The sequence below is a fragment of the Amblyomma maculatum genome, chromosome 4 (genome assembly GCF_055883805.1).
Source record: "Amblyomma maculatum isolate TAMU_Amacu chromosome 4, ASM5588380v1, whole genome shotgun sequence".
NCBI lineage: Eukaryota > Metazoa > Arthropoda > Arachnida > Ixodida > Ixodidae > Amblyomma > Amblyomma maculatum.
This window is the reverse complement of record NC_139347.1, coordinates 91,729,375-91,852,016: the sequence shown is the minus strand read 5'-3', so window position 1 is coordinate 91,852,016 and position 122,642 is coordinate 91,729,375. Positions and strand designations below refer to the sequence as shown.

The following is a 122,642-nucleotide window of genomic DNA, read 5'->3' as shown; positions in this document are numbered from 1 at the left end:
GACTGTAACTTGAGGCCCGCGCGTTTCGGCAAGGTGGCTGGCAGCGCTTCTACTTCCGGGAGGATTAATAAATAAAAATAAGTATATCAAGTTGCTCGATAACGCTATCGCGTTCCATTCTTAAAGGCGAAGCTTAAGTGTCCTCCAAATTTTCGAGCTCTTTCTGAGAAGCTTGGGAGGCTCACAAGCGGAAACGGGTGGCTTGGCGAGCATATCGGCACGAGCAATGGCTTCACGGGCATATTCAAAATGGGGGTGGGAGGGGAGGGAGGAGACAAGATGTTCGAAACTCTGTCAAGCGGCAGTTGAGGCTCACGGCCGTACAAAAGGTAATATGGAGAGTAGCTGGCAGTGCACGAGTTATATGCAAATTAACGTATGGAAGGGCGACGTCCAAGGCACGGTGATCACAGGAGACGTGACGTGCATGGCGAGCATGTTAGAGTGCGATTGAGCCGCCCAGTGAGGCCATTAGTTTGTGGGTGGTAAGCGGTCGTCAACTTGTGTTTAGTTGAGCATGCGCGAAGAATGTCGTCCACAACTGCCGAAAGAAAGGTGCGGCCACGGTCAGTGAGCCTTTGGCGGGGAGCTCCATGATTAATAATTAGATCGCGAAGAAAGTCGGCGACATCAGCGACAGTGCTCGTTGGGAGCGCGCGCGTTATCGCGTACAATGTGGCATAATCTGTGGCTATACTGCAACCCATCTGTTGCGAGACGTAGACTCGGGAAAATGGCCGAGAAGGTCCAAGCCCACACGGTAGAACGGCTCCGGAGGGATGTCGATGGGCGGAAGAAAGCCAGCGGGAACAGATGCAGGCCGCTTGCGACGCTGACAGTCATCGTAAGCACCAACGTAACAGCGCACTGAGCGGTAGAGCCCTGGCCAGAAGAACCGACGACGGATGCGGTCGTACCCGCGAGTAACGCCTAGATGGCCAGCAGTTGGCAGATCGTGGAGTTCGTGGAGAACGACTGTTTGTAAGTGCTTGGGGATGACTAGGAGAAGGTCAGGACCAGTGGGCCGAAGCTTCCGGCGGTATAATAAAATGCCGTCAACGAGAGCAAAGCGGTTCAGTAAAGTGTCGGTTTGGGCGGACGCTATAGGCGAATAATGATGGAGAGAAGCTCCGCATTCCGACGCTGTTCTTCGCCAATAGTTGTAAACGGTGATACATTACCTAAATGGCAACTTGATGGAAGCAACGCCGCTACCCAGATGGGATGTGATAGTTCGTACTTCGTGATGGTGTCCAAATTTTCTCGGTTCCCCAACGAATTGCAAAATAAGATGCAGCTGGTTCACCGAAGTTAGAAGGGTTAAAACATTTATTTGCATAGTAAGAGTAAGAATCAAGATCGCGATCAAGATAATTCTAGAATTCCTTGAGGCCATATTTTAAGCCTTCCGAATTCGCGGGTACCTAACTGGGGAAACTTGGTTGTTCCTTATTAACCAACCGCGTTCATTGACGAAACCCGCCCACGATAAGGCGACCCCTTCACATTCTCGCCGGTCCTTCCACCACGACACTGGTCGATTGATGTGTCATCAATCCTTGGAATGGGAATTCTTCGGAGCCGACGAAGGTGATGAATGCTTGTCCGCTGTCAGCCCGCTGTCAACCTTGCGTGAACTTGAGCGTCCAAAAAGGCCGCGTCTCCGCCGACTTCTGATTTATGCACCACCGCCCCTAGTGGAGGGATGAACAGTAGTGGAGGGCCACAGAGTTTTTTCGACCACCTGGGGATCTTTAACGTGAGCTGACAGCGCACAGCACACGGACGCCTCTCGGATCGGCAACGATGTTGGCGACGAACTACGACTGTAACTTGAGGCCCGCGCGTTTCGGCAAGGTAGCTGGCAGCGCTTCTACGTCCTGGGAGGATTAATAACTTAACTTAAGCCGACGGCTTAATAAATTAAGCCGTCGTCCACCAAAATACACAGAACGGTACATGGGTGGAGAAAAGAGCATGCAAATTAAATCTTTGTACAATCGCTTCCACGAGAAACGAGGTAGTAGGAATCGAAGTGATAAATGTCATTCATGCATTACACCCAATGAGCACGGACGATCAGAAACGTTAGAAGACGCAGTAAGATTGGTTAAATCAGGTATTAGATTAACTTGCAAAAATACACGTACTATCGGATGGGAAGCGTCAAGAAAAAACAAACAAACAGCTGTGGTTTAGCATGTGGTTAAACCTGGAGTTAAGCGAGAGTAATCTGCATGGCTTCTCTTAGGTTCGCCTTGAAAGTAGACATCACTTTTGCACATAGGCTCCGCCGCGGTGGTACAGTGGTATGACTGTACCGGAGTACCCGGGGGGGGCAAATCCGATCTGGCGACCTACACGCGGTCCCTCCCGCCAGCTGGATGGGCCAGAGCGGTTAAGGCTGCTAGGCGTTGTCCAGTTGCAACGGCCAGCGGTCAGTATGGGTGCAGCCGGAACCCATATTGAGGGGTTGCGAATCCCCGGGGAGGTTGTCAGCTTACTCCCTGCGGCATTGTGAGCGTGCCGCGCCCACGTAGCCCGATGCCTAACACGGGGGCAAGTCTGAAGGGGTTCGGACTGGGCACGTGGAATCCGGTTAAAAGCAGAACAAAATTCCCAATGTACGGGGCGGTCGGTAGGCCGAGGGAAAGCCCCACCCACCGCCTAGGGAACGGTGGCGTAGCTGCAGAGTACTAAAGGAAATGCAGTTAGCTGACTCCGTATGTTGGATCAAAATTACCCCTCGGTGCGAGAGAGCGCATCTCCCAGCCGCAGACACGTTGGTTTCCGCTGCCAGGGGGAGCGGGTCCTCGCGGGGCCGCGGCTGGGGCGAACCAAGTCCAGGTTCTGGGGAACTTGCCTTTAGGCTCGAAAAGGCGAAAAAGACGGTGTCAAAGTAGCCTACATGGTTTCGAGTAAGCCAGAAACTTGGGAAAAGAGGGTGGTCGCACAATGTGCTAAAGCACATGTGTCCCTCACTGTCAGTATCTTCAACGAACACGCAGAACTACTCAGGGGACCCCGCAATGATATCAGACCCCGCAATGATATGAGTCAGTTGGCTGGCCGAGGGAAAGCCCAGCCGGCTGTTAGGGGACAATGGCTCAGCCGCGTAGTACGTGAGGAACCGCGGCTGGCTGGTTCATATGCTTGCACTTAAGGGGAAGCAAAGTCCCCTTGTGAGGAACCGAGTCGGTACGACTGACCGAGGGAAAGCTCAGCCGGCCATTAAGGGAACAATGGCGCTGCTCGCGTAGTACGAGAGGAACCGCGGCTCGCTGACTTGGAACTCCTCCAGGGGGCAACCCCCCGCAGAACCGAGGTTGGTAGGCGGGCCATGGGAAAGCCCAGCTGGCCACCTAAAGGTGGCTTAGCCCGCGCAGTACGCAAGGAACCGCGGCTTGCTAGCCACGGCAGAAGCGGGGGGTTCTAAACCCCTTGGTCCTGGGCGGTAGTGCTGGCCGAGGGAAAGCCCAGCCCGCTGCCAAGGGCCAGGTGGCGCTTCTCGCGAAGTACTAAGGGAACCGCGGCTCGCTGACTCAGGGCCAAAAAGGGGAGTGGTGACCCCTCAGTGCCGTACCTCTGTAGTTGCGTGCACGAGTATCTTTGCGGACATAATCAGACGGTGAACCTGGCTTGGAGAACCAGATATTAGCCGTCAAACATACTATGTTGGAGGGAAAACGGTGAATGGAGGGTTTTCTACAACAGGTGACTCTGGGCACCTCTCTTAGTACCTTGGAGTAGGGCTGAAAGAATTTTAGTACGGCGAAATGCGCCCCTCCAGTAGCCCTAGTACAGTCGGGGCAAGGGAGCCTGACTTGGGGGACGGGGAACCCCAATGTGGCCCAGCAGCCTGTCTCATGTGGCGGAGACCCGGCGAACATGATGTGGATGTGATTGCGCTTGAAGGCCGAGGGCCGTGCATTGGCTAAAGCGAGTGCTTGCCCTCAACTGAGGCCAAGGAATTGGAGCTCGAATCGAATCAGGATCATTTGAGAAATTCCCTAAGCTGCCCCATTCCCTCCTACAGTCCCATAACCCTTTCCCTATATCCCATTTCCCTTTCCATTGTCCCATCCCTTCCCTCTACTTCCCAGGGGAGATCACGGGGGATCTCCCCGGGCCCGCTCTCCGGCTGTGGGCCGCTGCGTAGAGATTCCCGCATTTTTTTGGAACCTTCGGGTTCTTTCGCCTACGGGTGCAAACACAGACCAAGCTTGTCCTTCGGGACCAATTCTTTTATATTCGATTGGATTGAGCCTGTTATACCTGGAGTGGCACGGGCAGAGGCATATTATTTTATTCTCTTTTTGGTTGCCTCACCATATTTGATGATGATGATGTACCGGAGTACCCGGGTTCGAACCCGATCTCGGCGGCTGCGTTTCGATGGAGGCGAAATGAAGAGGCGTCCGTGTGCTGTGCGATGTCAGCGCGCGTTTAAGATCCCCAGGTGGTCGAAATTACTCCATATTCCGCCACTACGGCTCCTCTTTCTCCATTTCCCATTTCACTCGCACCCTCCTTTCTTCCTTACGGCGCGGTTCAGGTGTCCACTGACACAAGTGTGACAAATACTGCGCCCTTCCCTTCCTGTGAACCAAATATTATTATTTTTATTAAAGAGCTGGTGTCGGCAGCGTTCGTGTCTGCAGGCGACGCCAGATTGAATGTTCTCTGCTAGTGAGGGATGAGTGGGGTAACGGATAGACGAGGCGCTCAGGGCGGGAGTTTGCAGTGAACTCAGCAAACGAGTGCATACACTCCTTCGAGAAATCCCCCACGACGTCAGTCTGTGCCTGGACGTCGTGTGTATGAATGTCTTGCTCGGGGTTGGGTCCAGAAAGTGCCGAAGTAGGTGCTATGCAAGCTTTGGGGTAAGATTTCCTTTTAGCTCTTCACAAATTGTATCCAATTCTTCTGGAACAGTTGCGATCAATTGTCTTCAATTTAGGTAGCTAGATCATTAATATTCTGCTTAAGTTAGCGGTTATCGTTTAGTTAAAACACATGTTCTACACGGAGCTTGGTACGCACTGACAGAGGTGTTATGCCGGCGACGTATGACAACATCGAGAACAGGAGAGACCTCAATCGTAGCTCGGGTTTTTCGAGGTCACGAAGACTTCCCAAACTCTTGCACCCTGGCCTCGACCTTTGCTCGTACCCTCATCCAGTAAGGGTCTGAAATTTGGACAATATTTGGCTGTGTTCATTTCAACCAGTTCCTCGTTTCGAAATTATGTGGTTGTGTTCATTGCCATGATCCACAGCAATTAAGAATTCTTTTCAAAAATGTTACTTCGAAATTAATATATGGTTGTCACATTTGCTATATACCAAATCACTAATAGATGCACGCGAAAGTAATATGTGGTTGTGTTCATTGCTATGATCCAAAACACTAATAGGTGCACAAGAAAGTGTTCGCTGAATTCAATTTTATTTTCTCATACACACAGATACGCCAACAAGATTTCACTTCTCGCAACGCGCGTCACTGTTATCGGCGATTGTAGAAGTTTTTTGGGTAAAAGTGATTGCATGGCTAACGTTCATCTAATATTCACTGCTACCCGGGTTGCTGCAATATAGGGCAAAAGGAATGATGCCCTGTTGTTGTTGTGGCCGTAGGAACAAAGAAAAGAAAATGCACGGGCCTGATACTGGCTCTGTAGCTGAGCCACATCCACTGCCTCGTGCGAGGATTTCCCCTGAGGGGGCTGGTACAGGTGGGTCACCGCTGCTTGCGGCAGGGGCTAGCCTGGCACCAAATTTTCATCTGTTGTAGGCCGTCATTGCACCCGCCACCGCTGGTGGTGGACGACGGCTGTTGTTGCGGAGCGCGTCTTTCCTTCCCTCTTCCTTTTCTTTCTTCTCTATTTCCTCTTCTGTCTGCACGAGGCAGCGGAGGTGGCTCAGCTACAGAGCCAGTAGCAGGCCCGTGCGCGTATTCGGGTTTGCTCGGTACGGTGGCTCCGCAAGGGAAAAAGCAACAGAAGAGACGAAGAAAACGGGCTGTTCCGACTAGCATCTACCGCCCCCAGGAGCCGAGCAGCCTAGCGATTAGCGGCGCATGCTTTTTCAGTGGGCTTCACGTTGGACGCGGCACTAGCTTGAGAGGGCCTATAATACTATTACTACCACTACTACCACTATTACTACTACTACTACTACTACTATTATTATTATTATTATTATTATTATTATTATTATTATTATTATTATTAGTAGTAGTAGTAGTAGTAGTAGTAGTAGTAGTAGTAGTAGTAGTAGTAGTAGTAGTAGTAGTAGTAGTAGTAGTAGTAGTAGTAGTATAGAGCAAGACTCGTTTCACTAAGTTGGCACTGAATTGTCTGTAGGTAACGGCCAAAATAACTGGCTAAATATTATCTTTCCAGTTTTAATTAATAATGATAATAATATTAATTGGCTCACAGGAAGCGAAAGGTGCAGTATCTGTCACACTTGTGTCTGTGGACACCTTCATCCCTTGGTGTCCACAGACTCAAGTGTGACAGATACTCCGCCTTTCCCTTCCTGTGAACAACCAATTAATATTATTATCATTAATAATAAAACTGGGAAGATAATATTTAGCCAGTTAATTTGGCCGTTACCTACAGACAATTCAGTGCCAACTTAGTGAAACGAGCCTTGCTCTATACTACTACTACCACTATTACTATTATTATTATTAGTAGTAGTAGTAGTTGTAGTAGTAGAAGTAGTAGTAGTAGTAGTAGTAGTAGTGGCTTTCTCAAGCTAGTGCCGCGTCCAACATGACGCCCATTGAAAAAGCATGCGCCTCTAATCGCTAAGCTGCTTGGCTCCTGGGGGCGGTAGATTCTAGTCGGAACAGCCCGCTTTCTTCGTCTCTTCTGTCGTTTTCTCCCTTGCGGAGCCACCGTACCGAGCAAACCCAAATACGCGGCCCGTGCATTTTCTTTTCCTTCTTCCTACAGCCACAACAACAACAACAACCTCTTGCGGACAGAGGAGAAGAAAATAGACAAGAAAGAAAAAAGAAGAGGGAGAGAAAGACGCGTGCCACAACAAAGCCGTCGTCCACCACCACCAAAGCGGTGGCGGGTGCAATGACGGCCTACAGCAAATAAATATTCAGGCGCAAGCTAGCCCCCGCTGCAAGAGGCGGCGAACCATCCGTCCCAGCCCCATCATGGCGAGGATCAGCCACCCTTCACCTTCTGAAACGGCGACATAAAAGGAAAATTCTAGGGGGCACTTTGGACCATTGTGCAATGTGGCGAAAGCCTCTATTGTGCGGTGGTCCGAGGCCCTCCACAACAGCACCTCTTGCTCTTTTTTCCACTCCCACCATCCTTCTTTTTCGTACGGCTCGGTTAAAGTGTCCGTGGAAAATTGCGACAGATACTGCGCCTTTGCTTTCCTGTAAAGCAATTTCAAACGCCGCTGATGATAGCCCCGCTACTGTGGTGCAGTGGTAAAACGCCCGACTACTGTGCCGGAGTTCCTAGGTTCGATCCCGACCGCCAGTGGCTGCGTTTAGATGGAGGCGAAATGAAGTGGTGTCCATGTGCTGTGCGATGTTAGTGCACGTTAAATAACCTCAGGGGGTCGAAAGTACTACGCAGCCCTCCACTACGGCCCACCTATCTCATTCTCCTTTCACTTCCACCTTCCTCCCTTCCCTTAAGGCGCGATTCAGATGTCCACAAAACAATGTAACAGATACTGCGCCTTTCCTCTCCCGTGAACCAATTATTATTATTATTATTATTATTATTATTAAACACGTGTGCTACTGCGTCTGTTTTTGTATGCTATGTGGTGCGGCGTTCGAGGAAGCACCAAATGAAAGGCGCTGCACAGATGCTTGGATCGGAAGCCCGGCGGGGTCAGCTAGCTTCGTACGTGCGTGCGTGCGTGTGTGCGTGTGCGTGTGTGTGTGTGTGTGTGTGTGTGTGTGTGTGTGTGTGTGTGTGTGTGTGTGTGTGTGTGTGTGTGTGTGTGTGTGTGTGTGTGTGTGTGTGTGTGTGTGTGTGTGTGTGTGTGTGTGTGTGTGTGTGTGTGTGTGTGTGTGTGTGTGTGTGTGTGTGTGTGTGTGTGTGTGTGTGTGTGTGTGTGTGTGTGTGTGTGTGTGTGTGTGTGTGTGTGTGTGTGTGTGTGTGTGTGTGTGTGTGTGTGTGTGTGTGTGTGTGTGTGTGTGTGTGTGTGTGTGTGTGTGTGTGTGTGTGTGTGTGTGTGTGTGTGTGTGTGTGTGTGTGTGTGTGTGTGTGTGTGTGTGTGTGTGTGTGTGTGTGTGTGTGTGTGTGTGTGTGTGTGTGTGTGTGTGTGTGTGTGTGTGTGTGTGTGTGTGTGTGTGTGTGTGTGTGTGTGTGTGTGTGTGTGTGTGTGTGTGTGTGTGTGTGTGTGTGTGTGTGTGTGTGTGTGTGTGTGTGTGTGTGTGTGTGTGTGTGTGTGTGTGTGTGTGTGTGTGTGTGTGTGTGTGTGTGTGTGTGTGTGTGTGTGTGTGTGTGTGTGTGTGTGTGTGTGTGTGTGTGTGTGTGTGTGTGTGTGTGTGTGTGTGTGTGTGTGTGTGTGTGTGTGTGTGTGTGTGTGTGTGTGTGTGTGTGTGTGTGTGTGTGTGTGTGTGTGTGTGTGTGTGTGTGTGTGTGTGTGTGTGTGTGTGTGTGTGTGTGTGTGTGTGTGTGTGTGTGTGTGTGTGTGTGTGTGTGTGTGTGTGTGTGTGTGTGTGTGTGTGTGTGTGTGTGTGTGTGTGTGTGTGTGTGTGTGTGTGTGTGTGTGTGTGTGTGTGTGTGTGTGTGTGTGTGTGTGTGTGTGTGTGTGTGTGTGTGTGTGTGTGTGTGTGTGTGTGTGTGTGTGTGTGTGTGTGTGTGTGTGTGTGTGTGTGTGTGTGTGTGTGTGTGTGTGTGTGTGTGTGTGTGTGTGTGTGTGTGTGTGTGTGTGTGTGTGTGTGTGTGTGTGTGTGTGTGTGTGTGTGTGTGTGTGTGTGTGTGTGTGTGTGTGTGTGTGTGTGTGTGTGTGTGTGTGTGTGTGTGTGTGTGTGTGTGTGTGTGTGTGGAGAACAACTTTTGGAGTCACCCTACTCCCCGCCCCCGGCACGCAGGCCTAGTGGACGAGAGTTGCGACCTCCGCGGCAGAGGTCTTGGTTCCTTGCGGCCTCTTCCGCCAGGCGGATGGCTTGCTTCAGAGGAGTTGGGTCCTCGCTCCGCAGAAGGGTTTTCTAGGCTTCTCTACTAAGTATTTTTGTCCTAGCCCCTGGGGAGCTAGCGCGCTACCAAATTACGTGGTTGAGGGTCCCTTTCTACCCACATTTCTTACATTTATTGTCCTGTCTCATCTTTCTGGACATGGTAGGCCGGACCGGGTGAATGTAATTTTCTGCCTGTAGACGCCGCCACGCGGTCGCCTCTTTGTTGCTCAGACGCTTATCCGGTGGTGGCACCAGGTTTCTGCTTTGTCTATAATTTTTGCGACTATTTCTGCGTAAATTAATAGACGTTCGTCCTTGTTCTGGCAATCAGGCGGCTCCACGGTTACCCGGAAGTAGAGATCTCGGGCTAACTCGTGTGCCGCCTCGTTACCAGGAACAGACGCGTGCGCAGGAGTCCATATTAGGCTGACTTTTCTACTCATTTGTTTTCCGGTCAGGATTTTCACTGCTTCTGGTGCGATCCTGCCGTTTGAATAATTGTAGAAGGCCGTTTTGTTGTCACTAATGAATTTTTCTTCCGTTCTTACGCAAGCAAGCGCTATCGCAACTGCTTCAGCTGTTTCGGAGTTGCTGCTTGTGATAGTGGCTGCCGATACTGGGGCGCCTCGACCGTCGACTACCGAGGCTACCGCCGCACCCGACTTCCCACTCGCCGCATCAACGTATGCAACTGCCTTGCTGTCTAGCGGCTCGAAGCGCCTTTTGAGTGCTTCTGCACTCTTTTGCCTCCTTTCCGCGTTGTATATGGGGTGCATGTGTCGTGGAAGAGGGGAGATGATTAGCTTATCTCGGTATACTTGTCTGATGCTCGACTTTTGTTGCATCCTGCAGTCCTATCATATTTAAAATGGCTCTTCCTGTATTTGTCTGGCTTAGCCTTTCGAGTTGCGACCCTCTGACTACCTCTGCTATTTCTTCCACATATTGTCTACCTCCATAGCGAACAGCCTATCTGTGGACGTACACATTGGTAGGCCCAAGGCCCTTTATGCATCGTCTAATGAGTGCTTCTAATTTTCTCTTTTCCTCTGCTCTAAAGTTCAACTATGCAGTAGAGTAGCTTATGCGGCTTATGACATATGCCTGCTTAAGTCTGATCAAGTTCCTTTCTTTAAGCCTCGGCCTTTCAATGCCATTCTCCTGAATATGCCTAGGACTTGTGAAGTTGTGTGGCGTAGTCTTCCAGTTTCTTTAGTAATTCGTCGTTGTATCCGGTCTCTTGAATATATAGTCCTAGGTTCGCATTTGGTCAACCTTTTATGCGGACATTCCTTCCACTTTGATATCGAATTCCCCGATTTGCTTCCACCTAAACGATTTCGGGTTGTAGACTAGTAGTTCTAATTTATGCGGTGAGCACGAAATCCTCCTACTAGCCACGTAGTTCACAATTGTGTCTGCCGCTGCCTGCAGTCGTCTCTCTATGCTCGCATCACTTCCCTGGTTTATCCAAATTTGATGTCGTCCGCGTACATGCTAACTTTGAGCCTCTTGATGTTTCTCAGCGCTTTTGAGAGACCCCTCATCGCCACGTTGAAGAGGAATGGGGAGAGAACCGATCCCTGCGGTGTGCCCCTGCTTCCTAGCTGCAATGTGGGAGACTCAATGTATTTGCAGGCTGTTCTGTCTGTTAAGAAGTCTCTTATGTAGGTATATGTTCTGGATCCTACTCCAATCTCCTGGAGACCGCTGAGAATCACCTCATACCTGATGTTGTCGAAGGCTTTCGTTAAGTCTAGTCCAAAGATTACTTGGGCGTCTCTAGATCGTGAGTCTAAGATGTCGTGTTTTAGTCTGAGCACCACGCCCTGTGTGCTCAAGCCTGGTCGGAAGCCAACCCTCTCGTGCGGCCACAGGTTGTTTTGCTCCATAAAAGGCATTAGTCTCGTCTGTATCATGTGCTCCATTAATTTCCCTAGGCACGAGGAAATGGGTCTTAGGTTTTTCAGTTTTGAGGGTTTGCCCGGTTTTGGTATTAGGATTACGTTTGCCGCTTTCCATTTATTTATTTATTTATTTATTTATTTATTTATTTATTTATTTATTTATTTATTTATTTATTTATTTATTTATTTATTTATTTATTTATTTATTTATTTATTTATTTATTTAGAATATACCTCTAAGGCCCCACGAGTGGGGTATTACCTGAGGGATATTGCTGGGGTAGCTCTCCTTTGGTCCAGACTTCCTGCATGTACCCGTTAGGGCACTTATGGAGTCATTATCTAGGTTCCTCAGGCTTTTTTTGGTGACCCTGTCGGGTCCTGGGGCTGATTTTAATTTAAGTTCCAAAAGTACAGCTCTGACCTTTGCTTCTGTGATAGGCGCGTCAAGTTCCTCGTTAGTGGCTCCACTGCACTGTGGGAGGGCGATCCTATTGGTGTCCCCCATGTGCGTGTTTGCTACTTTGTCTAGGAACTCATCCAAGGCGAGAACCACCTTGTCATCGTGAGGGTGCTCGACAGGCGTGAGTACCTCGTGGCTGAGTTGAGCAGAATGTCCTGTGCTGACTTCTGAAGTCGGAATCCGAAAATCGTCTCTGTGAACGTATTGCCTGCCTCCAGATATTCAGAGAGGCGATCTCGAACCATGGCCTCCATGAGTTTGGCTGCTCAAGACGTTAGAGAGATAGGTCGGAGGGGATTGGTATTGATCGGCTTGCCCGGCTTGGGGATGAAGGTGACAAGCGCTGTTTTCCATTCTAGGGGGAGGGGTGTTTCTTCTTTCCAGATTGCGTTAATATATTTTGGCAGGGACTCATACGCCGTATCAGCAAGGTTGGCCAAAGGTTTCACCGTAACCTTGTCTCTGCGGGAGCGATACCCCGTTTCATTTTAGTAAGAGCTGCCCGCAGATCGTGGAGCGGGAAAGGACGATCCATTTCCGAATTATCTCTGCCTGCATAGAAATATTCCTGTCCACGGGTGTCATGAATTTGACAGAGATGCTAATCCTATACAGTCTGTGCAAGTTGATCTGTATTGCCCTTGAAATTATGAATTGCTTGTTGCAGATGTTTCTGTGTTTCTGTGCGGGTCTGAGTGGGATATATGAGGCTACGGAATAGCCTCCAAGTATTGCGACTAGACATTTGTCTTGCAGCAGAGTTACAGCGATCCACCAGTTAGAGTCGGTGAGCTGGGAAGCATGCTCAGCCGCATTTTGGGTGAGATCGAGAATCTTCAAGCGGAGTTTCTTGTTATGTTTCTGACGTCGCCATCTCTTAGTGAGGCTGCGCAGCGCTTCCCAACGATGAAGGAGATGGTTGTCCACATCCGTTACCTTGTCTGTGAGTTGTATTTGCTTCTCGTGTTTGAGTAGTGTTTGGATGAGGCTGTGGGCCCAGGCAAAATAGTCGTCTTCGGGCAGACTGGAGGCTGGCAGAGATTGACGGAAAGCCGCCTAGTCTGGTAAGAGGGCCTGTATTATGGTGCGGTGTAGGGGGCGAGTGTAAATGATTGTGTTGATGATGCAGTGGTCGCTGCCAAGGGTGTCCTCGGTGTTGATCCAGTCTGCGTGTCTTATGTTGCGGGTGACGGTAAGATCGGGACAGGTGTCCCGGGTTACGGAGTTACCCACACATGTTGGATGGATGGGATCAGTATAAAGAGTAATTCCCAGCGTGGAAATTAGTTCTGTAAGCTTTCTGACACTCGACTCTTCCTCGCGATAGCCCCATAACCGACTGGGGGAGTTAAAATCCCCCACAATCAGATGGGGATCGCGACCTGCTACCTTTAGCGCCTTGTTAAAGATGTCCGAGAACGTAATGTTCTTAAGTTTATGGGGGTAGTATATATTTAAGATGTGTACGGGTGAATCAGTACGACGCAGGGGGAGGACTGCCACCATCATATACGAATAAGATAGAATAAGTTGGAGATCGACCTCCTGTGCGGTAAAGCCTTTGTGGACAAGAAGACAGGTGGACGGATCCCGTTGAAAAGTGATGTAGCCTGACAGCTTCGCCGCAGCCCCAGGTTCTTGGAGTGCAACTATTGCTGATGGGTGCTCAAAAGTCTCGAGATATAACCTTAAATTAGCTCTCTTTTTATGGTTTTTAAAACCACGGCAGTTCCATTGCATGAGGGGAAAAGCCTGATATTTTGGGGGTCTGCAGGATGGCTTAGTTCCCACCACCATGTCGAATTTGGAGTTGAGCTGGGCTAGAGTGCGCAGCTACGTCTCCCAGTCCCTGAGCAGGGAGGGGCTGCGCAGAATTTTCGGCGATTTCATCCCCGTCAATTTTGCGCATAAATTTGACGGGCTCTTAACTTACTTCGGTGACTTAAGCTTGCGGCCGAGGCGCGAACCATTATCGTTCATCCATGATTTGATGTTACTTGTGATCGCAATGGTCGCCTTCTGAGTTATGTCTTCCAGGACCTTACCAAAGTTGAAAAGCTGGCCTACCAACTGAGCTAGATTCTTTTCTACAGTCGTTATGCGGCTGTCCATTGCCTTTTTCTTGAGGACCCTCGCACATAGGCTCGGGTTCCGCAGGGCACACTACTGGGTACGGCAGCGATGACGGCAGGGAAGTTGGGTCTGCGTGTGCATAGCGTAAAATTTGGTTTTCTGCAGCTAGCTGAGGTACCTGCGCACGAAGCGCTGCCATTTTGCGGCGTATCTCTGCGATTTCGGGGAGAGAAAGGAAAGGGCGCGAGAGGCGGGAGAGGAAGCGACCCCAGCCCAGCTGCCTACCTTGTTCGATTACTTCTTGGAAGTTTCAGACATTGATGACCCACTGCCTCCGAACTCCGGAAACTCCTCAGCCTGGATAACCGGATCGCCCTGGTCCTGTGAAATCTTCTTCGGTGACGGATCGCCCTGGTCCTCGATGACGGCTTCAAATTGGCCGACGCGCCGTCAGCCTTGCCGCCGAGATCATCTCTAGACATCTTGCCCTGCGAATAAAGATGACTTGTTGCTGGGGGCCCTTTAGGGCTCCGGGCTTGCTGAAGCCTGTGAAATTTTCTTTTGAAGGCCAGCGAGCCCGTGAGATTGGCTTCCCCGCAGAAAATGCAGGCCGGCTTGCACTCGTGGGGTGCCATGCCATCGGCAGCCGTCCCCACGTTTTGACCGCAATGGCCGCAGAGTTCTACCGGGCGAGGGCAGATGGCCACCCGATATCCGATGGTTCCACACCGGTAACAAGCAGGTATAGTGCGCTGGTACTCCCGCACTGGTGTGACCGTTGAGTTGTAAAGGAGAAAGCGTGGCGCCTTCCGGCCCACAAAGGTGACCAGCGGAACAGACGAGTTTCTGAGCTTGCGGACGAAAGCGATTTTTCCGTCGCGCCAAATGAGTTTGTTGCGGAGAGTAGCTGAGGTCTCCCGCTCGTGGACGGTGATGACACCCCGACACACCTCCCCGTCGAGTAGTTGCTTGGCCAATGAGAGGAATTGGGTCCTCTCTTGAGTTCAGGATGAACTCCCGGGCCAGCTTGTTGGCCGTGCCGACGTCTCGGGTGACGCAGAGAAAAATGTTCTTGTCCCAGAGGGGCCAGATGGTGAGGGCCTTGACCGCCTCGGCGCCAACATAAGAGGTAAGGGCTAGGCCTAGGTCACCGGGCCTGAAAACTTGACGGAGGTCAATGGTGGCCAGCGGCTTCACCATCACAATGATGTCTTCCTTCTCGAAGCGAGACATCTTATGTGGACGCCACAATGGCTTCTGGGTCAGCGGAGCCCGTGCGCCGACATCGGCAGCAGGAAAATTTAGAAGCGCCGCGTCTGTGCCGGTGGCGGCGCCAGCTGTCTTCGTGCGTTGGTCACGCTTACGCAGCGCGACCAACGTGAAAATACTCTCGTCAAAGATAGCGTCCGACGATCCCGCAGCGTCTTGAGCAGCAACAGGGGAGGTTTCAGTCCACGACCGGGTAGACGAATTATAGCCCCGAAGAACGCCGGCCGCCATGTTGGTCAATGGCTGCAGGGAGTCCCCGTCTAGGGCGATGTTATTTAGGTGAGCTCCCACCAAGTATAAACAGAAATCGGGCATAAAATGCCCAAAAAGGTCCCACCTGGATGAACGTGGTATTTTCGTGGTCCTGGCAATTTATGAAAATGATGCCGGCGTCCCGAAAGCGTCCTCCGGCTCGGAGACGGCGTCAGCCGAAGGGCTCAGCATCTAGCGGCTGCGCTTCGGTGGAGGCGCAACGGAGAGGCATCCGTGTACTGTCGGATCGTAGTGCACGTTCACCAGATAAAGAGGCCCCCTAGTCCCCTCCGCCGGCACGCAGGCCTAAGAGACAGGAGCAGGGACCTCCGCGATCGGAAGCAGGCAAAGAGGTCTTAGTTCTTCGCGGCTTCTTCCACCCGGCGGATGGCTTGTTCAACATAGAGATGAGGGAGAAGAGAGCAGATGCACTAATCAGACGCTTCGATTCGATGGACAGCAAATCGGTTGCGTACGTGGACGCAGCAACAGGCAAAACGGGGGCGGTGGTCGCCTCGATGTTCGACGGCCGAGGTGCACCGGTATCGTCCGCCACCATTAGAAGCCGCAACACGGATACGGCTGAAGAAGTCGCAATAGCGCTCGCTTGTGTCGGGGATGCAAGCCAAATTCATAATTAGCATAACAAAACGGCCATCTGGAATTTTGGAAAGGGAAGGGTCTCGCCGGAAGCGGCAAGGATTCTGGCCAGTAGACAACAAAACAGCAAAATTAGCCTAATTTGGACCCCTGCACACGCGTCCGTTCCTGGCAACGAAGCGGCCCACAAGTTAGCCTGAGCTCTCTACTTCCGAGTAACTGTGGAGCCGCCCGACTGCCGGGACATGGACAGATCCTTGAAAATTACAGGTTAAGCAGGAGACTGGTGCCACCTCCGGATTAAAGCCTAAACAATAGGGAGGCAATCAATCGCATGGCGACGCCTGCAAGCTGGGAACTTCGCAAACCCAGTCTGGGCATATTATATCCAGATGGACGATAGAAAAAGCGATAAATGTAAGCATTGTTGGGAGAGAGGGACCCTCGACCACATAATCTGAGAATGGGCTAGCTCCCCAGGGGCTAACACAAATATAAATTGTAGAGAAGCCTGTGAAGTCCTGCTGCGGAGCGAGGTCCCTGCTTCAGAGTACCTCCCGTGGCACCGCCTGGTGATGTCATGACCAGTCGTGGCGTCATTATGACGTGGTTCTGGTTATCAGACATGGCCGGATGTCACGTCCTGATGACGCCACAACGGTCATGACGCCATGACTTTACTTGACGTCACCAGGTGATGACGTCATAGTCAGTCCTCTCTGTCATTATCATAATCACAGTGATAATCACTGTCACTAACTACCATTAGCAAGCGGTGGCGGTCTCCATGACAACCACTCTGGCATGGCGCTAGACAATGAGAACTAAGATACGTTTTTCAAATGCCTAGCGTGGCTGTCAGAATAACTGACAGCTATAATGGGAGAGGACGGACGCCGGACATCGTATGAAACTTTAAAGGCTTTCACCTTAAAACTAGAAGTGGTATGAAGCATTTTGTAGCGAGAGCTACACTACGCTACCCAGCCGAGCATTTCGCCCTATTTGGTAGAGGCTACTAGTACGCATGCGCGTAAGCTGAGAGGAGCAACAGGAGCGCTCCGCATGACGTCTGGTGGTGGTTAAGAGCATTTACTACCAAAACATTTGCTGCCATTTACAGTTAAGTAGGCTGATTTTTCACATAATGCGGTGGAGTTAAAGCTAGCCTAAAGGAGTATGCGTGAGACAACAGAGCCCCAAATTAAGATATTAGTGGTAAACGAGCATATAAGCGAAGATCCGGACAGAGGCGCTGCAGACGGCTCTTCATCGTCACCCCATTAAAGGCTGAGCCTAAGTGGCAGAGAACACGGCAGAGAATAAGAAAACACCAAGGTTTAGTTCAACTGAGTTGAAAATTCTTGCGTGAAATTTGAATAGCAGATTGTGCTGTTGATGAACAGCAGTTTTTTTTTTTTTCATACTTATTTTTTGCAGTAATCACCTTGTACACGACGATGTTTGCCGAAAGCAGATGCTTAAATTCTTAATAAACACTTTCCACTTCCGTTTGTAGTATCATTATTTCATCTGGCATTTCTGTACTCTTTCATTCTTCTAAGATTTCGCTCCAGTGGATCTAGCAGCCAGCGTTTAGCCAGCATTACCTACAGAACGAGCCCCGCAAGCACAGCTGCATCATCCCGCAGGTTCGAGCAGTTTCATCCAGTGTCCCGCCTCATGTCGGTTTCTATAGTCACGTGGCAGGCTCGTGGTCATCACACCGTCAGCTCGCGTCGGAGGCCAAGTCAGTGCGTTCACTCGTCTGGCCGCTCCCGGTGTCTGGTGAACCGTCCGAGCGCATGTGGCGTTGACGAACGCTCAACGTGACAACTGCCGAGACCCACACGGCAGCTGCTCCTCGCTGTCGGGCGCCCGAGCGGCTGTCATCGATCGCTTCTGGGCTAGACATTACGTTGTGCCCTACTTTCCACCCACCCCACCCCCTTTACCTCGGAGGGCTGTTCCCTCGACACAGAGAAATGGTTTCGGAAAGTAAATGCGGCAAGAAAACCGGGAATTGCCCGACACGCTGATCCCTTCCGTGAATTGGCCCAGGCCCGGTGTTTTCGGCGCGCAGCCTGAGCCTGCGGCGGCATGCGTATTTCACTTGGGGCCAGATCTACATCGAAAGTGTTAGGGTTTCGATGTTTTCTCTCTTGTTTGCAGGAAATTTGCCACGTGTAGAGAATGGCGTTAAAAAACACGGTGCAAAAGCAGCTGCAATCAAAAGGTTAAGAAAATGAGAGAGAGTGACTGAAACTAGAACACGCAGAAATATTCAAAGAAGAAGTAATAAACGTAAACAAAATGTCCCATGCTTTGTGTACGTTGATGTCCGCGGAATGATATTGGAGATGGCTCATTAAAATGCGCAAGACTGCTGCCATAGACATGGCAATCAAGCGAATTGTGGCTGGCACTGGGGGCGGTGGTTTAAACGACATAACCAAGTCCCTCGATATTAAGATATTTATTTTGTTTCTCCTGCAGTTGCTTTATTCTTACAACCTTTAGAGAAATGAGAGCCAAAAAAAACTGATGTGTACAAAAAAAAAAAAAAAGAACTCTTTCGCATACTGTCCCATGCGCTGAGAAGGTCCCTCCTGCCCTCGTCTGAAAAATATATATTCGCTTCGAGTATCGATATTAGTGCGAAATCATCCAGCCTCTCCTCAAGTTCGTTTGTTTCATGCATTCACACATTGTTCCCATGGAAGCTCTGACGTCAACCACCTCACCGGTTGTCACGGCAACTGCGACGCCAGCCGTTGTCGAGGCCTCGAAACGGCGAGTGGGACGAAGGCATGCACGATAAATAACTATGTGTCAGGTCCTCCTCCCCTACTGCTTGTTGAGCACCATTTGATCGTGTTGTATAATTAGCGGACCTTCATGAGGTGCCAGGTTTCCCCTATTTGTTTTTACAAAAATTGTGGCGCAGCGAGCCTACAATTTTACATCGTGAATAAAGACATTTAACATGTAGCGAAAGTCTATGCAAATCTCTCAATAGTAAACCTCCAGACAAAACCGCAGAGCGTAGTCTGAGGATCCTGAAGTCGTAGTCAAGAGACAAGAACAGAAAAGAAAACGTGCGAGGCTTAAGATCTTGCGAACTGCTGAAACATCAGAAGAACGGGCTTCGAGACTGGTGGCTGATTGTAGTAAAACGCCTGTTAAACGGCTGTTATTATACCGAAGCGTCGTACCTCTTTCACGCGCTTTAGTCATACTTAAACTAGACTGACTTACTCTCTTCCGCAGAATAGGAACGCGAATGGTAAATGCATATTAATATGAAGCAGTTGTTCGTTTTAGGGGGTGCATAATTAAAAGGTTGTTGCTCAGGAATTAAACCAATTAGGTGCCAGACTGCCGCATTTCTTTTTTTTTTCCTCGAACGCGTAAACCTACGCAACGATTTATCAGAGGAATCCTGGAGGGGAGTTCCGCAGGGAACCTAGCTATAGTTATGTTACCTTGCATATGAGAAATACCAAAATGAATATGCAAAAACAAAATACGCGGCATCACTGGAACAGCAATAAATGGCGCGCACTAGTACTCTACTAAAATATTAGCGCGTACTTCTTTCGTGGTTTATTGTCATCTCAAACAGCTTTAATAGTGCCGTGGATATTGTGGTCACCAGCACTCGAAATAAGGCAACACTTTCTTCGTCCTTTTGTGAGAGTATATTTTTCCTTATTTTCGTGACTTCAGAGCTGTTTGCTGCGCTTGAACAAGGCATGTACGTACCTGTTCCTGTTCACTATGTGTTTCTAGACATTAAACAAGGAATTATGTAGGTCGCAATCACAACGAGTAGATATGAGTCTCACCACAGCCAAGAAAGAATACCGTTTTTTTTTTTTTCTAAATGATTGCAAAGTTCCTTGATCCTCGAAGAAGCTGATAGAGGACATTTTTTATTTTTTTATTATTGGCCGCCGATGTTGTATTTTATGCGCTGTAGCCTCCAATGACATGAAACACCCCATTCGCCTCGAAAAGTAATAAATCGCTGGACGTGAGTCCTCCCACCGCTGTTTTACTGGCGGGTGTTTGCTCTGCAATCATGGCATCGTTTAAGTCTCTATGCAGAAACCGGCTATAGTAGGTTACAACTGCCAGTAAAAAAAAAATTAATTAATTAATTAAAAAAGGAGCTGTTAGTAACTATAGGCTATGATGCGCTACACTTCATTACTGCGCTGAACAGTAAGCGAAAAATGTTTTTGATATTTGACTGAAAAACAATTAGCCCAAGATATCAAAATTTCTTGATCTCATAGTTTGGCGGTCTGATCGGCTTAGGCAGCAATAAAGCTCTAAGTTCTAACAACAGACTAGTGTCTGTCATAGACAAAATGCGCACAGCAATTACAGTCGAGTTTATTTGCATCAAATATAGGACGAGTGCTTCGCTGACAACGCCCCCCCCCCCCTCCCCCCCCCCCTCCAAACCAACCCTCTTTTTATTGATGAGACCGCGTGACAATCATTTAGTTGACTCTCTTATGCATGGAGATAATGACTCGAGTGCTAAAGATGTTCAGTAGTTTTGATGACATTCTTCTTTCGTTTATACGTACCATATTGCGAACCTGGGTTTCCTTTCTTAAAGCAATTGAGACGCGTCAGTAACAGGGACCTTTATTTCTGCTGAGCCTGACTTCAGAATCAGATACGCGTGAAGCATGGTTCTCCCCTAAGTTTAAATAAAAATATTTGCCCCCTTGGATCCCCATTGCAGTTTACTTGCAGGCAGGTCAGGCTCAGTCAGCTTAAGGAATACGCTATGCTGAAGAGAACTTGTATTTAAGGTAAGCCTATGTGAATAGTGAAACTATTTTCATTCCTGAATCTTACGTTTGTGTCAGGATGATTCTTTTCACGTGAGGGTCGAATTATAACAGACTGTTTCTGCTGCAACTACGTGAAGAGGCGCTGTCCACCCTCCAGTACTGCTTAGGTGAAACAGGTGCAAGCGTCCGTGGCAGTTCCGACTACCAATGTCGACCATACAACCGAGATACGTGTTAAACGCGTCTAAACTTGGCGTCTAAACGAGGAATTAAACACAAACGGCATTTTGTAGATTGCAGGCCATTTTTCGTAATTAACTGACAAGGTTTGGCACTTGGCTTGTGCGGGCTTCCATCTAACTTTCTCGTCTTACTTTAACAGCTTGAAAGCAGAATTTAATTTGCTGATCTGTTTTGATCACTTTTAAAATAAGCGCCTATATTCATGAATGGCTGTACGGCGAAACGTAATTGGACATTTATCACGTGGTGAAGAAAGAAAAAAATAGAAACAGTTTCAGGAGTACTTTCTAGAAGGTAAACATTACATTCTGTGCGTTTTCGGATGTTTACCTGCGTGTAAACATCCGAAACATCCGCAGCTAAGAACAGCATTTTCTGTTCCAAATATAGCCACGGAATCCCTTCAGGATATGAGAGGCTTTTCCTTCCTGCGCTATAGCTTCGTGGTTTATATTTGTTGAGTTAAGACCAATTTTGAACGCCGGTTAACTTACTTGCGCTTAGCCTGCTCGAGCCGTGTAGCAGTGCACTTATTGCAGTCATTCGCTTGTAAAAGCTTTCAAAAGGAAGTGCAAAGGCATTGAACTTCATTCAGAGTGAAAACATAGAGCAGGTATTACGCTGTAGAACTGCCATAATACCTTTACTGTACGGGAAAAAGAAAAAGGCGAGCTATGGCATCGAAATACTTTTCGCAACGACTTCACCGAGATAAAACTTTCCCACGAAGAATTTATTCCTTAACATTGTAATACGCAGGTTGCCTGGCCGCTGCGGGCGTCTCCTGCGCATCGGGCTTCTCATCAGCGCCAGGTGGAAGCAGGGAAGCCCAGCCGCCTCTGCGCGGTCCCTCGTTCACACTTGAGCCCCCGCACTGGCTCGAGTTCTCCAATGCCAGCGGAGGCGAACTTCGCTGCGCGGCCGAAGGGGAGCCACCACCGCGGCTAACGTGGGTCATGGCGGACGGCAGCAGCCCGGTGCCGCCGGTGCCCGGAGTGCGTCACCTAGCCGGAGACGGCACGCTACTTTTCCCTTCGTTTCCGGCGGAAGCGTACAGGCAGGACGTGCACGCGGCCTCTTACCACTGCGTGGCTTCAAATGACTTCGGAACAGTGGCCAGCAGAGAGGTCCATGTCAGCGCCGGTGAGCGCCGCGCGCTGTTCTGCGTACAGTCGGAATTGACGGGAAAATTACCACTTAAGCCTTAACCTGGACCAAAATACCTTTAACGAACGTTACGAAAAAAAAAAAGACGACCGTACAGCGATCCTTCTATTGACCTATTCAGAGTTTTATTCAAACAACAGTGACCATCATAGCGTTAAATATTTTTCTTTTCGGTTGTGACAGACGACATCAGATTCGTGGTGATTTATTTATTTATTTATTTATTTATTTATTTATTTATTTATTTATTTATTTATTTATTTATTTATTTATTTATTTATTTATTTATTTATTTATTTATTTGTTTATTTATTTATTTATTTATTTATTTATTTATTTATTTATTTATTTATTTATTTATTTATTTATTTATTTATTTATTTATCTATTTATTTATACCTGAAATTAGGGTATTAGGTACGATAAGAAACAAGTAAAGGATAATAAATGAAGCTAACTGGAACACCACTGTGAAAAATTGCTGCCAGTTATACAGTGCATGGAGTCTAAGAATCATTAATTGCTCTCAATGGCAGCCGTTTAGATGCTAAGAGTGACCCACTCATTCGTGATATTCCTTATGCCTAGTGAAGAGGCTTTGTCTCAAGCTTCTAACATACCCTGCATGAATAACAATGCAGCTACGAGATACGCAAAACAAAATTGAAAAATGGAGCAAATGTGAACACTAACGGCATTTAGTTACCTACAGTTAGACGACTACGCTTTCTAGAGCAAGACCATGCGACGCCTCTTTCCTGTTTTATAATTTTTTGCTGTGTTTGTTTTTGCCGGCCCGCAGTTGTGGACTACCAGTACGAGCCACGTGTGTACGATGCCTTTGTGATTCGGGGCAACACTGCCGTACTCAAGTGCCACGTGCCATCGTATATGCGCCAATACACTCTTGTGGACGCCTGGATACGGGACGATGGCTTCACGATCAATGCATCGGGCAACAAAGGTATGTGCCAGTGCTTCCTCTCGTGAGATGCGGTGTGTTTCTGAGAAAGTATCCGCTTCATTTTTATCAGCAATTACGAAAATCAATGATGTGACCGGTATATACTGCAAAGAATTCGGCGTTAAAGAACATTGCAATGACAGAGCTGGTGCTCGCACCTATGGCGAGTATCGTGGAGAAACGCACCAGTAGAAGTAGCTCTTACCTGGGCCAGCATGCGACAGTGACGTGTTTTTGTTCCACCTTTTTGAGGCTTTTACACAGGACATGCTTTGAATAGCAGGCACCACTCGTCAGCAAACTAACGTCTTGTTTCTAATGGCTACAATGTGCGTCATTGCTGACTGCAGAGGTACAGTAGTCTTACCGCTTTGAAGGTGCAATAAGAAATAACGCTCAAGAGTATGAGGTACCTGAGTAACTATCTTCTGATAAAGTGGCTAAACAAGGTAAAAGTGAAACCTATAACCGTGATGTTTGCCATATATAATTGGGCATTGAACCCACTCGGGTTCCCACGCAAAGCCAAAGCGGTACGCGCGAAAGCAGTGTTAGGCACGGTTTTGCATGGTGACTGAGAGTCTGGCACGAAGAGACTGGCATTGAGAATCGACAGAGTTTTAGAAAGCGCTGAACGTCTTTGGCCTGCTTGATTTTTTGGACGCCAGTAATTTATTTTTTTTTCTTTTTAGTCGATATTTATTGCCTCAGAGCATCAGTAGGGTATGAGATGAAGGATGGATAAATGATTAAATGAATAGAAAAAGGTTGGCTGATTTTATGAAGTCCAGAAGTGAGCGATGATGAGGTCTCTGCGTCCAAGTGACGTATGAGGCAGAATTTTAAGGAACGCAGTTACGGCATGTATGCGGTCGCTTGTAATCCCCATCGCGAACTGGCCTCCGATTTGAGAGCAGATGGGTGCTAAATGGGAACCGAAATAGTATGAAACCAACTGAAAGGTTGCATTGGCGTTTTGATAATAATTAGCGGTATATTTAGTTTAATAATCCTTGAATGCAAGCGTTAGACAATTTTTATAGGCTCTGGTTTCTTTTCAGTGTGCAGGTCATACTTTGTTGGAACTTTTCATAATTTATCTGATTAGGGCAAGCAAAGGTGCTGGATACAACATTGTATACGAACCACAATAAACAGGCTTCCAAGGGCATCAAGAACTCCTGCATTGCAACATCCCTAACGAATGATATTTGCACACGCTGCATGGTAGGGGTCAGAAATAATTACGATTCGTGGTTCCATTGGCTTCATATACGAGCGAAAGCCTAAATGCTGACAGCTCTACGGTGCACACAAATGAAATAGTTTGCTAGATAGCAAAACACGTGAAGTACTGGTAGTTATATTTTGTTCCCCAAGGCACTAGTACATTATGGCTAGTCTTATTCTCATTCTGTTTGCAAAAAACAAGCTTTGAACACAAAACAGGTTGCATGCCTAGAGGCAGGTGCATATCACGATATTTGATGGCACATACTGATGGTAAAATTGAATTAGATGAGTACAGCAGCAGCTACGTTTGAGGAACGTCATGAGTAGGCTCGGCTTCTGGTGTACTTTTCGCTTACCAAGCTTCACGCTGCAGAACACTTCTTTTCTCTTTTGCTTTTGTCGATAGCGAAAGCAGTGTATCGTTTCCTACTCTTAATTCCGCGTCTTTCAGAGCGTTGATTGCAACTGCACTGACCCTTAATATCCATTCTCGGTTTCCAAAGCATTTCCTTCAAGCCGTCAATGCATTTGCATGAACAAACGGGAAAAATTCTGGTATTAAAACACACTGATATCGCTAAAAGGTCCAGTATAAACACATGCATTGATATAGGTCACTGTTGCATAACGGAGTAAAATGACACCTAGCAAGCCTATATTTCTTGTTTACCATTTTTAAATTTGGGCCGAAAGTATTGTAAGACACCGCTATGCACGTGTTCATTTATGCTCCCGATGCGTAACAAACATCTGCTTGTAAAGTTTTTCCTGAAGACACAGCAAGCACTTAAAACTCTTATTAAAAGCAAGCGGTGCAATTTTTAAACGATTGTGAGGTAATTGTGGACTATTGAGATGTGCTGTTATGAACACGTTCACAGGAAACGGTCTGTACTTGCAATGCTTAGCAAAATGATGCTTCTGAACTTTACCCTACGTTGGTAGCGAGCTGTTGGGACTACCATAGAAAACTTAACCAGTGTGTTTGAAAATAGTCAACTACAACACTTGCAGGGAGGGTGTGCGAATATTTTGGTTGGTTGGTCGGTTGGCTTATGCAGTTTAACGTCCCAAAACGACTCAGGCTATGTGAGAGAAGCCGTAGGGAAGGGCTCCGGAAATTTGACCATCTCGCGTTCTTTAACGTGCACTGACATCGCACAGCACACGGGCGCCTAGCTTTTAACCTCCATCGAAAAGCAGCCGCTGAGGCCGGGATGCGATCCCGCGTCCTTGGGCACAGTAGTCGAGCGCCCTAACCACTGCACGAACACGGCGGGGTTGAATATTTTAATTGGTGTTTAGCACTTCTACAATGTGGAATAAAACTATATTAAATGTCTAATAAAAGTACGTAACCCTAACCACTGCACGAACACGGCGGGGTTGAATATTTTGATTGGTGTTTAGCCCTTCTACAATGTGGAATAAAACTACATTAAATGTCTAATAAAAGTACATTTACACCTTTTTTTCCTATATTTGCCGAACATTTTTCTTGCGAAGATTGATAGTATTAGGGCTTCAAAGGTCCTGTGATAACATTCTAAAACTTTCGTCTAAAATGAGAACTTTATTACTGCGCACTTACTCGCGGGGCAACACAAGGTTATGCTAAAACTATCCCAGGCTCGCATAAAATCCATAAGGGTCGCGTAAATGGTATAATCGCTACATGAGGACAATGAAACAATCTCCAGGCTTTCGAAAGCTTATCGAATGGAATAAGCATTACCTCTTGTATTCGGTTTTTCTTGTCTACACACACACACAAAAAAGAAAACAAAATTGAATCTTTGAACAGTCTTTGATATCAGGGCCATGGTGATGCAGCGTTTTATAAGGCCGTGCCTTGAGTTGAATTTTGCTTCCTTAAAGAAAATGATGCGCGTACAAGAAGAGAGTGAGACGTTTGGGCTTAAACTGAACATTAAAAAGACGAAGATCATGGCGTCTTGCCCTATCAAGTCCTGGAGCATCAAGGGACAAGAAGTGGAAGCTGTGACAGATTTTCTCTTCTTGGGCTGCAAGATTACCTCGGAAGGAGACTGCAGCCATGAAATTAGGAGACGCCTGCTTCTGGGAAAGAGAGCAATGGTTAGCCTTGACCACCTAGTAAAGAGCAGAGACATTAGTCTGCCAACCAAGATCCGTACAACTCGTGCTATGGTCTTTCCAGTTGTGATGTATGGATGCGAGAGTTGGACTGTGAAAGGCTGACCGCCGAAGAATTGACGCGTTTGAATTGTGGTGCTGGCGAAGACTCTTGAGAGTTCCTTGGACTGCCAGAAGATCAAATCAGTCAATATTGTCGACCATAAACCCTGACTGCTCATTGGAGGGTCAAATTCTAAAGTTAAAGCTCACCTACTTTGGTCATCTGATGAGAAGAGAGGAGTCGCTGGAGAAAGATTTGATGTTGGGAAAGGTTGAGGGTCGCCGGAGAAGGGGTAGGCAGCGAACGCGATGGTTAGATGGCATTCTCGAGGCATTGCAGATGAAGCTATGTGATGTTAAGAAGATAGTGAGAGACCGGAAAGCGTGGCGTGAGATGGTCCATAGGGTCACGAAGATTCGGACACGACTGAACGACTCAACTGAACTGAAAGAAAATAAACAGGCACTCGCGTCTTCTGGTTGCCTTTTTTTCGGCAAAGGTAATGTGGACTTGTTTGTTTGTAATAAATTGCAAAACTAACGCTTATTATGTGAATTTGCCTAAAGAGTAGGCGACGCTATTTATCTCAGAAGGAGACAATTTCGCTCCACAGTTTTAGAGCAGGAGTCCGCGATTTGTGAAGAAATGAGTTCTGTGCTCAAGCAATGTCAGGGGTCATTTCATTTTAACAAGGTAAGCAAAAATCATTAATTGCTGCTTGTCTGAAAACAAAAATAAAACAAACATTTATGAACATACCTAATAAGCACAGTAGTACAAAAACGTGTAGAAATAGTTCGTACAAGTGAGCCATTTTCTTTTTTTTAACTTTCAGTTTTTAAAAATTTCGCTATAGACACGCGCCAGTAAGTAGAGACCGCGAGGAGGCCGCACATGTAGAATATGTCGATGCACTATACTCTTTAAAGACCGAGTTGCGCTTGCATTAGGACTGCGCGTTCACCTTTTTTTTTTTTTTTTTCGCGAGCAAGTTCTTTTCGCTATATCTGTCTTCATTTAAACAAGTCACAGAGCTCTGTTGTCAAAGATACCTCCAAGGTGCCTCCGATTCTGCGTGACGATGAAGAAAGTTACCGTAAAAGAACTGTGGAAAGTGTTAGGTAAAACAGAGCGTTCGTAGAGCTATTCAAACGTAATTCTAACTTTAACCAAAACCCTCGTAAGAAATTTTCCCTACAATGACTCTTTCACGGAGATGATAATCGAATATTTGTCACATAGTTTGCTTTTGAGCGCAAGCTTAACTAAAAGGCAGCCTTTATTGGTTGCCGTGCTAACCACGCGCGCTCAGTAAAGCGACACGTGCGGGCCGAGGAGCAATTACGCTAATTAAATGGCGCTATACTCTCTCGGCCCGAACTAATATGTGCATTCAGCAATAAAGCAGGCTTTGTGGAACGCTTTTTCATTGCCTGCGGTTTTCGGTATTCCTTCACTTTTGAATTCCGGGAACGCTCGTAAATAAATGAGCGCGTACAATCTTTTACGACTGGCCGCTTTTCGAATTCACTATTCCCAGGATGATGAAAGTCGGGAAGCCAAAATACAAATAATTGCGAGACATCCCCGCACTGCAAAGCCTCATCTTCGGATGCGTCGCTTTTGAAGTTTTTTGTGCGTTTTCTAGTCGCTTGCCTGAAGTGGTCGTAATCCGCTGCCTTTGATGAGCTCAAATGTTAGAACTTTGGCGAAGTACAACTGCGAACTCGACAAAAATTTAAAGCGGGAACTACATTACTGAAAAAGCCTTCAACGCATGGAAGTAAAAGTGGTTTCATTACCTAGATGTGTTGCATTACTTTTTTTTTTTGCTTTCCTCTGTTGAACTAAGTTTGAAATGCTGCGTTCTGCCCCTTTACAACCACGTTGTTGGGCGTTTTGTGCCTGCAGACTCCCTAAGAACGACAGTTTCCATAAAACGTCGAACGATGTAGGAAAAATAAGGAAAAACTTTGGGCAGGTTTTCTCGAGTGATTGAGTTCAAGTTACTTGGATCGGAAACCGCATTCGACCATACGAAAACCAACACTGTGCCATTTTTTTTTTTTTTTTTGTGCGTGGGGTGCTTGTCTTGCTTGCCCGTTCCACGTTAAAAATAAGGAGAACGGCATGGTTGTGAAGGAGATCCCCGCAGGGCCCCGGAAGTATGGTAGAAAGTACGAAATTTTTCCTTACGTGTATGTTTTTTTCTAAGTGAAACGCTGCCGAAGAAATATCAATTTACAAAACAAAAAGGAAGGCCGAACAAAACAAAAACTTTCATACTTATTACCTAGCTACTGATGAAAAACCACGCGCAGAAAAAAAAAACAGGATTACTCCCTTATTACCCAAATACCTGCTGGTATATAAATAGATATAAAAAACATTACCCCACTAAACCTCAATGTATTAAAACCGTGGATGCACTGCAGACGTTTGGTTGGTCACGGCCGGTGAATTGGCAATCAAGACGGCAGCCGCCGCGATGACTTTGTGATTAGTACACATAGGCAATATTGTTTAACAGCTAACACAGCCGAATTTTATTACAAAGTAAGTGCAACAGTTGTCTATAGCTGAAACTTCCGTATTGCCGTAGTATGGTATTCGCAACAAAGGTGCACTGCTTTTGGAAACTGTACTTTGGATTGGAAAGCTTTTATTATCGGCTTAACGTGTTGGTGAGTCCTTAGCTTGCTATCACTTCCGTTATGTGAATAGTACTAAATATATTTTCAAAATTAAATTTCTTTTAAAACTTTGCCATGTCTAAGGGGGTAAGGGCAGTTTATAAAGAAGTGTCAAAACGCAGCAAATAAAAATAATTTTCCAATAAACGTTTTCATCACTTGAATGCAGAACAGGACGAGGTTATCTATTTGTGTGCATAAAAAAGATTTTGCAGACCTTATCACTAAGTAAGGCACATGATATTTCAAAGAAGCGACGCCTTGAAAGCTTAGCAACATAGATAAGTCACGATAGGCGCTAGATGATTGCATACTGGTGACTCAGAGCACTATAACTTGGAAACTACACCATTGTTAAAACGATCAAAGAGACAGGCGAGTACGACAGGCAGCACGTGTTCGCAAAATTGAATGTCTGAGATATTAAAATGCCCACCGTTTTGTATGAGTGTATTAATCTGTCACAAACAACCTGCACTTGGCTCATATATTGCGTGAAACAGCTGGTGACACGAACCACAAGATTCGCTGTGTTATTTTACTTTTTCCTACAGTTTTAAGCAAGTTTAACGCTTCCTCCATCAGTAGAACAGTTTTTTTTTTTTTTTTTTTTTTTAGAAATTAGCCTAAACAAACGTCCATCAGCAGGCGTAACTTATAAAATGATATTCTAGTGGATCGCATACCGGTGTACGGCTCTTATCGGCCGCCAATCTTTGTTCACAGTCATATGTATAATGAACTGGTGTCCAGCACTCTTTTCATTGCGTACTCTTCGTCATACTTTGTCGACTAAATGTTTCCTCAGATATACTAGTTCTCATTTCATTCTTCATGAATACAGTCATAAAAACGCGAATAGGTTTCACGAAAGGCACGTGATAAGGAGGTATGATAAGGCACCTAAAGCCATGTTAAATGGGAGAATGGCACAAATAAAGCAAGTAATTACAGAAGTGTCTGTGTAAAGATTGTTTATTACTCTACGCAAGAATTATTTAGATTTGAAAACTGGAATGAGTGCCTTGATAGTTTTCAACCGGCTTGTTGCCTAAAAAATGAACAGCAGGGAAGAACCTTTTTAAGCAGATAACATTTTGATGAAGAGAGTTTATTTGACAGCGGCAGGAAAAAATAGGGCAAAATTACTCAAAAGAAAATAATCTCATCACAAAGTTTTATTTCATACCTCAGAACCATCCTTTTCGGAAGCGCAATGATAGCATACGCGATTTGTGCCTTCGTGACGCTAAAATTAAAAAACTTGAGTCAGACGCTCAGCATTTGAAGGTGTCATAGAAATCTTGAGACAGGACAAAATAAAGAAGACTTGCTTTATAGTAGTGCGGACAACAGCAGAAATAATTGTACTGGTTTAAAGCAGTTAACATGAAGTTTAAGCACTAATTGGTGTTTCATGACCGAAAACATTTTCCCTGTTGCTAAATTGGTTATATTATCCCTTTTGAATTTGCCGCTGAGCTTGAAACACCAACGCTTCTTTCAAAAATAAAATTGAAAAATTTCAACGATGTCGTGTAAGCTGCGCTCCACAGCCTGTATGGTGCGCCGCTCATGCTTTGGGCGAAGTATACAAAAACGTGTAAAGAGAACGTACACATAAAAACGTGATAAATAAATAATATAAAAATATATATAGCAAGAGAGTATGCATCGGTGCTCGCACTTGGGTACTTTCTCTTACCCGTGGGATAGAGTGGAGTTATTTTACTGGCGGTTTCGGGTTAGCGAGAACATTGGGCGGATCGCCAACGGTAACGGAACATATACGTCTCTGTCGAGGTTCGCTGCTGCGAAAGCGGGGGAAGCCGGGCAGGAAACAAAGGCGGCACTGCTGTCTCGGCGTCCAAGTGCACCATTGCACGGCACGCCCAAGATGTGTAGCTGCTATCGACCGTCGCCGCGCAGGTCCGTGATCAAAGCAACGTTCGAGCGTGCGCATGGTCGTGTTGAACTGCCGTGAGGGAAATCGCTTGCTTTGCTACCACCACTCGTGTTCATATGGAAACCTAAGCGCTTTTGATTTCCTGTTTCTTGCACATTGAGATGTTGCCCGAAAATCTATGTCAAGGGTAGCGTTTTTCGAAGGGCACGATGCCGTCTTTGACTTCGCCTCGATCAGGGAGAATTCATTCACTCTCGCCGTTGCATTTCATTTATTGAAGCCTTAAATGCCTGAGTGCATTACATAAGGCGGGGCAATAACATTGTACAACAGCATACCAACACCACTTCAAGAAACAAAACAAAGAAAGAAAACGAAACAAACAAACAGTAACAAAATATGCAAGAGCAGGAAAATTTCACGATCTTTGCATGAAGCAATAACGTCCGGTAAAGCATTCCATTGAGTCCGTTCAGAAGTTCCCGCTTATTATAGTTTAGGCTGCTTCCCAAAGCAATTATATTTAGCCAGCAAATATGCCCAGGAATATAACCGCACTTCATCTGAGCCTGCCGACACCTGCTGACCTTGCGAGGTTTGCGTTTTATGCTTAGGGGCGTTTGGTGTGGCCAGCTGCTGTCCCCCGCCCCAATTCGTTGATGCTCGTGAATTAAAATACTCGCACAAGACACAAATTAACATAATATATACTAGAATTAAAATGATCTTTATTGCAGAAGTACATGAAATATATACGCTTCACTAAGCTTATTTCGGGGCTAATAGATCATTACTAACAATGTATGTATACGGCCGAATAAAACAGATCGGGTGCGCAATCACGACTCCCCACAACATCTTGCTTCAACTTGGCTCTGGGCTCGGAGATTATGCAAAAATAAGCGGGGCCACAGTTCAATTGTTTCTCATCTGCTTCAACATTTTCTTGTTAATTTGTTCGCGCAAGCAGACACAGTTGTCGTTTCTTTTTATTTCTGTTTTTATCTTTTTTATATTTCTGTGAATTTATAGACTTGTTGTCAGCCATGAATACCAATCAGCACGACTATGAGAATTCCTTGAAAAGTGAAGGCAGATTATTTGGAGACGTTGAGACTGCATATCACCATCGTTTCATTCCTGGATTATAGCACGTTAGCTTTCCCAGTTGTTTTCTCTTATAATATCAGACCAAGAAAAAATATTTATCATTATTTGGTCATTAGTGGAACAATAAATTGGAGTACTAAAGCCAGATAGATGAATTAAAGCATCATTGTCCCAAATGTCGTCACTTTACCGAGAAGAGTGCTTAGATGAGCGAGAAAGCCAAGTAGAATTGAACGATGCCAGGAAAGACCTTACGGAATTTCCCTGACTGCTGGTTAAATAACTTTTATTGCAGGAACGAGTTTAACGACTCCATTTTCAACTCTCATTGTCCCTCATGAGTCCCTCTACCAAGGCTACACGACATCCATAGGTGCCCTAGTGAGATTCAGATTGGTTTGGTTTGGTTTGGTTTGGTTTGTGGGGTTTAACGTCCCAAAGCGACTAAGGCTATGAGAGACGCCGTAATAGAGGACTCCTGAAATTTCGACCAGCTGGGGTTCTTTAACGTACACTGACATCGCACAGCAAGCGGGCACCTTGCTTTTCGCCTCCATCGAAAAGCGGCCGCCGAGGCCTGGATTTGATCCTGCATCCTTCGGTACACTAGTCGAGCGCCCTAACCACTGCGCTACCCCGGCAGCGAGTGAGATTCAGAGAAGTTTCAAAACTTCACGTGTGTTGTAGTAAGTGTCACTTAATGATATCTTCAATTTAAGCAGTGCTATCAGCGAACAGTCACTTTTTTTTTTTTTTTTTACCTAGAATAACGACATTGAGAAGAGTGAATATTGTTCGTTTGGGAGAGTTTCTAGCGGGTGCGCCCCGGCGACAAGAATTGCGGCCGCAAGCGGTACCCAGCCGTTTTAGGCCACCTTTTCGGCAAGTGGCTGGTTACTCAGCTAACCAGGCACTCGTACTTGAACAACCATTTTCATATTGGATATCCTACTCGTCAACTGTCAACTGTTGCTAAGACACTATGGCCTTCCATAATGGCATTGCCATCGGCACTTCCCACGAGTACTGCTGCCGATCGCTGAGGACGCGGTCGCCTTACAAAGCGACAGGCAACAGCACTGACCACGAAAGAGGACTGACAGCGCGATCGCCCGCACAATCATTGAGGGCAAAAGAGGAGCGTGGGCAGCAACGGGCGAGAACTTGGATCAGCATGCATGCATTCCTGCAATGGAATAATGTCATAGCGCGGATTACAGTGATATCTTTTCATTTCTTTAACTCTTTCGTTATGACGCCTATTCAAATCGATCACCGATGATCGATGCTTTAAATCGCCATTTTCGATATGTTGGAATCGCTTCTCATGCACATAGCCCGCCCAGTAGTATAGTTTAGGCACTGCACTTGTAGAACCAGTTTAAATTATTCCGCTCTGGCCACGTTCTGATCTTTGATGGACCTTTTGAGAACTAATATGCATGTGTTGTTGCAAAAGAAGGCGTGGCGGCTGCGCTTGAAAAAAAAAAACACCTACTACTCGTGATAGTGCAACATCATCATCAAATTTTGGTGATCAAACTACTCCCAGCAAGTCAAATATCGAATCATATTGTCGGCTTTGTAAACTGAAAATGCTGGGTGGCGATAATTACCCGAAAATGGCACAAGCTCTTCACTGGTGAGCTTTTACTGTAAGTCTGGGTGATTTTATTCCATTAAAATGCATTACTCGAGGTCCACCGCACGTTCAACATATATACACAGCATTTCCAGCCAGTTTGCAGCAGGTTTGGTTTGGTGCCTCACGAAACCCATGAACTGCCTCTTCGCATGGCACGAGAATTGTGGCTGTTTCCTTTTCTAGTTTTTTTTTTTTTTTTTTATGTAGCTGAAGAACAGTGCTGTACAGATAGTTTATTTTTTTACAGTGTTTCTGGGTCATTGATCTTCAAAAATGTATGTTCTAAATTTTCTTTGCTAATAATGCATATAGTGCCTATTCTATTTTATCAACTCGCCACAAAAATAGCAATTTTCCAATTTTCTGTGTGTTTCTTAATGAATTTCTTGCTTTGTAGTTATGTTTTTGAAAAGACTGTTCAATTATGTACAATTCTGTATGCTGCAGCGTGCGCTGCCGTATTAATCGTACTGGCAAAAAAAAAATCTTCCGAGGCTTATGAAAAACGGCCACTTTCTCTCGGTAACAAAAGAGTTAAACAGCAGCCGTGTTTTGAACACTCATTTTGTCTCTTCGCGAGCTATTATATAAGCCGTCATGCATGAACTTGTCGTGTACAGCAACTTCTCGGGCTCAAGAACAGGACGAAATTCGGGATCATCCGCACTCTTCTGGATGGTGACGCTGCAATGTCGAGAGAGAACGGCTCAATGAAAATAAGTATGACGAACTGGATTTAGGAGTAACGGCATTGAAGTGAGTAACGGCATTGAAGTGTCAAAGGACCACATGTGATCAGCTGCCCCAGGTCGGTTTGACCTTTTATTGCGGTAGCGCTAAAGCCCTCGTTCTCCATAAAACGTGGCGCCGGCGTAAGTGCTGGCGTCACCGTTCCGGAGGGAAAACCACGAGCAGGCCTCATCTAGCAGGTAGCCTATGGCAGCAGGAACTTATATGCCGATATGTTGGCTGGGGGTGTGGCCTGGAATAAATCAGTCTGTGGTTTGTATGACGTCACGAGATCACATGACATAGCCGAGTCGGTCGGAGCTGCCAACTAGGGGCGCTCCTTTGGGACGGGAATTGAACCATCCGGAACTCTTGGAATGCAGAAACACTCTTAAAGCTTGATTAAAGCTCCTTAATGTATGTGTATGGTAGTCTTCCACGTGATGTGGCACATCACGACGATATGCTATTGAATAAGTGTGAGGTAAAGCACCAGTGAAGCAATTAGTGATTACGTGAGTTGCCAAGTGCGTGTACGCGAGTGAGGATTTGCAAGGGAAGCCGCGTACGGAAGCCATTCTTACTGTCGCACGTCATGCCCTTAAATGTGCAGCTAAAGTGTGCCCAAATTTTAACACGTTAAAGGCCCCGTTCACCAAATTTCCGCCGCCGGCGTTGGCGTTGTGAGCAAAAAATCACGAGAATCCATGGCGCTGGTAGGCGGTAGCTGGCAGCTGACATAGCCGAGCACTAATTGGACGTAGAATTTCCTGACGTCGCGTTTGGCAGGAGATGTCAATTTAGTCCCTCCTTTCATATGGAAGAATGATATTTTAATGAGCCTGCCAGGATACTTTAATTCACTTTACTCTTAGGACACGCAGCCACGCCCATACAGACTGCTTCAAGCAGGGCTTTATATGTGGACTGGTAGCGTACCCTATTACCCTTAAAAGCGGAGCTTAAGTGTACCCCGTAATGTTTTGCAGCGAAGGCTACACGACAGTAGGTTTTCAAGCCGTCGGCATGGCACCACGGCACCGTGACAGGAGCTGCCAACTTGGGTCTCCCGTTTCACATGGGACGGTTATGTCAGAATCAGCCTGCCGGGACCCTGGTATTAGTGTTACCCCTAAAGGCCACTAAGGCACACGTTCATACGGCTTGGTTAAAGTGGAGCTTTATATGTGGGCTGGTAGCCTGCACTATCGCGTCATACCCTTAAAACCGGAGCCTAATTGTCTCCTATATTTAGCCGCAATAAACGCCTTTATCGCCACCACCTAAAACGATGATGAACGTTGATGCGTTCAACGGAACGCTGGTTGTGTTAGCTGCAACGCTCAGTCGCCCGCAGCCAAAGCTTTTGCTCTACACTTGGTTCAGCATCGCTGAACCCGGGTAATTTTGTTTTGTTTTGTTGACTGGCCCTCTGAAGCGCATGTACACGTATACACACCATAAAAATGCCGTAGTATGCAGAAGGAGGGGAGAAGTGAAATAACAAAAAAATACCTAATTTCCGACTTGGTCCCCAGAGCAGAGTCCTTATCTTACAAAGAAACGCCGGAAGTGTTGTCACCATACGCCCCCATGGTGTGCGTACGCTGACACCCCTGAGAGCTGGTAGGGGTTGTTCCGGTTTCACAGGAGATGTGCACGACATATATCGTGACAAGCTCAGCCGGAGCCAACACTGACAACGACCAACATAATCGATGAGAGTGAAAATGTTCTCTCAACAAAACATTTAGCACAGTAGGGTAAAATTAAAATTTAAGTCACCTGCAAAGACACCTGCTAAGCAATCATTAAGAGTTGTTACACTGCTCATAGAGATTTCGTGAAAGCATACTGATACACGGTAGAAACAAAGAAGAGAAAGGTTAATTATTCCTCACGGGCTCTGCGACAGTCCGACAATGGGATCATCAAATGAAAGTGGCTGCACCGAAGATTGGCTTACGCTGCTTAGCAGGTTTGAACCCGTGCGAAACTAGAACGACTTTCCTCCTCCTCCTCCTCCGAAAGTAGTGCGATATTGCTCTTACAAGTATACGGTATGCACTAGCCGCCATCGCTGAACGCCATTTATTTACAAGAGCGCCGCATCGGCTTCCGCTACAGGAGCGCCCATTGACATTGGTTACGCAGTGGGGGGTTACGCAGTGGGGAACCACACCTGCCTTTAAACGTTTTCTGTCGTGTGACGTAGGCACTGCCACGTGCACGTTACTTTTGACAATTCATCCCCAGAAAAGTTTTAAAGGGAAAAGGTGATAAAGATACCGTTGCTCGCAACGCCAGCGCAAGAAATAAAAATCTAGATTATGTATTTAGCCAACATAGCGTATGGTTTGGCTGATAAGAAATCGGCAGGCGTTCGTTTAAGACGTTGCATTTCTGATGGGCCAATGCCAGGACGCGCTCTTTTCTGCTTGGCACCCCCGCTTTACGAAATGGAATGGTCCTGGCACTCTCGCTTTGGGCTTACTCGGCAACAACAGCGCCATGTATAGTGATTTTTTCGCTCCGGTCATGATTCACTTGTGCCATTCTTTTTCCGTTGCAGCTGTACAGCTCACTTGCACAGACGTTCGCATCGACGTATCCCTTGTGGGATTTAAATTAATTATATCTAAACAGTTAAAAAAACAAGCACCCCGGATTTGAATCACCTCTGTATGCTCAGCACTCGTAGCTAGAAAAAAAAAAGAAAAAAAGCTGCCTTAAATCTGGATAAATTCTGCGCTAATAAGATGAGATTTGCCCCGTCGAGCCGTTGATTTTTCAGTTCAAAATTCGGAAGTTTGATTTCCTGTATTGTGCCGCGTATAAATGGCAACTTTTTCTCTCCGAATTTGCAGAAGATCGCTACTCCCTCCTGCAGAGCGGTGAACTATTAGTCCACAACACGGCGCCAGAAGATGCCTATCGAAGCTACCGCTGTCGCATAAGGCATCGGCTCACAGGTCGCCTTACCGCCAGTCCTGTGGCCGGGAAAATTATTGTATCTGGTAAGTCATCTGCCATTCACAACTTCCTGCGAGTCCTCTGTTGTATTCTAAAAACAAACCATGCATCAGGTACCCGTTCTATCATTTACTGCACACAGCGTCTTCTACAACACAGGGCTATTGAGAAGCGCAATTTAAGGAGCTAACTCAGCACTAAAATAATAAAGTTCTCTTTTTTATTTTTCATTCCCTTTAGCTTTGTCTTGAAGTTCAACAAGAAGGGCTTGAAGTATACCGCAACCGTGTAGTCGTGATATTTTTTGTGTAATCAGTGCGTACAGAAACGCATTGTTCCAATCTCGCAAGATGTCGTTTCATAGAAACGAGAAATTTATTTATTTTGTGCAGTGATATTTTATTTTAGAAGTCTGTTCTTTTCTACCACCAATAATTGCCAATCCATTCACATTTCTTCCTGAATTTGTTTTGAACGTATGGGCCACTCTTTAACATGCGCGATATTTACGATTCTAATGAGCGGACTTTTTCTCTAAACACACCTGAAAATACGGAGCTTGCATTCACTACTGGTGATAAAATACATAGAATAATGTTCTGAACAATAAAAATGGGGGTAAAGTAGGCTTATGGAGGGATTACTCTTCCTGATACGAGTCACATGCTAAATTAAGGAAAACACGTTCTCTCCGTGCTGGAAAGCATAGTTAGCTTTTTCCTAAACCATCCACAGATAAAACTCGAGCAGTAGCCCGTAATACTATCCAAAAAGGGCGCGACTACAGATCACTCTATAGCACATCTCACAGCACTTAACCTGAAGATCAAACACAGCATGGCTCACTCAATCCTTAACATTCCAGACCAAACAGAAACAGATTTTATGGTAAAATTTGGTTCCTCGAGCAATCTCTATATATTTTAATAATAATTTGGGTGCTTAAGAAAACGCACCTGCAAACATTTGCTATCATCTTCAGCTGACTGCCGACCGAATGAACGTGGATACTTTTATTAAGCAACGAAAAAGAAACAGCCAAAAAGATGTGCGTCGTTTCGCGTGTCCCTTCATTAGGCGCAAAAGTATAGTATGCATTTATTTACTCATTATTTCACATGTATTTGCAAGGAAGAAATAATACCCACGGAAGTGGGCCAAGGAATGCATTAATAGGAACACAAGAATACTGAGGTGCGGGAAAAAAACCTAAAGTGTACTTTTTGTTTTTTTCTTAGCTTGGCTCGTGTGGTCCTACACTTGAGATAAATACTTTCGTTGTGCTTACTCAGTAGTTCCCTGTCGTGAGAGATCGTTGGGAACAAAATTCTGGCATTACTTAAGCCTCTATAAAAAGGCGTAAACTTACCAGTCTGCCCTGGTCTCTTCGCGTAATTTCACGCGTACCCACGCTTTCCGGCTTTCAATCAAGCAGCGGGTGCTGTATCCGGACGACGTGTTTGAGAGAAAACATCTCAGAGGACGTGGGTGGACCGAGCCGAGGAGAGGCAGGAGCGCAGATTGCAGTCCACATTACCCAAGAACGTGCTGGGAATTCTTTACCCAGCGCGGCGGTCCTGTCTAGGAGCCCAGATGTACGCCGCTGCATGCGCTGCTATAAACAGGGCTTGCTCGGGCCGAACGTGCGACAGCGAGTAGTTCGCGTCGCGTTCTCACGTACGAAGGCGCCAAAATACGATTGGCGGGAAGGAGGCAACTTCTTTTTTACTTGGCACTGGTCAAAGCAAACCAGTTTAAGGCACAGTCGCTGAGGAAGTTCTCTAGATTGCAGCACTGCATATAAGCAACGGAAGTGGCTGTGGCCAGCGACCACTGCTCGTTCTCATTGCAGCACTTCATTCTGACGGCTATTTACTTGTTTTTGCCGGTTCTTGCGCTCGTACATTTGTTCCTCACGTCTACGGTGAACTCTCGCCTTTGCGCCAGTGTGGAAACTGCGAGGGTGCAGCTGTAAGCGTTTCATTATTCAGCGTGATCGCGTTCTCCAAGAGCATTGAAAACTCGCAAGCCAGTCGTTGATCTGTGGATGTTCAGTAGTGGCCGGAAACGTCGATAAAACGATTTGTAGGCCTGACGTGCATGCATTATCGTTTACATTTGCGCGCTACGAGAGTTTTTTGTGTTGTACCGGGTTCAAGTCGCAGGGAACGAACCTCATTCAGCATTCACGAAGAGACAAAATAGAGCGCTGCCGCTGGATTTCTTTTTGTAAACGTCTTTCACCAAGCAACCTTGCTAGGTGTTTTGCTATGTCGTCATTTGGCATAGCCAACTGCAAACTTTTACTTTACTTGACATATAAACGTACTCTCACAGAGCTGGTATGATACGCACTTACAGACTCAGCTACAGTAGTATAGCAAGGTTGCGTTAGTTGTACTGGGTATAGTTATGGGGAGTCTCGATGTCACGCTGCTTACTGTACGCTGTTCAGAACGCTTAATGTTGGGCGACCGTTAATAAACCAGCCACTGAGGAACAGCCGAGGTATTGCTAAGGCTGCATAAACAGCTCTAAATGCCTGATGAGGCTTGGTCGATTGGTTAAAGAGCATTGAGGCCAGTATAAAGCATCCAAGGCTATAGGAGAGGCAAACGCTGCAAATTAACTCTCTTTTTTTTACAGCTCTGTTAGTGAAAAGACAATGGTGGACGATATTAATGTACTTCGAAGAAACCCGCTCAACGCGGCAAAACTGCAAAGGAGATAAGTCAGATAAAAAAAAAAGAAAGACGATAGAGATATTGTGGAGCGAAAAGCCGCGAGAAGACCAGCCCTGACGAAGACCTCAGATATGCTGGAAATCACTCCGCGCAAAATCTTTAAGGCCATCCGTGTGAAAGGTCGTTGGATTTTTGAGAGTACGACCAGCGAGGTATTTCGGCGCACGGAAAAGTAAATATATTTTGAACTATGCAGCTATTGTATTGTCTAGACCTGGTTATATGCGACGGCCACGGCCTTGTAGAGCATAGCAATTGTTCTTTTTTTTTTTCTCTCTTTCACCCTCCGCTTTTATTTTAGCTTGTCTAAATGTGGGATTGTCCAAAATGTGTCCTAGGCGACTGAGCTTATATTTATATTTTTATATTTTATATCGAATTTTGTGCTGGAAACTGGGAAAGAATTTTCAATTTGTTTACACAAGATACTCTTGCGTCGTAAATTATTTGGAGCCGTAAAATCCCTTTTGACACATTTACAATTTCGCCATCCACAATTTCACAGAATCGGAAAACACGTCCGAAACTTTCGCCGTGTTAAGCGTAAAGAAGTAATTGAGGCATCATAAACGCAACACGTCAGAGCAGATAAACTGGATCTATACCCAAATTTCGAATCTTTATACGACCTGGCCTATTTCCTTGCAGATGCGCACACCACGACGCAAGTCAAGCTCACACTGACCATTTCCGAGGTGATGACGACGGTGGGAGGCCACGTAGACATTCCCTGCGTTGCTCAGGGATATCCGTCGCCACAATACATGTAAGCCCTTCATGATAACGTTGAGGAGTCAAGCGGCGAGAGTAATGTTGAGGAATCAATGCAAGTAGATGCGACTTCTTGAGCTAAAGTTTCTCTTTTATTAAACACAAAAGAATACACAATAAACCCCCGAGAAGTAAGAACTCTTTATGAAGGTCAATAGATAATAAGAACAACATAAGGAGCACGTTACTATGCCTTTTGCTTGACGCATGATGACCTCAGTTGCTTTTGTCGTCGTCATCATCATCAGCCGCTCCCATAATCCTGCAATTAACCCGATCCTGTACTAGCTGCATTCACTTTACCCTGCGAACTTTTTAACCTCATCCACCCACCTAATTTTCTGGCTCCCCCTGATGTGCTTTCCTTCCCTTGGAATGCAATTGGTAATACTTAGCGACCATCGATTATCCTCTCTTCGCACTACATGTCCTGCCCATACCGATTTCTTCTTTTTGATTTCCAATAGAATGTCAGTAACTTGAGTTGTTTATCTGATCCACTCTGCACTTTCTCCACTCTGTAGTTACTTATGTGGCGAAAACCTTAACAAACCAGACCATCAATAACCCGATGAGTTGTGCACGGTCATTATATTTTCCCATACGTGCGTACGTGTTGTGCGTACGAGCATTCTTTTCCGAAGGAGACATTATATTAGAAGCAACCTAGTGATAGACATAAACAGAAAGAATGAAGTATACTGAAAGCCGATGTTCCTGAGCAGCTATTCGTAAAAAAAAAATGCTGAATCTTTTGTGTGGAAGGCTTCTGCTAGCTATGAGACGGTGTGCGTAAGAAGGTTCAGAGGCACGAATGGTTAGACTGCTTCCTTTTTTCCATCTCCATGCATAATATCTCGCTCAAAACAAAAAAAAAAAATAAAACCTTCGGTTTTGCATCGCTTTAGGCACTTTCAGTGAAACAAAGAGAAACGGGCTGTCTGATATTTCGCTGATAACGACAAGATCTGAGCGCTCGCATATCAATGGGTACATATAAAAAGTTGCATCAACTTAACTGATATCTCCTGGCTACAAGTTACAAGTGGGGCGCTCACCTTCATTGTGCAGCTGGCATCGAGAAGACCGGACAGGGAGGCGTTTTTCGCTCACTGAATCCCACCGACTGCAGTCTTCCAACGGCGTGCTCAGCATACGCGGTGTCAACGTGCAGGACGGGGGACGCTACGTCTGCGTTGCCAGGAACAGCGTCAGCGAACAGAGGGTCCAGACGATGCTTACAGTGGCAGGTTGGTAACCACTCCCCCCTCCCCCCCCCTTCCCCCTCGTCCGCCATCATAGTCTTCTATTGCGCGTCTGTGGTGAACTCACTGCTACTTAAGATAAAAGTAGCGAAAGGTAACCACGCCAATTGATCTTATCGTCAGAGTTGTAGCCAAAACAGAATAAATACTACGATTATGGTTTCCGTTAAGAAAGGATAAAAACAAAATTTTCATGCACTGCAAGCAATATTTAACGAGGACCAAAGTTTACCTGCTTTGCTGACTCTTTCAGCCACAGATGAGTTGCAAAATAAAAATTACAGAGGTTCGACGGAGCTGAACCGGATGTGGAGCGAAAGCTTTTGGTTCGGGCAACTCGCTGTTGTCGTTCGTCTCTACCACGGTGGTAACTACCAAGTTTTTGTCACCAGCGGTTTCTTCTCCCTTTTTTGTCTTCTTCTTCTTTCTCTTCTTCTTCTTCTCCTTCTCTTCTTCTTCTTCGTCTCCTTCTTCTTCTTCTTCTGCTTCTTTTCCTCTTTTTCTTCTTTTCGCGGCGAACGCGGCTGCGCGGCACCTCTGAGTCACTACGCCGTGGAGGAGTAGGCGGTGGCTGTACTCCGAGTGACGTCACTCCCTCCTGGCGCATGCGCAGCTGGTGCGGCGGCGGCGACACCCCTGAGTCACCCGCGCAGCGGATGAGTCGGCGGCGGCTGTGCTCTGTGGGACGTCACTCTCTCTTAGAGCATGCGCACCTTGGCTCATCGGGGGCTCCGCGAAATGGCTCACCGACTAGCGTAGTGTTGCTTTCGCAACAATAAGGAAAGTTTGAGATCACTGCGGCACCCGCATTGGGGGAATGCCTAAGTGTTCTTTGTGGAAGAAAGAAGAAACACAGAAGAAGAAGGAGAGGCTTCCACTTTGTGACGTGGCAGTATGATAGTCGATATTAACCCCTTGACTATTTCGACGTCTGATTGACTTGATTGACTCTAATTAACTAATTATTCCGCATGCACCCAATTTTTCCCCAGCAAGATTTTTTCATCCTCTATCTAGTGCAAGCAATGGTTTACTTATACTCGTTCCGTTCGGACGCAATCCTGCCGACAAACTTCTGGTGACATGACCTTGAAAACAGATCCGACGTCTGACGTAATTGACTTTAATTAATTGACTAATCACTCTGTATGCACCAAATTTCTCGCCATCGAGATTTTTTCATTTTCAATCTGGTGCAAACATTCGTTTCCTTATCACTCGTTTCGCTCAAACGCAATCCTGCCGACAAACGTCTCGTGACACGACCTTGAAAACATACCCACTTAATGCTTACGGATTAATAAATCGTTAAATGATTAATTTGCGTGCGCATGACTTATCTGAATATATGATGCCTTTGAGCAAAGGTTACGAGTGGGCGAGTCGGCAAACCAGAGTGATTGCAGTAAAAATCTAACCAACAATTGGGACTAACCGCTAGACGTTAAATAGCCATATTTCCTTGGGTCTGTAGATTGAACCGAATTCATCGAATCGCCGGTATGGAAATTCATGTTCATTTTGTCATGCAGGTCTGTTTTTGTCAAGTTTTCAGGAGAACACGGGGACAGCTGCGGAACAAATTCAAATAAACTAACAGGGACATAACTTTCAATGCGCATAGTGTCATGTGAGGGAAATGGCATTCGCTACAATTGTTCTTGTACAGTCGCTGCCTGCCACAAACTGACGATCGAGCGTACCGGTGTCGCGGGCAGCAATGTAGTCTTTGCTCATAATAAACAAATAAACAAAAGGCAGTGTGGAGACGAGCTTCACATACCCACGATTGTGCCTATGAGGGCTGCTCCATGATATAAAATTCCCATCAGCGCACGAATGAGACACTAGCGACATTTCCATGTGCCCCGATAAATTTTTGGACTGGTAACCATCAATTTTTTTCAACCGCTTGAAATTCCCACTAGGCCTAGCATATATGATCCCAACTGAGAAAGTAATCTAGGTGTACGGTGTTTCCCAAATGGCGCGCATCGTCAGACTGTAAAAGTATTTTTAGCGTACGTAGGCTCTGTAGGCGAGTGTTAGAATGTGTTGATGAGCACAATCCCTTTAGCGTGGAGGTCACTTCGTCATTTAACACGACACGGTAATAATGGGTTGGCTTTATTTGATCTATACTTTGTCTGTCATTAGCCGCGCTTATATGAATGCGACAAGAGCGTATCGTATCAACTTTCTGGCGTATCGCCCTCATGTAAACCAGCACACTGCGCCAGGAAAACACATCGCATTAATTTGCCGGACTGGGGAAGATCGAGAGGGGGAGTCGACTTTCGCGGTGCATCGTATTGCGAATGGTGGGAAGGCACGCCAGTGCTCACTTCCGGTGAAATCCGGCCCGCACTGGCGGCGTACAGACAGCCAGATAGCATGCAGGATGTCGGAGGACGGGACGTGTTGTGTAAGTGTTCTCTTATCTCGCGAGGAAACAACAGCATAACCTCCCCTCCCCTACCTTTCCCTAATTCCAACTTCCCCTTCCCCCTGGTCACCAAGAGTGATGCCACAAAGATGGCTAACATAAGACGTGACCAGTATCCCCACCCCAAAACTAAACCATAGTCACCACCACCACCACCCCCACAACAGCATTTCTCGCAATCATAAGCAATATTAACATCGGTCAGCTACTCGATTCAATATGGCAGCGCAATCAAGCGCATCTTCAAGTCATCCAACAGAAAATGAAAGAGTTCGGCCGTAGCGTTCCGGTTGGCCTGCTGCCTTTACGGCTGGTTTATGCCAAACGGAACGCTCGCGTGTGTCGATGGACGGGCAGATACTCGACACCGGCATACTTGTCTAGGGCTCTCAAGCGGGGAACTGTCGGTCTAAGAGAAAATGTTTTTAAAGTTGGTATTGTTTTAACACTTAGCTTCCTTCACACAGCTGGACATTGTTCGAGCGCTCTTGGCACGTTTATTCAAGCCTGCACTGTATTAAAATTCATTTTAAAATTCACTCATTTTTTTAAAAGCTATTTGTGGCCAATCCACTCTGCCGCACGTCCGGTAGCACGCAAGGGCACTTCGCTGCATGCAGGCTGTCGTACCCGAGGGCAACGCTGTAGTTGTATGCAAGACATGGTGTATAGCTAGGACGTCGGCATTAGTCTACGCTGTTAAAATAATACAAAAAATGGATAAACGAAATGCTGCGGTGGGATCCTTGTCGCAGGTATATTCTAGGCAATGTAACACAGGTATCGCAAGACCGACAAGAGACGCCGTCCGCTTCAACGGGAGGCCCCGTGGTGCCGTGGGAACGCAACCAGAAGAGTGCGATCAGATTCGGTCTCACTCAAAAATGCGACGCTGGGCGGCGCCACCAGACGCGGCACATGTAAACGATAGCGCATCATCTTACCGAGATGCGCTAAGAAACACGATGCGCTACTGCTGCATTTATATAGACGCGGCAATTGCTAGATGTGCTAAGTAATGAGTAAATCGACCAAAAGAAAAGTTTGATGTAGCCAGGAGCCCAACCGAAGTTTTTACACCCATACTAAGTCGTATAGTAGCCTAAGTGGCGCAAAGTAGTCACCAACGGTAAACCTAGTTCACTGGTATATTCTTATATCTTCTAGCCTCTATATCACTGTTTCTTGTTGGGGGATTTTGGTTTAGCACGTAACAGTGCAGATGCCTTAGGGTTTGTAGGCACCCTCATTACTCGCTTCTAAGAACCCCCTTCCCCCCCCCCCCCTTTTCTTTTCACGATCAAAATTTCGAAAATAATGAGACCGGTGCTCAGATTCAAAAATATTAAATTCCATCCCCCCCCCCTAACTGTTTTCGAGATGGATGTAATAGATAACCTTTTATTTGGCAAACAAAAAGAAACCTTAGCAAACATTTTGGCCAACTCAATTACAATTTGTTTGAACTTGCAGCCCTTTTCAAACTTATTCCCACTGCCGTTATGGCTGTCGAACAGCTCGCATTAAACAAAGCAACGTTGGCCCGCGATACCGGCGGTACCTGCCGAACTCCAGGGAATGGCCTCCGATTTCAGGTTCGCGTGACAACACGTTGATGATAGAGTTATCGAGCTCGCTTTCGGCCAGCTTTTGGAGCTCTGCGCTGTCAGGTGTCGTGTAGTATCGCAGCGCAGCAACTCAACAAGCCGTAGACTGCGCCGCGTCGCCGCACCACGTCGGGTCTCTGAATGCTCCGGCTCGACGACTGAATGAGCAAGCGTGCCGGCAGCCTTTGTTTACGCGCTCCTCCTCGCGAAAAGGGGAGTGCATAGATTCTCACGCAAATGTTTTTCCAAATTTTTATTTTTTCGAAATGACAGAGAGAAGAGATGGGGAGGAGGGGTGGATTCTTAGAATCGCGAAAATACGTTATTTCGATATGTCTCAGTTTTCTCGCGTTTAAACTATTAAGTTGATGTTTCCTTATAGTCGCCATAATTCGATAAGTAGGGCTCATTATTTCCAGCCAGTGCCGCACATGTTTAACTTGAGTAATATAGCAAACTACAGGCCGTAACTTTGACTCAACTGGTGATTAGAAAATTCAATGACTTCATTATCATCTCCAATCATTAGAGTTCCATTCAAACAGAGGACGCTTCATACAAGCCGCTTATGTAAAAAAGGTCAAAAGTCAAGAGAATGCTGGAATACTGGATAATTCGACGCTTCGTTTCAGTTGCGTGAGGAGTTATTTAAAACACAAACGTACACATTATAGAGACCATTTCCTCTAAGTTTAGGTGAAAGCAAAACAAAACAAAAAACTTCGAATAGGTCTGCTTTCCTTGACCCATCCTGCTGAACGAAAAGCTGTCATTCATTCAGATGCTCTTTAGGAATTGTCTGCCTTCCAAAACAAATTCGCCAAGTAGCTATCACATGCGTTATCATTTATTTGCAAAGTATGAAGACAAGCGCGGTGGCTGAAGGATTATGGCTACTGAGTCTATGAGAATCGGAGCGGTATTATGAGCCGCATGACTGCGGACGCAAAAAGCATTAAACTTCATGTACTGAGGGTTACGAGCTCGTTGAAGAAAGAAAAATAAAAAAAGGCTGTTATTTTATGAAACAACACTGGTGTGGCCCACATTTTATTGTGGATAGCTGCATGCCACGTAAAATACACTAATGGCTCATGTAGAGAGAGCGAAAGCCTGGAACGGGCATAACAGTCTCACTGGCTTTTATATTACGAAAAGATAACAGTGTTTTAGCGGTCCTCGTTCTTACCAGGCCTACAACAGTGTTGAATCGAAAGTCTCGATCGAAGCATTGAATTCGGCCAGCACAGTGGCATAATAATAATGAATAATTGGTTCACAGGAAAGGGAAAGCACAGTATCTGTCACACATGTTTCTGCGGACACCTGAACCGCGCCGTAAGGGAAGGGAGGAAGATGGGAGTGAAAGAGAAAAGAGAGAAAGAGGAGCCGTAGTGGAGGGCTACGGAGTTATTTCGACCACCTGGGGATCTTTGACGTGCGCTGACATCGCACAGCACACGGACGCCTCTTCGTTTCGCCTCCATCGAAACGCAGCCGCCGAAGTCGGAATCGAACCCGGGTACTCCGGCACAGTATAGTCAGGCGTCTTACCACTGCACCACCCCGGCGGGGCGAGCCAGCCAGCACAGTGGCATGGTGTTGAAATCTGTAATGCCTCAGCTTGTTGCACTGATTTTTCTTCCTCCCTTATGACCCGCAGTGCCCTTGAGTGCACGGCTGGAGCCTCGGCGGCAGACGGTGGCCATCGGCATGCCGGCCGAATTCAACTGCAGCGTGTCGGGACAGCCCGTGCACCGCATCACGTGGCGCAAGGATGGCATCCAGCTTCTACCCGACGGGCGCATCGACTTGCTGGCTGAAGACAGGCTCCGCATCAGGACTGTGCGCCGGGAAGACGCCGGAATGTACCAGTGCTATGCCACAAACGAGCGTGACTCGTGTCAGGCCGCTGCCTCACTTAGGCTGGACGGTGAGTCCCCAGCGTTCCCACTTGGCGCTAGGAGCAGTGTGTCACTGTAAGCAGTAAATAGTAATGATATCAGCCAGCTTGCGGGCAAGCTTTGGCAAAGTTGTAGAGAGTCTCGATGAAACGTGGGCTCTAGCCACTCAATAGAGCCGGTCAAATTATATGCCTGTGAAGTGGAACATGGCATTGTTCCTTCTCACTTCAAATTTTCAACTGCAGTGACAAAGTATTCGGCAGAATTTTTAATGTTAGTCACTGACAGCCTTCTTCGAATCTTAGAGGGCCCAATAACCGTAGGCAACTTCAAGGGTGCTGGACCCAATGCTATACCGATGGTCTCTGGCAGTAAACGATACCAACGTTGTGGACAGTTGTAAATGAATGACTAGGGCCGTAGTTGCCGAAATTTGGGTCGTCTGAAGCAAGCGGATGACCCATTTATTCTTTGGCAAAGCACTCAGCCATCATATTTTCGCGTATTATCTAGCGGCAAATTTCGGCCTGTTCTCATTCGCGAAACTACCAGCATGCTTTTCACTCTCATATACCACCTTATTGCCTGATTTCCTATGGCATTTACGCTGCACCACTTATGTGTTTCGGAAAACAAAATGGCTATAAAGCAGCTGTGGATTTTGCCGTGCTGTTCGTGCGGTCTAACCAGGATAAACTCCCCATTTTGTGCCGTGCAGATATTTCCCCGACGCTTGTCGACACCTTCGAACCGCTGACGGTGAAAAGAGGCGATCCGGTGTCGCTTCTCTGCCGCGCGCGTGGCAGTCCCTCACCCGAAATAGGCTGGGCCATCGACGGCGACTTTCTGTACCCTTCGCAACGCCTCAAGATCAGCACCGAGTTGAGTCCCTCGCAGGTGGAATCCCTCTTGAGCATATCGGAGGCACGCTTGGAAGACAGCGGCGAGTACAGCTGCGTTGCTCGCAACGACATCGCAGCCGAATCACACTCGGCGAGGCTGGACGTGCAGGGACCGCCTTTCGTTCGACCCATGCGAAACGTCACCGTGGTGTCCGGGAGCCAGCTGACACTGCGGTGTCCCTACGGCGGTCATCCCATTGAGTCTCTGGCATGGCACAAAGGTGAGTTGAAATGCTGGCGGATTCACATACTTACGTATCATGATCATCATCATCATCATCATATTTAGCCGGATATACCCACTGCAGGACAAAGGCCTCTCCAGTAATCCTCCAATCAGCCCGGTTCTGTGACAGCTGCATCCTCTTGACTACTAAGAACTTCTTAATCTCATCAACCCACCTAACTTTCTGCCGCCCCCTGCTACGCTTTCCTTCCCTTGGAATCCAGTTTGTTACCCTCAGCAACCATCGGTTATCCTCTCTTCGCACTATATGTCCTGCCCATGCCCATTTCCTCTTCTTGATTTCGACTAGAAAGTGAGTAACATGAGTTATTTCTCTGACCCACTCCGCGCTCTTCTTATCTCTTAACATTACACCTACCAGTTTTCGTTCCATAGCCCTCTACGTTGTCCCCAACTTAAGAGGACCCTTGACACTTATCGTATTCCAGTTCTGGGCGCAACGCCTCTTTTGGACCCTCAACTGTTGGCGTTTTACAATCTCAGGAATCGTTTCAAACTTTTCGAGACAATTTTTATTGTCATCGCCTTGTATGTTTGAGGCCGTATGTCCCCTGTTTGCAAACGTGAAATTTGAGCTTCGCAAGCTCTCCGACAAACAAGCGGCGAGATCAGCAAAAATTATCTGCACGAGGCAGGTTTTGTTACATTGCGACTCCTAAACTACCATACAAAGTTCCCAGAAAAAACAATAACTTAATGAGCAGCAGACTTACAAAGAAAATTAAAGACGAAGAATAAAGCGAAACTATTGAGAGGATTCGCAGACTGGTCCTCGACTTAGCATAAGCTCAAGAAGTAATGTGATCACCAGGCGTTCTGAAAAGAAGAATGAAAACTGTTTTCGTATTTTGTTTTGTTTTTAAACAAATGCACGCGATTAAACAGGCAGTTAGCTGCCCACAAATGGGAGAGAGGGATGAAGTGGGTAAGGAAAACTAGGCTTATTGCATAAAGCGCGCCAACTTTGTGCATTATTCTGCACAAAGGACACCAACCCACCGCCTATGCGGTCTAGTCTAGAAGCCTGCATTCATACAAACGATCCATGCATGCTGTCTTGCTGGGTGCCATGACATCTCGTTTCTCCTATTGAGTGGGCGGGGTGGACTAAACCTAGTTAGAGAGGATGTCGATCTGTCACGCCGATTGTAATAATTGTATCTCTTTCTGCATGAATATGAAAATGAGACCTGACCAGCGAGGCTATTTTCAGCACGTAGAGAAACCATAAGCGTCACGCGCAGGGAGACACGACTGGAAACGGTATCTCGCTGAACGTGACTCCCATTATAACAAAAATGCCTAGGGCCTCCGACAGCTGGGCCAATTGCCTCAAAAATGTCGCTTATCTTCCTGCTCTAATTCTCAAAGGCTGTCTATATGCGTTATTCTTCTGGTTAGACTACCGTACCGCAGTCTACTTGATTTTAACATCACATTTACACCTTTAACGAACTTAAGAAAACCATAGGCTCCATCGTCGACAGCAGTTCTAACTTAAAGTCAGGGAGACATTTGGACAAACCTTCGTTTAAACTACACTAACGTGCACCTCCTCTCTTGTACCGTATTTGTCCGTGTTTTTCTACTCTCCGTGCGGTTTAATGTAAGCTATATTGAAACTGTCTGGGAAACTATTGCCGGTCAGCATTATAAGGAGATCAATTTTATTTTCGAGTTTGATATTGCCCTGTTTATGCACGCGCACTAAGTTATATCCTCGTTGAAGTCAACAGCACCGCAGCAGCCACGGAACATTACCCGCGGCTGAACCTACAAGCAATGAAAATGTCTTTTTTAGCCTTTTCTGCTATGTACAAGCAAGAAAATTCATTGAAGACCAAAGAGAATAAGCTTGTACAGCATATGTTGAAAGCTTCCGAAAAGGAAACCGTGTGGAGCTACTGTCCCTTTTTAGTATTTCGGGCGCGGGAAATGAATGTTTTTCAACATTTTGTTCCATGCAAGAAATATACGATACAACTAAAAAACTTAAAATAACAAAATGCTTTTTCCATTCACAAGAGAGCTGAAATGGGGATGAAAAGTCGAAGCTTTAAGTTAAGGCACGGAAATGAGCAAGTTTTCTTCCTCTCTTTATCTCTGTTTTTCTTTGAGGAATCTCTGCATACGAGGTCTAATACTCGCAAAGTCAAAATGGCGAAAAAATTCAAAAATCCATCAAAATGTGCTTCGCTTTTTTCGATATTTTATCTTTCAAAAAAAATCTTTCCTTACAAGGCACGTTTACCGAGGAAATACAAGCAATTCACGATTTTCTTTCTTGAAAAACTGCATTTGCAATAAAGGAAGAGCACGTTTAAAAATGCCAGGTCACTACTTTTAGAGAAGATCCGAATAAAGGACGCAAGATGCGCCACTCTTTAACAGAAGAATTGTTTTTATTTTTATTTTTGCGCTAGAGAGAAAAAAAATGACGTCAGAAATGGGGCGCCTGAGCGAATGCGTTTCTTTTTTATATAAGCCGCCGCTTGAGCCGAAACGCAAGAGAAATAGGGCAATCTTGCTTAGGTGGAGGCTGAAAAAGACCTACTGCGCAGCGTGATCTAAGGCTCTGGAAACCACGTGACATAACATGAAAGGAGAAATGTACGACAGTTACAAATTCGGGGTACGGCGAATCATAAGCACCAAGTAGTTTACCCTTGTGTTTTTCCGTACATAGTTATTTAAGGTGGAGACAAGAGAGAGAAATTTATTTCCAAAAGGCAATGACGGCAACAGCAAAAAGCTTCTATTGACCACTTCTAGATGGTGCGACAATTCATAAGCACCCGAAAAATGCACACAAAAACTAGTCACTTTTGAAGCGGGGTTTCGCAACTGGTGTGATCCAAAAGCTCTGCTTACATGCCGACGTCGCCGACGTCCAAGCCAAAGAACAGAAAGAAAGAGAGAAATGAAATTATAACAATTGCATACACACCCAAGATAAAGGTAGACGAGAAGAAGTAGAGGCAAGAGGTAGAAGAGGAGGATTAAGCGCTTTCGCCATAAAGCTTTTAAGGAAAGCTAAGTACAATCCCGTATTTTTTGCATGAAGCAATAAAGCAAACACAGGAAGGCCTAGCTTGTTAAGGCCCAATAAAAGGTAGAACTAGTGAGTGCGCTGTGCGAACGGCACCCAACGACACATTCGCGTTGTACTCTTAAAGGGGAATCTTTGCTGTTATGTTAGGTGATATGAATGGGACGTGATGTGATGTGGCATGTCTGTGATGTGACTGTACTAACTTCAACCATCCCTCTCTCACAACTTTTATATCCACTCACCCCTTTCCCCCAGTGCAGGGTAGCAAACCGGTTGCTTTTACAGGTTAACCTCCCTGCCTTTCCTCCTCATCCTCCTCCTCCTCCCTTAGCGCCCTGTGTTTCAAGTAACACCAATGAAATTTGCAGCTTTGGTCTACAAGGTGATGCCTATGACATGTTGCTACTGTTGATGCTACGGTTTGAAGAAGAAGGAATTCGGTTACGCATTTCGCTTTCTTTTTCGCTCCCCCGTTTCATGCAGTCGACGGCCTGTTATCCCAATGTTTCCCTTTTTGAACTTATATGTGTTCTTTGCGAGTTTGTTGTGCGAATTTCATGACGCACTTTCAGTTCTGTGCTGGATGCATTGCCTAATGCCGTATTTCTCTAGAGCTGCTTTGACGTTTTCATCATCTTTTGTTAGATATTATATATTATGAATTAAATGCTCACCTGAAAGGGTCTCAACTAGAGACTGGCAGTATTACAAATTAATTAATTCATTATTTAATTATTTAATATTAATTATTAATTTATAAATAAATGCCGAAAAGTCGTCGCCGTATCCCAGTTTTGGGTTGGATGGGGTCGGGGGTTGTCGGAAGTTCCCAGAACATGGAGAAAAATTTCCGAGAGTTGTCGCCAAGGAGGCCTGTAGTTGAGTTTGCGCCTCTCCCCTTACGGCACGGTTCAGTAGCCTACTGCTAACCATGAGAGAAAATGCGCGAATTCACGAAGGCGCCATCGCGTCTACTGTTAAGGCGAAGCTTGAGCGTTTCGCTGACTTTCCATTTTGGGTATATGTGCCGGTGGGCTGAGGCAAAGCCTGCTGAGGTATCTTAGCGCACATTAGAGGTCATAGGGTGGTCGAATTTTTTTCACAACCCTTCTCTAAGACACCTCCTGATGTATTTCGTCTCACACGCCCACCTTCCTCCCGTCTTCAATGCGCGAACGGAATGCCTAAGGTCTATTCGTTTTTGAATACCAATTTTCCGGCCGAAGCTGTGATGACTGCTACGAGATCGCTTAAACCGGAAATTTGTGCCTAAGATCTAGTGCTCTTAACACAATAAATGAAAATAACATCTAGGGACGGACCCCGTAATGTGGTTCCAAGAAATACATATAAATCGCACTGCATATTCGGAGATACAACGCGCAATACTCTGTTCGTAGTTCTCAAGAAAACCAGGGTTGCTATGAGTTTTCAATTCTCTCTCCCGCAACTAAATAACAGCAAAAATGAAAACAAAGTTATTTCGGCGGCAAGAGGAAGACGAAAGAGAAACATGTAAACACGGTATTGATAAGGGATAACCGCGGATATACAAAGTTATATTGAACATTATCTAACCTTGATTGTGCAAGGCGGACTACTCCCTATGTTTGAAAATATTATACATTCATTGGCTCACCAAACCGAGGTCATAGTCTGCATATTTTTTTCACTGCTTTGTCCGTAGCCGGGCTGGTGCTGCCTGTCAACTACCGCCAGTCGGTGGACACCACGGGGCGCCTTCTCGTTCAGCATGCACAGAAGCCGGCCGATGAAGGCGAATACACGTGCGCTGTCACGGGAACAACGGGTCTCGTGGCGAGTGGGTCAACTTATGTGTCCGTCGTTGGTAAGTGCCTTGTGCGTGATACTCTTGCATGTGCTTGAGGGCGAACATCACCGATTCCTCGCCAAGCATTTTATACTTCTACATATCTGATTGCGAGTGACCTGTAAGCATTCACGATTTCACGTGCTCACTGTACCCTCCTTCCATAGTAACCGACTGTCTGTGGGTTATTCTCTTCCTCTCCTTTCCCCTTCTTCCGCTCTTCCTCTCCCTCTTCTCTCCTTTCATGGTAACCGCTTTTTTTCGGTCACGCATCCTTCTGAACTCGCCTCGCAATGGAGACGGGTTGCGTTTGGTCTAGTGCCATAGACTACATTCAGTAAGATGGCGTCTGAAGTCAGGCTCCCCTGCACCACTATTGTATTGCGCGTAAAGAAAGATTCGGAATTGGCGATATAAATGAACAAGTCCATCCGGACAAAAGCTGTAATATGGAAGTAATAAATTAAAGGGGAAGGTGCTGCTACAGCGACCCACAGCCAGGAGTACGGGCCCGGGGAGACTCTACTGATCTCCCCTGGGAAGTACCGGAATGGAATGGGAGAATGGGAAATGTCTAATAGGAATAAGGGGTAGGTTATAGGTAGTTGGACGGGATCTGGGGACAGCGAGTTTTTGCCATGAATTTCTGAACCCGTGAAAGCACTCGATGGGCTAAGTAGCCGCGGGAGCGAACGATCCCCTGGAATTGACTAAACAAATGATCCGGACCCGCGGTTGGTACGGTCTATGAAACCGGATGTGTTCTGGAGGGGCCCCAGATTCGCCACCCCCACGTTAGGTTTTCACCGGTCTCTGCGTCGGTGCCCGGGTGCGCCCGTTGAGTGAGTGGCATTCCCGCGAGGCGGAACCGCATATTCGAAGAATCTTGGTGCTCTACCTGTCTTGGCCGTAGAGTACATATATGGTAAGATGGAGCCCAAAGTCAAATTGTTGCGCCCAGCGGAGCTCCATCACCAAGGGGTTGTCGGACTGTCGGCTTCCGCGGGTAGAAACGGCGTAATACACCTATGACGGTGGACTTTCGGTTATCAAAGAACTCATCCGCTTTCGAAGCGACGCATGGAGTCTGTAGCGCGGGCCGAGGGAAAGACGTGCCCGCCGCCAAGGGAACGGCGGAACTGCTGCGAAGTACGAGAGGAAACTCGACTCGCTGGCTCTTTTGCAAAAAGCAGAAAAACGCGTCCTAGTCTGTAGTGCGAGCCTAGGAAAAGGCCTGCCCACTGCCAAGGGAACGGCGGCACTGCTGCGAAGTACGAGAGGAACCGCAGCTCGCTGGCTGTGGATGCCGTTTGCTTCGTTCTTGGCGCGTTGAGGGTCTGAGGCTCGCACGTCGAGCGCGATATTAGGCGCCGTGCCGATGGCACGAAAGAAGACGCCGGGACCAAAAAGGACGACGGGGTTATAATCCCGCACTCGAACGCATTCGCGGCTTTGAGGTTCTCCCGGGGCTTCGTCCTTCCCAGTTTCCGAGTAGTCTGTCGGTGCGCCACCGAAAAGCCGTCCGAGACAGTTGTTGGTGGGCTCCCGCTGCGGGAGTAGTCCGACTGACTCTCTTCTTGCGGATTGTCAGGTACTCGCTGTCCGGCTCTAATGCTGAGCGGTACGCACGGCCTCCGATGCGAAGTTGATAGGGGTCCCTTTGTGCAAAATGTGGTAGACGGTGGAGGATGAGATCGCGGCGGCGTGGCGTTGACAGTGGTCGGTCTACGAGGCCACCCTTGAGGAACGTCGCTGTATCGATCTATTCGCGACTCGCCACCGGGTAGCGAAGGTGCATGGGAGCGGCGGTTGATGCTCAAGGAAACGAGTTCTCCTTAATTACAGGCCATATAGGAAAGACAATTTTTTTTATAGCGACAGCTACATTGACCACGAACGAGGAGTTTCGCGTGGCGGGAGACACAGAGCCGTTGCGTTGGCTCGCCGCGCCATCTGGCAATCAGGAAGCAACTATGCAGAACAAGAATATGTCTCATCTCTACTGCAACAACAACATAGCTAGACATAACGAGTAGCGCATCTTAATTTTCCTTCTCTATCGTGAGGATGATAGTAGTCATGATGATATATGCTAGTCAGCGGCGCATTTCGGGAGAGCGTATACACTCAGCATTGGACAGCATTGGAATGGACTAGACTAGATTGGTTTGGATTGAATTGGACAGTATTGGTTGGAATATATTTCACTGGAAAGAACTGTATTTATCGGACTGGATTTGATTAGACTGGGTTGGTTTGGATTTGATTATATTAGACTGGATTGGATTGGATTACACTGGATAAGATAGGATTAGATGGGATTAGATTGAATTGAAGAGGAATAGGCAGCCGAGCGCCAGGCACACATGCTTTCGCTACGTAAATCCTTGCCTAACTGAGCTAGGACAGGGCCAATTTTTTTATTGAGTACAAGATTTCCCTTGTCCCAGCACTAGGCTGTTAAGGGGAGAAATTATTCGGATGCTCTACCGCAAGGCTGTTGCAGCCTCGCTGAGACTACGAACTTCTGAGCACTCTACACACCTTCCTCTTTCTAGGTGTCCACCCTTTGATTACGCAATCCTAGGTTCTCTTCACATCTGGAAATTTGTCTGTATGCAATGCAAATTCCATAAGAGCTTGGACAAGAACTATGAGCTTTAAATCAAGACTTTTGCCTCAGCTATTTGGTTCATGATTATGTGGGGAAAGAACATCGCGAAAATGCGAGGACAAAGGAATGCACAGCGTTTGTCCTGTGTCTTCGTGTTTCCAATTGGTTTGCCTCTTTGTTGCGCCCCGCAGTGGCTCCGATCATCGACGACCACTTCTTCCCGGACATCGTAAAAGTGGAAGAAGGCAGCCGGTCGCGGCTCATGTGCTCCGTGTCCAAAGGCGACCCCCCGCTGCGCTTCCGGTGGCTCAAGAACGGCCTCAGCATTGTGTCTCACGGTGAACGCATCATAGAAACCACCGACGACTCTTCCATAATAAAGTTCGGTCGTGTGCGCTTTGTTGACAGAGGGCGCTACGTGTGCTTCGTATCTAACGACGCGGCCTCCGTCAACCGCACAGTGGAGCTCATCGTACAGGGTGAGTACACTTACTGTGTCATAAATATTAAAAAAATCGGATGCGTTTAGCTTCTCGCAGACTGAAAAGAGGACATCGAAAGCTCTTTTACCATACCCAATCTCTGAAATATAACATGAATACACAGACTGTAGATGTTTTATTGTGAACACTGCACGATGGCCGCGCAACATGCTTCTTAGGCAAACGTCTCCCTCTAGAGCCTCGTCTTCCTCCATTGATCACTACGGCTTTTTTAAGTTCAGGGTAGCACCTGCGCTTCTTGCCGTTCTTGAAGAAACATAGAAGATATAGCGCTAGCATTCGATTTCAGCCAATGGCATGCTGTATCGCGTTGTCGTAGATGTAAGGTCGCACTCGTCACCTTCCTAGGCTGTTTTATATGTACGTGATGATGGTGGAGTCAACGTACAGGCGGTATATCTTATCAGAAACCTGTTAGCAACTTGTTTTATGCAATTTCGGCAGCATTCACAGGTGTGCGCATATAATTTCTAATAAACTTTACTGCTGCTAGAAACACTCATTCGGTTTTCATCGTTCTTACGTGGTCTCCAAAGCATGTTTTTCCTAACCTTATTTTCCTTTAGATTTTAACAACCGAATGATGGGTGGGATGTCAGCGTGTGGTATAGGTCACGTGAGGAATGAAATGCTGCGTTCAATCCCTGATTTTTTTTATATTTCATTTTAATTTTTGGCGCAGGCCAAATTTTGAGTGGCGACATTTTATAATGAGAGAGTAGAAGTTTTGGCGTAGGTTTTGCATCTCACGTAATGTATAATGTACTATAATGTCGCAATAATCACTAGGCTGTTGAAAGCAATATTGGAAGAACTACAAGAAATATTAAGTTAAATTTATTCATCGTAGTAACAGAACACTAAACCATGCTACCTTCTGACGCAGAATTGCAAGTAAGAACTCATGCAACAAAAAATATGGTATTTATAGTATTTTAAGCACGCCAACAACCCTAAATACCGGTGTGGAGAAAACGATACCAGGGAATGTCAAGTCACGTTTGAACATAGTTGCGTTTATAAAAAACAGACGTAGAAAACGACACGTGACACTGGAGCGCAAACTATCAACTGAAATTTTAATAACGAGAACACACATATATAAGATTCACACATAAAAACAACACAAAAACCAAGGCAGCAATGTTGCTGTCGTATCTGTGGATAAACATGTCACATTTGACACGAAAGATCATTTTTTTTCTTTTTTTTACCTCATGTCACACCTGGAGCTCCATGTCAAGCACGAGTACTAAGCACAAATCGTGAATTTTAACAACCAGCCATAATTTTTTTTTCAACAGAATACTATTGATCATTACGAAGAGCAGGCACCGAATGTAGTGAATGCCTTTGCAAACAGTATTTCTCACACTAAGCACAATGGTTTTGTTGCGTGATTTCTTTTTTCTCCCTTTATTCCCCTCCCCACGTGTAGGGTAGCCTACTGGGCATCTCCTAGTTAACCTCCCTGTCTTTCTATTCTACTATTTATCTCTCTTAAATGGGTGTTTGTTTCTTCTTGTTCCTTCTCTATTCAAGTGAGTCCTCGTTGGAAGACGGAACCTCAGAACGTCTCAGTCGTTCTAGGGGCTTCGGTGGTCTTACATTGCTCATCGGACGGTTATCCAACTCCCTCTGTAACTTGGAAGAAAGGCGAAAGTAAGAAAAAACTTCAGTTCACTCTCTTATTTGTGATCACTCGCTTATAAACCAGATAAATTTAGAATACAATGCAGTGCATTATAAGATATCGCTATGACAACATACGTATCGTATATCGAAGTACGATGTAGTTTCACGAGATTGCGTATTTTGTTTTCGTGGCATTTCCAAAAGAATTAATGTTTGCGTTTTAGTAAATATCTTATTTAATCTAAGTATCCAAATCTGCAATATTTAAGCCTAATTTCGGGCGAAGTATAGCAGTTATTTTTTTTTTCTGAAGAGGAGTTGTACTGCAGGAATCTTGTGGGATAGAGAAAGCTAAGGAAGCATTTGGATCATGAGCAAATGTTAAGGTGGTCCCACGTTCAACGAATGTAGATGTACAATCTACTAGCAAGCTGTCTACTATGACAAGAGTAGCGTTGTTACGACCAAGCATCCGCAATTGCGCGCTCTATTGTTCGCCTGTGGGCATGGATAAGTTTTGTGAATATGTGGTGATGGTCCAATGGCTCTAAGTGAGCCTGTTTCCAGGAATCCTGTTTTGTAAGCATGTTTTGCTTTGTGGACAACCTGCAGATGCCAAATTGACCCTGTCAAGAGAACGTCTGGAAAAACACAAAGAAACGTCCCCCTGCGGGAAATAGCAGGAAGTGCTTTCTTTCTTTTGTTCACCCTTCCAGTCGAGAAGTGCTATCCTCCAGTGATGAATGCCTCCTATCCAAAGGAGACGACAGAGTGACATGTCCGCTGACGTGCAGGACAAGAAAGGAGCATGACTCATACGGCCATTAAGTGATTTCCCGGGAATGCAGGAAAGATTTGCAATTGTCGAAAAGGGACCATGTTGGGAGCCCTATGCGGCGCCACGTGCACTCGGGTTTCTGAGAAGTAAAACCCCTTGTCAGAACCAGCCTGTGGTTTCTTTGCTGAAGAATAGAAATGTACCTCCTCTCCTCGCCGTTCCCAAGCTTTTCCCGCCAACAAGTGATCACGCCCAACGAATGAATGCCGGACCAGTCAGTGCTTCAGACCATCAGTGCAGTGATGTGTTCGATTGGATGCCGATACCTGAGGGGCGTGCCCTGGATTTGGTTGGTCAGCATCTTCAGAGAGGGGCTGGACATAGGGGGGGTTTTAAGGACGCTGCAGAGCACGAAATGTCGCTCTGGGCCCTGGGTAAACGGCTCATCCAGTCGCTTCTCGCTATGAACTCTTAACGCTTGTCATTTTGCTGTTGTACCCTTCTTTTTCATGTAAATATTCTTGTAAATACGTTTTCTCAAAGTGCCAGTAAACCTGCTTGTACATATTCCACCAACTTCGAAGATTCAATCCTACTTCAACCCCGAGTCTCTGCACGCTACCAAGTGAAGGCCGGGTCGACGTAGCCCCAGCGTCACGACAACTGGTGATCAGCGGTGGGATCTGAATTTACAAGCCACAACATCTGATGACTGGAGGTGGGATCTGAATCTACAAGCCACAACATCTGGTGATTCGAGGTGGATCAGAATCTATAAGCCACAACATCTGGTGATCGGAGGTGGCATCTCAAGCAACAAGCAGGAGCAACAATCGGCCAACAAGAGAGCAGCTCGGAACATCGATCGCATGTGTGGGTGAGTGCTTGGCTGTTCTTCTGATGTGGACCAGGTTCTAGAACAGGGTTAGATTTTAGAACTGGTAAAAAGTGTTGAAACGCCTTTAGGTTTGGTAGTTTGCACAGTTGTTTTGGAAGTAGCCGACACTCGGAGCGATCATGGACCTACAAAAGCTGCAGAAACCGGACCTGTTGCAATTGTGTGAGGAATTGGGAATTGATACAAGTGGTTTGGCACGAAAACCCTTGATTATAAAGGCAATCACTGATCTGGGAACCGATGATGAGGAGCTCAGTGAAGCATGGAACCTCATCGGTCAAAAAAAGGAGCAGCTCAGACAGCAGAAAGAGCGGGAAAAAGAGGAAAAGAGGCGTGAGCGTGAACTTGAGAGGGAAAAAGAGGAAAGGGAGCGCGAACGTGAGTGGGAAAAAGAGGAAAAGAAGCGTGAAAGAGAAGCAAAAAAGCTGGACCAAGAAATTGAGCTCCGGAAATTAGAACTAGAGTTGAGCAAGAGGTCGGGCAATTGTCCCCAGCTAGCGGTACCTCTTCTCAACAAGGAGGCAGATTTCAAGATGTCAAAGTACATGCAGCCATATGTGATATCAGGGGATATCGGTCTGTATCTGGCTAACTTTGAGCGAACCTGCGAAAAACTGTCCTTCCAGCGAGACACTTGGTCTCAGAGATTATTGACGGTTCTGCCCTGCGAGGCAGCGGAGGTTGTCGCGCGGCTAAGCAAGGAGGACGCGGACAACTACGAGAAGGTCAAGGCTTGCCTTCTGAAAAAGTATAGGCTTAGCGCCGAGGCGTTCAGACAACGTTTTCGGAACGCTAGTAAGACCAGGGACGAGAGTTACCCTGAATTCCTGTACAATTTAAGAGTTAATTTGGGCGAGTGGCTAAAGAGCACTGATTCCTACAGTGATAGGGACGCTGTAGTCGAGCGAATTCTTTTGGAGCAGTTTTTTAGCTGCCTCCCAGAAAAAGAAAGAAATTGGTTACAGGACCGAGGCGAAATTAAGTCGGCAACTGAAGCTGCCGAACTCATTGAGGAGTACGCTTCGCGCCGACAATTCAGCAACCCAGCAGTGGATAGGCTCCGCAATCCCAAGTTGAGTGTGAATAATTGTCAGAAAAGGCACTTTGCTAGATTTGCAAACGAAGAAAGGAAGGCTTCTTCAGGCAAACGCCCTAGAAAGGACGGCAGTGAGAAAAGTGGGGAAGTGACCAACGCGCAGAACACAAAGAAAAAGTTTGAGGCTAGGAAGCCGCTCACATGCTTTAGGTGTAATGAGCAGGGTCACATTGCCGTCAACTGCCGGAAAGAAAGGTTTGCTTTCTCGTATGTCAGTGACTGCGATGAAAATATGCAGCTTTTGGAACCCTACCTGCATGACCTAGTAGTCAACGGGAAGTCTTGCAAGGTACTGCGCGATTCGGCCGCAACGATGGATGTTGTCCATCCGGCGTATGTGTCGCCTTCCGACTATACAGGACAGTGTGCATGGATCCGACAGGTAGTTGAGGAACAGAGTGTGTGCTTGCCGATCGCGAACGTGGTCATCGAGGGCCCTTTCGGCGAATTAACAACCGAGGCTGCCGTTTCAGGAAAGCTTCCTAAGTGCTATCCGTATTTGTTCTCCAACAAATCGGACATGCTGCTGCGAAAGAGGGGCATCCTTTTCGGAGACAGAGTTGTGCAAGCCTTAACACGTTCAAAGGCGCGAGAACTAGCTACACTGCTCATTCCAGAAAAATCCACAGCGGAGGAAACGGCAGTTAAAACAGTGGTCGAAGCGGAAGACAGCAGGTCAGAAAACTTTGAGAGCGAGGCATCTCAAATAGGTCAACTTGAAAGTGAGCTTGATGAGACGCGGAACGAGGGCGTTCTTGAGAATAACCTCTTGCCGCCAGTGTCTAATAATCTCACGAGACTTCTAAGTGGAACCCGAGAGGACTTAGCTATGGAGCAAGCCAATGATCCCAAGAATAAGCTCGAAGTACAGTGGGAAGGACCTGCTAAAGTCGTTGCAGAGCTTTCTGACACTAACTACGCAGTGAAAGTCCCCAATAGGCGTAAAGCAGTGCGCATTTATCATTGCAATCTTATGAAGCCTTATGTGCAGAGGGAAGCCGTGGTAAATCTAACGTTAAACCTTCCCGAGGAGATGGGGGATAACTTGATTTGCCTCAGCGGAAAAGGAAGCAACGCTCAGGAGCTTCTCAAAAAGACAGAGCAGAGAGGAGAACTAAAGAAACCCCAGCTGTCCGATCTGGGCGAAATAATAACAGAGTTTGAGGCCTGCTTCGTGGACAGGCCAGGCAGGACTGATTTGACTGAGCACGATATTGAGCTGACTTCAGACGTGCCAGTGCGATCAAGGTGCTACCGATTCTCTCCAAGGCAAAGAGAAATTCTGGATAGGGAAGTAACTCGCATGCTGGAATTAGGAGTAATAAAACCCTCGGAAAGCGATTATGCTTCGCCTATGATCTTAGTAGAAGCTCCAGGTAAAGACCCTAGGCCTGTGGTAGACTACCGAAAGCTAAATTCTCTCACCAGGGATCAAGTGTATCCTATTCCGAATATTGAGGAGAGAGTAGAACAGGTCAGTAGAGCGGCATATGTGACTACGCTGGACCTTACTCGAGGATACTGGCAAGTACCGCTCACTGAACGCGCCAGCAGATACGCGGCTTTCGTCACTCCGACGGGCAGCTACCAGCCAACAATGATGAGTTTCGGGCTCAAAAATGCTCCATTTTGTTTTTCCCGACTCATGGATAGGGTTTTAAAGGGGTGTGAAACATTCGCAGTGCCTTATTTAGATGACATTGCGGTTTTTTCCGACTCATGGGCGGACCATATGGTACATCTAAGAGCTGTACTGAGCCTTTTGCGTCAAGCTGGACTAACCGTAAAGGCCGAGAAATGTTGCCTGGCAAGGGCGACCGTGGACTACTTGGGTCACAATGTAGGTCAAGGTTTCAGGAAACCCAGCGAGATTAAGATTTCTGCGGTAGCAGACTACCCGCGGCCGAGCACGAAGACGGAAATTCGAGCATTCCTAGGTCTGACGGGATACTACAATCACTACATCCCTAACTATTCAGCTTTGGCTAGCCCTCTGACCGACGCTCTCCGCAAGACAGAACCGACAAATGTAGTCTGGGACGAACAAAAGGAAGCCTCCTTCGTAAACCTGAAGGCTGTGCTGATTAGCCGTCCGGTATTGCGAGCTCCAGACTATGCCCGAGAATTCACGGTCCAGTGTGATGCCAGTGATCGAGGGTTAGGTGCTGTTCTCTGCCAGAGAGATGACGACGGTAATGAGCACCCCGTGCTCTACCTGAGCAGAAAACTGAGTTCTAGAGAAAGGGCTTATTGCGCGTCAGAGAAAGAGTGCGCTTGCATTGTATGGGCCATTCAAAAATTGCAGTGCTATCTTAGAGGGGCCAAATTCACCGTAGAGACGGACCATTGTCCCCTGGCTTGGCTGCAAACTGCGACATCGAAGAACAGTCGCCTTCTTAGGTGGAGCTTGATTTTACAGCAGTACAATTTTGAAATAAGATACAAAAAGGGGAAGTTAAATGGGAATGCGGACGCGCTTAGCCGCTCTTTCTAAGCGGTCCGAGATGTTCCTCACCATGTATCGAAATTGATAATCAAGTTTTTTTTTTTTTTTCCGTGCGCTTGTATATGTGTGACTATGTAAAGCAGCACGTTTGGTTTTCTAGGCATACGTGGGTCCCGAACGTCTTGAGAGTGGGCTTTTCTCGAACAACAATGGCAGTTTTCTTTTAACCTGGTCTCTTCAGACGGGAGCCGAGTGCTTGCTTCGACATGTGGTTGAGTTTCAGACAGCTCGAACAATTTGGCCTACAACAATCAAGACAACGCGACAAGCAACAGCGAGGTTCAAGCGTTCACGTGCAGACCATTAAGTCGTCTCTTCATGCAGCAGCTGGGACTGCTGCCCTCCGAGACTCTTCTGGCGGGGGAGGAGGCTGTTACGACCAAGCATCCGCAATTGCGCGCTCTATTGTTCGCCTGTGGGCATGGATAAGTTTTGTGAATATGTGGTGATGGTCCAATGGCTCTAAGTGAGCCTGTTTCCAGGAATCCTGTTTTGTAAGCATGTTTTGCTTTGTGGACAACCTGCAGATGCCAAATTGACCCTGTCAAGAGAACGTCTGGAAAAACACAAAGAAACGTCCCCCTGCGGGAAATAGCAGGAAGTGCTTTCTTTCTTTTGTTCACCCTTCCAGTCGAGAAGTGCTATCCTCCAGTGATGAATGCCTCCTATCCAAAGGAGACGACAGAGTGACATGTCCGCTGACGTGCAGGACAAGAAAGGAGCATGACTCATACGGCCATTAAGTGATTTCCCGGGAATGCAGGAAAGATTTGCAATTGTCGAAAAGGGACCATGTTGGGAGCCCTATGCGGCGCCACGTGCACTCGGGTTTCTGAGAAGTAAAACCCCTTGTCAGAACCAGCCTGTGGTTTCTTTGCTGAAGAATAGAAATGTACCTCCTCTCCTCGCCGTTCCCAAGCTTTTCCCGCCAACAAGTGATCACGCCCAACGAATGAATGCCGGACCAGTCAGTGCTTCAGACCATCAGTGCAGTGATGTGTTCGATTGGATGCCGATACCTGAGGGGCGTGCCCTGGATTTGGTTGGTCAGCATCTTCAGAGAGGGGCTGGACATAGGGGGGGTTTTAAGGACGCTGCAGAGCACGAAATGTCGCTCTGGGCCCTGGGTAAACGGCTCATCCAGTCGCTTCTCGCTATGAACTCTTAACGCTTGTCATTTTGCTGATGTACCCTTCTTTTTCATGTAAATATTCTTGTAAATACGTTTTCTCAAAGTGCCAGTAAACCTGCTTGTACATATTCCACCAACTTCGAAGATTCAATCCTACTTCAACCCCGAGTCTCTGCACGCTACCAAGTGAAGGCCGGGTCGACGTAGCCCCAGCGTCACGACAGCGTATGTGTTTCGATGCAACTATCTATCGCCCCACTACGACACTCATTACAGTGGTATAGCATTTAAGAAATCGTAATAAATATATTCCGAAGTGTCAAACACTATGTGCACATCGCGCAATTGTCACATCGTATTGTCTTAATGATTTATCAGTTGTCTAAATCGATTATTTACTCTATTTGACGGCAATATCTGACGTTTTTCTTTTGTAGAGAGCCAGCCTCGAAATTTTTCGTACGTTCATTACAACTTTCGAAACCACCATTTCGTCAATGGAAGCCTAGAGATTCGGGAAGTGGAGGAATCAGATCGAGGCTATTATTTGTGCGAGGCATACAATGGTATCGGAGCTGGAATCAGCAAAGTGGCCTACCTCAGTGTGCAAGGTGAGTCTCCACACTCGAATGCCCTCTCCCACTTTTGTTTTCATTGCTGAGCGGAGAGGTGATCTGTGCGTCTACATTCTGGAGCTGTTTTTCTGAAACTAGGGTTTTTCTCTGCGTCAGTGCATTTTCTGCGCATTGGACAAAAAATCAACCAGTTCGTTTTATTCCAACGAGAACTCCTTTTTTCAGTAAAATTTCCTGATATAAAGCTAAGAAATTTTTTATAATTATGGTTACAGGGGGAGCAAGTATTAATTAAAGCTTTGTTGCATTTCAGGTGCCAGTATTATGTCTGAATTTGAAAAGAGTCTGCAAGCAAATTCTGCTTTACTGGTAACAAAATTTCAGAAAGAAAAATCTGAATCTTTTTGGTCTGTAAATCGCCACAATGTTCCTGGCGAGAAACAAAACTAAAATTCAAATAAGGATTCTTGAAGCCTTGTTTATGTAATTATAGCTAGGAAGCTGGTCTTTGTGCATTTATGAGTGACGCGACGGTGAAGACTTCACGTCAGGGAAATGTATAACATGCAATCTGTAAGTAAAACACCTTTCATTAACAAGAATCTGTGCAAGTTTCGAGTTATCAATCGTCCTCTATAAAACTTTTTGCAAGTTACATATTCGCGTCTTTTATTATCGAAAATCTTACTAAAAACCCATCTAGTTATTGTTTATATAGCACCCATGTAAAACGTAATGAGATGGCCTTTCCGTTACAAGTCCTGACCGACAAATGAAATGTTCACGTAGTAGCGTCCTCTACAAAGCTCACGTCGTGCGAATATGAGAATGGTATTGCGTAGTACAAATGTATTCATTAACAAAATTCTTCCCTTATATGAAGGTCCATAAGCATGTGTTTATTGTAATGAGTGCACTATCTCTAATGCAGTTCCACCCAGGTTCGAGGCAAAGCATCGAAGTTTCCTCATTCGGAAAGGCGAAGATTTCCACGCAAGCTGTCTAGCTATCGGAGACACTCCAATGCTCTACTCATGGGAGAAAAACCAGAAGCCTATGGACAGTGAGAGGCAAATAATGTTCTCATGCTTCGCAACAGTTTATTTTTATTTTGCTTTTTCGAATTTTCATGCCTATTTTTGTTTTGAAAAACATGGTTATATATACATGTTTCTTCTTGGTATATGCCGTCGCATGGTCGATAGAATGGTGTTTTTCAATACTTGTAAAATTTAAAACTTCTTGCTCTTACGCTCACAAAGCTCCTGCTAGTATCACACTGAGCCTATCACTGTTCTTTGGAGACGCCGAGTTTAAGATGGGACATAAAATGAAGTATGAAATATAGCTTTTTCTACACAGATTTGTATTGCTTTTGCGCCAGTGCACGCTCAAAGAACGCAAACTGGGCCGCGTAAGCAGGCTCTAGATCGGACATCGACCATCAAATCAGTCTTTCTTTAGCTTAGTTCACACCTCCTCCCCTAAATGTCCCTACATTTATCAAGATAAAAATTTAAATTAATAATAATGGAAATGTATAAACAAAATATGGGTCTACTTATACGAATTGGATAGAGGTACGATTTGTGTGGATCGCACGAGCCAAATAGCGAGTTCTGATAAGGAAAGGCGTGTCTAGTTGTTTACTACCCTCTTTTTTGTGTTTAGTTTTGTCTTTAAGAGAGGAACAGGCTCATCTTGAGTCGTTTTCATGTATAACAATAGTTGATAAAATTAGTGTCTTATTGATCGCGTTCATTTTTGTGCGGCAACTTGGAGACGCAAGGTTCGCAGGTTAACGGCGTGATATATGCAGGAAATCGTACATTTTGCACATTGCACGCAAAATTTGAAACCGTCTCTAATCATGCATTGATTTAGGAGGTTTTTTGCTTTCTTTTTTGGAAAAGGTATGAAATAAAGGATAAAGAAAAATCTGGCAGTGAGTGTCTATCGGAGCTGAGAATTGCCCAAGCAACTCGAAATGACTCTGGAGTCTACTCCTGCAAGGCCAAAAACGCTTACGGGGAGGACTCAACTCACTTCCAAGTCGTCATCCAAGGTCTGTGTATATCGCATATTCTTCCCTGTTATACCTATTCCTCTTATTCGTAACCTTAAATTCCGCCGTTTATTCGTCTTTTCAGTTATATATTTTTTAATAAAGTACACAGCGAAATTTATTAAAGTGCCAAAATATGCACGGTGGTGAGACATGAAGTCCCTGGTAATGTTGCATGTTGTAGCTTTTGCCTCCAGAAAAAAAACTAAACTCCCGTGTCGCCGGAATACCTCAAGAAAGCAACGATAGGAAGCCCGTGGGCCGATATCACCATCGGCCTGCAGTAACTATACCACATCTATAAACGCCGCAGGGGTGACAAACTCTATGTGGGTTATGTCTACGGTTCATAGACAAGTATGAATGCTGTCTTTGTTACAAACAGCTCATCGCGGTCACTCAGTCGTTAGAGTGCTGAATATTTAGCCCAAAGACGTCGGATCGAATTCCGGCTGTGGCATCTCCTTCTCGATTGAGGCCAATAACCAGGCACTCGTGTACTGCGTGATGTCAGTGCACGTTAAAGAAGCCTAGGAATGAGTCCTCCGCAACTGAGTCTCTCATAGCATGAGTCGCTTTGGGACGTTAAACGCTACAAAACAACCAACCTTTATTACAAATGAAGGCTTCGTTGCATGGTTCCTAAAATCTCCTGGTCTTTCTGTCCCTTGTTTCAGGAGGGAAATTCTGCAGTTGTCTGGGAAACCGTAGGTTGTTTGAGAGCCGACAATGGAAATGCAGTCAAAACGTATCCGAAATGATTCGCAAGAATGCTACAAAGCATCGCTGTTACGCACCCACACTTCTTTTCACGAGCTTTCTGCATTCATCTTTCGCAGCGCTGTTTAGAGTATGTACATGGGAACAGCGGGAAAACATTTAATCTCGCAAAGTATAGCACTGAAAGCTTGAATGATTTCGAAACCATGCAGTTGTACTTTTGTCTTTTTCAGTATTCGTTATGGTGTCGCTAAGGAAACAAAAAGCGAAGGAGACAGTACGGGCTATCCCATTTGAAAATTCCACATACGAAAGAGCATGTTCAATGCAGTTCAGCTTGAACAGGTGTTATGTTTTGCTTTAAAAAAGCAGGAAGCGTACGTCCTAACGCTAAAGCCAGCCCACTTTCTACGAGATTAAAAGGTCTCAGTTTACCTCGTCCGCTTATTTATAAAAGAGCCAACTTTGGGAAACTCTCCAATTCTTGGGTAGGAAATATAGGTTGGTTATTTTAACGACCTGAAAATTAGGAGTGGTTCAGCTTCGTTACAACGAAGGTCAAGCGATTGATTTTCGTGGTTATGCTGTAGGTTTTTCTTGCGTTGGCGACATTGTTTGACCAATAGGAATCGCACCTGACAAATATATAAAACACCCTTTGAATAAAGCCGCACGAATGCGCCTGAGGGGCGTAGGAATGGAGTGCCTTACTCGTTAACCAAAAGGTCTGTTAAAGTTCATTCCTATACCAAGCCCTAATCTCAAATGAAATAACCCGAGTTGGCAGCTCACTCCACTTTTGTGACAGCGTGTCCTAGCATTACTTCACACAACCCATATCGAGTAACCAGTGATCGGCCACGTTAAGCCACGTCACCAACCGTGTCACTCGGCGTAGTGGTTGTCACGATCTCGAGACTTAATACCAATGTCAACGTCATTGTTCAAGGACATGAGCTAACACTGTTGTTACTACGTCATGTTTGGCATGAGAAACATGCATTAGCGCCAAATCCATGTTGATTTCACCTTGAGGTTGCTCGAAGGTCAAATGCCCGGCATGACATGGGTGAACACTGATTTTTCTGTAGTTTGAAGATTTTATCTTACGTACAAGCTAGCATAAGCGCCGAAAACCTATTGAAGTTGGCTGAAGGTCATGATATCGGCATGGAACTGTGCTCACCTTATGCACTTATTAGAGCTATCACTCTAAATTCATTTACACCTGCTGTGGATATGTGCAACGAGTGGGACGCAGTGTAAATATCCTACATCACACACCAAAAAAACTCTGACTAAAAGACACCGAAATGACACTTTATTACTACAGACAGGGAGCATGGAGATAGAAGTGGGATCGATATGAACCCTAACGATCTAAGAAGCTCGGGAAATGCCAGAAGTGGGAACGAACAGATATCCAAGCAAAAAAAAAAAAAGCTCACACGCTTGGCAGGGAACAAAAAAATTATATGCGTCCCCCCCCCCCCCCCCCCCCCCACTTTTTCTAGTTTAAATTAGAGAAAATGTAAGGTGCCGGCACGTCTCACTCGCAAAGGCAGCTAACCCAAGTGGGAAATACTATGATCTACAATAACCACATACATATTTTCTCATACCAATGTCATACAATCTAATACATTTCTCCTACGTGGAATGATATTTGTATGATATGAAATTAGTACAAGTTAGGTATGAGCATCTTTATAAGTTTAATGACATCTCACAGCTTTATCATAGCTTTTTTTGTTCAGAAAGTGCTTCCACTCTTGCACACACCCGCAAGCGTACACATGTCTCAGTGAGGAAAGCGCACAAGATTTACTCCGAGGCGGGGCCTCGCTACGCGAGCCGGTTCCGTCGAGCTATGTTTGGAGAGAAACAAAATTCGAGAATCAAATCCAGCTTCTATTTAGATTCCCCACCAAGGAGGTCATTAAGAACGAGATGTAGCACCGCACGATCTAGGCAATTCTTTGGCTATTCTAGCTTAGACATGATAATCGCTAACAGGGAGCGCTGATGGGCACCGTACTGGTGGCAGAATTAATTATTTAATAATTAATTACCTATTGTTTATTCCGCTTTCGTCTTACAGAAACCGCTGTGGAGTAAAAAAAATGGTATTTCAAATAACAGCGCTTTATTCCGAGAATATATACATTAAATGAAGTTCTGAGCTGTTACTCGTTATTCTTCTTTGTAATATTGACAAAACAGAGTGTTTTACAGCGTGAGAGGCCTTCTTAATCACCTATCGATCTTTCAATGCGCATATTCGCCATTATACGCTCGAGCAAGATAAATGTGTTTGTTATTTCCTTGCTATCTGTTACTTTGCTACCTATGGGCGTATAAAGGCTTTTTCCCTAATACTCTCTAGCATAGAGTCATAAGCCACGATATTATGTGCAGCACAACCAGACGTGGACATAAAGCCCCGCTTAATTAACCAAGCCGCACTAACAGTCGCACTAACTTGATCCTGGGGGGTTCAACTACAAAAAGACGGCAGTTCTTGTCCAATCCAACATGTCACGCGGCCGATGTACGTCGCACAACCCTACGACCAATGAGCGTTTGGCCACGTCAGCTGTCATCTGGTAGCAATGCTGGTGATTTTTTGCTCCCAGTTGTCACGTCGACAAGGTTGTGAGTGGCGTTGATGGCCTTGCGAACGAAAAATCCTGGGATAGGCTCTGGCAGGTCGAAGCTGACAGGTGGTATGGCCACGTACTGATTGCTCGGCCGGTTTTGCGATGTGTTGATACCATATGACATGACAAAAGCCGCCAGCTCGGGCTTCTACTTTCACATCGATAGGTGAACTATGTAGAATATCGAAACTTCCAGGAGCATTGGGCGATGGGTAAGATGCGCTACCTCTTAGGCCACAATAGGTACAGTCTCTTTAAAAAAAATACTGTCCAAAGAATTTGCTCCAAAGCCATGTAAGAGAGCTCGTTTCGCATTTGCAATGCCCAATCTCGCAGGTGACTAGAAATCTTGTTCTTACCCTTCTCGAGCTTAGGTATTCCATACTGGCTTTCAGGGACCTCGGGCTTAAAATCAAACTTCTTGGACAATGTATTTTTTACAAAGGCTGTACGTCCATAGGTCTTCGATAAAGCGGTATTGACAGATATATATGTCGGGCGGTATTTCACATAACTGGGTAGCCTGTGACTTTATGGTAGTGACTGCGCACGAGATAAGTGAGGTAGGTACAAAATAAAGGACCAGATATTACGGGAGTAACAAAATGGGTATACGAGAACGAAGACCCGCAAGAAGAGCCGTGGACAGGAGCCGTTATATCGCAACGTACTCTTAAAGATGGAGCTTTCAGGGCCTCCCCAATTTTCAGCACTGTCCCGTTAAAAGCCCCGTTCCCCATAAAATCCAGAGTTGGTATTGTCGGCGTGGGAGCAAGAAATTACAAGAATGGGTCTGTCAGGTGGTGATTGACAGGTGTCATATCCAGGCAGTGATTAGTCGATGGGCTCTATGACGTCACAAGACCACGAAGCATGTCACTTTGGGCTTCGCCATTGGGATGACAGGGTGAGGACAGAGTCCAGTCTTTCGGGAGCCTTAAATAACGAATTAAACACGCTCCCCACGCAAGGCAAGTTCGTGAGGCTCGGTAAAGAGAGAATTAATGCTATGCTGGGCGGTCTTTCACATAATATGGTGTCTCACTTTTGGAGGCTGATACGTTTGTGCGAGATAATAGGGCGAAAATTGAAATATTACTGATTAAGTCAGGAGCAAAGTGAATTGACACGAACGAGGATTCTAAGGGTAGTCGGCAAACAGGAGTCATTCACCCTGTCGTGATTTTTTTTTCTTTATCGGTCCTACCTCGGCCTCATTTTCTGCAGCGAAGCAACACGTAACCCGCATCTGTCCTCTAAACTATAAAAAGGTAGTAAAATGAGCCTCAGTGCTCGTCTCCCGCTGTGTTCACCAGGTGGACTGGTTCCAAATTATTTATTTCAAACAACAACCTTTCTCGAAGCCTGAGTTGTGCGCTATTCTTAGAGATACAATATCACATGTGCGATCGTTCGCTGTTTCTTGTGATCTGGAACCGAACGCCCTCGTTCAATCTGGTAGCTGCGCCGTACGCATAATCATTACAAGCCGCTAGGAGATGCCACCTTTTGTGGTCGGATAATTGATCGATTTTAAACGGCATGTGCTGTAGCATAGACACTTTGCATATGTGATTGAAATACATATACTATGTGAGCTGGCCCTGTCAGAGAGCGGAGCCGAGTCAAACATGAATAAAAATGAGCTTGTTGACGTTTCTGTATAGACCAAGAACTTCATTGGTCCTTCGCTTACTTTGGTAGAAAATTTACGTCGTGCCCGCTTCATCTATCCTAATGTCAGCCTTGTGATTCTGGACTGGTTTATCGCGTAGAGAATAAAAAATTATGAAAAGGTGTACTTTTCTTTCGCATATTGAATGTCAAACTTCTGTTTGATAGACCGTATTGCCGGAAAACGCCAAGTTATTCCTTGTTGAAAAGCCTCAAACGTCCGGCCCACGGACAGGAACCCCCATGAACGTTGACGTGCGGTCCGTTCATATTTAAGACTGTGGCTATTGATTTGTGTTAGCCCCACTGGTCCCACCTGTTGCAGGGCTAGCTGCAAGTGGCAGAAAAAAAGTCGTAAACTGTGCGAAAGGTACAGCATAACGAGAAAAAAACTCGGAAGAGCAGTTTTCCAAGTGCCACCTGCCCCCGGCTTCGCAATGTCCACGTCAGCGTCTGCCTGACGGCAATACGATCACGTGACATCTGGCTAAGCTGCGAAGCAAGAGTTGGAGACTGGAGAGAATGAAGAGAAGGATATCTTGAGAGTGAGAGCCAAGTGCGCGATATTTCTTGGACTCGGCCCCATCGAACTTATTCGTCGGTTCAGCGCTGTGTGCGCCCGCCTCTCCCCATTTCCCTCCCAACCTCCCCTGCCCCCTTCTTCCTGGCCGACAAAAGTGATGCCAACACACTGACCAACATACATCGCGACCAGGTCGCCATCAAAAATACCCCGCAGAATCAAACCAAACCCATGTTGACACTGCACGGCGCATCATTCCCTTGCCTTAGGCGCTTACTGCCGATCGCTGAAATGCGGCACATTTTTGTACGGCTCCGGAGCTTCAGAGCGGCACGCAGAAACGCAATGCCCCGATGTGCGGTAGGTCACTACTGGCGACATCAGGGTCATGGGCTGTGCAGTATGGTGCGAACAGGAACTTTTGCTCAGGCGTATAAGCTGGGGCTGATGAGTGTTATCGGCAAGCACCAGCTTCGTAACGCGCACTGCGCGGTGGGGTAGAATCTCGATAACCAGCTGTTACCAGCTTTTCAAGAGCTTTTAAGTCAAGACCCCTGTGTCGATTGCAGGCGCAAGACATGTCATTACAGTGTGCATACGAAGCGACTAAACCACGTTATGTCGGGCTCGGAACGATGATACAATAACTTTGGTTCCACACTGCGGACAAACAGCTAGCACCTGTGATAAGCGCATCAAGGAATGAGTGGTAGCTAATTTTTTTGTGTCATGAGCAATAGTTCCAAATCAATCACTGACGTAATGTCTGTACAGTCAACTTTTGCCCGAAAACTGAATACGACAGAACGAAATCTGGAAATTGGGTTTCCTGCTCGCGTGACATTCATCGCCGGCGTTATATGCCACATTCTGTTGGTCCTTGCAAGAATTGTATACAGATGGCATGTTGTGTGAGATCATACTGTCGGTGCCCTCCGCATTCTCCTCGTTTTATTTTCGCTCCTCTTCCTCTCCCTATCAACAGTTTGACTGTGTGCCTGCCATGTTGGACGGCAGCATGATGAGGACGATTGGATTGCTTGAGCGACCGCGCGTAGCACTCAGAGTGTGATCATCATTTCACGTTGCCTTCGCTGTCACTAAAATTGGAGTTACCACAAGTGTAAATCGACCTCTCCAAAACAAATAGCCGCCTAATCGTAAAGTAGCACGACAACTCGCTGTTGTGAACTGTGTACCACGGTACGTTGTAATTATTTACCATTTATTAATTATAAATCTTATTACAAAATTTATATTTTCAAAATATAGAAACAACAAAACAAATCTGAAACGAACTTTTTGTGTGAACATTTTTCGTTGCCTTCTTTCGCATTCGACAGATAAGGCGTTGTTTTCTTCAATTGACTATTAGCATCGTTTTTCATGTCATATACGACAACAGGCTGTAGATTTCGTGTTGCTGTATTTTTCCCTTCTGCAGTATCTGTGCATGCAGCTTTCTAGAAAGAAACTGCTGAAGAAGGAGCAAATGTAGCGCTTTTACCCCGTATCAAAGTGCTCCATAAGTGGTGATTTATTTGGTTATTGTATTCGACCATTCCTCGATGCTTGTTACTAGCTACGCGAATAAAGAGCACCAAAGTCATGATATTTCAATCATCCGTCTCACATGTCCTCATAAGTAGAACATTTTTTCCAGGTGTGCATCCGCCGTTGGTCTTCCCGTCAGTATTCACTCGCACTACAGGCAGCTCCTCCTTCCGATTGTTAAAAAAGACTGCATCCTTGTGAAGATAGATCGCTTGAAATCTCTGCTTTTCGTTTCAGTACCATGAGCGGCGTTATTGCGCTAGCAAACCACGTTGTGGCGAAAGTTGTTGCATAGGTCAGAACACAAGATGCTCAATAAGACAAAGTATTTTAATGAGACACGGACAGGATACGCTCGTCCTTTCGTTCTTTCGTCAAGGCGTGTTTCGTTATGCGCTTCATCCAAGTGCACTCGGCGTGATGTTTTCTTTTCCAGAGCCTCCAGACAGTCCAACAGGGGTGACTGTGACAAACTACACAAGTCGTTCAGCAACTGTACAGTGGCAGACACCTTACAACGGCAACGTGCCCATAACACGATACATCTTGCAGCACAAACTCGAAAAAGGTGATAATTATAGTCGGGAAACAGCGATTTTTTTTTTGTGTGTGTGCCTAAGCGGACATGTTTTTCTTTAGAAGAGGAAAGAACATGCGGGCTAAATCTAGTAGCAAAATGTCTAGCAAATTTTCCCTATGTTCAGTCAAAGAGAAAAAAAGTCAGAAAGTAGTATTATTAGCAGCAGAGCAGTCTTTTATTTCAGAGTACAATCAAGATTTTATATCCGCTTGGGGTGTCCAACATTGTCGAAAAATACATCTCATTCAAAAACAAGTTTTCTTTTCTGCACTGGAACAGCTGGAATGACCAATTTAATAATTTCACTCGTCACTTCAGTCTTCACTTTCACTGTTATAAACACTGAGACAACCCCTTCATCGAAGGCTTCCACGAAATAAATTGAAAAGCGCATATCCAGTTTTAACAGGGAGAGGGGGGGAGGGAGGAGGGGTTTATCGCGTAGTCAGAAACAAGTTAGAGGGGTTTTCAGAAGAAAGAAAAACAAATATAATCGAGTATTAAATGACAAATGATTCCTTCTCGCAAGCAGTTTCACGAATAAATTTGTGTTCGATATACCGATTTCTCATATCCATATGAAATATATGTGGCGGAAATAACTTTTAGATAAAAGTGTCTGCATGCCACCGACGGCCTTTCTTTATCTGCCTTCAAACGTCGGCATCGTCACATGCATTGAAAACAGATTCAGGATGGCAGCCAGTGGCATGCGGCCCTGCGTCGGCAGGACTGATGAATTAACATGAAGCTGGCGCCTATCTGTTTGGTTAAGTTGTGTAAGCGCAGTCAGAATATAACGCGAGAGGCTGTACAGATATTTTTTTTTTTTACTTTTCTAGGTATACTTGATGAGGCTAAATGGGACTTGAATGATATTGCACTGTTATACTATCTAGGCCCTCTACATGCAAATCCTAATCGAAATTCCAATCTAGAGGCTCTGTATAGTATGAAATTGCAACAGCGTTGTTTATCTAATCAGGAACTGTAGCTGCTTACAGCTGCGTTTATAAATGCACACTTTGCACGAACGTACTTTCATGAGGATGAATGCGCGGGTCGTGTGCGCACTCCTTTCAGACCCTTGGAACGGGCCAGTCTCGCAAATGGTTGTCCCGGGTTCCGACACCCGGGCTAGCATTCGTGGCCTGCAGCCGGTCAGCCGCTACTCAGTGCGCGTCATTGCCGAGAATTCACTGGGACCCGGTGCACCCAGTGACGAAGTGCTGGTGACTACTTGGGAAGAAGGTGAGCCTCTCAGACAGTCGCAGAAAACTCTTTGTTGGACATGTGCGTTGATATGCTGTATATGCCAAAAGCAGTGATCTACGGCTCTCTTGCTTGGTATTTATTTAAACTAGAAAACAACATAAGTTTCGCAGCTTTTTTTCTAATTGCCATCATTGCTACAATTATCAGACATCATCGTTTACCTCTCACTCGTTTAACGGAGCCATTGCGGTTTTCTTAAAGGTACGTCAAAAGGTCTTGAAAGCAGAGGACGAGATTCCCATTGCATTACAAGAATGTGGGGAGCAAGGGAGGATATAAGTGCTTCATTATACAACAGAGAAAGAAACCAATCAGTCAGGTGACTTTTCGCAAAGTCTGTGCCAGCAGCCTTTTATACTTTTCTGATTCAGGATTCCAGCTATGCTTCTGTAGCATAGGCAAAGTTAATTTTGATCTCACTATATCGACATAGTTTTCAGTTCTCCTGAAAATGCTTAATGTCCTCTTACTTATCCGTAGTAATATGGTTAGAGAAGGAGCCTCGACAAGTGGACTTGTCAAAACGTTGGCCCCGCTTGCGAACTAAGGCTCTCCCTCTAACCTTCTTCAGTGCTGCTTCATATTTTGTACATATCTCATTTCTCTCTACCCTTATCCGTAGTAAGCGTTGTTTCAAAGACGCGTTTAGTGAAACTTCGCACGTTTTATACTCTCCTGCACACAGCTCCCTCTGGCGCGCCTTCGTCATTGACCGTCCGCACTACCGGTTCACAGTCTCTCAAGGTTTCGTGGAAGGTGAGTGCAGCAGCCAAAGCGCCACTATTTTATTCACTCGGGGCGCCTGAAGAGAATGTGAAAAAGTCTACTTCAAACACCATTTTTTATTTAATTTGCTCGCACCGCGTAATTCCAAGCCAAAACTGCGTTTCTGGATTTAACGAATGCGTATGTTAGCTATGACGGACTCTGTACTGTGCAGCGTCGTTTTGAACGTTCAGAATCTTGCCTCGCAGCTGCAAACGAGACTTGTGTGAGAACACTTACTATTGAGACAAGTGCAATTAAGGTGAAAACCTTTCTAGGTTCATGGCGAATATATTGCGTCTGCAAGATGTGTCCGCAAGATTCCGCGAGATGTGTCAGCGAGGCGTCGCAATATGTTCTGACGTCAAGGTGATTCCCAGTAAGAAAGTCCCAATAGGTTTTGACGATGAAGCCAAAGAAAAGAAAGCGATGAAATTATAACGGGTACACAAAAACGCAAGATAGAGGAAAAAGAGAACAGGTAGACAGAAGAGGAAGAGAGAAGGAGGAGGAAAGGCTTTCGCCACTGAGCTCTTAAGCAGATCTAAGTGCAATCCTGGAATTTTTGTTACGTGTGGAATCGACCCGTAATGTATCGTGTTATGGTTATTTTACTCTTGGTTTTTTTCGGTTACAAAGTAGCCATCTTCTTGGTTGAAAACATCATTAAGGTCTGGTTTACCAGTTTCCTGGATCATCAGTTCGTGTGTGACGTAGCGGCTTCAGTTGCGCCGTTGACCACACTAGAACTTATGTAAAAAATGTCATCATTATGTGTTTTAATATTTACGAATCTCTGCTAATCGCAGACTTTTTTCTCTTATTTGTTTACTTTGAATGAACCTTAATTGTTTTTCATATTTTGTTTAGCAGAGAAGCTTAAAATTCTTATAATAGTTATACATGCATCTTGAATGTATTTTTGTCTCATTCATTGTTTTTCGATTGAATTGATATAGTTATCATCGTCATCAGCGTAACTACACAGGAAATAATGTTTTTCTCTGATTTTACTAATTACCCCTGTCTTATACCAGCTTTTGCTGCCTTTTGCTGCCTAAATTAAGTGTTGCGTGTTTAGTACACGCAACACTTAATTTTCTTTGTTAAATCTTGTCAGTTTTCAGCAAGCGTGTCATAATACTAGAATGTGTGTGCATAAAATTTATTTGTACACATTTGTTATTTTCACCCATCCATTTTCTGTATTTCTGCTGCTTTCAGGCTTACATCGGTCCTCGACATCATAAACCAACATTTTGCATTTTGCCACTGCACCCAAGATAAAACTTCATGAGTTATACTGAACAGATATTTAAGGGTTGGGATGAACGTGAAACCAAGCCAGTCTCGATAGGTTATCTGTAAAATAAATCTTAATTTTGCTCTTATAATTAGCTTTACTGGTCCTTTGAACGAGTTTTGCAAGAGGCTGATTTCTACACTACTTTTCAAATATAAATAATGTGTTATGCTGTAGTTGTTTTCCCATTTAAGTGTTTCCGCGCACGTTGGGCAGTCGGTATTTGCAGACGCTACAGACGCCAAAACATTGTTTCTGAAGGTTGATGTGGTGTTCTTCTTCTATAGCTATAGCAACACTTTCCATACGGCTCCGGTGGTCTGACGACGCGGATACCTCTCCATTTACACACTGCTCTTTTTTTTTTCCTCCTTTATCTTAGCTTGTGACCATCCCCACTCGCTTTTCCCGCTATGTGAGGTGCCCATCAATGTACCTAGATGGTATGGTACAGTAGCTGACTTCTATTTTAACCTCTTAGGCATTGCCGAATGCAGACGCACAAGAATGGACAAATTTTTTTTTTTTTTTTTTTAAGAACCACTTCATCCGTTCACTTGCGGAAGGGTTTGCTTGCGATGCACTACAGACGTACGATGTGCAGGTACTCTACGCGGTTGTCCATGTTAATAGCCCTGTCCTCTCTTACATCCTTTTCTCTGCCCAGGCGCCGAACAAGGAACAGTGGCACGGAACCATTCTTGGATACCGTGTCGGCTACCGTGTCGCCCACACCGACGACAGCTTCCAGTTCAAGCAGATTGAAGCTCGCCGGAGAGCGTCCTTCTCGCTAAAGCGACCAGAGTTGTGGGCGGGCGCAGAAGAGGAGGACGGACTAGAAACCACATACCTGACTAGCCTACGCCGTCTTACCAGGTACGGCGTCGTAGTGCAGGCCTACAATAGTGCAGGCACAGGACCAGCGTCCGACGAAGTCATCGCCACGACCCTTGAGACGGGTGAGCTATTGTGTGGTACTTGGAGAAGTTATCATACTGAAAATACTCAATGCTTTTTGTAATAAAGCTATGCGCATTTTCTTTTTCTCTTTCACATACATTAATATTACTGTGTTTAGAAATCTCCACGATAAACTTCAGCGGTTCAACATAACTTATATTGTTAGGTTCCTTATACAGCTGCACACATCGACAAAGTTTTAGTCGGACATGCGAAAGCCACAACATGCGATATCGGCAGAGGGAACAGGTTTCTAACATTTTGAGCAGTCAGCTCGTAGCATTCACTTACTGCGAATTCACTGATCCCCAATTCATGTTTGACTCGTTTATCTAAGTTAACATTTAATGTTAATTGAAGAAAAGAAGAGTACGTCTCGCACCCCTAACCTCAAACGAAAATACTATATGCAACATAAACGTGATGCTCTTCCCCCGCTTCCTACTTAATGCCACTAAATAGTAATGAAAAATAATACGTATCTAACGGAGGGCAGAAATTGATCACTAGTGCCTGGTTTCCAGCTCCGCCCACTTCGCCTCCAGTCAAAGTCACACCGCTCACATCGTCATCGGTCTCTGTTCAGTGGGACAGCAATCCGAAGGAGCAGTTTTCAGCGACAGGCAAGTCTCGTATTTTTTCAATACCACATACTCGTTTTGAATTATTTATGACGATTTCGCTTTCATTTCTTTTAATTCAAAGATTAGTCGCAGCATGAAAGGAGAAACAGAGCAGAAAATACGGTAATACGATAATTGCTATACTATTGAAATTACAGACCAAAATAGTAGGAGGTGAAGCGTACGACCCTTAAAATAGCTTGAAAGTTGCTACAGGGTCTGCAAGATTATCAAAGTGGCAGCTTCTGACAGCTCCTGCGTGCTGCCGGGAACAGACAATTTATACCTTGCTGTGGGGCCGTCATACGTCTACATAGGCGTGAAATTGGTAGACAAGTGTACAATTTTTAACTATATTAGTTAAGCTAAGTATGTGTTCATTACGCCGTAATAAAAAAGAACAAAAGCTGATTTCCTTCATATTATGCCAGCAAGTGTGTTCACATTGAAAAGGCATGAAAATATTTGTTGGCGCCGCCAGAAATTTGAGAAATTTGTATACCATTGACTGCACATCTGTTAGAGTTCAACTTATTTTTTGCAGCTATGGCGAGTATGGAGAAAGTTCAAATGAGGAGGCTAGAATGAAAATGATTGGCACAGACACAGCACGCAGTTTTGTTTTGTTTTGTTTTGTTTTTTCAAGGTGTAAATTTTTGTTTTCTTCGCTTAATGTGTCAGAAAATGAGACACGAGATATTTTTTGACCCTAGATGGGTCACACGTTGAGGTCCTCTGTATATCCACGAAGCATGGGCATAGTTGCGCCCCCCCTTTTATTCCCGAAAAGGCTGCTGAGAACATGTACTACATACAAAGCATGGAGGCAAAAACAAAACTGCATTCAATCTCTGTGTAACAGTGAATGCATTAGGCGGTAAAGTTTGAGTTGGAGAACAAAACACTTACTAAGCCAAACTAACCCAAATACCACGTATATCACTGTTTCCATAATGCGAACTGCACTGCAGGCATCAATGCATACGTGTTTTAATTGTAACATAACGGTTCTTTGCTATTGTTAGCGTGGGTTGAAAAGGTACTTTTCCCTTCTGAGAGAGACTCAAAATGAGCTACAACTTCGGTGTTGTTAAAGAGCAAGTCGAAATTTTTGACCTCTGTTACTGCCACATAGAAACATCAAAACTTAAACTAAGGATTTAAAAGTACAGGATAATGCGTGCTAAATTTTCATATTAAACAGTCGTTTATTGTAAAGTTATTGCAACTCCAGTAAACTTCACGGTCTCATTTCTGGTTTAGAGTTCTAAACCAAGCCAAAGACCATAGTGTCTAAAAGAGCAGCAGACAGGTCAAATTTAAAGTCATTGAGAGGCCATGAAGAAAAACTAGATAAAGCAAATGGTCCTGCTGTGAAAAGCGAATCGACGCGAATTTTTGTTTGTTTGTTTTTTTTTTCTAAAGATTACTAACCTGACAGGGAAAACACGAGGTGATGAGCTCTAACATGCAAAAGTTATCGCAGGAAATAATGAAGCTTGTAATGTTTACCTGCTTAATGATACCTGCGTGTGTGTGCTGATGGTCATCGATGCAAATGATTGCAGAAACTTACGTGGCGTAAAAGTTAACGTAACTAGCTGAGCTGATCTTAGAGATTACTGTATCGGGCATGCGCTGTCTGCCTTATCGTGTCAGCGCAGTCTTATCAGTGCTACCGCCAACTGTACGCTTAGCACTGCTACTGCCCCGCCTCCCTCCATTGCCTGTAAAAGGGCGTGCTAATAAACCCTTCTTGTTCTTCTTGTTCCTACAACCATGTAGTTGCCTCTATCCTTAGTGCGACACACATCGCGATACATGGTGTCAGAAGTGGGATCCTGCGACAGCTATGGAACTTCTAAAGGCCCCGCCACCTTTGCAACTGACCGGCAACCTCTCTGAGAATTGAAAACGCTTCAAGCAGAAATTCGACCTGTTCCTGCAGGCGACCGCAACGAAGGAGCAACCTCGCAGCGATTCTGCAAAAGCCGCACTCCTGCTGAGCATAGCCGGCGATGAAGCGCTCGACGTGTTCAACACGTTCAAGTTCGAGGCAGCCGAAAGCAAGGATGATTACGCAACGCTGGTTGGAAAATTTGAGACCTACTGTGCCGTGGTGAGCAACGAAGTTCACGAACGTTATGTGTTTCGCTCCAGGAAGCAGGCAGATGGAGAACCTTTTGAGAAGTTTGTCCGGGACCTCAAAAAGCAAGCCGCGCAATGTAATTTCGGAGATCAGCGTGATTCGCTAATCAGGGATCAGATCGTGTTTGGCACGAATAACTCAAAGCTGCGCAGGAAAATGCTTCGAGAGAAGTCTTTAACGTTGCTGAAAGCTGAAGAATTCTGCAAGGTAGCAGAGTCTCTCGCACAACGAAACGAGGTCTGGAAAGCCACGGACGACCTGGTCGATGCTGTGTCAAGGCACGCGCCACCATCGCGAAGCAAAAGTGATGATGACTGCAGGAAGCAGTACCGTTGCAAAAAGTGCAACCGACGGCATAGACCCAGACAGTGCCCAGCCTACGGGAAAAAGTGCCATGAATGTCGTAAACTTCACCACTTCGCGGTTTGCTGTGAAGGAATGTCTAAAGTTGAACAAGTTAGTAAAGACAGCAGCGGTGACGACTTTGACATTCTAGAAGTAGGAACTGAAAGAGGAAGCAGCAAAGACTGGGTAGTGGAAGCACAACTTGCCGGAAGAAATATTTGCTTCAAAGTAGACACCGGGTCCCAGGCCAGTCTGTTACCATTCTCTATGTACCGCAAGACTAGGGAGTCGCAGCAGTTAACGCCCACAAGTGCGGTGCTGAGAGCTTACACGGGGGGTGTCATAACTCACTTCGGAACAACGACACAGGAAGTAACTATCGGTAACGCTTCCGCCACCGTGAAGTTCTTTGTTGTAAAGAACGGCCGTCAAGCCATTCTGGGACTGGATGCAAGCGAAGCTCTGGGACTTGTCCATCGCACGGTGGCTACTGTAAATGCTTCGGAGTACCAAGCGCTCAAGGATTTCAAAAATGTCTTTCAGGGGCTAGGCTGCCTGAAGCAACCGTACAGCATGGTCATGCAACCATCTGCGATTCCAGTTGTTCAACCAGCCCGACGGGTTCCCCTGTCCCTGCGACAACCACTTCGGGAGGAGCTGCGTAGAATGGAGCGTGCAGGCGTCATCGTCAAACAGGATGGCCCGACAGACTGGGTAAGCCCATTGGTTTTGGTTAAGAAAAAGGATGGCAAACTTAGGGTTTGCATGGACCCAAGGAAAATAAACGAGCACGTAAGACGGCAGCACTATTAGCTCCCAAAGCGTGAGGACATGGAAGGGGAATTGGCTGGCGCAGCCTATTTCAGCTGTTTGGACGCAAAATCGGGTTTTCACCAGATACCACTTGACGAAAAGACGTCCAAAATATGCACGTTTTCTACACCCTTTGGAAGATACCGTTATCTCCGGCTGCCTTTCGGTATCTCATCTGCTCCCGAAGTTTTTCAAAAGCGGATGAGTGAAGTCTTCGATGGCCTTCCCGGTGTACACGTTTACATCGATGATATTTTGGTGTGGGGCGAAACCAAACAAGAGCATGACCAGAGACTAGTTGCAGTAATGAAAGCAGCTGAAAAAGCCGGCCTAACGTTCAACGCAGAAAAATGCAAGTTTTGCGTCACCGAAGTGCAGTTCCTAGGCGATATCATCACACGCAATGGCATCTCGCCAAACCCAAAGCTTGTGCAAAGTTTGCTGCAAACGCCAGTGCCCAAGAACAAATCCGATGTTCAGCGCATGCTCGGTGTGTTGAATTATTTTGGCAAATACGTTCCGCGCCTGTCTGAGCGAACCGCGCTGCTGCGAGCACTTATCAAGTCGCACTCAGAGTTCGAGTGGACTGAAAACCACATGAGGGAGTGGAAAAGTGTCATACAGATTTTAAGCACGACTCCCGTGTTAGCCATCTTTGATCCCCGAAAAGAATCTAAGATAACTTGCGACGCATCCAAAGATGGCATTGGCTCAGCCCTTTTGCAGTGCCATAACGGCCAATGGCGGCCAGTGGCTTATGCATCTCGTGTGCTCACGCAAGTTGAGCAGCGTTATGCTCAGATTGAAAAAGAGGCGCTTAGCATTTCTTTTGGCTGCGACAAGTTTTACCAGTTCATTTACGGACAGAAGATTTTCATTGAGACAGATCATAAACCTCTACTATCTATAGCTGCAAAAGGAATTTGTGACATGCCCCCCCGCCTCCAAAGGTTTTTTTTAAAACTTCTGAAATACGACTTTGTATTGCAGTATGTCCCAGGAAAGCACCTCATTTTGGCAGACATGCTGTCACGATCATCTCCGGCTGCTCAAGACGACACCACTGGCGCCACTGACGACGTGGAGGTACATGCAGTTGCCGCCTTGGGCTACATGGTGACGGATGCAACACGTGAGCAGCTGGCAAATGAAACTGCCCGCGACGACTACCTCCAGGCAGTCATATCTTGCCTGGCAACTGGGAAGAATGTCGACGGGGAACTTAAACCATTTTCGTCTGAGCTTTCCGTCGTAAATGGTATATTGCTAAAAGGCAAGAAAGTTGTGATACCCAAATGCATGCGGCGAGGCATTTTAGCAAGAATTCATGCCGGGCATTTGGGACTACAGAAATGCAAAGAAAGAGCCCGTCGTCTTGTTTTTTGGCCCGGTCTCAGCAGTGACATGAGTGTATTGATCAAGGGTTGCCCGACTTGTCGCGAATTTGCTTACAAGCAACCGCAGGAACCACTACTGATGCGCCCAGTCCCTCGATGTGCGTGGTATCGCGTTGGTGTTGATATTTTTTCTTTTGGGGGAAACTCGTACATCCTGGCCTTTGACGCGTTTTCTAACTTTCCAGAAGTCGAGAAACTTGTGGACACTACTGCGAGGACAGCAATCGCTGCACTCAGTGCCATGTTCGCGAGGTATGGCGTACCGCTTGAAGTGTGCACCGATAACGGGCCACAATTTGCCAGTCACGAGTTCGCAGCCTTTGCAAGAACATACGATTTCGCTCACGTCACATCCAGCCCCCGCTACCCGCAATCCAACGGACTTGCAGAGAAAGGTGTTCAGGTGCTAAAGCGGATCATGAAGAAATGTGAACATTCACAGGAAGACTTCTGGCTAGGTCTACTGGCCTACCGCTGTACGCCACTGGAGGACGGCCGATCACCTGGAGAACTTCTTCAGGGCAGGTGCTTGAGAGCTAATCTTCCAGATTTTGGCGCTGTGCAGACAACTGTGGTCAAGAAGCACCATCAGAAGAGTGGCGGAAAGCCTCTGCCACCTTTAGCTGAAGGTTCTGTCGTGAGGATCCGCGACAAGACATGGTCAAAGAAAGGTACTGTAGTTGGCACTGCGGCTCCCAGGTCCTACAAAGTGCGAACAGAGGATCATCGGGTGTTTAGGCGCAACAGGCGGCATCTTCTGCAAACCCGTGAGAAGTGTGCAGCAGACACTAGTGACGACGACAGCGGTTCTTCCGAGCGTGAACCAGATAACCCCGGACAATCTGCTCGAAATATCTCGCCTGGTGCCACAATACGAACATCTGCTGACGCTCCTCGGCAACAGTCCGGCACCGACAGCCCGGTGCTCGGAGGCTCTGAAAACCATATTCCACTAGCTTTGCCTGGACCGACACCAGTTCCAAGGAGGTCGGCACGTACAGTGAAGCCACCGCAACGTCTTCAGTACGACGCTGCTTTTAATCAAATAGCTTGAACATTTGTTGTTTTCATTACCCCTCGGAGGATGTATCGGGCATGCGCTGTCTGCCTTATCGTGTCAGCGCAGTCTTATCAGTGCTACCGCCAACTGTACGCTTAGCACTGCTACTGCCCCGCCTCCCTCCATTGCCTATAAAAGGGCGTGCTAATAAACCCTTCTTGTTCTTCTTGTTCCTGCAACCATGTAGTTGCCTCTATCCTTAGTGCTACACACATCGCGATACAATTACGTTATCAACTTATCCGCCAGACTTCAGCGGAATTCGATTTCCATTACAGGTTAGGTGCTCAACTCTTCGCTATTTTTAACATATCTCTGAGTTAATCAAAACACGTTTGGTCATACACAGATGAATTTTCCCTCATAACAAACGGGAATGTCACGCTCGAGCGAATCAATCTATTGATCGCTGCTTGGAGCTGTCTCGTCTGGTCTGGTTGGTCCGTTAGTTCAGCGTCAGCGTGCAAACAAAGGTAGCTGAAGGACATGCTTCGTTTCGCGTTTTCAGCTGTTCAAACTTTGTTCTGGGCCATATTTTCGACAATTCGCCATTCTGTGCAAATTGTGACGTACACGTGATGTGTGCCGTACGACGATGCCATGTTACATAAGCACAAAATCGGGTTGCGCAATCTGAATAAAAAGAGGAAAAAAAAAAGTGATAGAAAAAAAAAACGTTGTCGTCTGCTACTATAAATTGGCGCCAAGTATAAAAAACGACGATGCTCGATAAACCAACCGCTGCGGTGCATTTTGAGATTCGGAAGCCTTGGGTTCCAGTGAGGGCGAGTGAAATATGTTGCGGTGTTGCGGTCTCAGTGCGTCATGACATACTTGCGGTCGGACATTCGGCAGCAGCTACGCATGGAAAAGCTGCGCGAGTTTCAGCTGAAGAGCAAGAACGGCAACAGAATATTCGCAGTGGGTTGGTACAAAACGGGAGCGGAAAGTAGCATTGCTCTTCATAACCGCCGATGACCTCTCACGTTCACTTATCAGCGGCTTTTAAACACAGGAACTAAAGTGTTTAATGACCTCGTCGTTAACAGGACGTATCGACAGATTTCCGAAGTAACCCCAGTACTGACGAAGAGGCGCCCGCGCAGGATGCATAGTCCATGTCCTAGGACAACGCTCGCATTCTCAAAACATCAATTACTTTTTGGGGCTGGCTGTGCTGCCCACCTTCGTTTTAGCGCTCCACAATTACTTATGCATACCATCCACGCATCATGAATGACGCTGCTAAAAGTCCGTTTTCACGTCCACGTTATTTTTACGTCACCGCAAAAAGTCATTTCGACAGACCGTAATTTCGCGCCACAAATTTGAAACACGGGACTTTTTTGACAACCAATCAGAGAAACAACATGGCGGCGAACGGCGGCCATATGTGTCTAAAATAGGGCCCCTGCGCAAATAGGAACTGCATTCTCGGAAAGGATCACTCTAGTACACAGCTCATCAATAGTTACCGTGTTCTGCAGTCTCCTTTTCCTCCATTTGGGCCTAAAATCTTACCACCATAGTGATCAGGATAATTGATATCCCTTTATTCCTTACTCGGAACACACAGCCACCGTAACTGTTTGCTATTCAGAGCAGGCAGGATTCACACTATGCAGGATTCACAAGGGTCGCTCGCGTCGGTACCCAGTCATTTATTTACAAACTTGTCCGCAGGTATGCCAGTTGTTTAAGGGAGATGAGCTGATAGCTATGTCGTCTCATCCCTGCCTTTTTCATCAGCCGATTCCTATTTAACTCATGTAGCTTAGACTAGAGGTGAGGAGACCTCCACCTTGGGTGTGATTCGGCTATTAGCCGGACTCCACACTCTGCATCGCACGCCCTATTTACTCCTACCTTATTGTCGAACCTCTTCCCCAAAACACCTATCCGCAACACTCACGAGCCACGCCGCCGAGCGCGGGCAAAGGCGATTCACAGTTATTATGGCTCTGGGATGGATGTCGTATGAGTAGTCGCCGATTTCTCAAACAAAAAAATCAAGTTTCAAAATACATTATACCCTTCTTGAGGCTGCACAAGTAGCGCGAGCCATCTTTTTTGTTAATATTTATTCAAGTAAACACCATGAGTGAGACTGTTTTGTGCCCATAGCGGTGGCTCAGTTTTGGCGCTCAGCTATTGAAACCTAACAGGCGGGTTTGATCCCGGCCGCAAGGGCCGTGTTTCATTGGAGACAAAACAGAAAGTGCAGTTGCTTATGCGTCATAAAACTCCATATAGTTAACTAATTAGTATGTGTGCAATGTCAGCGCGCGTTAACGAACGCCAGGTGTATCGAAATTACCGGAGACCTCCACTACGACCTATCTCGTAGCCAATGTCGCTTTTTAATGCTAAATCCCATATACCATATCATATGACTTGCTATTCTCCAGCCGGTATCTGTTTGCTGCTGGTCCTTTTTTTTTTTTTGCATGTTCAGCAAGGTATGTGCAAGAGTTAAAGAACTTAGAAACATATGTCACGTGGTGACACGCAGGCGCAACAGTTTGATGGGCGCTAAGTTTTTCAAGCATAAAAAGAAACAATCCAAAAAATTCGAAGGGTTCCACGCTGCTGGACCAAATATTGAGCAAAAGCATTAGCTGCGAGTGACCGAGCGCTCTTCTTCTCTTTTTCTTCTTCCTCAGCCCTCATATAAAGCCCCGCTTTAACCAACCCGTATGAACGTGCCTTAGTGGCCTATAGGGGTAACGTGAATGCCAGGGTCCTAACTGGCTGATTCTGACATAACCGTCCCATGTGAAACGAGAGACCCAAGTTGTCAGCTCCTGCCGGCCGTTTTAGTCCCAGCTCTCACCATAGTGTCACGTGGGGTGTGACGTCACAGCGTCACGTGTGTAAGACGTGGCTACCATCCGCGCTACGCGGAAGGCTCGAAACCTAGAGTAGTATTGCTTTCGCAATAAAAGAATAAATAAAGTGTAAAAGCTTTATCTTTTAACTCCACAACTTTGATGAGCAGAAAACGATCATTTGTTGATATGACGCCACACCACAACGCAGGCGACAACACAGGCCAATTTGTGAGCCTATAGCTACAGCTGGCAGAAATGATTAAGAATGCATTAAAAATAGAATTATATGTGAATCGAGCACATAATATATTGTTCTAACGCGTTTCTGATTTGTAAAGTAAAAAAAAAAAAAAAAAAAAAAGCGGCGGCATTAGCATTACATCGTGCTGAACGTCAATATAGTTAACCTGAATGTCGAATTAAATCTTATGACTAACGCATCGATTTTAAAACCCCGACAACGCAAATAAAGTTGCTGTCATAAAAACCGTACGATGAAAATATATTTGGCAATGTTTTCCAGCACCCGAATTCTAGAAGGTCGCATCTTTCGTAAGGTCGTGGCCGCAGAGATACCGCAGGCCGCGAGGAAACAGCCGAGCGGCGGTACGCCAGTCGACAGAAATGGCTGTGCCCGAGAGCGGCTACAAAGTCTGGTCTATAGCATTTCTCCAAATACAACTGTGTGCCTGGTGAGGTGTGCACTGGTTTTCAGCTTTCCGAAACCCTTTGGTCTTTAGCGATGCTATAAGGGCTGCACTACGCAATTCAGAAGTAAGTAACTTGCTTTGTTTATTTGGCAGATGCGATACTTGAATCATAACTGCAGCAAATAAACACGTTCACACAGCTGAGAAACAGACCATACACGAACTAACACTGCATATACGAATAGAATAGAATAGAATAGAATAGAATAGAATAGAATAGAATAGAATAGAATAGAATAGAATAGAATAGAATATTACCGCGTCGAGAGACCCTAAAGAGGGCATAAAACAAAGAGGTGAGCAACCGGAAAGAGACTCGCGTTGCAGTTTTTCTTTTTTTTCTTCTAGCAACCCTCGTGGGGATGTCGTCGTCTTCTTCCCTGCGGCAATATTCACGCTAGGAATAAGTGTACTTTACTCTGCAAACTACTTTACAGTGAGAACGGCAGAGCGTCGGCGACCATTAGAACTACGCTTTCCATTCCAGCATAACGCACCGGCTTGTCTTGCGCTTTAACGCATACGGTCGGTGTTTCTCACAGAATACGTGTTGCACTACGGGACGGAGCAGGGGGAGTGGAGGAAACTGCTCCTGAATCACACCGGACAGCCATTCGTGCTGGACGGCCTCAAATGCGGCACCACGTACCGCCTCTACATGACGGCCTCCAATAGCCTCGGCAATGGGGAGCCCGGAGAAGAGGTTCTCGTGCGCACCAAGGGTGCAGGTTGGTGCTCCCATTATGTATGACTACTTTGTTTTCGAGAAACGTTTAGTGGCGACCATTTAAATTTTAATGTCTGCGTTCTTGTTTTCATATACTGGTGCGCGTATTTCCATTTATTCTTCGCTCATTACTAACCTCACGTGTTTTTTTTTTTCTGCCCATTTCTAGCAGTAATGTATGCTTCTCTTTTTTCTTGACATATGAAATGTCCAATCAAACGTTTAATTAGAATGCCACGTTTTTTCCTTACTTTCATTTTATTATACGGATCATAAGGTCCTTTTTGGTTTGCGTTTATGATGTTTGCAGATAATAGAATATCTTGTATAAACGTTGAACACAAAAATGGCCTGGCTCTAGTAGTTGTGTCTCTCTCTCTCTCTGTCACTTTCTTGTTATTTCAAGAAAAACAGCGACAAAAGCAAGCCACGAACGAGTCGTCGCCTGACAATTTTCAGCCACTGGTCTCTTCCAGAGGAACAGTGGTCTTTAAGCGGTGCCACCCTTACATGTGGCCACTAGCAACTTTTTGCTCACGTGATTCTGCTCTGTTTTACAGTGGCTACTACTAAAGCTCCACTTTGTCCGACGTTTCTTTGCTGTAAATATTTTTATCCTCGCAGAAATGATTTCTTAATATTCAACGCAAGGTAGCTCCCATAAATTAGCATGTCACCACTAGTTTATGGCTTCTTATCTTTCTTAATTACATTTCTGTCCTGCTGAAGGCTTCAACAACAGCTTGTAAACATTGTGTTGCTCACTTTTGTTCCACGTATACCAGATCCGAGAGCTGTAAAGACGCTAATCGCCATGAGCAACTTATTTCACGGTAACGCAAATTAAGTTACACGGAAGGTGGCGCTTCAGGCCAGAAGGCATTTTGTGCCTAAAATCAGAGGTGCAGTCGACATTACAAATAAATCAGAGAATCGTCGGACGATTAGTACTAGGTGCCCACGGCAAAATCACAGATGAGGCGGTACAGGGAGATATGGGCTGGGCATTTTTTGAAGTAGGGGAAGCTCAGAGGAAAATATTATATGAGGAACGTCTTAAGAAATTAGACAGTAACAGATGGGCAGCTAGAGTATTTAAATACCTATACCTAAAAAGCGTTGACTCGCAATGGAGGAAAAGAACTAGGAAACTAACCAGTAAGTATGCTGGTCACAAGGACGAAGAAATAAAGAGCGTTAAGCAACAGGTGAAAAACACAGAAGGTGAAAATTGGATAAATTCGATGGAAAAGAAAAAGTGTGGAATTATACCGAAAGTGGAAAGGCAGATAACAAAAGAAAGCTTTCTTTGATAGCTGAAGAGGCAGTGCCCTACTTTTTGAAGCTAGATCAGGGTGCCTTAGAACACGCCGCTACAAAAAAAAAATTAACAATGAAGATGACGCATGTGAAGCATTTGGTAACTCCACTGAAACAATTGACCATATTATACTCGAATGTACTGGTATTCATCTGGTAGGTGATGCAGGCGCTGTCACTCTTCCTGAAGCTCCGGGGTTTAGAGATACCAGTGGCCGGGTGAATAAACTAGCGGTGGAAGCTAGCAAAAAACGACTGGAAGATTAGTGGCTTAAAAGCAGAAATGTGACATATTGTTCGTTATGTAGAAACAAAAATTCAACAAATAGAATGATGGTATAGTTAGCCCATCTAAAAGAATAATTAAGATATAGGGAGGAAATGAGCATGATAGCAACTGCTACCACCCCGTTTCAAAGGGGACGCTCCTATATTTCATTCATCCATCCATCCATCCATCCATCCATCCATCCATCCACCCACCCACCCACCCACCCACCCATCCATCCATCCATCCATCCATCCATCCATCCATCCATCCATCCATCCATCCATCCATCCATCCATCCATCCGTCCATCCGTCCGTCCATCCATCCATCCATCCATCCATCCATCCATCCATCCATCCATCCATCCATCCATCCATCCGTCCGTCCGTCCGTCCGTCCGTCCGTCCGTCCGTCCGTCCGTCCGTCCGTCCGTCCGTCCGTCCGTCCATCCATCCATCCATCCATCCATCCATCCATCCATCCATCCATCCATCCATCCATCCATCCATTCCTTTTTCAGCCAGGAAGCGCGCTCTGGTGTGGCTTGAACATATTTCTAACCTTGCAAGACTCGCCCATTCTACCGTTGTTTTTTTTCTCCTCTGGCTGTCCCTGCTATAGCGCCCATTTCTCCTCCGCTGGACAAGTTCATCACAGTCAATGCTACTAGCGCCACCCTGCACCTGGACACGTGGCTGACAAGCGGCTGTCCCGTGATGCGATTCAGCGTGCGGTACCGACCTCGTCTGCAACAGGTCTGGATCCCTGCTGTTGACGACCTGAGACCACGTATGCGCCGCTACGTTCTCGCCGACCTCGACCCTGGCCGCCAGTACCAGGTGCAAGTTGTGGCGCAGAGCGAGGCTGGTGCAACGCAAGCAGACTTCGAGTTTGAAACGCCAAAACAATCTGAACTAGGTAAGTCCCTACCTTTGTACGGCTGTTTTCTGTTTCTGTAGATTCTGCATATTGCGCTGCCTTTTTTCGGATAAGTCACGTCTGAATTTTTCGTTAGCATCTGCTTGAGAGTACCGGTTCTGAAAGGGTCGTTTTATTTTCCCCTCTTCTAAATATAAGCTTCCGCCTCAACTGAACTCTTCGCTGACCCATATGTACCTTTGACGAAGGATGTGACGATGGGTGGGTGCTATGGTTGGATTTTGCAGTGTGTTTTGACTTGTGAATTCCTTCCATCGGGAAAAAGTATACATGCCTTTATTTTTAATTTTTATCTTTGTTGTTTATCCCCTTTTGGCGAATGATTACCGCTTCGTCTTCTTTCCTACCTGGAAAAAGGCGACATCGTCCTTTCACAGCTGGCAGTTCTGGCACTGTTCCTTCCACTTTGGCTCGCATTCCAGAACGTACAGCACCTCTTTACAATAAACAAATGAATCACTCCGCAAAATGAGTAGGAAATGTTATGGTTAGGTGCTGTAGCATTTCTGTTCGCGCCGCTTATCTTCCCCCCTTCCCACCTCACAAAAAGGCTGTACGAATCCGCAGTATGTTCGTGGCCTGTGTGTGCGCCCTTTCCTCTTCGATATATGCCAAAACAAAATCGTTAACTTTAGCCATAGTGCGAAGTTTGTCACCTGTCCCAACAATATGACTTTATTTTTTTTTTTTTTCAGGAGTAAATGTTCATGAAATTAAACACTGTAATACAATAATGAAAACTATTGAGCGCAGGAGCAAAGTTTAGCTGGTGCAAATATATAAACGGAGTACTATAGCCAAAGCTTTCATATTTAGGCCGAAACCGTCATACCACCGCATGCTGAAATTATAATTATAATCAACTTGCGTCGTGTTGAAATAATAGGGTGCTTTACATGCCTCAGGGTTATATTTCAGGTCAGTATTCCATAGGACAGTTGTGTCTTTAAAACATCGCTCAAATCACTAGCGTCATAGGCAGATCGAACTATATCATTCCTACACAAACAATGATGCTGTTATGCAATTCAACATTCAGCTCGCACCTAAACTGCTGACACATAGTGTGGGGTACTACAACATTCCCTAACCTTGGAGATATTCATTTATTCTAAGAAGGGTATCGCCGAATTCATTTATGTACCATAGTGGCATTCGAATGCAGATTTCTTTAGCCGCCCCAGGGTGATTACGGCACGTAATCTTTATAAGTATCTCCTCAGTGTCACTTTCAAATCAGAAATAAGGAGCAATGTGAAACATATCAGCAATTTAGCCGAACTAAAAAGAAAAGAATCAAGCTGTCCAACAAGACATGACAAGAAATAGAGTGTGCCGACACCTGAACTGAGTATCGGTAACGAATGTTTTCGATACACTCTTCCAACTCTCAGAATATGTTTGTCCACATTAATTTCGATTTTTTTATGACTTCGAGACATTAAAAATGTGCATCTAAATAACATGGTTTAAAGTTAACTTGTATCTAAATATTGATGTTTCGTGTATTCTGTGGTGATGCCTTTAAGTATAGAGCCTCATTGCTGATTATTATAGGATTGCACGTTCGTCAAGCTCTCATGTGGCAGCTTTTTCTACTATTCTTTCATCTGTACTATTGGTTTGGTTTGTTTTGGTCTGGTTTGGTTTGGTTTGGTTTGGTTTGGTTTGGTTTGGTTTGTGGGGTTTAACGTCCCAAAGCGGCTCTGGCTATGAGAGACGCCGTAGTGGAGGACTCCGGAAATTTCGACCACCTGGGGTTCTTTAGCGTGCACTGTCATCTGTTCTATTAGATGGGAAGTAAACTTTGATTTGGATGTTGTTTTTATTATTATTATTATTATTATTATTATTATTATTATTATTATTATTATTATTATTATTATTATTATTATTATTATTATTATTATTATTATTATTATTATTATTATTATTATTATTATTATTATTATTATTATTATTGCTGCTGTTGTTACTGTTGTTTGATAACGAGAGATTATTATTTTTATACTCCTGTGCAGCGGCAACGCTCACTCCCACGGCAATCCACGATCAAGCACCGGTTCAAGTGCACAATAACATGGCTGTGCTGGCTCCACTGTTGGTGTCTACCACCTTAGTCGCCGTGGCACTCCTAGTTTTGTACGTGTCCTTCAGGAGGAGCGGTGTATGTCGCACCGGGTCCAGTACAAACGGTAAGCAGCGCACTCAGCCTCGCTTCCATCATTCGTCGGTTTACACATCCGATAGTTTGCTCTAAATCCTCCTCGACAGGACAGCCCGTACTCGCAGGCCGCTAAAATCCATCCATGCACCGTGTCCACTGAATACGATATGCGATAAAAAGTTAAGCATAGATTTCAGATGACGAATACCTTATGAGTGCTAACACACTGTTTCCTAATCGTCGCTTCCGGTTACTTTTTGTACGTGCATTTTTGCTTTCTACTTTTTTGAGATGGGGTTTATATATTTCTAACTCAATATGTTCATTACTTATTTAGCCATATTTAAAAATTTATATTGTGTTACTAATTATGCATGCATTGTTAATTCTCTCTCTGTCATGACCCTACAGTACAAATAAATAAAAAATATAATAATTTCTGCAGAAAACGCAGAAGCTTTTACACTGATAGGAACTAACACAAAACGTAAATCTGTCTGGACATTCGCACAACCACCTCGCCACTGTTTCTCGGTTCAAAATCACCCTGTCTTGTTGGGCAACTAACTCGTCCTCCCCCAAAACTTCCTTACCAATGCCAATGAGCTGCAATAGGCAGGCTATCGCCGCACCCTACCTTAATTTTACAGTGCCTGACTTGTTTCATGATTGGTGGTGTTTCTATGCCCACTTCGTTACATCTACATTGATATTGCAGCTTTTAACTGTATAGATTGTTTCTCCAGCCTTCAGCCCCAGCCATTGCTGTTCTTTTTGCTTTTTCAATTTCTTCATGTGTTATTTTTTGTGAATTTGCAGGAAGCACCGACGCCAGTAAACAGCACTTCGAAGAGCCTGTTATAATGTCCGAATACACCCAGAAACAGCCCGTATCCAAGGACGCTGTGGTGACCTCCACATACTACGTGGCATCAACACAGAAGCCTATTTCAGGGTCCATCAAGATCCACAGTGAGTTGAGGGTGATTCGTTTACTACGGAGGAAAAGCTGAGAAAAAAGAGGGGGGCCAGCGGAAAAGCTAATATTTTTTTGTTTTTGCAATGCCGCGCATCTTGCCAATAAATGAAAAAGATTGGCACTATATGCTTGTTTATGAATCGATCTGATCCTACGCTTGAGTGCCGGTTACGGCGTACTGTAACCTAAGACCGCCTGCTCCATGACAGAACTTCTTAACCCAGCCGGTACACAGAGCTAGAGACATTCGGAATACAGCAGCACTTAAAAATTTGATATCACTGTAAAACTTGCACTGGAGAAAAGCGGAAAAGTATTGCTGCTGCTGTTTTTTCGACACTTGACTCGTCGGGTTCGAACCCCGAAACCGACCACCGGCCGCTGCGTTTTGATGGCGGCGAAACAGGGAGGCGCCTGTGGGCTGTGCGATGTCAGTGCGCGTTAAGGATCCCTAAGTGGTAGGTGGTCTAAATTACTCCGCAGCCCTCCATTATGGCACCTCTTTCTCTCATTCCGCGCGTTTTCACTCCCACCTTTATCCCTTTGCTTAAGGCGCGATTCAGGTGTCTTCAGAAAAGGTTGTGACAGATACTGCTTGTTTTTTTATCTGCGAACCCTGTAATTTCCTGTAATTTTACGCGCGCTTCACGCAGTTTAGCTAAGGAAGAGGCGGAGAGGCCACAGTGCCCCCAGTGGGAGAGTGGGAGCGTGTCACTCTATTGCGGAAGCCACGGCCCAGATCACACTTTTGACCTGTGTTTTATTGCAAAAGCAATACTACTCTCATTTTCAGCCCTTCGCGTAGCCACGGTCGGTAGGCACGTTTGACCTTTAATGACCCCAGATGGCTGTGACGTCATACCAGCTGCGAGAGATGGGCTATCAAGTCGAGTCGTCTGGTGGCAGGGGTCGGTTGACACGGCGCTTTAGACACGGCGCGCTGCAGCGAGCGGAGGCGCTGCTGTCCCCTCTTCTCTCGCAGTTGAGAGGAAGAGGAGGAGGAAAACGATGGGTATACAAATGCTCGCGCTTGCTCAGCTGAGGCACGCCGTCTCGATGAAGCCAAGAAACGAAGCGAGCTACAGAGACAGATAAAGAACGGAAACAGCGACTCGCTCGATGGCGCGCTCAAGATGCAGCTAGACGAGCGCGTCAGGCTTCTCTTGAATTGTCCTCAACCGGTGACAACTCCGAATGGAATGTAAGGGACGCTTTGAACAGTAAAGACTCTTTGTCGATGAGCTGAACTATAGCGTGGCCATGTTATTATTGGTTTCGCAACCTACCGGGCTTAACTAAAGCTAAGCCCCAGCTAATTTGTTTTCATCTGTGTTCGTTCATCTGCACTGAAATGTAAAACAAAATGAAAATAAGGTGCATAAAGTGGAATCCAATGAATGAGAGCGTTTCATATCAACGCAAAATACCCCAAACACATTGTAAAATGCATATAAAAGTATAGACGAGCTAGGCAGTGCTGCGCACCTACTTCGCATTTGATTAACTGCGCAAATCGGCAGTATATTGTTGTAATGTTTTTTATCTCTTTATATCCATTTTAATTTTTTCTTAATTTTCTTCGTTTAAAGTTTTTACTTGCTTATTTCTCTAAGCGCTTGAAACGTCCTTACGCTAGACAAAGAATCATGGGCAGGTTCGCAGGAAGTCAGCGTAGAGCCGCGGCTGGCACACTCGGACGGGACACGGAAGGATCGCGGTTCGGTTCCAGGCGTGGACGTGATTTCTTAAATGTCACTTTATAAAGAAGCGCTGCTGGGACATGCTCTCAGACGTCATTCATGAGCCAAGAAATACATTTGCATCAAAAGCGGCTGATCGCTGGTATCTGGCTGTCCTACCAGTGTTTTGTGCGTCGCGTTTATTAGAGCGAATGCGCGAATAAGGAAGGATGCAGGATGGAGACGTGCAGCTAAAACCAATACATCAAGGGAGGTTCTGGTCAAATTTGCCAATTTGTAGTGGGTGGTCCGGAGTGCTTCGCGCAGTTCCCTGGACTCGAAAGCTGTTCCCACTCTGGAACACCCAACCCACACTCACCATCAGGCGTGGCCTTACTCCAAAATGTGAGGAAAAAGTTGATCCTAAACAAAGTGTTGCGTATCCATAATTGGAGATCATCATTCGCTGGTGGGGTTCTTCATGGGCAGGCCTACTGTACTCAAGTCTAGAACGCTCGAGACCTTTTCCGGCTGTTCGCGTTGGATACTGTTCCTGCAGTAGCACTCAAGCACTCTATGGTTCTCTCTTCACAGTGGTTTGAGTATTAACATGAGTAACAATAAAACCTTACGCTGTATAGCCTGATGGCACCTTCATTTGAAGTGGCGTTCTCTTGGTACCTGTGCAGAGCACCCAAAAGCCCAAGCTAAGCACAACGCCTATGCCACGGCTGAAGTATTATAAGTGATGCAGTCGCTACGCCAAAGGGTCATCACGGGGCTGTTGATAGCATACCTGACGGAGGTAAGCTATTGTTATTTTTTAATTTTGGACGTACTCTGCCAGCATGCTTGCCCTCTTAAATTGTTTTTCATCACTTATTCAAATAAATTTATTATGTTCGGTTTTTGTTTTCCAGGTCACAGACACGCGAACAAACACGAAGTACAGAAAAGCATGAGGCTCCACTCTGAACCAACAACCAAACAATAGATTGAAGAACAAGTGATATAAATGGTGTGCTCGACAGGGTACGCAACCTGCGCGTGTGCGCGAACGCTGTTGCGCTGCCCCAAGTCTTGGGACCTTTCAGACAGGCTTTAATGCTTGCAAAACGATATTGTAACTATAACGACAGCAAGTACATCAACTGATTACTTGGGAGCCCAACGTTGCAGAGTTGATGTTAGAAGCTAAGACCACGTTGCTAACTCAACTGAACTCATGAATTGGACCTTCCAGTCCTCGTCCTTGACCAGCCAAGAAAACAGCTCAAGGAAGATTTTCTGCAGTAGTCAAGCCAATAAGGTGAGACCACTGTGCTCGCGAAGGGAGAAGTCTCGAGAAATCGTTTTTACATAGAAGGGTGATTATGGCTGCGGCTGTGTTCACTTTCCATGAAAGCCGACTGACGACAGCACGGCGCCCGTGTGCTGTGCGATGTCAGTGCACGTTAAAGAACCCCAGGTGGTCGAAATTACTCCGTAGCCTTCCACTACGACGTCTCTCATAGTCTGAGTCGCTTTGGGACGTTAAACCCCACAAATTAACCAAACCAACCAACCGATTCAGTTATTCTTATACGGACGCCTGTTCATATCAGGATTTATATGGTGGCGCACTGGATGCTACATCTTTGCAGGTGCCTCTTGAGACAGCTGCAACACCTGTCACGGCTCCACCAAGCAGGTCTTCGAAGCCAAGCGTCTCCTCCCTCAAGCTATCTATATTAGGTGAACGCCCCACCATTAGCTCCTCGGACCAACACCATCCATCTGCGTACGTGATGAAGGGAGGAGGCAATAGAAGCTGTTGTTCTACAGAGGGGTGAATGGCAAGAGAAGGCAATGTGGCGGGCTTCCCAAAGCAGGTGGAGACTTCTCTTGACAGCTGCGGCCACATTGAGGAATACTGGACTACATGTGAAGGACTTACCGAACAGTGATGAAGTGAGATCGAAACAAGACGCTGTGGGTGAAATCACGTCTAGCTACAAGCAGATTGCTGTGCCTTTCTTGACTATTTGCGGAGCTTACCTGCGTCGGGGAGATTTACTACAGCACCAGCGTGCTCCAATCTCCGAAAGTTTGTTTTGTTCGAGTGACGGTCGTGCGCTGATATTTTGGGCTTCAACCTGAGTACGAAGAACCTTCCGGAAATAAAATATATGATGTCGACAATGCGGTAAAAAAAAAAATCTGAAGATAAAGCATGATCTTGCTCGCTGAGGTGGCAAAGGGTCCACGTGTTCCGGCACTTTCTTACTTCGCCACGTGGTCTATGGATTCCCATGCTATGAAACGCGACTGAAATATGCTTCAGGGGAACCCGTTCCGAGGCTGTTATCTGTTTATCTGTTTTGGCAGACTGATTCATCTTAAAACCGTGGTAATGTGTGTATTCAGAGTGAAATCCGTCCGGATATTTCGTCAAATCTCGTGAAGTCCCATTCTTGTATGAATAAAAGTTGCTAAACGGTCTTGGGCGACGTTTTGAAGAACAAATGTGGGTGCATTTCGTGCTTCGCAATGACTCATGTGTTCAGCGCACTTTCCCAACAGTCAAGGTATCTCAGTGGTTCGTTACTCATGATTGTTGCCGCTATCTCATCATCTGGAAGCAGTTTTCGATCCGTTGCAGTTTAATTGGCAGTATCATCCACAAATCTTGATTGTGAGATTGAATAAATTTTCGATGTTTTGTCACGTATTCTCTCAACGTTCATTGTCTGGAGGCGAACATTAAGGAGACCACGCTAACATTGATATTAAACTATAAATTATCGAGTAGCCCTAGCATACAATCCGGTTGCAGAATTAATTTAGCACTCGTAACTAAAATTGAGCGTGGCGGCTGTGAAACAAGCTGACAGCTGAAAAGAATATTTACTGAAAGCTAAAAGGAGATGTTTTGTCCCCACCATAGTACTTGTCGTGTTATTAATAAATTTTCGAATTCCCTGCCAAATGACCTTTTTTTACGAGCGATGCATTGTAATCGCGAATCTCTGTTTGCTTAGTCGTGACGACAAGTGTTTTAGTTGATGCTCAGCTCTTTTGCAGTGTACGTGTTTTGAAGCAATGCCCCATACTGAGTTGTTTGCCTCTATTGCTCTAATAAGGGCACATTAGAGAATAAAATGAAAAACGCTCATGGCGATATTATCTACCGAGTGCTCACATTTGAGTTTTTGAAATATAATCGTAAAAGGAAAAATTCCACTCGAATTATCTGCGAAATCAGTTCAATTATGCTGCAAAGCAAGAAATTAGCATTTTCTGCGCTAAATTTGTATGCTGAAGAAAGTTTCTCAATAAACCTTTATATTGACAATCATGAAACCTTTCTTGAAAGATTCCCCTTGATGAAATTAAACTTAGGAACTTCTAAGCCCTTAGTGTGATGCATAATACGCAATAATGTGTTGCTGTTTTGCATGTTTTGCACATGACGCATGGCATTACCTATGGCACCTTATCCGCAACCAGTGGGCAATTCTGGCTTTGAGCCGGGCTCCGCGTCTGTTTTCCAGTCATTGTCTTTCTTCTCCATTGCGAGAATGTATATGCTACAAGGTAAGTTCAGATAAGGTAAGTTTTGCTGTTTTCTCAAAATTTTCACTGACATCCATTCACCGCTCGAAGGGCGGTCATAATTTCGCTTCTTAAATGAATAATTTGTCTATCGATAAACAACAGAAAAACAACTTGTTCGCTGGGAATTTGTTTTTGCAGCATCATTATCTGACAGCGAGCTCTAAAGAGTCGCTGGTCATTCTTTATTTCTGGTTAGTTCCAGTGCGTACAATTACCTACTGTACCCGGGGTACATATGCGCACTAACTAGCCAGGAACCATTTGAAAAAGAAAGTGCAGTGCTAGCCAATCGAAAACCGTCTAGATTCAGACACAGCATTCACCTTTTCTAACATATATGCATGGAGCATGATGAGCGAAAGCGGCAGTAATTATCGTGTATGCAAGTTTTATCGCTTTCAGTATACCTCAAAATAAAACTTATAAAAAGAAACTTCACAATTTTATAGAAAGAAACTTTTACAACTTGCTTTCCTCGAGTACGTTACGGGTTCCCATAGTTATTACAGTGTTATCACCTGATGTAGTTCTCTCAACCGGGTTTGAGGTTGTCGAATGCTAAAATATAACTCCCTCTAAATTTTCTACATTGGCCTTTCATTCGTAGTAGGAGAATTTCACACCACCAATACATTTTACCGTGAGCAGAAAGAGAGCAGAATGCTAGTGGGCGAGAGGTTTATGTAGCAGTATCATTGAACGGTAGATGATCAGCATCGTCACATTCATTTTCAAAACCCTGAATGCGCCTATTTCAGAGCAAAGGCGGAACTGCTGTAACTCTCGCCCAGGCAAAAGCTCCAAGTTCCTTGCATGAAGCCAACGCCGAAAAATTCGCACTTTTTGCCGTGAGTGACGCCAGCGAAGATTGCAGGCGCTCAAGTTGCACGTGGAGAACACATGAGTGATCCTGTACTGTACAATGCGACCGGAGACGCTGCTTTGTCGTTCCTGCTAGCTGCCTTCTTTCGAGAGGAGGTTCGGTGGCTGCTACATGCTGACTTTTATCGCTTCCTTTTTTGTCGATGCGATCAACAAAGAACGTATCACAGCCGCCTTCGCGAGGAGAACATCGTCTAGAACCACCCGGCGCCAAACAGCAGATTAAACTTCACGGGATACCCCCCCCCCCCCCCCTTCCTCCCCCATGCTCGATTTAAAAAAACGATACTCCCTAAATAAACAATGCGCTCGCGCTGACACTGCGCACAAAAGAGGAATTTAGTCATCAGAATGGTTTATGAATGCTTTCGAATTCCTTGTCAAAAGGTTTTTACAATAAGGCCGATTATCTGCTCTCAATGGCGACACCGAAAACGCTAGCGCCATCTATTGGCGTTGCAGAGAAGGGACATTAATAAGACGTCGACTACAATGATTTCTCTGCGCTCAGATGTATAGCATCTGATAGGATGGCCATACACACTGGCTGCTGTGGCATCTTTCTGTTGGAGAATTGCTCATGCTCCATAGCGCTACGTCATCGTCATCGATCGCCTGCGCGCCTCGCGCCTTGGAAGCAACTGAAGTGACGTGCCGACTGTTTCACCGTGTGGTACACGGTTTACAGTGCAGGTTATAGCCCTGTTATGTCATCGCCGTCAGAGACAACAGACCAGCTTCTTAGCTTCTTCGGCCGCTTCATGTGTCTTCGACAGTGGTGCTCAGATGCTTCTGCGAAGATATCCTTCGCTCCTCTTAAATTTCCACTCTCAAGATTATATACAAATGGGGGCATAGCTTTGCTGGAGCTGGAGGTCTACAACAAAGCCATGCTCCCGACCATAGCATGTGTTCGCATACTACATGCCACGCCCGGGGCGTGCAGAGTTCTGGTATTGACTGGCAGCTCTGGTTTTGACTGACAGGCGAACTCGGGCGAAACTCAAATTTTGAAAGCTCCTGAGTTGAACTCGTCACTGTCATGGCGGGGGAAGCTGCAGCATGAACCATCGCTTCGAACTGCTACAAACTACAATGAAATCGACGAAAAGTTCTAGTGTCATTTCCGCTTGTCGAAAATGCTGCCGCGCTGCCTATGCGACAAGCCAGACATCAACTACCATCTTCGCAATCAAAGTGGCGGGCCTCACACTGTCAGAGTTAAAGAGCAAGTCCTCTGCGTTCCTGGGTTCTATACAACAGGTTGATTGTAGGAAATCGTGTACTCACACAGACGCATTGGACTCCATCAGCCCGCTGAGATGCTTGGCGTATGTGACGTCTCCAAAGCGGTTATTGAAAAAGTTCTGCAGAAGCAGTGGCTCGCTCCCTTTAAAGGCTATCGCCCAAGCATGTCTGTATTAAGTAAAATTTCCTTCTTCTCTGCAGCGGGCTCTGTGAGATGTGTCGATCGCACATGCGTTGACCTAACGGTTGCTTTGATTTTAATGGCTGACTCAACCAACAAAGTAACGAGGTTACCATGTGTGAGCTATGAAGACGATTGATAGAGGAGCAAAACCTACTTTAACTAGCTTAGCTTAGCTCTGGACGTGCAGAAGCAGATAAGTATTCACCGCTCCTCCGCCACCGCTGTACAGTGTGGTAGAGACCTGTTCTCACATGACTTCGCAAATTTAAATTTCAAGAACATCGTTTTATTCAAACCACGCGCGCAGTCTGCTGCCAGGCCACATGTCAAGGGGAGGTTCTTCGTGGAATGTTTGTAGCCGTAGTGTTCCCTCAGTATTAAAGCAAAATGTAACAAATTACAAGTTGTGCTAAAGCACGTTCACTTCGGACCTTGCGCACCCCAGAACGCTTCTAAAATACCGGAAGACGCGTAATAAAAAAAAAGAGCTAAGAATAATTATTCTATGACTTAAATAAATAATTCACATGGTGGAACCATAAACAAATGAAAGAATGCACCAAAGTGTTATCACAAAGGCATACTTTGCCGACTGGCCACGAAGCCGATGAAACGACACCCATGTGGTGATAACATCCCAGTGACTATAGATAAATGAATCTGGAAGGCGTTCTGCGGACTTACGTGCATGCCTTGATAGCATTTATCCAACATCTTAAGGCGTCACCAATGCCCAGGAAGGTCCCGAGTTTAGCTATACTTGGGGCGTACTGCAAAGCGCGATTAGCTACGAGTTAGGTACAGGAGAGCAAGCATCTATCTACAGCAAACATGACGCGTACAACGTCCCACTGGCCTTGCAGTCAGAACGCTAGTAATGACCTGTTTTGAAAGGCTGTGAGGGTATAGTGCAAAGCGAAGCAGTAAATTGCAGTTTAGTGTTCCTTTCTGTTGAAAGAGAGTACACTCATTCGGCCATATTTTTGAGGTCTGCAAAATGCGGCCCCAAAAGGTTGGTTTATCGCATTTAGTGTACCAAAGCGACTCAGGCTATGCGTCTGTCATTGATTAAGTCGCTTTAGGATGTTAATCCCATACCCGAACATTTTGCACGCATGAGATTTTCACATGCGTTCTTTTTACTTTTGAACCAATGACAATGTTTTTTTGTTTGCCTTTACTTGTCTTAGCATCAGTGATGCATTATCAGCGCAGGATAATCACACGCGTTTTCAAAAGTGCAACCAATTGCAGGAAGCCTAAGAATTTGTTCTTCATATTTTATGCCCTCAACGGAGCCATCATTCTGCCGTTCTTGTGTTGTGTTGGGTTTTATGGCGCATAGGCAACTAAGGCATCATGTGCCAAACTCAGTTTAAAGCAGTTCTTAAACCATGCTGACGTTTTCAAGGCCGTAGTTACTCTGCTTGTATCAAAGACTACTTGACAGTGATTTTCAATCAGTGTTTGCAACTAAGTAATCTTATTTGCTACTCTGTAAAAATGCTTTAAAGATTCTAATTTAAACCGAGCAATAACAGGACTGGTTCACACCACTATACACACCCCGCCGGGGTGGCGCAGCGGTTACGGCGCTCGACTACTGTTCCCAAGGACGCGGGATCGAACCCCGGCCTCAGCGGCAACTTTTCGATGGAGGCGAAAAGCAAGGCACCCGTGTGCTGTGCGATGGCAGTGCACGTTAAAGAACCCCAGGTGGTCGAAATTTCCGGAGTCCTCCACTACGGCGTCTCTCATAGACTGAGTTGCCTTGGTGTGTTAAACCCCCCAAACCAACCAACACCACTATACAAGCTATCTTGATCAGATAGATGCAAGATACTATATACTGTACCATTCTTATGGATTACTTCCTGCTGTCGCGCATTCTCTTTCATACCCGGAATTTACTATCTTTTTTATCGCAACATAGAGATTAACTCTTGGACAACAAAAAAAAAGGGCACTGAGAGATCATTGAGCCAACAGAGTAGTGACTCAGCGCTCATTAAATGCCGTGCTATTGGCGCTCCCAAAATTTTTCCTTTCAGTGGCTGCTTTCGACGGCTCGTATAATGAGGCCGGGAACTGCGGCGCTACAACCATCGGCGGGAACCCTTCCCACCAACATTTCCCCCGCTCTCCTTTCCTATCGCCCATTCCCATCACCGCTTATACCCTGCGGTAGTAAATCATGGAAGACATACTGCTGCTTTCCCGACCACGGCTCATGCTCTCTACATTCCGCTTTCCTGTTTTCGTTTTCTGTTGTACGGGTGCCTTCTCTTCCCTATTTGCTTCATTACACGTCTTCGCGTTTCACAAAATGTCCCCAGCGTCACAACCTACTTCTCACATTTCGCTCAGCCCGCAGAGAACGCCGCACTGGTTTTCCCATTTGAGCGAGCAAACATTTTGTATAACACCATTCGTTGCAGTTTGCTTCTACTTCACAGAGTGTGTTCGCTTTTTAACGTCCCGCTGTTCTCCCAAGCCTTCCGAAGGCAGCCACAATCCTTCGGGACCTAAGGGCAATTATATGGGAGTGCACGCTGCATGAATTCCCCAGAGGGTGCGAAGCTATACCAGTATCGCTTCTGCTTCGTCATTCTGCATTGATGCGCTTCTCGTCGAGGCTTTCAGGCAGCAGCGCTTCCAGGGGAGTCGAATATCCCAAAGCCGTTGTAAATGATCCTGACGCGTGCACACTGGTTCTGGGCGTCTGCCTTCGGGACAGGATTACGAGTTCGACGTCCGATGTTAATGATCCTGTTCAACTCCTCGTTTCGATGGTTGTCAAAGCTGGCTGTTTAATCATGATTGTTACATTCTTTAACACTTAAAAAAACTCCGATACGGGGCCTAGTTACCTACATGGAATGAACTGTGCACTACCGAATCAAAAGTTAATGGTCGTACGCGACCGGAGGCACGTTTGCTAACTTTTTTAAGGAATAAGTGTATCATTAAACACGGGTGTGGAATAACGAACCTCACTTTTTCACAAGTCCGCATACTTTTCCGAGTCTAAATATTCACATCAACGCCGAACAGTTTTGAGTTATGAGTAATGAGTTTTCACGAGCCAGAGCAATTCCCTGTGGGCAATGAGGGGCGCTGCAAGCGATATGTTGGGCAGAATTAGCCACCTGGGATTACTAAACAATGCAAAACTCGGCTTGAGGGCTTATTCATATTTATGCTCCCAAATATACAATTGCCGTGGACGGGATTAAACTCTAGAACTCTCCTTTCCAGTCCGGTGGCAAAGGCACCGAATTAGTGTCGGGGGTGCTCAGATTCAGTGCAAAACAAAGGATAAGTAACTCGTAACAAACAGACAATTGTGCCTAGGTACTTAGAGTTGCAGTCGGTGTTTTTATGGGGTCTTCACCTAAACGTACATCCCAACCTGCTTGAAACTGTGCGGAGGTCAAGAAGATTCACAACAAAAATATATCTTCGTACCAGAGCGCCCCATGCTTTAAGTCTCGTCTTACAGTGTCCCTGACACAAGTATTGTCAGGCAACTAGCCTTTGTACAGGCACGGGCATCATAGGCCGAGGCTATTACGTTTTTATTTCGATGACGCCTTATCTAATGAATTTACAGAAACATTACTTGTCCGGGAAAAAGTGGGCTAGCGTCGAGCTACCACAACTCCAAGTATCAATAAGGCAACGTGTTATAACTACTAAAAAGCAGTTGCTTACTCCGTTCACTTCTGTTAGTCATCATCATCATCGTCATCATCCGCCGGACCGTACCCACTGCAGGTCGAGGGCCTCTTCGTAAGCAGACGCGCGTATTTAGCTCGAGCAAATAAAGTTGTTTCTCTCTCTCTCTCCTCCTCTTTCATATTACTACAATTAATTGGGTCCCAGCATGCACTTGACCCTTGCGAGCTTCCTAACTGCATCTGCCCACCTTGCCGCCCTTTACTGAAATCCAATTTGTTACCCTTAGCGACCATCGGTTGTAATCTGTTCGCACTTCATGCCCTGCTCGTACCCATTTGTTCTTTTTATTTCTACTAGAATAGGATTAACTCGAGTTATTTCACTGACACACACTGTACTGTACGCTTCCTATCTATTTTATTTATCACATACTGCGGACCAAACATGGTCCAACGTTACTACTACCATTTTCCGTCCCACAGCTCTCCGCGTTGTCTTCAACCTAAGTAGAGCCACTTTCGCTGGCCTCCACGTTTCAGCCCCTTAGGTGATTACAGGTAAGGAGCAACTGTTATATAGTTTCCTCTTCAGCGATACCGGCAACCTGCTAGTAATAATTTGCTAGCACTTGCCAAATGCACTTTATCCTAAGGTGTTCTATTCATAAGTGCACATTATTCTTTTAAAACTGCCCCTATACATTGTATTCGTAAATTTAGTCCCTGCTTGCTTCTGATAATTTGCTCTTCATCACGTTCTTCTAAGAAACCATCGCACGCTTGTCAAAGTGAATGCAAACTCTCGCATGCTTGTCAAAATGTATACACTTTGTATACACTTTGACAAGCATGCGATAGTCACTACTGTTGTTTAATGGACCCGGGCCAACTCTAGCCTAACTGAAAAACAACAGGCAAATGTTGAATGCAAACTGTCCCGTAAAAGAGACGACTTAATCAACGTATACATTTGCCATGCCCTACATTGCAGGCTTCTTCTGGTATGCCATGTAAATAGCAATGAGACTGCAGTAGAATGATCTTCAGATATAAACACTACTGGCTGCAAACGGTTGCACTAAGCCCTGATGTTTTGGCATTCGGATCTGATTCGACAAGGTAGGTCCTATGCTGCAGTTTAAGGTGTTACCCCGCGCATACTAATCGCTCCCTCCAGTTAATTAGACATGACAGCTTCAGTAACAGCATAACATATCTCACTCTTTGCTCATTACAACAGTGGCGGTGCACGTTAAAGGACCCCAGTTGGTCTAAAGTTTCGGAGTCCTCCACTACGGCGTCTCTCACAGCCTGAGTTGCTTTGGGACATTAAACCCCACAAACCAACCAACAACAGTGGCATCACTGCCATTCCTTCTTCCGCTGGTGATCTGTAATTTAGAGCACCGCTTACTTGCACTCCCACGCCCTTTCGAAATAATCTATGTTTTGTGCATTGGTGGATATGCCTGATATTCGATACTCGAAATAGCTTTTCTTGTTTCCTCGTGAACTGAACGGGGCTGCCGTAAAAGGACATGAATCGTGAGCGAGTATACGCACCAAATTAATGAAATATAATAAATATATGGCACTGTTGTCACATCTCGTGGTCACTTTAACCACTGTAATTTTTTTTTTTCTTTCATCGAATCCAAGAGGAAGCTGGAAGGTAGATTCCGCCAGCCTACCTTTTCACTGATTGTAACGTTAAAGTTTATATTTTAGTTATCTCTATGAGCGCGTGGCGCCCACAGGAAAGCAAGCCTTTTCACTGAAGTTTTATTTTGTTTCTTCACAATTGACATTTGATTGCCACCTCAAAGCGAATACAACTCGAACCTGGTTGGAACCCGCTCTTGGTGATGTGTTCATTGTTGTCCGCCCTCTAGTATTGAATCACTCCAGTAGGTTCCGTGAAGCCGAAGAAACAGATCGTCACTGGATGGAAAATTCTAGCGGTGCCACTAGCCGGAGGGCAATATCGGCGATATCGCTATTCGGTGCCTGCATGACTAATACAAAGCTTCTATTTTTTTACTCTGCTTCATCCCATTTTTTATCCTTGTCGCAAGCTAAACAAAAGGTCTCCTCTAAGTACTAGAAAAAAATTCCAAGCGCTAATTCTTGCCACTGCAAAAACAAAAACAGAAGGAAATTTATATTCACAGCAGCTGTAAAAAAAAATAAACAAAATAAAAAATAAACAAAAAATACTAAGGCGAGCGCCTCGTTTATAACCAACCAATGCAAGGATCACAATTTAACGGCGCGCACACCCTTTAAAAGCACGAGGATAAAAAAAGGCAAGCTCCAACCATAGGCTGAGAGAAAAATCTGGCCATAATTCCAGCCTGCGGCGTTTCATTCCACAGTGCCAAACACATATGCGCCTGTTATTGAATGTCTGGGAATGCGGTATGAAACAATCACGATCCACAGAAGAATACGGTCTCTACAGAAACCGCCATGCCCTAACACAACGACCAATGCAACCTAAGGAAGGCCTGAAAAAAGTGCCTTCTGAAAGAGGATAAGGGCTTTTGTCTGGAAATCAAAGGTTGTTATCCTGGGGCTTCTCGATATAACAAAAGGTTATTTCAGACGTTATTTCAAAACTCATTCGTTATTCATAAAAGCGCAGCTCAGAGCCGCGCTGAACGTAAAGAAGTAGCCCAGATTTGGTATGTCACTACGTCTTCCTCGTATGTTCCTCTATTTTTTACTATTACCGTTTGAGTATCGTAGCCAATGAGCTGAGCTGTACAGTTCAGATTGAAGGAAACGGGGCACTAATATTTGGCGACATTTTCCGAAGTCTCAGTAGTGAAGCAAAAAAAAAAAAAAAAACTCCGCTGTCCGTTTATTCCCTTTCTGGGGATTTCATTTGGATCAGTTCCAAGCGTCGAAGCACAGGCGATAAAACCGATGCGAGCACAGAGCATTTGCCCGTCACAAAACTACAGAGGGTAACTCCACGCAACAAGCAGCACATAATCATTGCATAGGATATCTTTTTTTTTTCTAATACGGGCATCTAGAAACATCCTTACAAAATATTCTACTGAAATGCAAAAGATAGTAATTGGTTTGGTTTGTTTTATGGGGTTTAACATCCCAAAGTGACTCAGATCTATGAAAGATGCCGTAATGGAGGGTTCCGGAAATTTCGACCGTTTGGGATTTTTTTTTTTTTTTTTTTTTTTTTTTTTTTACCGTGCACTGATATCCCACAGCTCACGGGCGTCTAGCTTTTCGCCTCAATCGAAAAGCGGCTACCGCGACCTGGATTCGATCCCGCCTCCTTGGGCACAGCCGTCTCAAACGGCTAACCACTGTTCTGTGTCTCCTGTATCTCCCTCGTCTCAAAGTTGAAGCTGGCATCTACAACAGGGTAACCACTGTACCGCCGCTGCGAGGCAAAATAAATAATAAGTGAGAACTCTGATCGGGCGGAGAGTTATTAAGATTTTACAATGTTTGTCAAGGGTATAGTACTCAGACAGTGAGTGCGGCCCACACACCTCTACTCTCCCTGAATTGTAGCTAGCGCCAGGGTCACAATGAAAATATGCCATGTGAAACCGCCATGAACAGTGTAGGCCGGTCAACATAATAAAGTCACACGGAAGCCCGTCCTCATTTTCTATCAAAATGAAGAATAGCGTGTGTGAGAATCCAACGTAAAGTACATCGTGATGGTTCTCTGCGCACGTCCCACAAGTGCACCACCTGCCAGCCACTTAAAAGAAAAAGAGAGAGACGAAAACGTGATCCATACTTTCAGATTTCTGTTTTTTTTTTTTACATATTATGCAATGGTTCGCCTCAAGGCGTCTAACATTCCCATTCCTCTGCAGTGTTTTTCCGGATAATGCTCCAGTATGTACACTTTTAATCTGGTTCCACATAGGTTCCAGATATAAGTGGAACTTTTAAAAAAGTTTCACTTATACCGCGGAACTTATCTGGAACAAGATTAAGAGTGTAGTTTAAAGAAAAATTGGCTGCGGCTTAGCTCAGCTATGTCCGGATATACAAGTGAGAGCTCTGTTAGGTTTGATTGTGTTGTGTTGCTAACTCAGGTTAGACTCATACAGATAACCTAGTTTAATGCGCGGACGTTCGATTAAGCACGGTCAGACACGGTTTGCAGTGGCTTAACTCATGGAGGTCTGCGAACGTCAAGGAAACGCAGCTAGCTGAAACACTGGTTTTAGCGCGAGACTCCTCCATAGCTGTCTATAAACCCCAAAGACACCGCGCTCGGTCTAGGCGAATCGAAGTTATCGAGGGCATTTTGAATAGGGAGGTCCCAGGAGGCGAGCCAAGTGAGCATCTGTGGCGGTGGCGGGAAAGAGTATGCAGGGGACTGGAAGGCTGCGTGGCAACTGTGGCAAGGAATGTTGTCTATATGTGGGGTTGTGCACCGTTACGAATAAAGTTTTCCAGGTGTGTAAATAAGAAGCAGCAGCAAGTGTGCGAAGTAGAAGAAGAAGCGAGGGCCGCCGGCTCTGTTCGCTGCACGTGCAAAGAAGAAGGAGTGGGGCACAGGCTCCTCACGCAGCACTTGAGGTCAAATTTGGCCCGCCGATGGCCTTGGCTCCTGCTAGGCCATTAAAGTTTCGATTTAAAAGTATGTACTGCGCCTAATTACCTGTGTCGTGCCTTGCCCATTAATGTATTAGTTTAAAATAGAAGTGTTTCGATCCAATCGGACGGACGCTAATTTTTTTTTTTTTTTTTAATACTCAAGGCAAGGATTTGTGCGCCGTACCGCTGCTGAAGGCTCCAAGGTAGACGCAGTTACGTAAGAGAGAGAGAGAATGTATTGGCAGTCTATGCACCAGCGCTCTGTGTACATGTGAAAGTGCACACAGGGGTCTATGTAATGCCGATGTCACGCTTTTAAATTGAAGGAGCGAAGGATTGAATGGTATACTGTGTGCATGGGCTAGAATACGCCGGACGAACTGTTTTATGGGTGCGAAATATTCGGGTTTTCGCACATTTTATATTAAAAAAATTTGTCTTATCTAACAGAACAGAGGCACTGCATACCGTCTTTACACAGTTGTAACGCGATATGTTTTTTTTTTTTTTTTTTGTTTCTAGAAGTCCCGCTGGGAACATTATATTCAGAACCGCGAGGTCCGAAATAACACAACTTTTGTTTGCTGTTTATCAAGATAAAATTACCGCAAGGCTAGAGAGTTGCAAGAAGAAACCACCTTTTGCAAACCTAACCGTAAAACGAGATGAGATAACCAAAAAAAAAAAAAAAACATCGTGAGGAAAGGCTGGAAGAGAACACTGTGCAGCAACGGACTGTGGCGCCGTGGCGGCAGCAGGCTTCACAGAGGCAACGACTCCAGACGAGTGAGGTCTACGTGGCGCTTCACGTTGCTGGATCAGGTCAGCGCATAGTTAAAGTCCCGGTTTTGCAATAAAATCGCAATCTTTTCTTTCATGCACAAGCACCCCACCCGCGTTTTATTCGTTGTCGCGTTATCTACCTGTAAATACGGTACTACTGCTTTTGGTAGGGGAGCTCTCACTCAGTATAACATTTCTGCAAAGTTGTAGTAAACTAAAATGGCGAGAATTGGGCCTAGTTGGCTATTCATAGTGGTTCACAGCGCTAACACCTAGAACGGCGATAAACACAACACAGAGAGCGAACTAACAACTCTTTTCGTAATGTTTGGGAAATGTCATGGCATTCGCGAGGCCCCTAAGTGATGGAGACCTGCCTTATTCAAGAATTAACCACTCCAGATATGTCGCCTTTGCTGACAAGAAATTTAAAGCGCTCATTAAGTGGAACGAGCTGTATAGCCCCTGGACGAAATAATTATTGTCAGTCCCTAATGGCAGAGCCCAAAATATACCCGACAGTCCGGCCATTTTTCAGTGTGAGCTGCATGCATCCCTTTAACAGAGCTCTGTTGGCGAAACCAGTGAGGCTCTGCGGCAATGAAACCCTCATAACATCCAACGGCGCGCCACCGTGTGTTCTACGCATGCGCAACAAAATAAGTGCGTTTGTTAAGGCCGCTTCTCCGTTCCAGGGACTTCTGTAGTTGTGGCGCGAAATAATAACGAATGAAACTTTAAACAGAGGAAAATAACAGCTGGTTTTATTGTGCTCTTTATGTTCTACATTCGCAAGAACGAAAGATCGTGCGCCGGCAAATGTCTGGTATGAACCCCTGAGGTACTGACGCCATGGCACACCCTGTTGTCGTCAGTATGACGTCACGCACCGCGTAATAGGCGCATACAAAGGTGTTACAATACACGTAACAGAAAAGTAACATATGACCGAGAATATGATTCAAACACTACGGCAAAGCGCGCAGATCAACTTCTGAGGTCGGTGCATTAGGGCCGCTTTTTTATTTTTCTTCGACATGGTTTTATTATAGCGAAATAATATTTTGTGCACATGGATTGTGTACAGATTTTTACAAAAGCAATGTCGAGCCAACATGGCGCTCAAAATGACACACCTGGGCAAGAAAGCTCTAGACAAGAGGCAATGCACTGGGAGTGAGTGCCACTCGAGTTTTAACTCGGTCTGCGCATACAATTTCCTTAAACGAACAATCATCGTACTGATGATGCCTTTTTTAGCTTGTCATGGTACGTTTTAGGCCGTCACTTTCTAGCACAGTGTGTCACCACATTCATCCAAGCTCAGGGCGCAAAGACAATTCCAAAGCAAGACCACGTAATTGCTCGTGCAAGCCACAATTCTAAGGTTGGGCCAGCATGACGCACCACATCGGCTAACAATTTTTCGCACTGCTCCACCTCGTTGCTGCGGAGATAGCGAGCAAAGCCTGCCGTCTGAGTTACCTGCATAGATCCAGAACCCCTACCACTCCAAACATTTCGGCGGCAAATGTTAATCAGTTCAAACTGATTGATGCGCTATGGAGCTAAGCCTAGCTATGCCAATTTTATATTTGACCTTCGGTTGTAATAATGTAACAAGCTGCATATTCGAGAAAAAATATTCAAACTAGCCAGTGCCAGAAGTACTTGGAGCGGAACGATGTGTCAATATTTGAGTTAATAATCCGTGTTTCCTTTTTCATGCATCTGAAAGCCGCATGGTGTGCATACCAGCAGGTAAATGAAATTACATCTCACGTTTTTCAGGAAATATTGGTTACCGCCCATACAGTACCAACAACGTAATGCAAATCAAGCTACTACCAGGCTTTCCCACTATAATGCTAGGTCATCAGGTAACTGCTAGTTGGGATTCGCATTTATGACCACTTATTGTTATACAGTTCCTAGAGCTGTCTTATTGGCGGGAAGAAACGTTAGGGTAGCTGCTTTACCACTGGCTTCCCCTGTGTCAATGGGCGAATTCAAGGCATCACTACGCCTCTCGCACTCACGTCGTCTAGTCTAAGCGAGGTAAAATTTTCGATATGACCATAGCGCAAACCTTCATCCACTAAGGCTACCATTAATGCACCATTTAAATACGTAAATGCTCAGGTTTTAGGGGTGGTGGGCAAAGAGATTTTGGACACTGCTTCTTTTCACGAGCTGCGAAAGAAGCATGGAATACTTTTTGTTTACACGACGAAACGAACACCACTTTCTTCCTCTTCTCTTTCCCTGAATTCCCTATCCCAAGTGCAGTGTAATCAACGTAGAGCTGCCTGGTAATCTCTCCGCTTTTCCTTTCTTCTGTCGTTTTCTTTCCTTCTCGCAATGAGGACTGCACGAAAAAGCCCGCAGAGTAAAAAAAAACGGCTAGCCACCAGGGAGGAGCATGTCACTCGTCGAGAGCGTAGGGGCAGTAATTTGGGCCGGAAACATCAACCACTCATGAGAAAGGCGCGTGTCGCGGTGTCGGAAGTTAATAAAGGCGTGGGACAGTGCGACACCGAACGTGCGGACTGATGAACGCGGAAACGTTGTTCAGCAACGTGACTGTCAAGCAGATGAGGGCTCCTTTTGGCAGACAGCTGCTTATCTGCCAAAGAGGTGTGTTCTCGTCTTTTCCGAATGAAAACTGCCACATTCAGAGAAAGAAAGGGGGGGGGGGGGGGGGAAGCCAATGGAAAGCGTGGAGACCATTCAAAAAAGAGTTTCTTGCTACAGTAGCCATGAGGAATGAGGCAATGTGCCTGTATAATTGGTGGGATTGGCAAGAAAGCCAACACAGCCATCTATACGGACTTGAGGGGTAGGTTACAGTGCATTAACGTTGCGAGATTTCTACTTCACGGCTTTTGTAAGAGCATGCCTGACATGCGACCATAGTGGAAAATATTTCACCTCTGGTAGCAATCTTTACCTCGTCCGCCTGAGAAATTGGGATCGGACAAACAGCATCCAAGGCCTTTGGGGATTCTGCATCGTACTAAGCTTTTAAGTGCCCTGGATTTACTTAGAGATTGATCTCTGGAAAAATGACGCCACATTCAATGTCCGCAGTTCACAAGAGTCAATGCAGCTCATGGATAACAGACTTGCGGAGTCGATCTGTCTTTGCTCGTACAGGAGAGAGCACGTCTATGCAAGCCGACACAGTGCGATGTCGGGATGCACATGAGGCGTGATTGAAAGCATGATTAAAGCGAATGCATCAAAGATCCATTTGTGCAGAAAATCATGCCTTGCTGGTGTTTGGAGCGAAAATACACGTCCATGGCTCTGGAAGCTGGTAGCCAGTAGGTGATGTTGCCGAGCACTGATTCTTTTATGAGTTGCGTCACTTTACGATGCCACACGCGGTCGCCTCTAAGTTGGGATAAGATTCCAACTGATGTTGCTCACTTAAAGTGGGGTGTTCGGATAGAAATCAACCTTTCAGGGCTTTTGGATGTCGAGTCAGGCCCGACAATCCTGTACCAATCAAGGCACACTCACACAATTGTGTGCCTCGACTTCAGACCCGACGTGCAAACGGTGCTCTACATTGGAGCGCCGGCGTCTAGTTGAAATTCTGTTTGTGTTTCTTTTTCTAAAACTTTTAATTTGATTTTCCTGTGTTTTTTAAGGATGAATTTTAGCGCGACACTTCCCAAAAAAGGCTCCTCATGCGTATTCATTTATTTTTGTTTTTGTTTTTTGCACCATAGCATCTCTGTTCAACATTAACTGCGTTTTGTTTTTCAACTCCGGCGTGGTGCAATGTGCTTTGAACCGAAAGCTACACTAGGCTAGTCAGTGGCACTAGTCACTTCAGCGCATGTGCCGTAACAATGGCACCTAGTTGCTCCGAGCCACAGAAGAAGGGAAGAAGAAGAAGAAGAAGAAGAAGAAGAAGAAGAAGAAGAAGAAGAAGAAGAAGAAGAAGAAGAAGAAGAAGAAGAAGATGATGATGATGATGATGATGATTATGATGATGATGATGATGATGATGATGATGATGATGATGATGATGATGATGATGATGATGATGATGATGATGATGAAGCCGTTCAAATTTCGCAAAATTATCGGATGACGCCAAGATGAAGGCGGAAGAAGGGAAGAAGAAGAAGAAGAAAACAGAGAGATAAGTGAGAGCAGAACAAGCCGGTCAAATAGAGCACGAAGATTTGGAAGACACCATGAAGACCCGCCGAATCGCCGATCATACCATACGGTTTCCAACCAATGTATTGGCGACGAGAACGTTCGAGTCGGACTTTGTGAACATTCCGTTTGGTAGCTGTCGCTACGCATATCCAGACTTAACTGAGTTGAGCCGATACATTTTTTTTTCTTTTCACTATTGTTATTGTGCTTACGGCCCAGAAACAAAAGTTCAATAGGTAAGCACGAAAATAGAACATGAAAGAAAGGTTCCTCACTTTATCTCCCTTTTCAGCTTTTTTCTACGATTCCTCCATCTGTAGTTTTAGATGGGAAATAAACTTTGACTTTGACTAACTGCTGTACGGAATCTTCGCCTTCTCAGCTACCGTGCGCAAATGTCAATTGTTGTGCGGCAAATATAACTGATGCTTCAAGCTATTCCGTACAGATATGTGTTTAAAAACCGTGCAAGATACTCAGTGTTGTCTATATGTTGTAAAGCAAAGCAGATATCGTTGAATTTTATAGCCTAAGGTTCAGACGATTAATTAACAAAATTGACTAGTTATCATTTTATTTTGCACTTCAGGGGACAATATTATAATCTACATTTGAAGGCCGTCAACACTGCAGGCAAGCGGTCATTTTAAATTCCCCTACTCGGCAACATGGCTAGAGATATCGAACGTCAAAGCTACGCATTTTTGAAAGTTCATGAAGTTGGCATTCACACAATGCCCTTCTATAAAATATCATGTCTTGCACTTTATATGCATGAAATACATACGGGCTTCGTGTACTTTATAGAGTAGGGGAAGTTAAGATGATTTTCCCTACCATACATGAACTTCTTAAGTTAACCCGCCGCAGTGGCTCCGTGGTTAGAGAGGCGGGATCAAACCCCCAACAGCAGAGGCCGCTTTTCGATAGAGTTGAAACGCAATGCGCCCGTGTACACCATCAGTATACACCACCACGGCCTTTTCAAAACTTTCTTCCATCCTTATTTTCCAGCAATTCGCACAGCTGAACACACTGAGAGAACTCATTGAACAGCAAGGATCAACAAGAAATCTGAAGCGAAAGTACGTTATGCCCATAGCATCCTTGTACAATGCGCTGCCAGTGCAGATACCAACAATCGCTAACCACCGTCAATGAAAATACTAGACTATTACAAGACCACTAAGCTTTGGCGTAAAGAGAAGACGGCATCTCTACCTGAGGTCGATCTACTTCCAGGAACCTGTATTGCATGTACGAACGCGTCGATTATAGAAAGTGGAGCTAAGCCACTTACTGCAGCGACACACAGATAGCTAAATGTGGTACATAATGAATACGTATAAAAAAAACAGACCCACTTATGCAACGTTATGCCGTACGCGATGCTGTGAAAGCCATAAATAAAATCAAATTCATAACAGAAGCCCACCTCCATGCAGACTCCTTAGCATCCATAAAACAACTGCCGTTTATGAAAAAGACACTGTGTGCAACCCAGCAGATCTATGTACTTAATAAGAACACAAAGAAAAATACGCGTCCCGACGCACTAGATACAAGACGATGCTGAGAACGCTGAAGTAGAGAAAAGTTGACAACTTTACACACTCCGTTCCAAAATCTAATGCACCCCCACTAGGCTCCCCTGGTCTCCCCATCTCTCCCCATCTTAACATCTTCTTTAAAGAAAAAGGGCAGCTACCCTCATTCCCTCGTGCACTTTCTTACTCCGCCATACTTTAACCAGATTGGAGGAAGTATCCCTAAGAACATAAGCCCCTTCCTAAGAACTTGCCCAGCTCCCTCTTCTCCATGCTCACTGTCAAGCCCCTTCCCAAGAACATGCACCCTGAGCATCATGCCGCTCGCCGATCTGCCCGCGCCTCCACCCTCTGGTGCCAGTACGGTACACGGTCTGACGCCGTGTATGTTGATGTGGCACTATACTTCTCGCACCCCGTCTATGCCCTGCCCACTGTTTCCAATACACGAACCCCCCTCTCCGTCGCCAGTATCCCTGCTTTCACTTCCACTGCCGTAGAGGAAGCAGCCATCACCCTCGCCATTGCCAACACACCGGCCCTTTTAATATTTAGCGACTCTAAGACCGCAGTCCGCAACTTTGCAAAGGGTAGAATCTCTTCCTCTGCGCTCAATATCCTTAAGCACCCCTCCCCCCCCTTCCCGATCTATCCAACTCTTTTGGGTTCCGGCTCACGCGGGGCACCCTGGAAATGAGGCGGCAAGTTCTATCGCTCGCGAAATGACCGACCGAGCTGGCCCCCTCCACCCCGGGATGGACACGCGTGACTCCCTCGTCATCTTCCACGACATCACCCTCCACTACCGCAACTCCCGATTATCCCTCCCTCCCCCTCACAAGTCCCTATCTAAAATCGAATAGAATACGTGGCGCCATTTACAGGCCCACACTTTCCTCTCCCCTGCACGCCTTGCCCTTATTCACCGCGATGCCTTCTCGCCCCAATGCACGCTTTGCAGCTCTCCCCGAGCAGACTATGCTCACATTCTTTACTCTTGTCCGGCGCACTTTGCCCCCGTCTCCTGGCAAATAAACAGCCCGCAGCTGTGGGAGGCTGCTTTGGCCAGCTCGGAGCCTCATATTCAACAGTGGCTTACGATTCCGCAAGGCATGACCTGGAGGCCACGACCAGCAGCCGGCAGGCCACCCACGGAATGGCGCGAACATAGTTTTTTTTCTTTTTGCCTTCGCTGAATAAAGTTTTTACCACCACCCTAAGAACATAACGTCCGGGGTGGTTTTTCACCACGTCGGCCAAATGCCGATGGGGCCCTCAAGAACTCATAAGACCCGCCACCTGCACAAAGTGTTCCACACTGGAGGGAGAGGTGAATGTTCACCACCTTATGTGGACTAGTGCAGAAACAAGGGTGTCGAGGACATAGATCTACAGGAAGCAGGACTAATGGCGTCAAGGGAAGAGGATTTCCCCAAGTGGGTGACCTACAATAGTACGAGCTTCCCCCTGTTCCTGCGAGGAAATGATGGGCATGATTTCATATAATATGCCTTTGACAAGCTTGTGAAACCAAAAAAAAATGTAGAGGAAATTAAAGAGATCTGTTTTGCTGCCTTCTTTCTTCTTCTGCAGTAAGATTATTTCCGCTTGTTTGTGATGGACTGTAGTACATAAATTATGGTTGCGATATCGTGTAGCGCTGTTTCTTTAGAGATGAGCGTCAGTGGCTGCTGACGGCCCTCTTTTTCAGTGCGTCCCTTAGCAGCCGCTGGCGTTTATCTCGGAACCACCAACAGCACAAAGCTCGGTTGTAGGCGTCGCGGATGAGAGCACGGTAATCGCTGCGCATTTGGGCGCAAGTGTACGCTGTTACTTGCTTTGTGCTTTTAAAACTTCAAAGGCTTTCATTTTTGCCGTAAAGAAAGCTCTGCGCCAGGCACGGCGAAATTACTTTCGAAAAGGAATTCAATACGTTACTACAATTACTTTGCATTACTAATTACTGCTCCCGAAATTGATGACATTACATTACAATTACTTGTACTAAGTAATGCAAATGTTATTAAATCATTTTCTAGCCTTCATTCATAAAAACGAAGTAAACAAAGTACTTAAAACAACAAATCCTAGACCTCCAGATGGTGCAACGTTTTTTTCGTCTTCCTGCCAAATTCTGTCCCAGAAAATCATTCCCCCCCTTCTTCCTACGGAACGCGCCATTACAAATATTAACGCTATCACTTCGTACTCTTGAAAGCGGGTGATAAAAGAATGCTTAATTTCGTAGCTATGAAACCCAAATTTAATTTTTTTCTTCTGCCTATGTACAAACAGGAAGTAGGGAAGTGGAACTAAAAGAAGGATAGAAAAATATTCATTTCCTTTGAGTTAGCACTTATTGGAGAAAAAGTTTTTCATGTATATATATATAAAGAGAGAGAGAGAGAGAAAGAGAGAGAAAGTTAGTTTTAGAATGCAGTCACCCATGCAAGGACAAAAGTGAATAGAAAAATTAGTATTCATGCTTTTTTGAAAAAATATATGCTTGAGCTAAAAGCGCAATTTTCACTAATTGGCAGCCTATAGTCACCATAGCTAGCAGATATTTTCACAGCTACATTGGCTCCCCTCTAAACGTGGTAAGCTGCAGTTCGCAGACACATAATTTTGAGCATCAATAACAATCTCTATTCAGCGCTTGCTGAGCATAGTAATGGCAGTTAAGCGAAGCGTGCTTCAAATTTCAACCTTAAACTCTCCTCGAATGAATTAGGCGTCTAATAGCGGCGGAGAACGGAGTCGTTTGCTGAAGCTTAGAGCCGGTTTCCGTAACCATTGCGCATTTCGATGCAGTCCTTACATTTGCGTTTGTTTACTTTCGACCTCACTTGTGCGGCAGTTTGTTTACACGGGACGCTCTTGAATAGCAGGAACTGAACTGGTGACTCGGCATGCAGAAGTTAATGTGGAATGTGCGACTAAACCACCTACATAACTTAATAAAACAGTAAAGAAGGCTCCATCGGTGAACGGTGAAAGCGCTGGCAGCAGCTTTCCTCAATTGGCGTAAATCGTTTTGGAGCGTCACATATTTAAATTTAGCTCGGGAACCGCCTTTGGGCGGGGAGCATCAACAGACGCCTTGCCCCAGGAAAGTGAAGATCTGGAGCAGTGAAGGAAAGGTCAAGACTTTAATGAAAAAAAAATGAGAAGGGTTCAACGCTGCTGAACCGAAAATGGAGCGAAAGCATTAGCTGCGAGTGACCAAGCGTTCTTCTTCTTCGTCCTCCTCTTCCTCTTCTTCCTCTTTCTCTTCTTCTTCTTCTCATTTGTGACCGCGGTCACGGACTCGGCAACGGGAAGAAACCTGGCGTAGTATTTCTTTCGCAATAAAATACAAAATGCTAAGGCAGCCTATAGCGGCGAAGGGATACCAAGAAACCACTTATGAAGCCGATATATTGTCATTTCGGCCATTACAAACATACCGCCTGTGCGCCTGTTGTAAACGAGCCGCAATCGCGTAAGACGGAAAGACACGTGGAAAGTTTCAAAATTAAAGTAGAGCTCGGCGCTAAATACGCCAAACAAAAAAGTGCTGAAAACATCGCCCAAATAAAATACGGCTGCATTTATCTCACCAAAAGCGCTAATTCCTTCTGCCTGCTGCTCCTCTGGCAGATCGTCATTCGCGTAAGTCCACTCTGCTAGTCTTTATTTCCAGTCCCTTAATTCGCACTTATATTATGTAGCACATATTCATAAGCACCGCATTCATGTGAACGAATGCTTTCCATAGATATCACGCTTTGGCCAGGGTGTATACGCTACTGGTCATTAAAGGGCCCTAGAATGTTCGATTTCTATCTCAGCCGTCCATCTCAGAAGCCAGAGTTTGCAGCTCCTGCCATGTCACGTGGCCTCGTCACTTCACACAACCGTTCTACCAATCAGCATCCGAATATGTAACTTCCCAACTACGGCTACTATTTATCCATGTCCCGGTTTTGT

The 122,642-nt window shown here is 45.7% G+C and overlaps 2 protein-coding genes across 2 annotated transcripts; both read left to right on the top strand.

Moving 5' to 3' along the window:
* The first annotated feature begins 17,431 nt into the window (after positions 1 to 17,431).
* LOC146191667 (cell adhesion molecule Dscam1-like) lies at positions 17,432 to 98,783 on the top strand. Its single transcript, XM_084600361.1, has 24 exons — positions 17,432 to 17,498; positions 21,565 to 21,948; positions 22,775 to 22,936; positions 37,278 to 37,427; positions 40,776 to 40,893; positions 41,970 to 42,148; positions 47,880 to 48,149; positions 48,839 to 49,243; positions 54,009 to 54,170; positions 56,958 to 57,245; positions 58,812 to 58,931; positions 65,752 to 65,925; positions 66,821 to 66,959; positions 67,803 to 67,954; positions 75,522 to 75,653; positions 76,749 to 76,916; positions 77,626 to 77,696; positions 79,676 to 79,967; positions 80,493 to 80,591; positions 90,439 to 90,624; positions 92,835 to 93,131; positions 95,174 to 95,347; positions 96,139 to 96,291; positions 98,667 to 98,783. The coding sequence occupies exons 1-24, from the start codon at positions 17,432 to 17,434 to the stop codon at positions 98,720 to 98,722; spliced, it is 4,398 nt and encodes a 1,465-aa protein (XP_084456487.1). The 3' UTR covers positions 98,723 to 98,783.
* LOC146191668 (uncharacterized) lies at positions 82,368 to 86,526 on the top strand. Its single transcript, XM_084602193.1, has 2 exons — positions 82,368 to 83,799; positions 84,889 to 86,526. Exons 1-2 carry the CDS (start codon positions 82,897 to 82,899, stop codon positions 86,347 to 86,349), a joined length of 2,364 nt encoding a protein of 787 aa, XP_084458319.1. The 5' UTR covers positions 82,368 to 82,896; the 3' UTR covers positions 86,350 to 86,526.
* Positions 98,784 to 122,642: the final 23,859 nt, after the last annotated feature.

Bases quoted from the DNA above. Each gene is read 5' to 3' on its own strand.
- LOC146191667 (XM_084600361.1), top strand. From the start codon at position 17,432: ATGTCGGTTTCTATAGTCACGTGGCAGGCTCGTGGTCATCACACCGTC. The intron at 40,894-41,969 runs GTAAGCCCTTCA...TTCATTGTGCAG, and splicing joins TATCCGTCGCCACAATACAT to CTGGCATCGAGAAGACCGGA. The intron at 65,926-66,820 runs GTGAGTCTCCAC...TCTCTAATGCAG, and splicing joins GGCCTACCTCAGTGTGCAAG to TTCCACCCAGGTTCGAGGCA.
- LOC146191668 (XM_084602193.1), top strand. From the start codon at position 82,897: ATGCTTCGAGAGAAGTCTTTAACGTTGCTGAAAGCTGAAGAATTCTGC. The intron at 83,800-84,888 runs GTAAGCCCATTG...TTTGTATTGCAG, and splicing joins AGGATGGCCCGACAGACTGG to TATGTCCCAGGAAAGCACCT.